The following is a 144,179-nucleotide window of genomic DNA, read 5'->3' as shown; positions in this document are numbered from 1 at the left end:
AAGATGAAATGAGACGGTAAATAAGTGCTTGCACCCAGTAATCAGTCAATGGCCATATAGTTAGAAATATATGTAGTTACAGAAATTTGCCCACATTTATATAGTTATCACAAAACACATGTAGCTCTCATTCCTACTCTTATGTTTTTGGGGTAGAAGAAGGGCAGCTCCCACAAGAATACCTTTATTTGAGAGCGGTATTACATCATCAAGTGAGGAAGAATTTAAAGTAACAGAGTATGGAGGTTCCTTAAAAAAACTAAAAATAGAACTACCATATGACCCAGCAATCCCACTACTGGGCATATACCCTAAGAAAACCATAATTCAAAAAGAGTCATGTGCCACAATATTCACTGCAGCTCTATTTACAATAGCCAGGACATGGAAGCAACCTAAGTGTCCATCAACAGAGGAACGGATAAAGAAGATGTGGTACATATATTCAATGGAATATTACTCGGCCATAAAAAGAAAGGAAATTGAGTTATTTGTAGTGAGGTGGATAGACCTAGAGTCTGTCACACAGAGTGAAGTAAGTCAGAAAGAGAAAAACAAATACTGTATGCTAACACATATATATGGAATCAAAAAAAAAAAAAAGGTTCTGAAGAACCTAGGGACAGGACAGAAATAAAGACAGACACAGAAAATGGAGTTGAGGAAACGGGGAGGGGGAAGGGTAAGCTGGGACGAAGTGAGAGTTGGAGTGGACTTATATATACTACCCGATGTAAAATAAATAGCTAGTGGGAAGCAGCTGCATAGCACAGGGAGGTCAGTTGGGTGCTTTGTGACCACCTAGAGGGGTGGGATAGGGAGGGTGTGAGGGAGGGAGACGCAAGAGGGAAGAGATATGGGGACATATGTATATGTATAGCTGATTCACTTTGTTATAAAGCAGAAACTAACACACCATTGTAAAGCAGTTATACTCCAATAAAGATGTTAAAAATAAATAAATAAATAAAGTGAAAGACATATTTGTTTATTTAGGCACAGAGGGTAGTTAGTGTGGGGCAGGCAGGTTTCCCTGAAGGCAGCATGAGAAAAGAAGAATGAACTCATGGAATTGGGCTGTCCTTTTTACATGTGGGAAGTTACCTTTTGACCTTTGACTAGGCATCTGTGGGCCTGGCCTGCAGGGATCCTGCTGAGTCTGGTTTCCCAGCAACCTAACACCTCCTCACTCCAACTAAGACTGTACGAGCATGTTTAATAAGATTTAAAGAGAATTGCCTGAATTCCTCAAACAAAACAAACTCTAGTCAGAGGTGGTATATGGATATTTCTTTCAAGAGATAAGCCAAGAAGAAGTAGATGATTAAAGGCAAAGTAAATCCATAGGTCACTAATATTGTAGAGACAGAGAGAATAGAGAAAGAAAGAACTAGTTAACAGACTTTTTATCTAAAAGAAATAAAGGGCTTCCCTGGTGGCGCAGTGGTTGAGAGCCCGCCTGCCGGGCGGGTTCGTGCCCCGGTCCGGGAGGATCCCACGTGCCGCGGAGCAGCTGGGCCCGTGAGCCGTGGCCGCTGAGCCTGCGCGTCCGGAGCCTGTGCTCCGCAACGGGAGAGGCCACAACAGTGAGAGGCCCGCGTACCGCAAAACAACAACAACAACAACAACAACAAAAAAATAAAAGAAATAAAACAGAGACACATAACCACACAGAGAATGAACTAAAGAATCCGCAGCAACCTTAGCTTGTTAACTAATCAGAAGCTCTGTGTTGGATGGGTGACTGAGTTACAGGAAAGCACAGGGAAAACCAGGTCAGCTATGAAGACTCTTAAAAATTCAACTTTACTACCTCACTTAGTATGATCGGCTCTATGTCCATCCATGTTGCTACAAAGGGCATTATTTCATTCAGAGAAAGGCAAATATCATATGATGTCATTTATATGTGGAATCTAAAAAGAAGATAAAAGTGAACAAATTTAGAAACCAGAAACAGACCCACGGACATAGAAGACAAACTTATGGGTACCAAAGGGGGAGAAATTAGGCTTTGGGGATTAACATATACATACTACTATATAGAAAATATTATAGATAATCGAGCACCTACTCTATAGCACAGGGAACACTACTCAATATTCTATAATAACCTATGGCACAAAAGGATCTGAAAAAGAATGGATATATGTATATGTTATAACTGAATCGCTTTGCTGTACACAGCAAACTAACACCACATTGTAAATCAACCACACTACAATATAAAATAAAAATTAAAAAAACAGTCAAACATTTTAAGAAGTTGAATTAAAATTCAATCAATTTTGCAGGTGAGATTTAGTGTTCTTTCCCACAATCATTTGTCAAGAGATTTAATGACATTTTGAGACCAAACCTAGTTTCTGTGGGCATCTTCTTACCTGTGCCTCTTTATCTACAGAATGAAGGCTGCAGAGATGCCTGGCCTGGGAAGTTGTACCAAGATGGGCAATGCCTGTTGGCGAAGGTCATGGAGAAGACTGACCCCCGGTGGACCCAAGAGCTGGCCCCGGGCAATCAGAGGCTCCCCACACCCTGCCCTGTCCTTGGGATTCACGTCTGCTTGCCTTTCCTGCCCCCAGAAGCTGCCCCAAGGATACAGCCTTGAGACAGTGATGCGACCAGGAGACCATCTGGCCTGTGTACATGACTGAACTCAGTTAAGTACTCCATATAAACTTTTAGGATTCTGATAAGTGGGGCAGAGATCTACCCACAAGCCTCCTGTGTGAGTTCTCTAGAGTGGTCTGCCTCTTTCTTTGGTCTCTCCTTGACCCCCTTGTTATGGGGGTTGGTTTCCAGTTACACCAGGTTTCTAAGCAACGGTTATTGAGTCAGCCAGGACACAGAGCACAAGAAAGTACATCAGAGACCTTAGCCTGCTGTTCTGCAAAGCGAGGTGGGTGCAAACTGTCACAGATTAAGGTCTGAGCATCTGCGACTGAGCCCGATTGAAACGCTCAGAGGTGAAACACCTGGGAAAGTGATGCGAGTGAAGAGGAAGATGCTGCGATCGATGAGGAAACGTACGAAACGCCCGGTGCCAGCCCACCCCTGATACAAAGCAAGGCAGGAGGACAGCCGCAGCAACCCAGCCAGCGGGGCAGCCCCCCGACTCGGGAAACATTCATGATGGAGTTGATATACACCCACTGAGTTTATTGATATAGCTGCCGAGTTCCCACAAAAGACCAGGGAAAGTAATCCAGACGTGCATAAATGGCTATCCAGTCGTGGTTAGTGCGGGCGATGGGATGAGGGAGGGGATGCCATTTCTCTGACCAGGGAGGAGGCAGGCAGAGAAAACGAGCACCTTCTCGGCACACCCTGCCCTCCAGCTGTGCCTGCGTGGTGGTGCTTGATAGGATCTAGGCACTCTGGCTCTTCCAGATTGGATTGTTCCGTCCTGCAGGGAGGCTTGGCTCAATGAAGGGGAGTTGCCTGGGTATGTGGGACCCTGGGCACCTATAGAGGAGATGCAACAAATCCACAGGGAGTTGGGAATGAGGCCATCTAGGCCCCTGTCTTTGAAGGTCCCGGTTGGAACACATTCACTGCAGGAATGAAAGTTAAGATACTCCAGTCCTCACCCAGCACCTGGTATGGGACGCTGATATCCATGCTAAGCCCAGGTGTCATGGGACAAGATTTCTCCTCTATTGGGGAGTCCATTGCTCGTCTGGGGGAAACTAACAAGTCCCGGGAATGGGTACGGGCTGCGGGAAAGACCTGAGTCAGAGAGAGAGCTTGGAAAGCCAGAGGCTATCCCAATCGGGCTCTACAGGGTCCAACAAACGTGGTCTGAGCTCTTTGCTGCAGGGACCCACCTGAATAGATAGACGGATAACTCAAAACTGTCGAGTGGGTTGGCCTGTGGAAAGCCTTAAACCTGAACAACAGTTCAGACCTGCCCCGTCCGCCCTACTATCCCTCCTGCCCGCTGGCCCCAGCAGAGGCCGCAGGGGTACACTCCTATTCAGGATGGGTGCCTCCCACCCTCCAGCTATAGTATGCAGGCCAAGATCGCCTCCAAGTGAGGGCCACTGGGGGTCAATAGGAGGCCCCATGTGGTGGTGACCATTCGTCAGTGCTCCAAAAGTAACCCAAAGGTGCCGGTTCGGACGCTGGGTGTGCTTTAACATGTAGTCAGCCTCAGAGGTCTCCTGGAGCCCTCGGCACCGTCGATGGGTCTGGGGGCAAATGCTTATAGTCAGGAGGTCCCTTTGAGTCTGCAAAGTGGACGTTCTCCCCTCCAAGAATACATGGTTTCCATCCCTCCAAAACCAGAGACCATTTTGGACACCGATGTCTTACGAGGTCAATCGCTGCAACTTCTGCCAGTAAACCCTGCCTCCGTGTTAGAGGAATGAAACCGGTGCTGAGAGGGGACATGCCAACAGGGGGCTGTTCGTCTACCTCCCCTGCTGAGAGTGGTAACCAGCAAACAATAAGGGAAACTGCCTGGGAGCAGGACACGGGAGAAACTAACCAAGAAATGCACCTTTGGGTATTGCACCATTAAAGCTGGTTGCACCTGTGAAAAGCCAGCTGGCTTTGGGGGTGCCGCGGGCCAGCCAGGATGGAACAAGGTGAGGCCTCCACCCGTGGAGCTGTGACCAACGCAGTCTCCATCTTAGGTGCCTTAGCCGTGGTCCTAGGGGTGTGCCATGAAGCACTGCGCTCAGCAGATGTCTCTTTCAGTCCACCCCTGGTGACTGAGTCACAGGATCAATTTGCCAGCATCCGGGAGGGACACAAGGGACCTTTCAGATACTTCCCCAAGGCCACCTGCCTGGCCTCACCACACGTCCTGGATGTTGGCCTGAGTTCTGTCCACGTTTTCTTTCCACAGACTAAAGCGGGCCCTTTATGCTGATGATACAATGTTAACACACGAAGGCTTGCCTCTGTTGTGGGACTCGCTGCAGACTTTGCTGGAACATCTGTGAGGGAGAAGATGGGAAGTGAACCCACCCAGAATTCGAGACCCGGGCACGGCTGTAAAGCTTTGAGAGTCGTTTGGTGTGTGAGACGCACTTTGTGCCAGAAGCTGTGATTGATAAGGGGCAGGCCTATCCATCCTCTAAGAACATGACAGATGTACAAGGCTATGTAGGGACTTGGGGTTCAGGGAGGACTTTTATTCCCCACCAGGCACAGCGCATCCACCTCTACCTCCTGGCAAAGAAAGGTACCTTGTGGAAGTCGGGATGCAGGCAGCAAGCCGCCTTTGAGAAACGCAATGCTACTGAAGCAGGTGAAAGCTTGGTACCTCCCAAGCTGGGCCACCCTTAGACACAGATGTGTCCGCGAGTCTGACATGTATGTGCGAGGCACTCTGGCCAAGATGACAGAAGGAGAGAGTGCCTGGAGGAGTTTTGTCTCAGCTCTGGAAGGAGACAGAAACCCAATGTACCGCACCTAGGGCAATAGCATCTCATGGCAAGAGCTTCCCTCCCTCTCAAGGGGTGGCTGAGAATACATTCTATCTACCACGTCCGCCAGGGCTCAGACTCTCATGTCGACTAAATGTGGCATGCCTAGTCTGCCTGTTTCCCTTTCCTCTGTCCCCCAGCCCACTGTCTCTAGGAATGTGGGAGCTCCTAGGCCCTGAAGCGTAGGCACTAGGCCTGTAGAGAGGAAACGCAGGAACCCCCCACTGATACCTGTTATACGGATACAGTAGATCTACGTGAGGCAATCCACCCAAGAGGATGGCAGTTGCAATTCTACCCATCATCAGTACCACCTAGATGCAAAACGGGAACAGACTGCAGCAGCTAGGGGGCTGATCTCAGAGCAGTTTGGCTGGTGGTCACTCATGAGCCCTGGCCGTTAACCCTTTGCACTGACAGTTGGGCTGTTCTAGAAGGACTGACCCTATGGCTTGGACAATGAGAAGCCAAGTTGATCGCGAATAAGCCCTTGTGGGGTCAGTATATGTGGAAAGACATTTGAGTTCACCTGCAAGAGTCCACGGCAAACCTCACTGTTTTCCACGTCCCAGCTCATAAGGCATTGACACCTCCTGGAACTCAGGAGCTGATGCCCTGGCCTGGGTATGGCCCCCAGAAACCTGACCCTCCAGTAGATCCAGCAGACTAGATGCTGAGGAAGAGCTGACCCTGCAGTACCAGGGTGGGATGGTGTATTGCCAGGAATGGTTTTCTGATTCTCACTTCTTCAAATCTTTTCTTGACTATATTTTCCTGTGGCTTTATATTTCTATGCTGGCTTTCCAAATCACCTGTTAGTAAAGAGACATGTACTGAGAGATTGGGGCAAATTGAGCAGGGAGAAGAATACAGTTTACCTGCAAACTTTGATTCAAAAGAAACAGTCATAAATGAGCCTTAGTTAACACCGTACAAAATCAAAAGTCTATAAAAGATCATTACTACCAGTACCAATGTTGGCAATATCTTATATATAGACTTTGGGAAAGAATCGAACACCTGGGATCAGTGTCAGAACTAGGGCGTAGAGCCTGACCCATAAATAGTTGAAGTATATGTAATCAAAGTCAATAGAGAAATTAAGACTTGGCAAAAAAATCTAAGGCTGTTATTAATGGATGTCCTAAGAGGACAAGCTGAGAACATCAGCCGTCAGTAGTGGAGTAGCTGGTTCTAGAAGGTCATCCTGAAAAGTACTAGCTTGTGACACTAAATTCGCTAATCTAGTGAGGAGTAAGCATTACTAGAATGTCATTAGTTATAATGCCTTTCATCGGATATATTTTTAATTTTAAAATAGGAAAAAATTAAAAATAAAAATCCCACATACTTTCACTGCCCAGCGAAAACCACTGCTATATCCTCTAAACTTTTTAATATACATTTAAATACATATAATTATAAGTATGTCAAAACATATAAGGAAATAAATTATACACCATTCCTCATTAAGGAATTGCAAATTAAAATCAAAATGAGATGAATGGACATAAATAAAAAGACAGACAGTAATAATTGTTGGTGAGAAAGTGGAGAAATTTGAACCCTCACACGTTGCAGCTGGAGATGTAATCTGGCAAACCGGATTACAACTGGTTTAAACCTTGGAAAACAGGATCACAGTTTTTGAACAGTTACATATAAATTTACTATATGACCTACCAGTTTGTACACTTAAAGTGAATGAATTTATGGTATGCAAATTATATCAATAAAGCTCTTAAGTAAAAAAAGAGATTACAGTTCAAAATGGATAAAAGAGCTGTTCTGTTTTGCTTTTCCTCACTTATTTCCCCTTGTTTGGCTAGAAGCATCCATTTCCTTCAGGAAAGTTCAGAATTATTGATGTATGAATTCAAGTAGAAAGAGTTAATATTTAGCTTCTAACATTCAACTTATAAATTTACATAAGGTAATAATGTTAAAAACTAGACTGTTGATATAGAGACCTTCCCTAAATTCTTTTGTTTTCCCATTTCACAGATTAACAGCCAAGAGTAGTAACTGGAGTGTATGAAGGAAAAACATCACCTGCCGTATCAGTAAACTAAAGATGTTGCATCCATCGCCCCTGCCGTCACCTCCAGTGTACACCCTGAGGGCATTCAGGATGGAGAAACATAGGATACTGGACCTAGAGAATTAAGATGCAGATCAAAGGAATGATTTCAATGAGCCCAGACTCCTGCATCTTCCTATACGTAGAAAGATGCTAAATTCATTAACTAGAGATATCTTTTTTTTTTTTAATTAATAGTAATCTTTTGAAGCTCCAACTACCTGGTCTTTGTTGCAAAAACTCTTTAAATATCCTGGTTCCCCCTTACCTCTTCGGAGGAGTCCCTCAGTGCAATCTGTGAGGCTGCGTCCTGGCCTCAAGTCCTCTGTTTTGTTCACCAAATAAAACATAATTCTCCACTTTTAGGTTGTGTACTTTTTTCAGTCAACAAGTGCAATCCTGTGGGTGAAATCTGGCCTGCTGACTTTTGTAAGGAAAAAATAAGTAAAACAGTCCCTGGGACACAGCTACAACCTTACCCCTTGCCCCTTGCAGCTTTAATGCTACAATGGCCCAGCTGGAGTCGTTGTGAAAGGAAACTCATAGCCCTTAAAGCCTAAAATCTTTGCTTTCTGGCCTTTTACAGAAAAAGCTTTCCAAACCCTGAACTAGATCAGCCAGCTTCCTAAAAGACAGCTGCTGGCCAATATGGAAATTCCAGTGTCTTTTATCCTGAAAGAGTGTTTAAAGAAACAAGACAGAAGGGGGTCAGGAATCAATTTTCTTTCTTTCTTCCTTTTGTTTTCTTGTGACCACAAGACCCTTCTATGGGGGAAACACTGGGGAGAAATTTTATTTTTAACTTTATAAATTTTAATTAATTTATTTTGACAGGGAAACACATTTCTATAGTTCAAAATTCAAAAGATAGAAAGGTCTTACACTAAAATTCCCCTTCCTGGGCTTCCCTGGTGGCGCAGTGGTTGAGAGTCCGCCTGCCGGTGCGGGAGACGCGGGTTCGTGCCCTGGTCCGGGAGGGTCCCACATGCCGCGGAGCGGCTGGGCCCGTGAGCCGTGGCCGCTGGGCCTGCGCGTCCGGAGCCTGTGCTCCGCAACGGGAGAGGCCGCGGCAGTGGGAGGCCCGCATACCGCAAAAAAAATAAATAAATAAATAAATAAATAATAAAAATAAAATAAAATAAAATTCCCCTTCCTGACTCTGTACCCCACCTTGCAATACCCGTCCCCAGATGCAACCAGCATTGTATGTTACTTATTATCTCTCCCAGAGTTACTTTAAGCATGTACTTTTCTTTTTTTATGATATGCTTTTAGATGGTTTCTAAAATATTTCTTTTATTTAAAGAATGATGAATGGGATATTTTTGTTCATATGCCATTTGCCAGTACTGTAAAACTGTAGGATAAAATTCTGGAAGTGGAATTGATGAGACAAAGGACATGTGCATGTATAATTTAAAGATATTACCGCATTACCTGCAAAAAGTTTTCAACAAACTGTCTCCTACACTGTAGGAAAGTGGCTTTTTCCCCATACACTCACTAACGGAGCATCTCACCAAAATGGCCAATCAATGCCAGTAACAAAGACAGCAGAGATCCCTTTGTTCCTGCTTTTCCATGAAGACAAAGTGTGTCTCTGTCCTGCACATATTTATCTATTATGAGGAGAAGAAAGGGAATAAAATATAAAGGATAGAGAATTGCCGTAAACGGACAAGATCATCCAAAACATCCAGTTTAGGAGGCTGTTGAAATTAGAAGGGACAGAATGTTTGAATTAGGAGAAATTCTGAATTAAATTCAGTCAATGCTGAAGAACTATGCCTAGAAAAGTCTAAATGTGCCCTGAAACTCCTCGGGGTTATTTGTAATAAATGACTGGGTGTCTTGAGAATGCAAGGAAAGCATTTTCTCTTGAATGTCCAAACTTTTAAAGTATCTTCACCTTTGCAATCCTGATATTACGAGTCAGAGTTGGAACAGTACGATAGAGGCCTCCTTATGTGTACCAGGAACCACGGTTTTAATAAAGGGATTCAAAAGACGCGTGTAACTGTGGGAAGGTCTGCAGAACCGCAGGTCAGGAGGCCAGCACCAGCCTCCTCCGCCCGCATCAACAAAGCAAGTGTCTCTCCAGAGTCGACCTGCAAGACACCTGGTTCTCAGGAAACTCTGGACAGCTCACCTCTTGTGGAGAGTCCAACTCTAGTCCACGTGGGCAGTGGGTTATAGGGAACTGTAGGCCTCCCCTTCTCCTCAGTAATGCATTTTTGGAATCATACTGTGAAGCTGATTTTTTTTTTTTTTTCTTTAACACAGTATCATGAACATGTCCCATAATTTTAATATTTTTTAATCACAATTTTTATTGGCTTTTTCATCTCACGAAATATTCTGGGGCATGTGATAGTTTCTGGTTTTTAACTGCTATAAATGATTTTGTAATGGATATTCTCATATATTAATATTTTATCACTGATTAAATATCCTTCTTCAATATTCCTGAAAGCGAAATGAAGAGATAAAAGGCAAGATGTATTTTTAAGAAGAAAATAATTCACACAAGCGGATCAGAATAACATAATTCCCTAACTATGTCTGAAAATTACCACTTTAGAAATACTATATAGTTTCATTAAAATAATCTAAAATACATACATATAAGCAAACAAGAATCTCTGCTAACTTGATAGACAAATGATGACATCATACTTTGATTTAAAGCTCTGGTTTACTAATGAGTTTGGACAATTTTTTATGCTTGTTGCTTGCATTGCTTTAACATCTTAAAAGTGTTGTGAGATGATAATTAATGATGATAATTGATTTTTTTATGTCTGTTTCTGGTTTTAATGGAATGCTTTCTTGCACCATGATTCTCAAACTTCACTCATTCTGTTAAAAATTATGGTAACAGGGTGACGATGCCTTTCCAACGCTAATGATGGGGGTTTGTGGCGGAGATTTGCAATGTGGAGGCAGGAAGAAGTGAGAAGAGAAGTGTGTTTTCTGACTGGCCCCCAGGGAGTCTGGAGAGGCTGTCTGGGGAGAGTCCCTTGAAGTTCCCACATCCCAGCTCCTCAGCTTGACGTGTAACTGCAGGTGAGCCTCCGAGGTGCCTGCTTTGTGCTATGAGCGTGTGTCCCCACTCCTTAAAACAAAAACAAGGAAAACAATGTATTTTATATGCCTTCACCTGCTTTCTGAGGCATAATAACTTTATACATTTACATATGTATTCACCTACTTGTATTTAAAATACCGTCATGCACTGTTTGCTCTGATCTCTTTAAGCGGGGTTGAGAGTGGATGATGTTTTCAAGCAGAGTGCTGAACAGCCTTTGTTCAAAATGAGCTGAAACTAGTTCCAGTATAATCAGTGCATTGTTAAGCAGGGACCTCATTCAGTGTAGTTCAACTAGACCTGTAAAAGTCTTAGCTCTCTCAAATGTGTTTATTAAATTATAATATTCTTATTTCTGCAAAGAAGTTTGGAATAAACTGAAAACATTCCTAGATGTCTCCAATGGAAAGTTATGCATCATTTAAAGCACACATTTTCAGGTTGCTCTTCACTGCCTTTGAGCTATTTAATAATTTTGTAAGTTTTAGGTAACTGACAGTAGTGCAAAATAATTCTTGCCTATGGATGCACAAATCAATTCTGTTCTTTAGAAGTTCTGTTAACTCCCCATCCAGGGTTTGGGTCTCCTCCAAACCCTCCGCTCCTCCCTGAAAGATTCAGTTTTTTTGTTTGTTCAGTACGCGAGTCTCTTACTGTTGTGGCCTCTCCCGTTGCGGAGCACAGGCTCCGGACGCGCAGGCTCAGCGGCCACGGCTCACGGGCCCAGCCGCTCCGCGGCACGTGGGATCTTCCCGGATCGGGGCACGAACCCGTGTCCCCTGCATCGGCAGGCGGACTCTCAACCACTGCGCCACCAGGGAAACCCCCAAATTCAGTTCTGAGTCTACATATAAATACGTTTCCTTTACTCTCTGTCACGTTCCTATTCATTCATCTCTCTCTCTGTTCCACTTTTACTTCTCCTTTGAATCTGTTGTAAAATTTTCCTGGTTCCCTCAATGTAGAGTTAAAATTCTTAACATGCGTTTTATATATTATGTATTATGCATATTATTTATAATACATAATATATATTAGGCATAATTTATCACTTTTTTATATTATCTGTTAGACCTCCAATTTATTATTCCTACTTGTTTGATCTTATTTTTAAGTTATGAATGGTCGTATTTGGGGAATGGATTTAAATTTGTTTTTTGGGGAAAGAGATCATTAACAACATTATCTACATGACCTCTTTACATTAAGGTAAAAGCAAAGGACTCGTTATGAAATCCTGCAAGCATCCCATAATGATGGTGTGTTTGGGAACCGCCCACCCCCATTGGTGGTATCCTGCAGCGTGCCTTTCAGCTATACTTGTTTCTGATGGAAACTAATTTCATTAGACTCTTCTTCATGGACCCCTAAATAATGGCCTAAAAGTTCACCATTTTCTACAGCTTTCTATGGTTAGGTTCCTACCAGAGCCATTGCCAGTTATTTGCAAAGTTAATCAATCTAATGGATGCCTAGAATTTTGAGATGTGTGAGGGGACCCAAAGAATGGATGAGGATAGTACAGATACTCTTAGAGAGAAGCATATATAGACGGTGACCTATCTACTTGAGAAGGAGTCATTTGGAAGCCCTCTATTCAAGAGGGGCAGGTATTCCTGGGGTCACCCCGACGGGAGAGAGCATGTTATGTGTGAACAGGAAAAGACGCATGCTCGAGGGTGTGTGATGTAGGAACTGGTTAAGGGCATGGTGGGGCTTTGAATCCCATACCTAAGAGCTGCCTCCTCATCATGTAAACAAACTAAAACAACTACAAGAATACAGCCTGTTGCATCAAATTGGCAAAATGATTGAAGGAGCAAGACCAGGGCATAAAAAGCAGAGAGGAGAATTTGTAGAAGTATGTAGAAGTACTGCACAATACAGAAGTATTGTAGAAGTATGGACGGGCAAATTGGAAAGATCCTTGAGTGAAAATATAATTAGATTGGGAAAGAGTAACATTTAAGATGACATTTTTATTTAGTCAATTTTATTTACAGAGGGAGGTGGCCCAGAATCTTTTGACAGAGTCTGGTTGCTTTCGACTGAAGGTCAAGACAGAATAAAGGAAAAAAGAAACAGATACAGTTGCCAACTTTAGTCCCTTCGGGCCAATCCACTACGGGTCGCCTCATCCAACACTAAGGAGACACAGAGATGCCCCCACCGTGCTCCCACCTGGAACGGAGCTGAAGCCTGCAATTTTATGTCTCTCGGACTACTGAGAAACATATATTTACTATAAAGGTAAATAATGCTGCCCTCTGAAAGCCATATTCTCTCTCTCTCTCTTTTCAAATAAAGTAAAAACTCAAGGTTTATTCAAACCTTTTATGTTCATACTATGTAAAGGTGTTTAAAAAAATCCTTGACTCAATGCCTGTTTATTTTTAATAATCTCACCTTTTTAAGTTGAAGTTTGAGAACATGATCTCCTTTGATCTTTACATTCATACTAACTGATGAGACAACATTTAGACACATTCTAAAACCAGATCACCATATTCCATGTCTCCGTATCGAAAAACAAGGCTATTTTGGAGATTACTACTGTTTCTCTGCTTGTGAACACATCGATGGAAAGAAATTGGAAATACGTATCCCTTTGAAGATTCAGTTGTTCTAACAGGCATCCAATCACCCAAAAATAGTTATTCAGCACATACATTGTGCTAGATAGCACATTACGAATAAATTAGTCAAAATAGATATGTATCTCATGAAACTTATGTTCTTAGTGGGGAAAATAAATTCCAAAGAAAATTATAAGGTGCCGTGAAAGTCAACAAGCATTTGAAGTGGGAGGGGTATAATGATACGAGTAATTTAATACATTTTCTACATTATGTAACAAATTTCTTGGGGTAGTGCCAAGTAGAATAAGAACTCTATTTCTAATGTAAGCTAATTTCTACACATTGATTGCTATTTTTGAAAAGCATGCATGCAAGAGCAACGATGAAAACTCAGCTCATGACCAAAACATTTTGTATACATTTCCAGAGGGTAAGAATGCTTGATAAAGATACAGATGCATTTAGTTGTGAGTGTCATCTGAGCATTATTTAAAATTGTGGGCAGCCACAGAGGGAAGAGGTCATATATTTGACTCTCCCAGGCAACGGCAGATTGTGGTTTTTTGCAATGTCAGCATAACCTGCCAATTCATAGCTTTGTGCGACACTGTTAATGACATGGTTATTATCCTCTTGATGGATTCCCTTCTCTCGGAAAATTTCAGCTGTAAGAGCAGAGGCAGTTGGGAGCTTCCCAAGTGCCGGATCGCACGTACTGGGAAACTTTTCCCTTCTGACTTTTCCTTAGGGAGCTAATGTAGTGAGTCATGGAGAGAAAGCAAACAGCTGTGAAGGTGACAAACACAGCATCTGCCCCTGGCTCCCAAAGATCCCTAGGCAGGCAGCAGAGCCAGACTGGTGAGCATCCTGGCTGCTGGGACACATTTTAGATGCAATGTACACAACCATCTGTGAAATATTACAGGTCATTTCTATCCACATATTGTATTTTACATCTGGCTTAGGTAAACATCTTATCCTTCATTTTACATTTACTGACTAAAGCCGCTGGACCATGGCTTACAATTACCTCAAAATGTATTGGTGGACAATAAATAGATCTGTGTTTTTTTGTGTTTGCTAAGAAAACACGTCTGAATTCTTCCTAAGCTGCAAGGAGAAGTGTTTTCTAAATGCAAAACATTAAAATTTAGATGATTCTTTTTTTAATATAAAGGAAGAATTTGGGGAAATCATTGTGGTGTCCTTTGTACAAATTTTGCTCTTTTCAATCAATATGCAAGTAATATTTACCACAGTACTGGGATTATGTAATGAGTAAGTCGGATGTAGTGAAACAAATAGAATAGGAATAATTAAAAATAACAAATATTTAGTTGTGGAAGGAGCAAGATACACATATACCCTTTCTTTTAACATTTATTTATTTAGTTAGTTAGTTGTGCCATCTCTTAGTTTCAACAGGCGGGCTCCTTAGTTGCAGCTCTCCGGCTTCTTAGTTGAGGCACGTGGGCAACTAAGGAGCCCGCCTGCTACAACAGAGGAGCCCGCAGGCTGCAACTAAGGAGCTGGCGAGCTGCAACTAAGGAACCCACATATAACTTTTGTTTTAAAATTTCAGTAACTCATTTCAACTCTAAGATTCTAGGTCCTCACTCACTCTAGGTAGCATAATCACAGTTCAGTTCTGAAAAATTAAGCCATTTTTATTCAGCAGATATTCATTAACCATTTTATGTTCAAGGTTTTATGCTAAGTATTGTAGATAGTGAAGTTGATAAAAGAGACTGTAATACTTTTTGTGGTCTTGAGGGAAAACAGAATTAAATAAGCAGTTTACATGATAAAGTAATGTCATATGTCTCTAAATGGAAGACGAAGTCTATTGTAGGAATCCATTCAAAGCAAGAGCTGCTACCTCCATGTGGGAGAGTGCTGGAGACTTCTCAACAAGAGTTTTCTAATTTGTGTCCATCCATGGATATATAAGTGGAGAAAGAAGATATGGTGTATATATACAATGTACTGTTACTCAGCCAGTAAACAAAAAAATTCTTGTCATCTGCAACAACATGGATGGATCTGGAATGTATCATGCTAAGTGAAATAAGTCAGACAAAGAAAGACAAATACTGCGTGATCTCACTTATGCATGGAATATAAAAAACAAAACAAGCAAAACAGTGTCATAGACAGAGAGAGCAAACAGCTAAGGTTGCCAGAGGGGAGTAGGATGAGAGTTTGATTTGAGTGAAAGAGTTGAAGGGTATTAAGAAGTACAAACCTCCAGTTATAAAATAAATAAGCCACAGGGATGTAATATACAGCATAAGGAATATAGTCAATAATGTAGAAACTTTGCATGGGGACAGATCGTTACTAGAATTATTGTGGTGATTATTTCATAAGGTATGCAAGTATTGAAACACTATGTGCTACACCTGAAACTAACATAATATTGTATGTCAACTATATTTCTGTTTTCTAAAAAAAGGAAAAAAGGAGCACATAATTCCTGGCACAATTGTTACGTTGATGTGATCAGGCTATGGTAGAGAATAGCTGATGTATTCGTTTCTCCCTCTTCTTGGCCTGACATGACAATGATTCCTTCATTTTTGTGAAAATAATGAGACAGAGTTTTTCAATTTTCTAAAAATTTGGTCTCTATTAAATGCAATGACTAAGCAATATTGAGCCATACCTGAGCTGGTGATATACATTAGCTGGTATGTTTCTCAAGTCTGGAGCTGCCATTGTTCTGTATGTGAATAGAGTTGAAGAGTGAGTTTTCTGGCAATCTACATCAATATCAGTGCAGAGACTTCTGGATAACTGTTATTCTTAGAAGGGCAGAGTTACTGAGATTCAATTACAACTTATTTTTGCCTTATCTGTGGTATAAATTGATAAGCCACACACACACACACACACACACACACACACACACTGAATCTAATTAAATGAGAATTTTCCCTTTTCAGGCAATATGAGGTAGATATCCAGCTTTGTGGTGACAAATGCTTAACAACTGACTCTCCAGAAAAAAAAAAAGTGTGTGTGTTATTATAAAGAAGTTTATTATAAATTTTATGGATATTAAGAATGTGTAGCGCTCAATTTACAAATAATCATAAATATATATAATAACTTTTATTGTAAATTCTTGTAGCCAATTGACTCTCATTGAAGGCTTTCACTGATTTTGTCTGAACTCCTGTGTTTGTAACCATCTATGGTGCAATATTATCATTATTTGATAAAATTAGAATACAAATAAATGATTGATTAGTAACTGGTTCGGCAAAGAAGTTACTTGCGTCATCAACAAATGAGTATAATTCTGACATGAATCCTTTGTTTATGTTAACAAGTGTGATGAAAATGAAGCAGTGGATGTATGTCAGAACTTCATTTGCTTGTCGATGACAAGAGAGACTTCTTCGTTGAATAAGATCGTAGTTTTCAAATATTAGTATAATATTTTCTCACTTCTTTGAACTATAGACACAATGTAATTGCTTGACAGGATACAATTCTAAGTTTACTCGGTATTACTAATATTTTCTCTTTCATTCTTTTAGGTCCAGACAATCAACAAAACAATGAATTGACACTTGATTTTTAGCACTTGAAGGGCTCTGTGATAAAACACACTTACGACGGCAGATTTCGTGTGACTGACATTGCCTTACTTACTGCGGAGGTGGGAATTTTCCAAACACCACACCATTCTATAGGGTTTTCATAATACAGAGACAGTAAACGTAAGTAGTCCTTACTCTCTACCCTCAGGAGCATATATGTAGTAAAATGCTGTGCAAAAGTTAGGAGGTCATAAGTCTTAATCATTCATTACCTTTGATTTTAGTATAATTTCTGTCTTTTTATATTGATTTACTTTTTGATAATGACTATGTTTAAAATCTGACTTTCAAAATTCTTGAAATTTTATCAGTTATCTTTTGTGAGCTGGTATGAACCAGCTCCATCACACCATTGGTTTATCCTATGTAAAAGCAATGGCTAAAATCTAATAAGTGTCCTAACATACAAAGAGGAAACTGATTATAAGATGGTGTAGAGGGCTCCGGACCTGTATGATCTCAGGAACTTCTCTGACATAAGCATGTGACTTACATGAAGGGTGGGTGGGAGAGAACACATGTATGTGAGGCCAGGAGGACCCCGATCTAAATGAAGGAGCAGCCTGCATGCTATTATGAATCGTAAAGGAGACATCGGTCCTTCAAAATGCAAACTGGGCTCCTGGTCTTGCCCGCTGAGACTTTGGGCAATTTGTTCAACTTCCAATTCTTGTTTTCTCATCTATTAAATGGAAGTAAGGCACCTTACAGGGTCTTTTTAAAGTTTTGATAAGTCGTGTGTAAAATCTTAGAATATTGCCTGGGATACTACGTGGTAGCTACTATCAGGAAATCTTCAGACTTTTCCCAAGTTGTGTTTATCTCTCTCTGAAGTCCCTGGTTCTGAATTTCACCTATTATTTTTGCAGAGAATAAAGTCTGAATATACAGTTCTTTTGCATAATCCATGCTAATCTTGAACTCAATTGCACAAAGAAAATGGGCTTTAGGAAAACGTCTCTTAGAAGATAGAAAAATATTGTAAATAACTCTTGTCTGAAGATGTGTAAATACTGTGGTATAGGAATTTAGATAAAACAATGGAAAATCATGTCGTTGACACTTATTCAATTTTGGAAGTGTTGTTCTATCTCTCTGAACTTCTGTCTCCTCACTTGTATAAAGTGAGTTATAAATGAGTTTTTAATTTTATTTGTAAATGTGTCAGTATTTACCTCTGAAGAATGGGACTCTTTTTTTAAAGAAAAATAACGAAGATATCATTAATTATGATTAATGATGATTTCTTAATCATAGTAGGTATTTCACAGGACTGTTGGAGAGATCAGAGGTAACACATGCAAAATCACCCTGCGTTATTGGCCTCTAAGGACTGTTATTAATATAATTACTATTGTTATTAGGTACAAATATTTTATCTCCTTCTAAAAGGAGGCATCTAAAATATAATGACAAATAAGTGAGCTTGCATCTCCCTCATTTAGGTGAAATTATAGTTAACAGGAGTAGCATGCCTGAAAATGTCTTTTATATTACAATGAATTATTTTTCCCTAGAGATATCATTGAATTACTACTGGAATATTAGTCAAATAGGTTGTAAGCAGTACCAAACGAGTTTCCAAAGTCATAAAACACTTGCACCTGTTACATTCTGTTCAATTTGATTTACTTTCCCCTGAAAATGTTGACATAAAAAAGTAGAGGGCTTATTCTTCCATATTTTCATAAGGAATTAGGCTACCAAAGAGGACATCCCTGAGTTCTTTTATCTGTAACATGAAGAGATTGTATAGTTTGTTTCATTACCTATTATAAGAGATTCACTGATTTTTTTTTTCTATCAACAAGATTAAGTTTACCACCCAAAATGCATGACATTTCTAATGCTTTGAGCCTGTTCCAAATTTGGTTTTCGACGTCCCTTTCGAACTGTCTCCCACTCTTGGCAATGGTGTTCAACGCTCTGATAATTCAGCTTGACTAAATTTCTCAAGTCCAGGAGAAAGCATTTGCATCTTTAATTACAGCCTATGATTATTGTGACAATTAGTTCAATTGTTTCATGATAAAATCAATGCTGCAAATAGAATATGCACTGTGGTCGTGACTCTTGATTGAGGCTGATGCTGACACTTATGAAAGGAACAGAAGTCATTGCATTACTTTGCATTCATTATTGTAGCTCACTTTGGCTTCTTTCATGCCTCATATTAGAGCGTATTTGTTGTGGCCTATAAAGGCTCGATGTTTGTTAGTCTCACAGCTTTGCTCTGAAGATTCAGACTGTTATGGCCACAGATACCACACGTAGTGTAACAGGTCCAGAGAGATGATACGAATCTGGTCTTTGTTTTTGTTTGAGCTGCTTTAGTTTGAGAAGTGGAGCAGAAATGACAGTGCCAGATCCCCTTAAATTATCCAGGGTGTTTTCAGGCTGCACAGGACAGCGAAGTAGTTCAAACAGTTTCAAACTGGGTTCTCAAAACTTGAATCGTTAAAATGTAGTTTGGAAAGTATTTTTGTAATGACTTTTATTTCTCACATGTGATTATTTCCCCAAAATCCCTACTCCCGTTCGTAACTAAAGATGTCTGCACTGACTCCTCACCAGCTATCATGGAATCATAGTTAATTTAGTGATAGATTCACCCATCGATTCCCAAAACTGGGTCAACGATTTACCCACTCTTTATCTTCCACTTACAGGGAAGCAAATTTGAGTTCCCTTGAAAATTAATTAATGATGTATTATCTTATTATTAAAGTTAGGCAACCACTGCCATAGGTATGTGCCGTTATCTTCAAAGAGCTGTGGCTCAAAAAGGAATTGTGGCTCTTATGTTCAACAACTATTATTTTTAGCTCAACTCAATCCTTTGGAAAAGAAAATAAGAAGAAGAAGGAGGAGGAGGAGGGGAAGGTGGAGGTGGAGGAGGAAGCAGAAGAAGAAAGAAAGAAAGAAGAAGAAGAAGAAAGAAAGAAAGAAGAAGAAGGAGAAAAAGAAGCAAAAAGCAGATTACAACCATTCAGGACATGAAAATCCAGCCCATTCACACCGATTTTTCCTCCAAGAGTGAAGCACTTCCTGACATCTTGGATGAATTCAGACTCCCAAGTCAATGAATACCATTTGTAAATAGCATCCCTGACTTCAGCTGCATGTGATTGGCTGCTTTCATTCACACAGCACAACCTGTGTGGCTGTCTTTGCTCAGCCCCTCTCCCCCACTGTGTGCTCTGCCTTGTTCTCAGTAACAACATAATCACCTGCTGGCAGCATCACCAGGAGGTTCTCCAGCCCCCAAACTTGCAGTCATTGTCCAGCATCCACAGGAAAGTCTTTTCTCTCATGAAGCTGCCATGTACAAAAACTAATAACAAGCAAAACCTTGGACACATAAGCAGGAACAGGAGTGAAAGTGAAAAACCTCACTCTTGAGGGTTTGCTTTCAATGCCTGCTTAGGCTGGGCATCTACATGAATTTATCCAGTGTTTACATGTCAGGCCACAGGGAAAGGATAGAAGGGCGAAAAAAATAAAAATGTATCTTATATTTCCGGTAGATAGCAGTCAAATATTAAAATGAGAAATGAAATTGTTATTTGCTGTCTAGTCAGAAAGATGGTTGAGGTTATTTCTATTAATATTACCATGTAAATCATCTGAGTCTTAGTAGATATTTTAAGACAGTATTGATTTATATTAATTGACAAGATTGTTTTTGCCTTTCCTGTTACTTTATATATGAAGACATTTCTCTTCTGTACATGGCTTTTATTTATGAGGTTAATTACTTTTGTTATTTAGAGTTACCTGGGAAGAAAAATGCAATAATTTTTCTATGAGAGTCTGGCCATTGGAAGAACTTCCATATATGGATATGGAATAGGGGGGCCCCTTAGCAACTACACATACATATTGTTCACTGTGCTTTTGCTCAATGGGTTATTGTACAATGGCTCAGTATTAATGTCCCATAGAGAGTTTCCAAAGAGATGTTTATAATTTAGTTTCAGCTTCAGCATCTATTATCTGCTGTTAAAAGTGATATTGTTAGCTCCATCTTGGTAATGCTTGGTAACAAGCATTGATCCATTATGTGTTCAACCCTGCGGACCTCAGAATATTACAGCACACATCATTTCTAATTACCTTAACATTAGTTCTTAGATTTTACTTCCCATGTACTGATTAAATGTTGGCCGCTAAAATTTTTTAAAAATAAAAATGTAAAGACAGGTCTCTGATCTAAGATAAGTAGGTCAAAAATTATGAGTACGTGTACTCTTTGTATTACCATTTATTCTTTTTCTGGAAACTATAAAATAAGTGATATTCTTTTCTGATCATAAACTCCTCCCTGAAAATATAATTAGTCAAACTAGTTATCAGTAACAATATGTATTAAGTACTTATGGCTGGAAATTATGTAACGGTGTGGAAATTCTTGAATTTTTCTGGGGTCAAGAAAAATTAAGGAAAAAAATTTCATGACGATTTCAATTTTCTTTTTTATGCTGTATAGATAAGATTTATATTAAATTGAAGAAGTACTTTAATTATGTAAAAATACTATAGCATGTTTGGTTAATAATCGATAGTGCTATGCAGAATTTTAGCTTTTATTGAAGAACTATTTTTTCCCCCAAATACTGAAAACAAGGATAATCATGTAGGTAATATTTAAGAAGAGCAAAATTATTGCTTTATAAGTTATAGTTAGACATGAGTTCTCTATAGTCCTCTCTGCCAAAGAGGAAATGTTTGTTGGGGAATTCACTCCAGTCATAATCACGTGTGTTATTAGATAGTTGTGGGATTGAGTTCTTGACAGAGTATTTGGCTCTTACTGTCAAGGTTGGCTTTCTTCTGGTTACTCAGTCAGCCACTGTAGTAGGCTGAATAATAAGCACCCAAAGACGTTCAGTTATAATCCCTCCAACTTGTAAACGTTAGCTTAGGAGGAGCTAGAGTCTTTGCAAATGCAATTACATTAAGGATTTTGAGATGGGGAGGCTATTTCAGATTACCTGGGTGGGCTTCAAACCCAATCACAGAGTTCTTATAGGAGAGGCAAAGGGAGATTTGACACACAAAGAGGAGGAAAAGGCAGTGTATCCACTGAAGCAGAGATTGGAGTGATTTAACCTCTAGCCAAGAAAGTCCTGTTGGCCTCCTTGGGCAGCTGAATTTTCCCCCGAAACCTACGGAGGGAGCAAGGCCCTGCCAGACCTTGACGCCACCCACTGAAACCGAGTTTGGACATCTTGGCCTCTGGAACTGTAAGAGAACACTTTTTTGTTGTTCTAAGTCACTGAGTCTGCGGTCATTTGTTACAGCAGCCTCAGGAACCTAATAACATCACGTGTGGAGCATAATTGTGAACGAACAGGTTAAAAACCGTTGAGTACTACCCCATGGATAACCAACGAAGGAACCATCACATGACTGTGCCATGCAATTATACTTTCTAAAACATGGGAACTAATATTGAAACAACTAAATAAAATAGTTGGTAATAACTGCTTATAAATCATCTGACATTAATTATTCATAAGAAATATTGTCTATTTAGAAATAAAAATATATGTGCTCTGAAGATGATACAGGATCTAACATTTTAAAATGTAAACCAGTTTTTAATAATATAAATAATACATACATGAAAAAATAAAACAATGTGCAGTAAAAATAAAATGTTCCCATCCGCATTCCTATCCTCCATTCTAAGCACCCAGGCTGCTTAGATCACAGATCCTGATCGTCAGCTGTTGAGCATGTGTGTTTGTATTCTGCGTGTGTAAGTGCACGTACTTTTTTTTTGTTTTGTTTTTTTTGTTTGTTTTTTTTGCGGTATGCGGGCCTCTCACTGTTGTGGCCTCTCCCGTTGCGGAGCACAGGCTCCGGACGCGCAGACTCAGCGGCCATGGCTCACGGGCTTAGTTGCTCCGCGGCATGTGGGATCTTCCCGGACCAGGGCACGAACCCGTGTCTCCTGCATCGGCAGGCGGATTCTCAACCACTGCGCCACCAGGGAAGCCCAAGTGCACGTACTTTTAGCTACATGCCAGAGAGATGGTTAGCTTCTTTAAGTAATCACATCAGAATTTACTATCCTTTTCCCATTTAGGTTACTACAGAATATTGAGCAGAGTTCCTTGTGCTATATAGTAGGTTCTGTTGGTTATTTTAAACATATAACCTAAATGGGAAAATAATTTGAAACAGAATAGATACATGTATATGTATAATGGAATCACTTTGCTGTACCCCTGAAACTAACACACCACTGTAAATCAACTCTACTCCGATATAAAATAAAAATTTTAAAAAAAGGATTTAGTATCCTAAATTAGAATATATTATATATTTGTTTCATTTATTGATAACCACGTCTTCTTCCTGAACCCTCAGTTTCAGGTTAGTATGCTTGTTTAGATTGCCCTCTTGTAATTGAGCTACTCTCTGCAGGCAATGTGAGGTCTCTTCAGAGAAAATCAAAACAGAAACCAAACAAACAACACGCTTGGTCTCTCTTACTGATTGCCTTTCTCTATGTCTCTCCTAAAAAGGCACCTGGTCACAGGGTGAAACAGGGTGTATGTTTCCCTTGACCTTATCATAAAGGAAATGACCATGTTCCTTGTGCCCATTTGGTCAGTGAATGTCCTGTTTGGCTTCTGAAAAACTGAATAAGTAAACAGTCCTGATGTCAACCTAAACAGTTCTCAGAACAAGTCACTGACAATAGTGCTCTGCAAACAGCAGAAATGACCAACTAGCCTCTTCGATCTTTTCTTCTTTCTTCTATCTCCCTGAGTGATTGTTATTGCTTTACCAATGAGAGCGCTAATCCCTCCTTTAATCCCTCCATCTCCTAGATAAAAATTCTTAAGGTCCTCAGTTCACAGCATTGTCCTGCATCTTGACAGTAAAAAATCCTGTACTAACTTTGATTTCCTGACCCCTCCTTTAACTCATGTGACTCAAGCCTAAACCACATAAAAAGCACTTCTTAACTCTCCCTTTCTGAGTCTCCCCTACCTTCTCACTTGCTGCAACAAGCTAAAAAACAAAACTAAACCAAACCAACATTTTTTGCCTATGTGTGTGTTGCTGGTGGGTTTTGGCACCTGCAAAGCTGAAATGTGCAGCTAGTAATTTTCGTCTGTTAATTTGGATCAGGTAACACACAGTCTCCTCCTCCTCTTACTCCTATGTCTTCGCCACATATCCCATTGCTGTTAAGGTAGGTTTGTTGCTGTTTTTCTCTTCCCTATTCTTGTTCCTTCTTTATGTGAAGTAGCCTAACTATCTCAGGCAGATGATGTATTTGCTCTACACAGTAGGAGAACTCTGGAATTGGGTGCTGCAAAATAGCACTCTGGTACATAATACATGTTGGAAAACACAATATGTAATACAATGTCAGGGGGTGCTGAAGACCTCTAGCAAGCCCTGATGCAGTGCCTGGCTTTCCAGTCTGTCTTCCTTCTGGATAATTCTATTTGCAATAAAGAAGCTAAGCACCCTTTCAGTCCATCTTCATTCTTCCTTGTTTCTTCACTGTACTGAGCCCCATCCCACCAACTCACATACTATGTGGCTGGACAGTTCAAGATGATTATTTTTCTTTACACATAACTACGCACTCACAAACAGAATCTGTTTGTCTGTTTTCCTACCTTGTCATTTCTCTGAAACATCTTTCCTTATCAGGTGTGGTGAAATGACTTGGAAACTCATTCTGTGACTCCTAGAATAAAAGCTTGCTGAGATTCGTGCTCTGTTCACTCCTTAGGAGCAGTGCACACAAACTCAACCTCTTCAGCAGCTGTGGCCTCCTCTGCTGCAGAGGGCAACACCACTCTCCATGAACCTCGTGATTTGCAGGTGCGGACATGGTGCTCTAATGAACAGCTGCCCGCCAAATTTGGGCTGCAAGTCATTAAAGATGGCTGGTCATCCTCCACTGAGAAGGACATTTTCTCACCACCACCCTACGTGCCTACCAAGGGGCAATGCTGAATGCTTCTCTAAGAGACCCTACATTTCTTCAGACCACCACCTTACTTCTCTGGTCTTATGGGAGGATGGGGAAACTGTGCTTCCTCTTCTTTGGATGATCCTGGCCTGGTAAGAGTCCCCTTTTCTCCAATAAAACCAGTTCCTAAATCTGTAGTGGAATTCATGCCCAACCCAACTCTTGACCAAGGGAGGACCTACCTGTATGGTGTCAGCACTTGTAGAACTCCAATATAATTTCAGAGACTGTAAAATATGTTATGTTATAAATAAATGATGCTTAATCATTTATTATTTTATTTCACATCAATCTCACGTGTGTGTGGAGATATATATATATATATATATAAAATCTTGATATACATATATATATTGATTATCTTGATAATCTATTTTTGCGCTCAAAAGAGCCTAAATTTGAGGCATGGATCTGTCTAGGTCTCCAGGTGGGATTTGTCAAGGGTGTTTATTTCTCTTCCTTGATAGGCATTTATTTTCCTTTTTCCTAATTATTTAAAATGTTCTTTTGAAACTAATTTTGAACACTAAAAATACAACAGAGGAAATAAAACAATATAATCACAACACCTAGATACAGTTACTGTTAATATCTCATCATGCTTTGTCCCTCAAATTTTAATTCCCATATTTTACATAGTGGGATAATATACATTTAATTTCATAAGCTGCTTTTTTAATTTAAATTTTAGTATAATTCTTTTTTCATTTGCTTGAAATACTCATATAGTTATTATTTTCATTGGTTTTATATTATGCTGTTTTATATGGGTATCAAAATTTACTTGGTCATACCTATATTTTTAGACATTTTCATGCTCCCAGCATTTTTATTATAAATAGTTACATAAGAATGCACTAGTGTGGGCTTCCCTGGTGGCGCAGTGGTTGAGAATCTGCCTGCCGATGCAGGGGACACGGGTTCGTGCCCCGGTCCGCGAAGATCCCACGTGCCGCGGAGCGGCTGGGCCCGTGAGCCATGGCCGCTGAGCCTGCGCGTCCGGAGCCTGTGCTCCACAACGGGAGAGGCCACAACAGTGAGAGGCCCACGTACCGCAAAAAAAAAAAAAAAAATGCATTAGTGCATAAATTATGTTTTATATTTTAGATACCTCTTAACAGGTATTTGTATTTATATTGTCAAAACAGTTGGCTAAACATTTGCACAATGTATAATCCCATTTTGATTTTATGCTCTTATTTCATTTGTCCCTCGCTATTGGTGTGTTTCCGTATATACATGGCCATGAACACATTCACACGTGACACAGAAAAAATACACTCAGATAATTTTTAAATATTTACTAAGTTGAAAAACCAATGTATAACTTGTTTTAATTTATATCACTTCAATTGGTACCAGATATAAACAAATATAAATGTGTACTAGAGTGAAGAGATAAATACCCAAACCTAGAGAAGCAATTAGCAGTAAAGCTTGGATTAGACATGAATTTGTTAGTAATAAGTAAGCACTGCACAGGTGTTCTGTGGGGCATAACTGGAATGAGATCTGTAAAGTACTCATCACAACTGATATATATTAAAACTTACTAAATTATCGATCCTGTACCCTGCCTCTAGGACCTGGTCCAAATGTGTCTTCTGGAACAAGACAGAGTATAGCCATAACTTTCTCTGTTTGCTTGTTATTCAGATATTTGAAAGTAGGTACCATGCCTTCCTTCTGTCAGTTCTTCAAATCTTTTTCATAAAATGAATGTCCTGGTAATTCCCTTAATCAACCTTCTATCAACATGTCTCTATCTAATCCGCTCATGTCTGCAGTACTTGATATTTGTTTCAATTCACTCTAAAGTTGTTTGCTTATAGGAATATTAGCACACCTCAGTCATTAAGATGAGCTGGTTAAAGTTTAAATACGTTGCCATTTGCTTACAAACATTAGTGTTTTGGCAAGCTTATCTTCTCAATTTTAAATTTTTTAAAATGTTTAAGTGTTTTAAACATGACGGCAATGGGATGAATCATGTCCCCCCAAAATTTGCATGCTGAAGCGCCAGTCTCTACTTCCTCCCAAAGTGACTGCACCATGTACCCAGAAATGTTGAAGTAGCTTTCGAACCGTGTAACGATGGAGGATGAAGGCATTTCAAGGTACATGCTGGAAAGAGCCTAGCTATCTAGAATGGACTGTTGGTAGAAATATGGACATTCAAGGCAATTCTGTTGAAGGCTCAGAAAGAAAAAAGGAGAGTTGGAGAGAAAGCTCTGTCTTCTTGAGATGAAATAAATAATCTTAAGTAGAACACTGATAAAATATGAATATTAAAGATGCTTTTTTTTGTGAGCCCCCAGAAATGAGGAACATGTTATTGAACGATGGAGAAAGGGTGATTCTTGTTATAAAGTGTCAACAAACTTGGCTGAACTGTGTTCTAGCCTTTTTTTTTTTTTTGAAAGGTAGAACCTGTGAGTGATGAAACTAGATACTTAGTTTAGGAGGTTTGTAAGCAAATTGTGAAGGAGTGGCTTGCTTTCTTCTTACTGCTTATAGTAAAATGTGAGAGGAAAGAGGTAAATAGAAGGGTAGCAGGCCTGAAATCCTTTTTTTTTTTTTTTTTTTTGGTGGTACACGGGCCTCTCACTGCTGTGGCCTCTCCCGTTGCGGAGCACAGGCTCCGGATGCGCAGGCACAGCGGCCACGGCTCACGGGCCCAGCCGCTCCGCGGCACGTGGGATCCTCCCGGACCGGGGCACGAACCCGCGTCCCCTGCATCGGCAGGCGGACTCTCAACCACTGCGCCACAAGGGAAGCCCTATAACATTTTTGTAAAGTGTCAAAACCATAGAGATGAAGAACTACTATCGCTTGCCAGGGTACAGAGCCTGCATAATATGAGGGAATTCCACTGTGGGGATGGGACAGATATGTGACTTGATGTTTGTGGTGTTTACATAAATCTATACATGGAAGCAAGTGCATAGAAGTACACACATGTGCAGAAATGTTTGCATGTAAAATCCGGGGAAAAGTGAATGAGGTCTGTAATGTCATTAAGAGTGTTGTACCCGTGTCATAACAGTACTGTCCATTTCCTGGCTTTAATATTCAACGTCAGTTATACAAGATGTCACCACTGGGGAGAAGCTGGGTGAAGGGTTCATGAGATGGTAGGTTTCTGTCACTCCCTAGGAATCTTACGTGGTTATGTAGGAGGATATACTTATTCTTAAAATAAAGCCTAAAGTATGCAGAAAATAAAGTCTCTCAATATCTAAGAGAAAGAGCAAAAAATAGTGTATGTTTGAAGGGTAAGTATGAGCTCATTGTAATATTTTTGTTGACTTTTCTGAGTATTTAAACTTAGAGAAATTATAAACTTGGGCAAGGAAACTTGAGGGACAAAAAAGACATTCAAAGCATGAATTGATAAAACAAATTATGTATTCATCGTCTCATTTCCCTGTTCAGATTCTATCATTTTGTATTAAAGCTAAAATCTTGTTTTTCAGGTCTGCAGTATACCAAACTAAAAAGTTGGGGAAAAAATGTCTGATGTCTGCAATGATGAGAATTGCAGTATATACAGTGTTTAAATAATCGAGCCTGTTGTTACTGAGAACGATTTAATAAGTTGGCTCCCTGAAAACTCGAGATAGTTTATTTAGTTAAATCTGTTTAACACAGTCACAGAATAATAGCAACAGATGCTTCTTCCTCCTCAAAACTTGTATTTTTTTATACAGTAAAGAGATTAGATGGCTCATATGTCTAGCTTTGTATGCGAGGAGTAGGGAGAAAAATGAACAGATGCTAGAAACATTTATTCTAGTTAGTTTTATGAGTTGATATCTCTGGCAATTTTTTATAGCCCTCAGTGGTCTAATACATCATTTAATCTGCCAGAAAGAAGGACAATTAATGTTTAAATAGGTGCTTTATTTAGGAAACATTACAAAACATCTATCCTTAAAGACTCCCAAGTAGTTCACCATTTTTGATAATGTGTTTCATTGGACCTATTTTTAAAATGTGATTGCAAGGTAAAATGTAGACAATTTAAAGCTAAGGTTAATTTCGTGTGATTCTATTTCACAATGTCCCCTTTGCATTTTTACTATATTCATAAGGAACAAAACAGTGACTTGATTTAATGTGTATTACTGAGAATAATGTATTGGTATTCTAGGTTAACCAAGAAATGACCGAGGGAGTTGCTAGAACTTAGCTTGGAAGAGATGTCCTCAGACACTCACAGCGTCTACTAATTTACTCTTCTTCCTGGGACGTGAGTTGTGGGAACAGGAAAGAGTTGGACAATCAAAATTATTCCTTTTGATCTCAATGTGCATGTTGAGCTGCACTTGTTACTACAATCCAATTCCTCAAAGCATCCGTCAGTCAATGAGCATTAACACGGGTGCAATTGTATGTTCCAACAGGTGGAGTTCACTCCGTGTTTACTTTCGGCATTTCTTTTTCCATTTGAAAATGCAATCATATCTTCCACTTGCTGTGTAAGTCTCCCTAGTGCTGCACAGGGTCTCGACCGATTAGCTAGAAATACTATTTTACACACTGTTTCCTGCTACCTCATACTTCTCGAACCTATCATTTAAAAAAATTAGCTCTGCTGCTCATTTCAGGTTGGGGAACTATGCATTTTGAAAACAGCATGGCATGGTTTAATTGGAATAAAAATGGGCTTTTATTCGACAGCACTGAATTCAAACCCATGGCTTGTTATTCACAAACTGTGAGGCTGTAAGCAATGTGCTTACAGCACTGAGCCTGGTCCTACCTTCTGCAATATTATAGAAAATGATATGTTCCTACCTCCCTTGCAGAGTTGTTTTAAAGCGGAATGAGAACACGGTAGAAAGAGCTTTATAAGCAAATGGCAATGCTATATAAGAACACACTAATTTTGATTAATTAATGTAGTAGGGATCCAGGTTTGCAGAGAGCTGATTTTCCCCTGGATCTAGGATGAACCTAACAGGAGAACTGGTGAATCCAAATGAAGCAGACGATCTTGAGTACATCTTCCCTGTGAAAACTTGTGGCCACGGCACTTCCAAAGGGAGGAAAATGCTAAAAGCACACGTAAATTCAAGAAAAAGAGGGCCAGAGCAAAGGGGTGGGTCAAACACAAAACTGGGTCGGCCAAACAGATTGGCCTCTGCTCCAGCCGCCGGTTCTGAGAACCTCAGGGTGAGGAAGGTGACCAATAAAACAGCCAGTAAAATAGAAAGAGATGTTCCCTGAACTGTCGTAGGATACGGAGAAGAAAAAGCTGTCAAAAGCACTCGCATCAAAAAAAAAAAAAAAAAAAGCACTCGCATCAAAAGCTTCGAAGACACAGGCGGCAAATCCTAGGCATAGATAGCAGGTGTGGGCAACGGTGGTATCACCCGTAGAGCCTCAGGTGTCAATTAGTACGAGCTAAACTGAGAGCATCCGTCAAGCCCCAGTCCCTTCCCGTAGACAGTGCCGTGCGGGGAGAGGCCAGAGGGGAAGTGCTGCTCTCCGGGCTCCCGATGCTCTCCGTGGACAGCACCTGATGGGTGACACATGATGTAGTCGAGGATGATCTCACTGCAGGGGGAGACCCCAACAAAAGGCCTTTTTATGGGTGGGGGGCCAAGAGGAAGGAGAGAAGAAGACCCAGGGCTGGAAAAGTGCTAAGTCAGGGTAAAGCAAAGTGTCCCAGCTGAGCCCCCAGTAAGGAGGCCTCCAAAGGGAGGTGTCTGGGTTTGGACGCAGGTATGTGTACCAGCAGAGCAGGTCCAGGGGCTCCTGAGTCCTTGACTACAAGAACACTGTAATAAACTGACTCTGTACCCCAAGGCTGGAGTATGGAGATTAGCTTCTTCCCAGGAAGGCTGCTGGGCAAAGCTTGGAGGCAAACTTCTCATCACCCCTCGAAGAGTACGGGGCATCGGCTGCCTCTAGACCATGAGTATTGGCTACCTGCGTAGGGTTTTAAGAGCCTGTGTTGGTGAGGACCCATCTGTAGGCACGGATGACACACTTAACACTTCTGACATTAGCACTCACTTTAGCAAGAGATGTTATCAGAGAATCTGGAGTTAGGGAGCAGGGTCAAGACCAAAGCCTCCAGGTAGGCATATTCCTGGAGCCACCCAGAATCATCTAGAAAGAATGTAACTGATGCTGGAATTCAGACAAATGTAGTTAAAACAAACAAAATGTAGCATCTTTGACAAGTGCTCCAAATCAGGGATTGGAGGTCAGATGAGGATTTATATACCTGCTTTGCCAGTAATGATCTGGTTAAGCGCTGGGGGTTTAGTCAATCTCTCTAAGCTTCAGTGTCTGCGTTTTAAAGGAAGGGATAATAACCGTATCCACCATGTTGTGAAGATAAAATAATACTTCATATGTTTCAGGAGTGAAAAGGAAATCAAGATATTCTCAAATGAAGGAAAACTAAGAGAATGTGTTGCCAGCAGATGTACTCTAAAATAGCAGCGCTTCCTTTAAAGGACCCACCCTGTGTCTGGCAAATAATAAAGTCTCAATACATTTCAGATATAGATTGTGATCTCATTTTGTCCCCCAATACATATCATCTCAGAAAAATGTGCTTTCATAATTATATGTATTCGTGTTCTCTTTTAAAAGTTCCGTCTTGAAATCTTTAATCCTTTGCAATATATTCTTTTTTTTTTTTTTTGTGATAGGCGGGCCTCTCACTGCTGTGGCCTCTCCCGTTGCGGAGCACAGGCTCCGGACGCGCAGGCTCAGCGGCCACGGCTCACGGGCCCAGCCGCTACTCGGCATGTGGGATCCTCCCGGACCGGGGCACGAACCCGTGTCCCCTGCATCGGCAGGCGGATTCTCAACTACTGCGCCACCAGGGAAGCCCCTTCCTTATTTTCATTGGTCACGGTAAGAGTGTTTACACCATGGAAATTGGCAAAGGCCTATAAAAAAGATATTTTTTGAGAGGGTTGTTACTAACTTTGCATTATACCAGTGAGTTAGACAGGCTTGTGGTTGAGTCGTGTCCACATAGAAGCTGAATGAACGTCATCACATTACTAACCCCTCTGTGAGCCTCAGCTCCTATATGTATAGAATGGGTAAAAATAATAATTATCTCATAGGATTCATAGGGTCATTTCATGAGATAATGTATTGTAATGTCAATACAATAACGTCAATTGTACGCTACATTGCAACTTCTTAAATCTTAGCTATTAGGATTATTTTTCTTATGAGAGTTTTTTAATTCCTTTGCTAAACTTAGCACTCAGGTGTATCCAGTTTCTTTCTTTTTCCTAATAATTACTCTCCACAGTTTAGCCAAAGAATATAAGTGTACTGACTGAATATGGTCTTCCTTTCCTTCTAAGGTGCATAGGGCAAGAGCTGCCATTTATAATGACCGCTAATCCCAATTTATGGGTCCTCTCTGCTGTGCACCTTGGAATCACCTGGGTTCATGAAAAACTAACCTATAGAAGAAAAGTAAGAAACAGCAGGGGAGTCTCAGTATTTTAGTTTAGATATTGAATCATTCACAATAAGGTTTTCATTATGGGTTTGCCCTTCATTTTACCTCTAACATTTTAAAGACAAGTGTGGTAAGATTAGACATGTTTTTGCACTATATAGATCTATTGTTTAAAGTTTTTTGCTTAAAGGCTGAGACATGTGTGTACGCATGGTACGACCTTCCTTTTACTCACTAGTTGAAATCTTCTCTGGCCAAAATCACCTTTAAAACTTGACACAAGAATCCCTGTTGTTTTGTTCAGGTGTGGTGCCAAGTTTCATGCCCTGCTGTCACAAGGGTGTACACGGAGCTCATGGGGACATTTAAAATGCAGGCCAAGCCTTGGCAGACGGTTTCTTTTTGTTCTATTACGAAAATAGATTCTGTGGTAACCTCTGGGTCGTATGGTGTTGATTCCTACACTGCTTTCACACATGTTCAGTGTCTCGGCAGGATTTGAAGCATTTATCGGACAACAGAAAAGGTCTCTTTTCTCCAGTGAGATGGGTTTAAGAATTCTACTGGCATGAGAGGTGAGAAAAAGCAATACAAGCAGACATTTTGCTTAGAATCCTATGTACATGAGAGCAAGTCTCACTCCAAGGAAATGTGAATGGCACACAAAAGTATTTCTTTTCTATTCTCAGAAGACCCATCTACTCTGTAGCAGATGGGAGTATCAAGCTCATTTTCTTAAACACGGAAATGTAACTTAATTATAATACATGGCATTTAAGTGGAATATAATGCCAGTACATCTGAGTACAAGATTTGATAAGCTACATCAGCCTATCAGCCCATAGCTGCATTATATCGGTTACAATGATTCACCCTACCCTTCAAAGGAAGGTGAAATGTCCCATTAACATTGCTCTATAATTACACCATTGGTGGCAGGATGCTTCTCCCTGTGACAATCAGCTAAAATTCTCAAGCATGAGGTTTGATTACCATTGTTTTTGTATGGAAAGCTAAAACATAATTGTCGTAAAATTACTAGCACCCCTTGTTTAATGTTCACTAGCAACCACATTTTCGTATCACATGCACCAGAAGGTGCTTTACTGGATATTGACATCAAAGTCACAGCAGTATAAGAAACTTAAAAATGAAAAAAAAAACAAACAAAAAACAAACACTTCATAGCCATCTTCTTACTTTTCAGAAAATGGGAAACTAACAGTAAGTTTTTATAACTATATACATATGTAATTTGTGTTTTTCTAATTAGGATAGAGAAACTACTTATAAGAGATAGACACAATAACCATGCCTAATAGTTCTCATTTCTTTAGTTTTTGCAAAGATGAGAAAAATATTTCATGTGATGATTCTGAGGTATACAAATCCTCAGCATTCATTACATGGTATCCTCTTCCACAGAGTTTATTATAAAGTTTATTTCTGCTCTGTGAGTACACTGATATCCAGATTCTCAATCAAGATATGCAAGGATAACAAAGGCTCCAGAGAGGGGAGGATCCTTCAGCTTGGGTCTTGAATAATGAAATGATGCTCAGTTACGCAAGATAAGAGATGCAACAGTGCAAAAGGCATGAGGTCAAAAGGCAGCATGCTCAGTTGTGTTTGTCAGCATGGCTCCAAATCCCCCAATGCTCCCTTATCTAGATTAATGGCACACACATCTTTTCTAAAAGTTAAGATAGAAACGTAAGAGTACAGCTTAATTCCTAAATTTGCATGTTTTTCACATTCAGTCAGTCACAGCATGCCTCAACTCTGCTTCAGAATTGAATACCGATGTTTATTTTCCCTTTTATATCCCCACACTTACTGCCGCCACCAGCCCTTTTCCACTTGTGATCTCTAGTCTGTCCGTTTTCTGATCCCCCTTACACACCCTTGAGAAATCTTCTTCTCACATGAGAAATCTCACAACATGGAATCTTTCACCTTCCTGCTAAGAAATTTCTGATGTTTCCGTACTTTCTAAGCTATAAATTTTATATTCTTGAATATTGCATTTCAAGTTCTTTTAGACACTCATCACAAATCACAGTTAAACCCACTCTCTAAATATAACTTTGACACAATTGACCACATCCAATTCCCACACCCGCCCTGAAATTTCAGTCTCTGCGTTCTTCTTCATCAACTTTATCTCTTCCACAAAATTTAATCCAACCTCCATGAATGAAGGTCTCATCTGGTGTTCTTTCTTCCAGGGAGCCATTATTTCCTAATCAAGTGGAATTAACCAATCTCTAAATCTCCATGGCATTGATTCTGTAACTAACTCATTGTACCCATAAAACCTTATAGTGTGCACTAACTTATAAATTACACCAAGTAATTTAGATAGTTAAGATTTTCTCCTTGTATTTCTTCCAGGTTCCCACACAATGCCTTGCTCATAATATGTACCTAAACAAAAAGAAGAGACAAACGATGAAGAAAGAATGTTACATGTCATTTTAATACAAGTTTCTTTGTGGATACATTCAAGAAAGGAATCATATATCCATCTATATAGCAACATTTCTCAAACTTTGGTTTCTGAGTTCCCATCGTAGAATTACCTAAAGGTGCTGCTACAATTGCAGATTGCAGGACCTTCGTGTAGATTTGCCAATTGAGCATCTCAGAGTGCAGCCTAGAAAACATGCTTCCTTGTTGGTTCTCACACACACTAAAGCTAAAGAAGCACTTATGCTATTTTGCGTATTTCAGAGCTTTATTTTGCATAAGTAATTAAGATATTAACAGAGACAATGCACCATATAGGATATTATCACTAGCCCATTTGACATTCTAATCTACAATAGTGTTATTGGATCCATGTATATGGGTAATAGACAACAAAACAAATACTCTCCTTAAGAGAAAATTTAAAAAAAAAATCAGACACCTTTACAGATTTGGACATATATCTCATTTTTCTGTTCAGATAATACTGTGAAAAAAGTAGCATAATATAATGTTCTTCTGATCTGATGTATTTCAGAGTTAAGTCAAAGTATCTTGAAGGGTAGGAAGGAGATGAAAATGCGATGTCTCAAACACCTGTGTCAAACGCCCTGTGAGAGGCAGGGCACAGCGGTGTTCCACGTGACGACGGACCCGGAACTCAAGTCCATGCTATCCCCGCAAAATTATCCTCTTACCTTAGAAAAGTTACTTAAATGATTAAAATACAAAATTGAGGAAACAGTCTACTGATCTCCTAAGGTGCAACACAGGCTTGACACAGTACTTCACACATAATAATCAATAAATACTTAGGCCTACTATTATTAGCTATTGTTCACATAATATTGAAATAGTACGTTGGGTCGGCGGGGGGGGGGGGGTGGCCCGCGCGGGTCCCGGGGTCAGACCGGCCCGAGCAGTTCCGGGGTCAGACCGGCCCGAGCAGTTCCGGGGTCAGGCGCGGCATCCCCGGCCCGGCCGTGGTGCAGGCCTGGTACTTGGCGGAGTCAGCGGACAAGCAACCCGCGGTGGCTCCACCACGCGCAGCCCACGCGCCCTGTCGACCTGCCGCCACTGCGCAGGCTCGGGGTCCTTTACTAGAAGCTGGATGCTGACAAATTATGAGAATGATCCAGAATTAGAAAAGATCCAAAAAGAGAGAAATTACTCCTGGATGGACATAATAACCATATGCAAAGACAAACTACCAAATTACGAAGAAAAGATGACGATGTTTTACGAGGAGCGTTCACGCCTGGATGATGAGATTCGCTACATCCTGGACGCCAGTGGGTACCTCGACGTGAGGGATCAAGAGGACAGGTGGATCCGGATCTTCAGGGAGAAAGGAGACGTGATCTCTCTCCTCGCCGGGATACACCACCGCTTCATGCTGGACGAGAACTACCCGAAGGCCATGCGGCTGTTTGTGGCAGACCCTGTGTGGCCCGCGTTCAACCGGCTGGCTGACCACTTCGAGGCCCCTGGGCAGTACCTGGAATTTCTGTCGCAGACGGCCTAGCGGTGCCCTGGGGCATCGCGCACCCTGGCCCTCCGCGTGAAGGCAGCAGAAGATCTGTCGTATTGTCCTTGCTTTTGTGTTGTAGACTTGAGGCTAGGTGAGCTTTCCTCTGCAAGATTATTTGATCAGAATACGTTTTACTGGAAGTAGCTATAGAACCGGTTTGTACATGGAAGCACCTGTGGACGTTTGGGCAAATCGGCTCATCTTCTCCGATTCAGGATCAGTGGTCAGTGGCCCTGTGTCAGCTCGTGCCTTCAGCTGTGACCCGGTGAGTTTCAGCGCCCCAAACGGAGCCACTTGGCTGCCCCCGTCTGGACCCGATTCTTGGACTTTAGGCGGATACTAGGCGAGGCCATGCCTGCTTTGTGCAGAGGAGTGACAGTGGATGACAGGACTGGACAGAGAGAAGATGCTTTTCTCCCCAAACGCGGAGGAAGCTGGGTGGAGGTGCCGTGGGGGACGAGCTGGCGTGTTAGGGGGACCCTTGCTTGATTATGCCACGTTCTTGTTCAAAATAAAGTAGCTGCCTTCATGTTAAAAAAAATAAGATAAAATAATACTTAAATGCTTACTTATACGTACGTTGTTGTTCGTTGTTCATTTCTAGTGAAACAATTGAGCCACGTGAGCATTTAGGTAGTTAGTGAGGTCAGAGATGGGATCTCAACGATCACGATGCAATCAAACTGCATGTGGTTCCCATTGCCTCTGGCTGCCTCTGGCTGCCTCTGGCTAGACCAGAATGCCTTTGAGGGGAAGAAGCCTGGAATTTGTAAACACTGAAATAGACTTTAAGGTGAAGGGCCGATGGAGTGAGGAATTTGAAAACTGTCTTCTTACTTCTCTTCCCATCTTGAGATTCAGGGAGCTCAGAACTCCTTGGCAACCCCCAATAATCAAAGCAATCCTGAGGAAGAAGAACAAAGCTGGCAGTACCACACTTTCTGATTCCAAGCTATATTATACAGCTATAGTAATCAAGACAATATGGTACTGACATAAGACTAGACACATAGATCAATGGAAAAGAATCAAGAGTGCAGAAATAAGCCCATGCATATAAGGTCAGCTATTATTTGGCAAGGGATCCAAGAATACTCAGTGGAGAAAAGGCAGCCTCTTTGATAAAAGGGTGCTGGTAAAATTGGATATTCACATGCAAAAGAATGGAATTAGACACTATCTTATACCACTTACATAAATGAACTTGAAATGGATCAAAGACTAAAATGTAAGACCTGAAAGCATAAAACTCCTAGGATGAAACAAGAAAAAACTCCTTGACATGGGTATTGAAAATAAATTTTTGGATTGACATCTAAAGCACAGGCATCATAATAAAAAATAAACAAGTAGGACTAGTCATTTCTTCACGTCTGGTTTTCCACAGCTGAGTGTCTGTTTCAGGAAAATCACACTGCAATGGTCAAACTCCCTTACAGCTGAAACCCACTGCAACATCAGCAACAATAACAAAACTTTGAGAATTATTGCTGTCTTATCTGAATAGATCTAAGGTTTGTAAGAAGGACAAACCTTAGAAGGGAGAAAGCACCGGAGATGGCCCGTGCATTGCCTTTCTTCCTTAACAAGCATTGTGACCTGGCCCATCGTTTCCCAGGTCAACAAACCCTGAACCAAGGTTCTAACAATTTGCTTGATGTCTACTGATAGTTTCCACTCCCCTACAACTTTTTTTTCTTTTTCTTTTCTTTTTTTTTTAAAGCTCAGTGTGGTATGCATTTCAGAAACTGTTGTCTAGAAGAAGTCTGAACCTACTGCCCACACAGGGCAATTCTCAGCACTAATTGTTACTAAGAGACAAGTCTGAGTCTGGCTGCCAGCTTGGCAATGAAGTCCTCCTGCCAGGAGTAGGTGAACAATAACCAGGACAAAGTTAGGACAGCTGTCTTTGCACCTATTCCCCTGTGTTTAGCCCCAAGCACTTCCTCATTCTTCCTTATTAAGAGGCCATAAGGGGAGAATCACTTATTACCCAGTTTGGCATAAAATTTGGTTACATTGTTTCTATTGATTCCCATGGACTTTCTTCAAATGCCATGAAAATGTCAGCTGGATGCTTATCCTTCCTTATCCAGGAAGCCTGTTTCTCTCAGCACCTCCCTCTATAGACAAAAGGGTCATGACCTATGAAAGCCTTGATGTTTTACATTGTTTTCAAGCTAACAAATTAACTGCCACAGTTTCATTGGTGCTATTAGAAGAAACAAGAGATCTGTATCAGAGACAAATGATTTTATTACTGCAATGGTGACAGCCAGAACACCAGCTTTTTTCTTTGCTTTGCACTGGTTTTTCCAGCCCCCACTCCCACAGTGACATAAAGAACAGCAAGTGACATCTCCACCCATAGTAAATTATATTACAGGAGAACAGCTGGAATTATTTGTTATGGGAACTAAGCATGCCTACTCTTCACTTTGGAGGAAGACGTCAACTTTATTATATTAGACATTATTCATGCTTATCCTTTGCTCTGGGGAAGATGCTATCTCCATCTTCTAAAGCTCTCCACTATACAAATACTCTTGAAAACATAGTGTTGAGCAAAAGGCAACCAATGCTCTGAGAAAACCAGAGATTTATCTCCCAACAGTGTACAACCGTTTTCTTCTTTCTGTTTTGTTGAGATAATTTGTGTTTGACATCAAAATGTAATCATACGGAAGGAGAAAATTATGACAATTTTTAGGTTGAAAAGATCTGTTTTATCACATTACAGTTTTCTATATTCTGAAGAACAATGTTTTCCCCGTTTGTTCCAATGCAACATTTTTGATATGATGTAGAAGAGATGATTAGTCATGGAAGAAACATGCACCCAGAAGTTAAGGCAACTGAATCGTAACTTGTTGCACATGGACACTGGGTAAGAACATTAAAATGAATTGTCATCTGTATTCTTGATTCACAGAAAGCCCCACAGAGCATCATACCTTAGATTAACATCTGTAACTACTACTTTTTTATAGTTATTCTAACAGTAATATGTTATTGCTGCCAACTCAAATAAGAGTGTAATAATTTCAGGATATTATATGTAATCCCCATGGTAACCAAAACAATTTTACAGAATATATACTAAAAGGAATAATAAGGGAATCAAGACATTTCACTACAAAAGAAATCAACCACAAAAGTAGCCAGGAATGGTGGAAATGAGGGACAAAAACACTATAAGACATACAGAAAACAAATGGCATAATGACAGAAGTAAACTCTTCTCTATCAGTAAATACTTCAAATGTAAATGGATTAAACTTTCCAATAAAAAAGCAGATATTAACAGAATAAATTGAAAAAAAAATGATCTAAATATATTCTGTCTGCAAGAGACTGAATTTAGATATATTTCATGTAAGTAGTAACCAGAAGAGAACGTGGCTAGCTATACTAATCATAGATAGAATAGACTAATTTAAACCCTGCAAGATACATTTTGACCTTTTAATTTCCATACCTGTAGAATAAGTTTTGTGTTGTTTTAAACTAGGAAGTTTGTGATAGGTGATAGTTGGTAACATCAGCAATAGGAAACTAATTTTTAAAATGCATGTAAGTCTGCAGTTATCTCAAAAAAAAAGAATGTATATAAATTCATCCTGTAAATCTGCCTATATTCTAAGATCTGTTTCATAAAAGGAGCAGCAGGACCAAATGTTTTAGAAGAGGATTTTAAACAAATTATTAAAAACCAGACCATTTTGACCGAGTTTAATTTTCCTTTTATCCTTAATCTCCATTATTTAAGATTGACTTTCTAATTATCATTATTATATAATAGAATATAATCATATAATAATTATTTTAAGATAATATAATGTCATTATATAATACTTATTAATATGTTATATATAATTAATACATAATATAATATAGAACATATAAAATATATTATATATAATACATAATATAATATAGAATATATATAAATATGTTATATATCATAATATACATATATTATGATATACACATAATATATGTATATTAATGCATATAATATATACATAGATTATATTTTATATATGTATATATGTATGTATATACTATATGTATATATGTATATTATATATATAATATACATATATGTATATGTATGTATATGTATATTATATGTATATACTATACATATATGTATGTATATGTATAAAACATATTATGCCTATATTATGTATTATATATACATTATATAATACATAGTATGTATAATTTAAAATATAATATATATAATATGTATTATATATTATGTATATACATATGTGTATATATAATATACATATATATAATATAATATATATTAATGTAATATGTATATGTTATATATTATATCATATATATTATATATTGTATGTAATGCATATTAATTTTAATATACTTTATCTATGTTATATATTCTATATTATGAAATAATATATATTTATATAAAATATATTTATATTTATATAAAATAAATATATATATATTATAAAAAATATATACTGATTATTTTAAAGTCCTTAAAGGAAATATATTTCATGGAATCGTCTACATGAGAAGTCAAGAATGTATATTAAATGAAGAAGCTTAAAACTTATGTACTTAAGGGAGAGCTTACATATTATATAAATCTTAGAATAAATCTATTATATTTTCTATTTTTTATTTATTACAAAAATTTAGTAGAAGAGAAACTATATTATAGGCACATAATTTTGTAGATTTTTCCTGATTAAAACACTAAGAATACCCTTCCTTACGGAAGCTCAGAAGATGACAATATAAAGCCTGTTTGCGTGAGTTCTCTTGATGCTTCAGAATGAAACCTCTAAATTTTTAGCCAGCATACAGATTCGCTCTTTTATGTATTTATTTGCTTACCTATTTTTTCCCCTTGTGGTTGGGAAGCCTTATCCTGTAGGGTAGAGTCTGTTTTGTCTAGTTAAGCATCTTAGGACAACTGACACAAATTATATTGCTACATGCAGAAAACTTCCTCCCTGGGTGTGCTTTAGGGTCTTTTTGGATCGTCTGTTTCCTAGTTTCACTGACACCAAAGCAGTTACGGCAGCCACACTCTCTTGGTTCCCCCAACAACTTCTAGCTCTGGAAACTATAATTAGGGAGGAAGGAAGGAAGGAAGGAAGGAAGGAAAGAAGGGAGGGAAAAACAAAGGAAGGGAGGAAGTGGGGAGGGAGCGAAGGGAAAGGGAGATGGAGCAAAGTTGAGGGAGGAGAGAAAGACAGACAGACAGAGAGGGAGAAATGTGTGGCTGCAGAGCCCTGATGTAGAGAGAATGCAGTGGTATTTCTTGTTGCAACCAGGACTGACAGCTGGCCTTAATCTCTTTAGGGATGTAAATGCAAGTTATTTCTGTGGCATATAATCCTTAGAACCCTCTGCTCTGTTCAACCCAAGGAATTCCTTTAGTCCCTGTCGTGGCAGAGTTCTTAATGACAAACCTATGTACTTGCTTAATTTGTCTCTGAAAGCTCTTTGCTCCAGCAGATACCAATTTGTATCTGTACCAATGCCAAAGACAAATTGGTGGATCCTTCACATAGGCAAAGTCTTTCATTTAGACCACAAATATTTTTTGAGCCCCTACTATGTGTTTGTTAGGGCTCTGAGTGCTGGGGATACAGCATGAGCCCAAATTACTGTTCTTACAGAGTTTGCGTTCCAGTTGACGCATGTATTTCTACATAGTTTTTGTCAATATTTTTGTGTGTGTGTAATGGGAAGTTCATCATTATCAGGGGCACTGCATAATCAGCTTTACTTCAGACACAATGAATAACCTTGAATTAAAAAGCAAAGCAGTATTTTATTGAGTAGCTTTTTTTTTTAACAGTGTGCTAAACTTTTACAAACAATCATTTAACACTCAAAACCAGTATTTATTAACTTCCTCACTTTACAGAGAAGGAAAGTGATTCTGAGACAGGTTAAGAAACTTGCTCAAGAGTAAAGGGTAAGTGACTAGTAGGAATTCAAACTCAGTGGACTAGATTTGAGATTTGGCTCTTTGCACCAGAGGTGACTATGCCCCCAGATCATTGCTCAATTTCACAATGTATTTGTCTTTCTTTCTCTACTCTCTTGTATACACTGTGATTGCTTTGTAGGGATCTATTTATTACCTTATGTTCTTTTTGATGATGTATCTAATTGCCCAAATGCAAACACAAACTGACTGGATTCGTAAGAAGGCACCTAAACTCAGTGAACGCTCAGGGACCATTGGGGTGAATTCAGTGGGGTGGCACTCTCGTATACCTATCTCTCTGCTTCCCTCTTGGTAAAAACAAGTCTCTTGAGGAGAGGAAATTTTGGATGTGTCCCTGGAAAAAGATGCGGGGAGCAGGGAGCATCTTTATGTAAATACAAACTATTGCTACTTCTGGGTGGATTAAATGAACTCTTAGTTTCTTTTTAAGTCAAAGGCTTTTCATCGTATCAGCTAGGAAGTATCTAGGAGATTTCTGCTAGGTCATCTGAGCAGAATATATGCTACTTGTGCTTTATGTTCTTTATATGAAGCATTATATTCTTCATATAAGCAGACAGGCAAGCCCAGAATATGTTCTCAGGGCATTATTTAAAACGTTTCAGTTGACTTCATTGCAGTGCTAATTATAATAGTCATGACATGGAAGCAACCTAAATGTCCATCTACAGATGAATGGATAAAGAAGATGTGGTATATATACACAATGGAATATTACTCAGCCATAAAAAAGAGTGAAATAATGCCCTTTGCAGCAACATGGATGGACCTAGAGATAATTATACTATACACACACACACACACACACACACACACATATATACATACATACATATATATATGAATAACTTTGCCATACACCTGAAACTAACACAACATTGGAAACTAACTATATTTCAATTAAAAATAAAACACTTTTCAGTTGAAAAAAATTGTTAGTATACTAGTGGAATAAAACAAGAAGCAATTCCAAATGGCTATTGGGCCTATGATAAAGCAAGTAAAAGGTAGTTAAGATGGCAAAGAAAGTAAGGCAAGATTCTGGGCACTCTGAAAATGTAGAAAAAACTAAAATAACCCATAAAAATTCTTATCTTGGTGGAGACAGCCCTTATGTTCACAACTTGATTGCTAAATGACACAAATAATATGTGACATAGTCAAAAACAATATGGAGAGTCAGACTGAGCATTATCTCAATAGACTAAAAGTTCCAGAAGCTCTTTTATAGTTTCAAAGGAACCACAGTGATATTTGAGAATGAAAAAAAAAAAAAAAAAAGAAAAAGACACTTTTGGAATGCATTCATTCGTATGGAAACGAAATTGAAATATACAAAATAGAAAAATGAAATTCAGATTGTATTTATTTAAATCTTAATCATTGATTGTTTTTAAGTTCTAAATTAAAATACTGTCTCAAATTCTTTGGTATTTTAAACCAGAATACTAAACATACAGGTCTCCCCTGCGATCAGAAAGTAGGGTGTTCCTGGCAGAACTTTCATGACCCCAAATGATGTAAAGCAAAGAAGCAGTTCCCTTAGGACACAGTTGGCTAATGGATGCACAAAATAAGTTAAGATAAAGCAGAGATGCTCACACAATTCAAAGCAACGGTGGCTGGATATTGAGATGCTGAGTGTAGCTCCCAGAGAAGGAGCTTGGCTGTTCCAGGTGTGGGCTTCAAATCAAACACTGAACAATGCTATTTTCACTTTTCACCTTTTTTCATTAAAGTGAAATCCTCTTTGGATTTATTCTCCTTAGCAAAAACAGGTACTTTAATAAAAGTAGGTCTTTCATAAAAGTGAGGTGGTGTAAAGCAAACTTTCAAAAAGTGAGCATTACCTGTATTACTCAGAGAGACCAAAATCACATATTCTAAATGTTGAACTCAAATTGACAGTACAGGGCTTGTAAAAATAGCTAATAGTCTCAGTCAGAGATTGTCTTCTAGGAAATTCTTACATTTAATTTCAATATCAAGTAAAATTAAATGCAATAAAATCAATTAATAAGGGTAGTGCTTAGATAAAATTATTTTCCACTCTGAGATTTAATTTTTCCCTAAGTTTTTTAGCTAAGTTGGTTAAACGTTAACCAAAATCCAGTTTCTCCACCATCATGTTTTGTGGGGCGCGGCAAAGCGTTGCCGCAAAGCAGGGTAGAAAAAGCTGAGTCATCCATCCTGTAGCCAGTGCGCATGCGTTGAGATATGCTAACAAGGTTTTAGAGCAGTAACCAGTCCGAAGGCGACGTGTAATTATGCCTTCGATATGAACCAATCAGAGACTTGCACAGTATCCCGAATCTTATATAGGCAGCTGCCGTTACGGCTGCGGGGTCTTCCTTCCATCTTTCTCTAACCAAGCTGTACTCCAATAAAGTGTGATACGAGAAGAATCTAGCGTGTGGCGACTGTTATTCTGCTGGTCAGACGCAGCTCGCCATAATGTTTTACGTTAATGATGTTTTACACTGATGGTGTTTCTGTGTGCCTTTCTGGAGTCCACGTGAACACGCATCCTTGAAGGAATACAATGTTTGCTAAGATGTTCTCACACCATTGTGAGAACTGTATTCAGTAAGACCCAGAGGATTCACGTTTGTGTTCTGTGAAATATACTATTTGAGATATGGTTCTGAACTAAGGGTCTACCTTGGCTAGAGAAGAGCTTGTTTGCTGAAAGATGAAGAAATATTAAACTGGGGAGATAGACACAGAAAGAGAGAAGGGAAAGGATTGCAGAAATGGAGAGGGAGAAAGAGGGCTTCTCAAATATTATACAACTCTGTCTACCGTTGAGAATCTGCCACAGGGAAAGAAGAATGGAACACAGCACACTGACAGTTTCTTTTATTAATAGGCCCAGTAAAGATAACTTGAAAGATGTTCTAATGGTGGGCTATTAATGGAAATAGAATTATATTGATGTGTGGGTTTCATTTCATTTATTTAAAAATAAGTAAACAGGGGCTGCCCTGGTGGCGCAGTGGTTGAGAATCTGCCTGCCAATGCAGGGGACGCGGGTTCGAGCCCTGGTCTGGGAAGATCCCACATGCCGCGGAGCAACTAAGCCCGTGCGCCACAACTACTGAGCCTGCACGTCTGGAGCCCGTGCTCCGCAACAAGAGAGGCCGCGATAGTGAGAGGCCCGCGCACCGCGATGAAGAGTGGGCCCTGCTAGGCGCAACGGGAGAAAGCCCTCACACAGAAACGAAGACCCAACACAGCCAATAAATAAATTTAATTGTTTTTAAAAAAGTAAACAATTAGGGCCAGTGGAAGAGTTTGTGAGGATAAATCCTGATAATTTGTTTAAAAATAAATGTCAACGACCTAACCATGCCTGATTTTTTCAGAACGTAATTCTCACATTAAAAATCTTTAGACTTATTTTCTCTCATTGAAAATCTTCTTTTTATTAAAATTCAAGTGTATTTTCCATAAATCAGTGCAGAAAGAAGCAAAATAATAGTGATAAGCTCTCTGCTTCATTTCCTCCTCTTGATGCGAACTGTACTTTTCATCACACCAAGAAAACAGAAGCAATTACAAGAGGAATCCACAGTCTCCACCACCACATCATCCGCTACAGGCATATGAGCTCATCCACTTGGCCTTTCCTCCTGCTTCTTCAGAAGAGCTACTAATGTTCCAATCTAAGACCAATGTCTCCACTCCACTCCTCTCAGTGGAATGATATCTAGTGATAACATTCTAGCTTCCCAACTGAAGGGCATTGCTCCAAACATAGGTAGCTTTCTCTCATGCATCACCACTTATTTTCTGTCTACTGATTCATTTCTTTCACCATGTAAACGTCTTCTATGAAATAAAAATCTCTGTCTTGTCCACACCTCCTTCTCCAGCCCCTGCCCCGTTCTCTCCTTTTTCTGGCCAGTTGCCTCTCCAGGACTGTCTAACCAGTTTTCTGTAATTCCTCTCCCTCGTTTCTCTTGAAAGCATTACACTTAAAGCTTTGGAATAACCAAGTGAAACCTCTTGTGATAATATTCCCAAATGACTTCTGTGTTGTTCAATCGAGTAATCAATTCTGAGTCCCAATCAGATTGCTCTCACCTCCTTGTAATGCGTTCTTCACAAAGCGCCCACAGTACCACATAGCCTGCGCTCTTTTTTCTTTGTTATCACTAGCTATGTCTTATTCATTTTTGCTGGTTTCCTACCCATCACCCCAACTCAAGGTTTGTAGAAATCCACGACTCACAACTCAGAACTCTGAATTTTTCTATGCACTTCACTCCCTCAGTGAACTCATGCAGTCTCAGAGGTTTAAAATACCCTCTCTGCACTAAGGACTCCGCAAAGCATATTTCCAAACCAGATTTCATCAAGTCTGGACTTCATATAACCTGTCTATTTCATATCTCCCCAAGAATGACTCTCGAACACCCAGCTTTAAAACGTTCAAATCTCATCTCAGTTTCTCCTCTCTCAATTTTTTTTAGGTCTGCAAATAATACCTCTTTTTTTTTTTTTTCCCCCGTTGCTCAGGAAAAAAGCACTTGGAATCATATTTGTTTCATTTTTTTTTTTTTTTTTTTTTGCGGTACGCGGGCCTCTCACTGTTGTGGCCTCTCCCTTTGCGGAGCACAGGCTCCGGACGCGCAGGCTCAGCGGCCATGGCTCACGGGCCCAGCTGCTCCGCGGCATGTGGGATCCTCCCGGACCGGGGCACGAACCCGTGTCCCCTGCATCGGCAGGCGGACTCGCAACCACTGCGCCACCAGGGAAGCCCTGTTTCATTTTTTATTTCACACTACAGAACAATAGTTCAAGCCATCACTGACTTGATTTATAGGAATAAGCTGGTCTGGTCTCCTTTCATATGCTCATGTTCACGCCCTTTTATTTATAACATGGTACACACACACACACACACACACACACACACACACGAACAAGAACACACATTACAAGGAGAGTTTTCCACAACCTTATCGTACCTTTCATATTCTATTCTACTGTAAGGCTGAACCAAAAATTTGTAACCTGGCAATTCTTGATAGATATTTTGTTTCCAATGTTTGCCATTAGAATAGGTTTTGAAGGAATGATCTTAAACAAAATGTCATTTTCCTTGTGTTAATGTATTTCCGCCAAGTCAATTCCTAAGTGTTAGATTATTAAGCTAAAAATTAAGTTAACCTATAATTCTGATCCCCTCATTCTCTACAAGTATTATACCAAACTTTACATCCACAACAAAGCATGCGAATATTTGTTGACCACATTGCAACATATTTTTCAATTTTACCCTTCACTTTATATCCTTGCATGAGCATAATGTGCATCTCTTATTATGTAGTAAGATCAGTATCATATATTTAAATATCATGGCTATTTACCTCTTTGTGAGCTGTTTTCATGTATTTTTCTTGATCTTCTTTTGGACCATTTGCTTTCCTGAGGATTCCCTAGAACTCTTAATATTTTAAACAGGAATCATCTCTTGGTGATATATTTGAACATATTTTCCCCTCAGTTTGCCATGTTATCTTAATATTGTCAATGGTGTTTTTCCTTTTTTACAACATCTTTATTGGAGTATAATTGCTTTGCAATGGTGTGTTAGTTGCTGCTGTATAACAAAGTGAATCAGCTGCACATATACATATATCCCCATATCTCTTCCCTCTTGCGTTTCCCTCCCTCCCACCCTCCCTATCCCACCCCTCTAGGTGGTCACAGAGCACCAAGCTGATCTCCCTGTGCTGTGCGGCTGCTTCCCACTAGCTATCTATTTTACATTTGGTAGTGTATCTATGTCAATGACATATGTACTTAAGCACTTTGTATTCTTTGGGTCAATTGTAAATGGTATTGCATCTTTTATTTTCCTTTCCTCTTGTCTGTTTTCAGTATATAGAAATGAAGTATGCCTTCCTGAAAAGCAAAGAGAGGCAGGAACGAGTGGGCAGACAGGGCGAGGCAAGGGTTTTGATATCCACGACCTCAGGGTGGGCTCTGCAGAATAAGGACTGGGGTTCTGGGGATTTGGCCGGTCTGGGGGCTGCAGCAATGTCAGAGTCCCATGTTGGGGTAGAACAAGGGGTCTGCAAGACGAGAACAGATATGTAGACTTGAGTCTCAGGAGGTGGATAGCAGGGTCCTGAGTCTTAGGAGCCAAAGGGGTCAGCGGGCTAGGCGTCCCTCGGGCTAAATTAGATGCTTTGGGCGCGTGCGCTCTCGTACTCCGGAGGACTGCCCGAGCCCCCCCACCCCCCCGGGGGGGGCCCTGCATCTTCTCCCAGCAGTCCAGCTGAGCATCTGCACCCTGGGGTGACGCTGTCCCTGTGGCTGGGTGGGCGGCAGACCCGCGCAAGGCTGGACCTCAGGCCCAGGGAGGGAGGGGTACGGTATTCGGTATTGGGGCGAGCCTGCGGTGGCAGAGGTCTACGTACGTGACGTTGCACCAGCCCGAAGCGCGCCGTGCGTTCTCCCGGGGAAGTTGTCCCTGGATCACGGGACCCTGGCGGTGGCGGGCTGCACAGGCTCCCGGCAGGGGCGGTGTGGACGGTGACCTGTGCTCGCACACAGGCTTCTTGGTGGCGGCAGCAGCGGCCTTAGCGTCTCATGTCCGTCTCTGGGGTCCGCGCTGATAGCCTCGGTTCACGCCCGTCTCAGGAGCTCCTTTATGTGGCGCTCTGAATCCCCTCTCCTCGCGCACCCCAAAACAATGGTCTCTTGCCTCTGGGGCAGCTGCAGACTTTTCCCGGACTCCCTCCCGGCCAGTGGTGGCGCACTAGCCCCTTCAGGCTGTGTTCACGCCGCCAACCTCAGTCCTCTTCCTGCTTCCGACCGAAGCCCGAGGCTCAGCTCCCAGCCCCGCCCACCCCGGCAGGTGAGCAGACGAGCCTCTCGGGCTGGTGAGCGCCGGTCGGCACCGACCCTCTGCGGGAATCTCTCCGCTTTGCCCTCCGCACCCTGTGGCTGCGCTCTCCTCCGCGGCTCCGAAGCTTCCCCCTCCGCCACCCGCAGTCTCCGCCCGCGAAGGGGCTCCTAGTGTGTGGAAACCTTTCCTCCTCCCCGGCTCCCTCCCACTGGTGCAGGGCCCGTCCCTTTTGTCACTGTTTTTTCTTTAGCCCTACCCAGGTACGTGGGGAGTTTCTTGCCTTTTGGGAGGTCTGAGGTCTTCTGCCAGCGTTCAGTGGGTGTTCCTTAGGAGCAGTTCCACGTGTAGATGTATTTGTGATGTATTTGTGGGGAGGAAGGTGATCTCCACGTCTTACTCTTCCTCTATGCTGAAGGTCTCTTGTCAATGGTGTTTTTAACATATAGAAAGTTTGTGGGGTTTGTTGTTTTGTTATTTTTTTTTCATGTTTTCTGTTTTAATGGGGCCATCATTTTCTTTGATGGCTTCTGGACTTGTGTGTCATAGTAGAAAAGTTTTCCCCATTTCAGTGTCATAAAGAAGTTTTCCCAAGTTTTCCTCCTCAATATGATGGCTTCATATTATATATTTAAATTGTTCATGCAGTCAAGAATTTATTTTGTTACATGGTATGATATATAAATCTAACTTTGTTTTAATTTCCAAATGATTGTCTGGTTATCTTTACATCTTGTATTGAATTATGATTTTGTATGCACAATTATCATACCATAAATTCCTATCAGTAATTGTGTAGAATTCTGGAGTTTTGCTATATCTGGTTGGTCTTTGCCTCTTTTTGTACATGGGTACAACACTTTTTTTTTTTTTTTTTTTTGCTGTACGTGGGCTTCTCAGTGTTGTGGCCTCTTCCGTTGCGGAGCACAGGCTCCGGACGCGCAGGCGCAGCGGCCACGGCTCACGGGCCCAGCCGCTCTGCGGCACGTGGGATCCTCCCGGACCGGGGCACGAACCCGCGTCCCCTGCATTGGCAGGCGGACTCTCAACCACTGTGCCACCAGGGAAGCCCTACAACACTCTTTTGATAGTTTGTTTACTAATATGTCTTCATAAATGATAGGGTTAGTCCTAGCTATTGATCTTTTTCACAATTATCTGACTGTTCTTTTCTACTTATATTTCCATATAAATTTCAGGATGAGATTTTCTAGTTCCAATTTTAAGATACCTTTGTTATCTACATTGGGATTTTATTGAACTTATAAATTAATCTTTATAAAGAGGAAATTTTTATGCAAAACGATGTATTTAAATTTATTTCATTTTCATCCTTCAGTAGCTTTTTAAAAAAATATTTTCTTGAATTATAATTTGTATTTGTTTGATACCTTACTATTGGTAAAGCTATAGATTTAAAATACATTAATTTTGTACCTTGTTTTTCACTGATTTTTAGCATTTTAATGAATTTAATTTTAAGCAAAAAAACCTCTCATATCTTCAGCAATTTTCATACTCCAATACCTTTCATTTTTCTAGTTTGATTGTCTAAAATTTCCAGTGAACATTCAATAGCCGTGGTCAGCATCAGTGTTTCATTCTTCTTTTTGACTTTCACAGGACTTCACCTAATGTGCCCCCATTAAGCAGATTACTACCTTTGGATTAACAGGTATATTCTTTTATGCTATGGGCATATCCATTCGTCCTTAACAATATGTACACAATATATTTATTGTATCTACATTTTTAAAAATTAAATCAGAGATCTTTGTTTAATTTTGTCACAGACCTTTGGGCATCTTTAGGTATATTTGATTTTAACTTATTAAAATAACAGATTTCTTAATATTGAAACTTCCATTCACTCGGAAGAATTTCACTCGTTCATAACTGGTTCTGTTCTCTATCCCTCTCTCTCGCTCCCTCTCTCTTTTGTTTTTTAGTATTTTGAAACAATATTTCGTATGAAAATTGATATGTTTTATTTTGTTCTGTCTTTCCTACTCTTGTATGACTTTAGTATAAATATTATTATAATTATTTCTTATAAAGATGCCCATATTTCAAAATGTATACATATTGTAACATACAATTATATATATTTATAATTATAAAATATAATTATTATATTATATATTATATTATGATATATTTATAATATAATGATAATGTATTATATTATACTATATTTTATATAATAATTATATAAAATAATAATACAATTATTATTATATGGTTATATTATATATGATTATATATTATTTATATGTATTATATGCTATATATTTAATATGTATAAATTATATATAGTACATATAATATATATAACATACGTTTATATGATATATAAATACACATGTATACACATATATGTGTGTATATGTATATATATACAATGGCATTTGATTTTCTAATTTTATTTTATTGAATTATAGCTGATTTACAATGTTGTGTTAACTTCTACTGTATGGCAAAGTGATTCATTATATATATATTCTTTTTCATATTCTTTTCCTTTATGGTTTATCACAGGATATTGAATATAGTTCCCTGTGCTATACAGTAGGACATTGTTGTTTATCCATTCTCTGTATAATAGTTTGCATCTGCTAATCCCAAACTCCCAATCCATCCCTCCACCACCACTCCCCTTGGTAACCACAATTGTTTTCTCTATGTCTGTGAGTCTGTTTCCATTTCATAGGTAAGTTCATTTGTGTCATTTTTTAGGTTCCACATGTAAGTGATATCATATGGTATTTGTCTTTCTCTTTCTGAGGTACTTCACTTAGTATAATAATCTCTAGGTCAATCCATGTTGCTGCAGATGGCAGTATTTCACTTTTTATGGCTGAGTAATATTCCACTGTATATGTATACCACTTCTTCTTTATCCATTCATCTGTGGCATGGCTATTGTAAATAGTGTTGCAATGAACAATGAGGTACATGTATCTTTTCTAATTATAGTTTTCTCTAGATATATGTCCAGGAATAGGATTGCAGGATTATATGGCAACTCTTAGTTTTTTGAGAAATGTCTTTTCTGTTTTCCATAGTGGCTGCACCAATTCACATTCCCATCAACAGTGTAAGAAAGCTTCCTTTTCTCCACACTCTCTCCAGCATTTGTTTTTTGTAGACTTTTTAATGATAGCCATTCTGGCTGGTGTGAGGTGGTACCTCATCATGGTTTTGATTTGCATTTCTCTAATAATTAGCAACGTTGAGCATCTTTTCATGTGCCTGTTGGCCATCTGCATGTCTTTGGAGAAATGTCTATATTTAGGTCTTCTGCCCATTTTTTGATTGGGTTGTTTGTTTTTTTTGTTATTGAGTTGTATGAACTGTTTGTATATTTTGGAAATTAAGCCCTTGCTGGTGGCATCATTTGCAAATATTTTCTCCCAGTCCATAGGTTTTCTTTTTATTTTGTTTATGGTTTCCTTTGTTGTACAAAAACTTATAAGTTCAATTAGGTTCCATTTTTGCTTTTATTTCTATTGCCTTGGGGGACCGACCTAAGAAAACATTGATATGATTTAAGTCAGCTAATATTTTGCCTATGTTCTCGTCTAAGCGTTTTATTGTGTCATGTCTTATATTTAAGTCTTTAAGTCATGGTATCTAATTTTAAGTACAAGTTTTGGGGTTAAATATCTTGACTCAAATATTTAGTATAGCAACTTGAACCCAGAATGTCTCCTGACTTCATGATTAACAATTCACCCCAAGTCAAAATAGATTAAACCGTTTTCTACTTTTTGCTTTACAACTCATTAAAATTCAGTGAACACATTTGCTTTAATGTGTCGTAGGCGATTTGATAGCTGGATTTCACAGACTTTTAATTGTTCATCACTTAACGCAAAACCTCCCATGTTTCATCATCACATGCAGGCTTGATATGTTTGATATAATCACATGAATATTAGAAGAATATTACAACTTCAAGATACTTTTCTTATGAAAAGGCTAATTAGTTTGAGCTACAGAATAAATAATTGATTATGTGGGTAATGAAGCAACTATCTAAAGATTAAAAAAAAGAGCATGCAATTGACATTTCCCCTTGGCACACTCTTCATAGATTAATAGGAACTCAAACTTTTCTTCTGAATATCAGTTGTAATTGTTTTTTTTTAATGTGATAGTCTTTTACAAAGAAAACCTTAAAAATATTTTTATTGTTCATAATTATGGATTTTTAGAGGCTTTTCAAAAAGATTGTGCTTAATCCAATTTGTCTACATGAATAGATTAAATGGTGCAGCCCATTAAAAATCATTTTCTTAGCTCTAGGGCCTAGATCGGAAACATCATTTAGACAGAAACTAATGAAATTATCCTTATCTGAATGCTCTAAAGGAGATAAGGAAGGAAATGTCAATTCTGCTATTTCTATAGGGCAACAAGTCACAGTACTCAACACATAATCAAAGGAAACATTTAAAATAATCTCTGCGGACTAATTAAAAGTTCAATTAAGGAGACTATAATGATCTTCACTGATGAACTTTTATAAAAGACACATTTGAATAGATAAAGTTTTGCTCTGAAAAAAATTATAATCAAGCATTACAATTCAAGTAGAAGTCCATTTGCAGTTGAAGTGGTTTTGACCGCAGTTTTCATTTCATTGCTACATCGAAAAAAGCATATGGGTAAGGATCTAGAGCCTAGAGCAGGCTGTGAAATTCCTTTGGACAGAGGCCCTGTGTTGATTTATTCTGTAGAGCTATAATCCACCTTCTGTTCATTGTCTGTACTGTGTCCCAGAAGAGGCTGTCTGGTTTGGAGACATAGTGGGTGCCCTCATGGAGCCTCTGATACAACCAAAAAGAAATTTTTTAAAGTTTCCTCCTGAAGAGGGCTTTACAAACAGGCAACACACTTTGTTATCCGGCGTCTTATCAGATTTTCATGTTATTTCTAAGAGTTAAAGAGGACAGTTGTTACTTTTCTTAATACGCAAATACTACCACCACCACCACCACATGTGAACAACAAATGCTGCAGCCCAGATGATGCTGAAAACTCAGCCTCTGCGCACCAGCGCTGAATCAAATCTCAGAGACCGAGTTTTGGGTGAAGTAGAGAAGAATAGATTTACTGCTTTGCCAGGCAAAAGGGAACACAGAGGGCTCCTTCCCTGGAAAACCGTGTGTCCCAACTTGTGGGGGAGGGGGGTGGATTTAGTGAGGAGTTTTATAGCAGTGGTTCAAGGGTGGGGTTGCTGATAAGAATCAGAGTGTATGCAGGGCCTGCACTCCTTTAACCTGGACGCTGGTGGTCAAGGTTAGCAAACTGTGACCTTCTCTCTCTGGAACATTTTCCATTTGGTCGGAGTTTCAGTTCTTCAGAATAGCTCAAAGATATGGTTATGTGTATCCTTTTGGGGGGAACGAGGCCCCTGCCGCAAGGCTGCACTATTGTTTCTTGACTGCTCTTCCTTTTTCTCTGCATCCCCTCCCTTCCTTGATTAGCAACTGTTTGAAAGACTTCCATGCCCAGGAGCCGCACAGAGTCCTGCTTGTTTTCACAAGGAGGTTAAGTGATTTGAACTCAATCACAAAGTCAATCATGAACAAAGAGCTTGCAGACCAGGATCTCCCAATGCTTTACACATGCAAGTTCTTTCCACCGCATGAGTGGCCTCAATGAGGGGAGAGGAGAGTCTGTTTTCTAAGTGTCTCCTAAAGCCTTGAGAGATATTTAAGAAGTGCTATTACCTGGTGACTAAAAGAACAGTTAAATCCACAAATGGTTTAATTTTCCCAGTCTCCCTTCCCTTTGAAGAACCTGAAATTATGCATTTGTACTGAAGGGGTATGTGGATTTTTTTGGAATCAAAAGTCCTTGCTGAAAGAGATGAGAAATGATTGGCAAGTTTGGGGGACCTGAGGTGTCACTTTGTCCCAAGGGCTTTGTATAGTCACAAAAAAGAGCGACTAAGGAGTAGGAGACTATAAAGGCATTAACAAAATTGTAGAGGCATCTGCAGTTTACAAAGCCAGGTCATTATTATCACATTTAATTGTCAGAGGTAGATATCATTGTCCTCGGTTTGCAGACAGGAACCCTAAGGCTCAGACAAGCACAATTAATTTCCCCAAGGTCAGAGAGCTAGAGGGGGCCAGACTGGGCTTCAAGCCCACATCCATGGACTCACGTGTAGAGTTGTTGCCTGCGTTGAAGCAGTTCCCGGAGTGTTAAGCATGGACAAGTGCACGTGCCCACTGACACCGACATTTGAAAATCCCTCACCATCTTCTGACTTTGCAAAAAGCTGGGTTTTATTCTGTTTAAAGTGGATGAGCCAGATTTGTTTATTTCCCTTCGTCTCTCCCACGCTCTCTGCCTCATTCACAACCTTTTTCTTAGATTGATGGAGCCTGGCCCCTGCACTCAGCTGGGGAGGGATAAAGGAGACACACGGAAAGGAAGTCAGCACAGCTCAGGGCCATCCAGACAGGAAGCTACCAGCACAGGTGGCTACTGGACATTTGAAATGCACTATTGTGACTGAAGAACTGAATTCCTCACTTTAGTTAATTTAAGTTTAAAAACAAATACTCAGTTCAGTTACTGGAAAACTTTGAAGCATGTTTGGAACAAATTGGGTATGCTAATCTGCTTTATCGACTACAAAATCAATGAAATCTCTATACAGACCAAATATTGAGATGTGCAAAATATGTTAAATATTTTATTATTATATTTTTATAACTACTGTTGAAATTGTAATATTTTTGCCTATACTGGGGTAAACTTTAAAAAGATATCATAAAAATCATTTTCCATTTCCTTTTACTTGTTAAAACATTCTTATGAGAAAATTTTAAATTGCATATGTGGCTCATATTTTATTTCCATTGGTCATATTTTATTTTATTTTATTATTTACTGGGCTAATAAAAGAAACACACATATTTAAGAAATACTATTAACATGGATATTTAATATTGTTGAACATTAATATATTCGATATATTATATATAGATTATACTATAGAGAGAGATCTTATTTTCCAACACATAGTTTCTTTTCACCTTTACTCTAAATTCTTCAGTTCTGTTTTTATTTTGAAAGGTTTTGAAATAGAAACAAACAAACAACAAGACAAAAAACCTATTTGTCCTATGGCATGCAAAACATAATCTGTCTTATCTGAGTCTATGTTAATTTTAATTGTTTATTGTCACATTGATTCAATACTTGTGAGAGTATTTTTTTCTCTAGCACCTGTGAACCTTTCTTAGTCCACTGCGCACATGTTCTTTGATAGTTAATCTCTTAATGATCATATAGTCATATTCTAATAATAATATTATTATTAATAATAATAACTTTCTGGATTTCTTTTTTAAGGTTAGCTTTGAGTTTTCCCTGATGGCATCTAAATGTAACAATGATTTGTCTTTCACCTCATAGAAAGAGATGCTACAAAAATTAGGCTTTTTTGTTTTATATGTAACTAGTATAAGAGATGCATAGGAAGTTTTAAATTTGAAGAGATATTCAGCCCTCCCTAATTTTCTACAGGCAAAATTTTACTAACATGAATATTTCAGAGATTGTCTGCTTCACGGGAAGTCCCTAGAGATTTCTCAGTATCCTCATCATCTGTAACATGTTTATGCCCCAAGGTGAAACATAGATCAAAGCTTGTATGAATAGTTATGTTCTGATTCCCAAAAGGATACTGTACTTTCCTTTGTTTTACTATTAGAAGTTACGGTAATAAATAAACTACCTCCATTAATAAGCTGGGAGAATGGGACTTAATTTTTTTTTTTCAATTTTCTCTGATGCTTCCTTCACACTCTGCTGTAAAGCATAGATTAGATTTTTTGTCTTCAACGAAATACTAGCTCAGAGCCCCATGGAACGTGACAGTACCAGCTACTTCAAGCTACTGCCCCTTCAAAGAGGAGATTGGAGTCAGTATGCTTACACAGCTTTCACGTTGTAACAGTGGGTTTTGAGTCAGATTTTCCAGGGCTTTTGTAGAAGAATACTAATCCAAGATCCAGTGGGACAAGAATTAATTATGGAAGTCTGAAAGAACTGAGGAGTAAAATAAATTTAATATGTTTATTTGTTTGGAATACAGTTGATGTTGTTTTAAGATTCTATTTTCTGGGTATAAGAGAAAGACCACTTTTTCTTCTTAAGCTAGTGGTAATAACCCACAGTAATTTAGTAGGGTCTACTTTTGTAAACTAAAATAACAGATTTTAAAATGAGACCTGATTCTCACTGCTGTCCCAGAATTCAAAGACTTTTACTAAGTCTCCTTGCTCATCATGGCAATGTAATTATTTTCAAGGGCCCAATAAGAGTATGCCCTCCCTTTTGCAGAAGAGATGGATAAATAAATTATGCTGTTGTATCCTCACACAGAAGAAAAGGGGCAAGAGAGCTTTCTGGGGTCTCTTTTGTAAGGGCATCAATCCCCTTCATGAAGGCTCTAACATCAGAACCTGAACACCTTCCAAAGTCCTTACCTCTTAATACCACCATGCTGGGAATTATGAATTCAGGGGAATGGGCACTGTCTATAACATTTCACCCCAACCCCTCAAATTCATGTTATTCTCACATGACAAATGCATTCATTCTATCCCAACAATGCCCAAATTCTTGCCTTGTACCAGCATCAACTCTAAAGTCTAAGTCAAAAGTCTCATCTAAATCAGGTATGGGTGAGACTGGAGGTGTGATTTATCCTGAGGCAAATTCCTCTTCAACTGTGACACTGTGAACCAAACAGGTTATGTGCTTCCAAATTACAATGGTGCAATAGATATGAGGTAGACCTATCTATTCCAAAAGTGGGAAATAAGAAGGAAGAAAGAGGTAACAGGTCCCACGTAAGTTCAAAACCTAACAGGGCAAACAATATTAAGGCCTGAGAATTTTCCTCTTTGCATGGATGTTCTGGACCTACCAAGGTGGTACCTCACCCTCATATTTCAGTGGGAAGGCTCTTTGCCTGGGCCCTGCCCACCTCTAGGTTCATTGCTGGGACCCATTGCTCTCCCATGCTGTCCTATCCCTTGAAACCTAGGTGGAGGCAGCCAAACCCTCTGGACCTCATGCACTCTGGGCCTGTGATGGTCATGTCCATGGCTAACAACAGTAATTAAAAGGCTCCAAAGGAGGAACACAGAGCTTAGAATTGGCGAAGGATGAATTTCTCTTCATCTGACACACCTTTGGCCATTCCAGTGGACATGTGTCCCCTTTCATGGGAATCTTTGATGTTAATCTATACCTTACTACTTATTAGAGTGCATTCTGGGGTGACAGGGTGAACAAAATTCACCCTGGCAAACTCATCACCACCGAGCGCACCCTGGCCTAGGAGTGCGTCCTGTAATGTGTCAGGATAGTGTGGGGTTGGAATCTAAATTATCTGCGGCAATGGTGTTAGAAGATGAAGTTTGCAGATCCCAAAATACCAGGCCAAGGGATCTGTTCTCTAACTCGCTGTCTTTAACAGATTTGAAGCATGTGCTTGAAATAGCTTTTTGTTTCTTTGCTTGTTTTAATCACAATGACTGTATCAGCTTTGCGTAACATAGCTAGGTGAATGAAAGAAGATAAAAAAGAAAAGTGAAATGTTCTGTAAAGGTAACTTTCTATAGAGGAGTTTCATCTCTGAGGAAGCAAAATATAATTTTCCCCTATTCCTACCAATTCACAAGTTAAATAGAATAGATTAATATGAGAACACTTCTTACCAATTCCAGGGAAAACAACTTCTTTATTTTGAAACTTTGATTCTTTAGTATTGTGCTGAGTGTTAATTTGTCTCAAATGAAATATTTGCCCACCTTACTTTTGTTCTTTATCACAGTTTATATCCAGTATGTGTGTGATGTACACAAAACCAATTCACTTCATTTTGCAATTAATAATGAAGTTTACATTCAGATATAATATCCCAATGGAACTTAACTGTGTAGCATACCAAACAAAATAATGAAGATTCAATACTGTATTTACAGAACAGGAATTGGACCAATGTTTTATTTCTGTGTTCTACATTTTAAGTAATCTAACCATATAATAAGTATATAATTGTAATTTGTGTATGCAAAACTTTGGGGCAATATGAGTGTGATAATATGACCCCATATTTGTATAAATTAAATGTTTATTTAGGGAAAAGAGTTATAGACGTATGGAAAGCAAGAATATCGTATTTGGAGCCAAGACATCTAGTATAAAAGATAAGAGTGAGACATCAGGCAACAGGTCAGACTAAGCTTCCAGACCTTCCTCAAATCACATATGTAAAGAAGCAATAGATAATGTTCAAAATAATGACAAGAATTTTATAAATAAATGTAGCAGAAATTTAAATCTGCTTTCCTAGTAATTTATAGATCAAGCAGACTTATAATTAGTAAACCTATTAAAGATTTAAAATCTACACACACACACACATATTGTTTAGTCTAAAAGTACCATCATTACAAATTGTTCTACAATATTATAAAACTTATTTTGTAGCTTTAATTATTAAAATAGCATGGAATTATCATAGAAATAAGAAAAATAATGGAAAGCTGTTTTTTACCAGATATTGAAATATGCACTGCTGGTAAAAATGGAGAGTAAAATACATTTTTTCTGTGAAAATTTTATCCTTTGGAAAAAAGAAGTATAATTACTACCCCACACAATTTTAAAAATGAGTTATAGAATAATTAATGACATATATATCTGGTGAACTTTTTAAATATTAGAAAAATATGAGAATATCATTATTATCTATATAATGAAGAAGTCAGAATATATAAAGAAAAATTTTACACTAATAAGAAAAAATACCATCTCTAGAAAAATGAGATTATTATTACACATATAATTTATAGGAAAGGAGAACCATATGGCCAATAAACCTATGAAATTATGCTTAAACTTAATAGTAGTCAGAAAATGAAAACATAGCAAAAAGCAGTTCCATTCCACATGCATAAGTTTGGAAGAGATGCAGACATTTAGAAATTCATATACTCCGTGGAGAGGACTATAATTTAGGAGGGCTATTTTGAAGACCCATGTGGCAAGAGTTAATAAATGTTTTTAAGATGAAAGTAACTATTACCCCAAACTTCTAATTCTAGCAATTGCAAATTTAGCAAAAATCTAAATGTTAATATTAAAATATTATATTACAATAGAGTAGTATAATATAAAAAACTATGTCTGTGTCAACTTTAAATCTTGAAAATATCATTATCATTCAACAATTATTTCCCAATGACATGTCAACTATGACTTTATTTACAAAAGTCTAATAATCTAATAGCACAGTGACTTAAGTATTTGGTTGTGTATCACGTTATGTAGAAAATATAACAATATTTATGTTAATCAGTTATCTAAACCTAAAGTTTGCACAGGGAACTGAGATTAGGAGTAAAATGAGGAAGGGGTACAAAAAAGCATTAATGTCTCTGTAATTTTTTATTTCCTTAAAATCAATTTATCTGAATAAAAAATTGACATAAATGTAACATTTGTTAAATCTGCTTATTGGCTGCCTGAATGTATATATATAGTATCACATATACACATGTACATAATAGAATTGTGTTTATATATACATAGTCCTACATTTGTATATATACATATATATGATATAAACATATAACATTTAAAAATTAAATCAGATTAATATAGGTTTTCTGAGATTGGATAGCTCAATGTAAAGTCAAAAATTCATGATTTTGTGAAAGTTTATTGAAATAATCCCTAAAGATTAGTAGGACACAGAAGGGCATGTAGGAAAAAGGAAGAGACCACTTGAGACAAAAAGTTAATAAACAATGAAACAAGAAGTCCATATATTGTGCTCAGGAAACATCTATAAGTTTGACTGGTAGGAACTTATATATCGTGGTTGATATCATTTCTCAAACCAGTAAACAAAAGCCAAAAAATGCATGTGTTCTTTGAAAGGCTGAGAGCTTCTAGATAACAGTGGGATAAAGACAGTGTGTTGTATGTATATAAATTACTTTTCCTGGTGTTATAATGTTTTTCAGGTTTTATCTAGCATCAGCAGGACACAGATTTATTTATTTATTTTTGGACTGTGATAATATAGGCATACCTTGAAGATAGTGTGGGCTCATTTCCAGATTATAACAATCAGGCAAATATTGTAATAAAGGGAGTCACAGGAATTTTCTTTGGTTTCCCAGTGCATATGAAATGTATGATTACACTCTAGTCTGTTAAGGGTGCAATAGCATTATGTCTAAGGAACTAATACATATACCTTAATTAAAAGATACTAACCATGTCTAAAAAATGCTAAGCCTCATCGGAGCGTTCAGTGAGTTGTAATCTTTTTACAGGTGGAGGGTTTTGCCTTGATGCTGCTGGCTGATAACTGATCAGCGTTCACCGCAGCGGAAGGCTGGGGTGACCGTGTAGCAATTTCTTAAAATAAGACAGCAAGGAAGTTCGACACATCAGTTGACTCTTCCTTTCGTGAATAATTTCTCTGTAGAATGCAATGCTCTTTGATAGCACTTTATCCACTAATCACCACCAATTACTCCTCATGCAAATAAATAAATGAATAATAAATGAAAGAATGGATAAGTCAGTAAATAAATAATAGGATAACATAGAACTCACAGGCAGCACCGTTACTCAGCATCTCATGCTCACTGCTAGCTCAGTGAGAAATACCATTCAGTCCTCAGGCAATTGCTTCTCCACATCTTGTGCCTTACGTCCCCTAAAGAAAAAAGAATGCCATAAAAGTTTGGGCATTATGCCTGTACCAACACAGATAGATGATAACATGAAGGTCTAGTCAACCTACAATTAATTTTATAAACCTATATATGTCGGGCTCATAAAGTGGGCAGTGCGAGAGCACTGAGAAGCTTTGAATGGCAGGCGTGTTTAAGAGGAGAGAGAAATTATTTAACTTGTTACATCCTGTTGCACTGCAACTGTTGTGATAACCGCACCACCTCCTGAGTTCCTAGAAGCTCACAAATAGGAAAGTGTAGAGAAGCATGAAAATGGGTGCTGTGCCTTCCTCTGAAATGATCCATTATTAAGAACCTAGTACCTTTAGGGTATTTGTGAAAAATACCCCTGAAGATTAGAGTTTAAGAACATAAATACATATATTTAATATAATAATAGGTATACTATTGAATTTGTATGAATGTAGTTCCACGTTTAACATGCTTGAAGGGTCATACCAATTGTTTACAAGACTTCACATTGACATGGAATGTGAATATTTTTATTTTTATAAAATACTGAATAAGATCTAAAGTATAAAAAAGTGTTCGCTTTATTTACGTTCAATTCTAATTTTAAATATTTGTCAGTTAAGACGTGTATTTGCCTTTCTATACAATAAGTAATTTAGAATGTTAGAAAAAAATGACTTTGGAAACCTATATAAAACATTGTAAGTCTATAACAGCTGTATTTTTGAAGATATATCCAGATTTTGCACACTTGGAATACATCTGCATTTTAAATTATTTTTGCCATTAGTTTTAATAGAATACACATTACATGAACATCTTGATAAAAATAACATAATTTGTAAATTGGCTACAGTGGAGGTAGTAGGAATAAATTATATGAAATAAGCATACATACATTTATGAATTATATAGGTATTTATTTTACTATTCATTCCAATATGTCCTGTTCAAAAATAGAATACCCAGACACATGAAATAAATAAGTAAACAAATAATAAATAAATAGGTGTAACAGCCCTAGATTTTTTCCAACTTTTGGTGACATAAGTATAGATATGCACATATTTTTCAATTTTTTTTATATGTGGGGATTTGTGGTTATTCTAGTAGGGTGGGATACTTTTTAAACTAAGACTTTATTAGTTTGGTTGATAGTTTTAAATATTTTAATAATTTGATATGTGGTTTTGTGTGTAGCCTTGCTTTGGACACTGGAAAGATTAGGGATAAGTCTGCAGAAAGGGCCTTGGGAAGATAAGATCTCAACCACATGTTACAGTTGGATCAGGAACCATGGTTAAGAGTCGACTGGGGCAGGGGCTTCCCTGGTGGCGCAGTGGTTGAGAATCTGCCTGCCGATGCAGGGGACACGGGTTCGTGCCCCAGTCCGGGAAGATCCCACATGCCGCGAAGCAACTAGGCCCGTGAGCCACAACTACGGAGCCTGTGCATCTGGAACCCGTGCTCTGCAACAAGAGAGGCCGCCATAGTGAGAGGCCTGTGCACCGCGATGAAGAGTGGCCCCCGCTTGCCAACTAGAGAGAGCCCTCGCACAGAAACGAAGATCCAACACAGCCATTTAAAAAAAAAAAAAAAAAAAAAAAAAAGAGTCAACTGGGAGAGTAGGAGCATAAGGGGTGTTTCAAGGTGGAGTCCTGAGCAGACAACATAGTGAAACTAGAACAGAAGCGCCCCACACAGCCTAGCATCCCTAGAGTATAATGTGATAAAAAGGGATTAGCAGAAGATGAAAATGCTGCAGGTAAGCTTAGCTTATATGCCAGCTAAGACGTGACAGTGTTTTTTTTTTTTTTTTTTTTTTTGCGGTACTCGGGCCTCTCGCTGCGGCCTCTCCCATTGCGGAGCACAGGCTCCGGACGCGCAGGCTCAGCGGCCATGGCTCATGGGCCCAGCCGCTCCGCGGCATGTGGGATCTTCCCGGACCGGGGCACGAACCCGTGACCCCTGCATCGGCAGGCGGATTCTCAACCACTGCGCCACCAGGGAAGCCCTGGCAGTGTTCTTGAACTCACACTTGGCAAGTGTTCGCAGAGAAATAAATCAGGACGCACAGGTACCAACTTAGAAAGTTAGTCTAGGAACGCAAAACCATGTCGGGAGGGAAAAGCATTTGGAAGTAAAATGAAAAATAACTGAAAATTGATGAGTTGAGGGGATGAGGGAAAGGCAGGACTTTAGTCACATACGTACGTGATTGTGATCCGGATGGATACCCCACCTTGTAGAATAGATCATTTCAGTTTTGAACATATTCAGTCGCATTGTCCTAAGATATCTTAGGACTTTGATTTTCACGCCTGGGAAGCTAATATTTCCAAAAGTTAAAAAGTATCGATTTTCAACGCGAACCAAGTTTTAAAATGATCCCTCGGGTGTCGATTTCAGGAAGGGGGTCATAAGTATTCTATGAGCAAGATGACATGTCAGGAGTTAACTCCCTCAATATGTGCGAGAGAGCCTGCTGAACAATCACTGGTGGAATTGAGCTGAGGAATCTCTGGTTATGCAGGCTATCATTGAAGGCATATGTTTTAATGAGCCAAGCAGTGACTGAGAAAATGAACATTGAACTTGATTTCGTTGTAATTAATTTAAATTTACATAACCATATTTGGCTAGAATCTACCATATTGAACAATGGGAGTTTAGAGAACAAAATCAATAACCTTAACAATAGCTGCATGCCACAAGCTAGGAACCTTGTTAATTTTGTTTCACAACATTAGTACATCTGAAGTAGTCATTGAAAGCAACAACTAAACCAACTTGGGCTAATTCACTGTCTTTCTCCCAGAACCACACCTTCTCTAGACAAAATAAGTAGGAGTTAAATGTGTATCTGCTAGGAAACATTATCCTTCATTTTTTTTTTTTTTTTTTTTTTTTTTTTTTTTTTTTTTTGCGGTACGCGGGCCTCTCACTGTTGTGGCCTCTCCCGTTGCGGAGCACAGGCTCCGGACGCGCAGGCCTAGCGGCCATGGCTCACGGGCTTAGTTGCTCCGCGGCATGTGGGATCTTCCCGGACCAGGGCACGAACCCGTGTCTCCTGCATAGGCAGGCGGATTCTCAACCACTGCGCCACCAGGGAAGCCCTATCCTTCATTTTTAAAGTTTTGATATTGACACTAATTTATGAACTCCCTGCTGGTATGTGATGTCATGTTTTATTTTCTATTTTTTTCTTTCTTTCTTTGTTAGGAAAAGGATGCTCCAGCCCTTGATTTAAAATAATGTTTCTCCCTGCCAGGCTGAGCATCCTTACAATACATTCTCTGACACATCCAGAGGTTTATATATATATATATATATATATATATATATATATATATAAAATATATATATATATTATATACACACACACAGACATATATATATATATATATATATATAACTGGTAAATAATGTCTGTACTTATCTTGGTAAGATTTCTTATTCCAAGCTGACCCTGTAATCAGCCTCTTTTGAATATGCAGTGGCATATGCTTCTGTCTGGCACTACGTAGAAATCTGGGAGCTACTTAAGGTTAGGAGAGATTGGTGCATGAAGATAATATATGTATCTTTGCATGAGAGATATATAGTCTCAAAGCAGAAAGACTAGCTTTTTCTCAAATGTCTGCTTTTGCAGACAAAGAACTCAATGGTACTTAGGGACTAAGGTATTTAAAGAGTCCCCTCAACTCTTTCTATTTCAAAATTTTAGAGTATCATTCATTCTCAGACAAAGACCTAATTTTTGACTCAGAGACATGGCAAGTTTGGGAATTACTGTTGTAATTTGCTGTCTTCAAGATCATATTCTCTCTCTGCTACATAGTTTGCTTTGCCCAGTTATTAAGACAGTTGGTGTACTTTTGAGAATGGAAGAGAAAAATCAAGTTATGATCTTGCTTTGAGCAGAGAATACAAAGACCTGAGATGGTCATTTATTCTTTTATTCTCTTTTCTTCATCTTCACTGCAGTTAGAAGCAGCCACCTTTCCCACAGTTCCTGCATTCAAGCCAAATGTATGGTGCCTTGGTAGAAAACTGGGTTGGTCAAAGCTGTGTTTTCTATAAGCACTTTATTCCAGGTGACCTATTTCTTATTCAATTATACCCAGATCCTCTCTGTCTTCAAAACTAACTAGGTCAGATAAGTCTAGATTTTCATTCTTTATGGTCTGTTAGCTGCAGTCCCTTTTGGAATAATTGTTGCAACTAAAATACACTGTTCAAGTTACAGAAACTGTTTTGACTCGTTTAAGCATAGATGTATTTCATCAGTGCAATTAGATGCACACACAATCGTTGGAAATGATGATGGAGTCTTTTGGCTAAGTTCAATGATTGTTTTTCTTCCAGTTCCCAAAAGGCACTCCCCGTCTGTCACATCTGCCAGTTCTAAACTGCAAAGAGGTTGGCCTATACTTTAATCTGTATCTTGAATCTCCTCCCAATTGTATTCACTACGTTCTTCTTGAGAACGAATGCCTTTGGATTCAAAGTTCGAACTCTGTCTCAGAAGTAGAGAGAGTTCTTTTGGAAGGAAATTGGAAGCTAGCTCTTTTGTAACCTTATTCTCCACGCAGGAGAAATCTTTGAGCCAGGGCTCTAGAGCCGATGGGTGGGGATGATGGCAAGCTTTTCTCTGATTAACATCCTCACTCTAGAAATTTGAATGCTTTGTGCAGTTTTGCCAGCCGAGGGTCCTCTCTAACTTCCTCTCCTAATGTGGAACCACTGGCTCAAGAGCTAAGGCAAAGTGATCAGGGCCCCAGGAGTTCAGTGGATGATGTCCAAGGTAGGGTCTCTTTCCCACTGGCCCATACTAGGTGGAGGAAGGGAGCGCCCAACTCTGTCACAAAGCGGGGGTGGCGGCGAGATGATGTGATGCCCTACTCCTCCTGGAAAGGAAGTGCTCTATCCAGGTGCTGAGCGGACAGAGAGAGCCCTGTGCTCCTGGAAGCAGCTGTCTGGAGTGGAGTCTCCGGCTCACTGAGCTAAAAAGGGATGAGGATGGAGTTACCTTGGCTCATATACCACAGATTCTTGCCTTTTTCTTGTATTTTCATAGCTTTTCTTAAATATATGTTCTCAATTTGCTGTTTGTACTTCAGGTCATTTCTAGAGGCTTTAAAAGTTGTGTGTGTGTGTGTGTGTTTAATATATTTCTTACCAAATTGTCCAGAGAGTGGATCAGCAGAATTCTTCATGCTATCATGTTGTAAATAAATCTCATGTAATCGTTTCTTTAATATGACAACAAAATCACAAAAAGATATATATCTATATATATATATAATTAGAAATCTTCCATGTTTTAGTGCATACTACTTAGAAAGTGAAAACTACAACCTATAGATGGGAGAAAATACTTGCACATCATATAATGATAAGTGTCTAGCTTCCACAATTTATAATGAGATCTTACAACTCAACAACACAAAGACAACCCAAATAAGAAATGGGCACAAGACTTCAAAAAATAATTCTTCAAAGAGTGTATACAAGTGTCCATGCATGAAAGATGATCAACATTACCAGTTATTAGGAAAATGGAAATCAAAACTACCATGAGTTACCACTTCACATACACCAGGTTGTTTCTAAAAACAAACAAACAAACAGAAAATAAACAAGTGTTGCCTAGGATATGGAGAATTTGGAAACTTACCCATTGCTCTTGGCAATATAAAATGGGGACAGCAGCTGTGAAAACCAGTTTCTGTTTCCTCAAAAGGTTAAACAAAGAATACCATGTGATCCAGCAATTCCATATCTTGGAATGTAACCCCAAAAATTGAGTACAGGTGTTCAAACAAAAACTTGCACCTGAATATTTTTAGTAGCATTATTCATATAGCCAAAGGGTGGAAACGACCTAAATGCCCATCAACTTGAATGGATAAACAAAATATGGGTAATAACTACACAGTGGAATATTGTTCAGCCATAAAAATAAATGAAGTACGTATTCATGATATAATATGAGTGAATCTTAAAAATATTAAGCTAAGTGAAAAAAGTCAGGTACAGAAAGGCACTTGTTGCTTGATTATATTTATATGAAACACCAAGAGTAGGCAAATTAATAGAAACAGAAAGCAGATCGGTGTTTGCCAGGGAAAGGGGGATAGGGATTGACTGCTTAATGAGTGTGGGATTTCTATTAGGGGTGATGAAATTGTACTGGAATTAGATAGTAGTGATGGTTGAAAAACATTGTGACTACGCTAAAAGCCACTGAACTTTTTACTGAACTTTTAAACAGTTAAAATTGTGTATTCCGTGTTTGTGAAATTTATCTCAAGAAAAAAGAAATGAAAAGAACAATGATCCCAAGCTCACTAGGTAAATTCAAGGTGTGTTACAGATCTATATGTGAAAAACAAAATGATTAATATCTAAAAAACAACCAAGAAGAATATGATTAAAACTTTAGAATAATGAAATATTTCTTACACAGAAAAAAAAAATCAGTAATGAAAACGGATAACATAGGTAAATCAAAGATATTTTCCTCTCCGTTAAGCACAACATTAAGTTTTAAAAGAAGCCATAATATATACAATACAATTTACAAAGCCCAAAAGAAAATACGATGTGAACAGCAACTTGGGAAAGAAGAAATTCAAATGTCCGATCAAATCATGAAGTTGGCTCAATATTACTAATTATGAAAATGTGGGTTGTAACTGAAATAAAATAACACTACAGTTCAAACAGAAAGGTTAAAATTCAAAAAGCTGACAACGTTATTTTTTTATGGGTTGTAGAGAATGAGGAAGGAGTTTCACCCCTAATCATGCAACAAAAAAGCCAGACTAACTTCAGATTCATGACTGTATCTTCATACCTTCCAGAGAGCTGAAAACTGGGTCAAAATATAAGAGGAGTTAAGTATTGTACCTGCAAGGAGAATTAAGACAGAAGGTTCATACTTACAGAGGATAGGCGCAAATGGACATTTGTATGAGGAATTTAGCCTGAATAATTGATAAATTCCCAAAGGCTGAGTGTGCACTGCCTGGACAGTATGAAACCACTGAAAGCTGCAGAAATTGGGAAATATCCAACATCTTGAAATGTTTTTCTCCACAGACCCCACTGGGCGCTCACAAATGATTGGTAAGAACTCTAAGAATATGTTCACTGTGATAGGAAAGTGGAATAGAAATCAGAAGAGAGCCTCCACCATGGGGCAGAAAGCCTTAATCTGGGAGGGAGGCAGCAAAGACTCCCTCTTTAGGGAACTCCTGAAAACTCCTGAAGCTAGGAGGGATGGAAACAGGGAAAAACTACTTTTGAGGGTAAAGCAGGAATAGCACTGAGCCCGCCAATACAGCCAGAGGAGGACCAGAAGAACAGCAGTCCACAGCCCGAGAGCAAAGAATAAGTTGCCTGTACAAAAACAAGGTGAAATCGGAACTGAAAAGGCCCACCTGAATGCATGCCCCCTCCACGATACTAACAAGTTTGAATAACAAGTGACAGTAGAATACTTTTGGGAAAAAGGGAGTAGAGGGACAGTAATAAACAAAGAGATTCTCGTTTAGGCACAGTGCAAACAGAAAGACCTACAGGTCAGGGTTGAAGTAACACTTTGGGAAACCAACGCTTACCCTAAAGACAAAGCAGTATTGATGGCGCTTGGAAATTTTGATGCACCAGGGGTAACCATAGCAACAATAATCCTCAAAGCCAGCCCAAGTCCTAACTAGATGAATTCAAACCCCCAAAATAAAAGCCTAGCAGAAGAAAATATGTGCCCAGTTTCAGGCATAAAAATTATTTATTTCAGCCTTCATTGTCCTACACAAGATGCCCAAATGTCAACAATAACAATAACACGAGTGAGGCGTATACGTAAGCAAGGAAAAACACACACCCTTTGTGATGGTTGATTTATGTGTCAATCTAGCTGAGCCACTGTGCCCGGATATGTGGTTAAACTCATTCTGCATGTTTCTGTGAGGGTGTTTTTTTTTTTTTTTTTTAACATCTTTATTTGAGTATAAATGTTTTACAATAGGGTGTTAGTTTCTCTTTTACAACAAAGTGAATCAGTTATACATATACATATGTTCCCATATCTCTTCCCTCTTATGTCACCCTCCCTCCCACCCTCCCTATCCCACCCCTCTAGGTGGTCACTAAGTACAGAGGTGATCTCCCTGTGCTATGCGGCAGCTTCCCACTAGCTATCTAATTTACATTTGGTAGTATGTATATGTCCCTGCCACTCTCTCACATCGTCACAGCTTACCCTTCCCCCTCCCCATATCCTCAAGTCCATGCTCGAGTAAGTCTGTGTTTTATTCCCATCCTACCACTAATCTCTTCATGACATTTTTTTTTTTTTTAGATTCCATATATATGTGTTAGCATACGGTATTTGTTTTTATCCTTCTGACTTACTTCACTCTGTATGACAGATTCCAGGTCTATCCACCTCATTACAAATAACTCAGTTTCATTTCTTTTTATGGCTGAGTAATATTCCATTGTATATATGTGCCACATCTTCCTTATCCATTCATCTGTTGATGGACACTTAGGTTGCTTCCATGTCCTGGCTATCATAAATAGAGCTGCAATAAAGATTTTGGTACATGACTCTTTTTGAATTATGGTTTTCTCAGGGTATATGCCCAGTAGTGGGATTGCTGGGTCATATGGTAGTTCTATTTGTAGTTTTTTAAGGAACCTGTGAGGGTGTTTTTGATGATATTGACATTTCAATCGAAGGAATGTGAGTAAAGCAGATTGCTCGCCATAATATGGGTAGGCCTCAGTGACTCAGCTGAAGGCCTAATTAGAAGAAAAAGACTGGGATCCCCTGATCAAGAGGGAATTCATCTGCCTGCAGAGGCCTTCAAACTTGAACTTCGACCTTTGTCTCTTCCTAGTTCTCCAGCCCAACAGCCTTTAAACTGTGAATTTTATACTTGCTAATCGCCATAAGCAAGACAATTCTTAAAATAAATCTCTCTCTCTATATATAGGCATCTTATTGGTTCTATATCCCTGAGAACTCTAATATACCCATAAGACAAACAAACAAACAAAAAACCTCAGAAATAGATTAAGATACAACGCTAATATTGAAACTACCTGGCAAAGAATTTACCATAACTATGACCAAAATGTTCACAGTGCCAAAGAAAAAGGTGAACAACATACAAGATCAGGGATTGATTTCAGCAGAGAAGTGGGAACTATAACAAGTATAAAATAAATGTTAATAAATAAAATCATAGTTACAAAGAAGAGTAATTTAGATAAGTTGTTCACCAGTAGACAAAACACAGGTAAAGAAAGATCCAGTAATCTGAATATAAGGTAGGAGAAATTATGCAAACTAAAAGATAAAAAGTTATAATTATCATCATCATCATCAAGCCTATCATTATCAGAACCAAATATTCGAGAGCTATGTGACAATAACAAGCATTCTAACATACTTATGATTGAAATCCTAGAAAAGGAAGAGAGAAAGAGAATGGGATAGAATGAATATTTTAAAAAATAATGGCCTATAATTAGACCTCAAACTCCATATATAAGAAACTCAGGTAATATCAAATAGGACAAATATGAAGAATTTCATCTTTAAAATGTGTTTTTAATTATTAACCTAGTATTTTATACCCATGAAATTATCTTAATGCCAGCCTATTAAGATATAGAGTGAAATCAAGAAATGGAGAAAGAGGTATTATACAAACACTAACAATAAGAAACTATGAATGTTTCTTTATTACTATTAATGTTAAGTAGAGTAGAATTTGGAACAAGGAATACTATCAGAGATAAAAAGAGATATTACAAATGATAAAAGGGTCAGTTTTCAAGAACACATAAAAATCCAAATTGTGCCTTCAGCTAAGAACAGACCTTCAAAATACATGAAGCAAAACATGACAGAAATGAAAAGTGAAATAGAAAATTCCACGATATTTGGAGACTTCAACATTTTTCTCTCGATAATTGACATAAACAGACACAAATTCAGTAAGGATTCATAACACATGAACAATAGTATCAACCAACAAGGTATTCAGACATTAATAACAAATGCAATTTATTTTCAAGTATAAACAGAACATTCACTAAGATCATATTCTGGGCTATAAATACATCTTAACAAATTTAAAAGAATAGTAATCGTACAAAGTATGCTCTCAGACCATAAGAGAATTAAAGATCAACAACAGAAAGATATCAAAAATATCTCCAAATATTTGGAAATCGTATAAAACACTACTAACACATGAGTTAAAGATATAGCCTTATGGGAAATTTAAAAATATATATCTTGAACTAGACGAAAATAAAAACAAAGCATGTCCAAATTTAGGACACAGCTAAGGTGATGCTTTGAGGCATATTTACAGCATTAAATGCCATATTAGCAAAGGAATTTCTCAAATCAGTAACTCAAACATCTTTCCTAAAAGGGTAGAAAAACAAGAACAAAATAAATTCAAATAAGCACTAAGAAGTAAATTTCAAAAAGTAAAACTAATTCTTACAGATCAAAAAGGAGTAATAAATTATCCGTTCACATAAAAACCTGACTGGCAACATAAAATATCTCGAAGATTCTACAAAAAAAAAAAAGCAAAAACCTCCCAGAGTGTTGTTTACATTTTATGTGGTGATTAGCAAATAATTTATTCTGAAGACATGGGCGAGGCATAGAGAAGATCTGAGAAAACCTTTAGGACTTCCTTTTACCTCTTTAATCATGTGTGTGCCTGTGTATGTTTCTGTGTGAGGATAAGATAAATGATCTTTGTGCATTTTGCTTATTAGAGGCAAGAAGTCAACAAACCATAGAAATATCTTTAAAAACGAATTCTGGAGTTTCTAACATTTGCTTTCCTCATACCTAACTTCCTTATTAGTAGTTTTTTCTTTTCTTTTTTTTTTTTTTTTTTACCACCATCTATGTTATTTTTGAAGATTCTTCGTGGAGTGATGAGAGACAGAATAATAAAGATCGTTTTAGACTTTAGGTAAATAGACTTGTGTCTATTTTTGATAGATAATGCCAACCCAAAATGATTGCCCATGGAGTTAAATTTGCTAATCAACAGACTTTGAGTTGGAGAGATTATCCTGTATGAGTGAGCACAGTCTAATCACGAGGTTCCCTAGGAGTGAGAGAGGGAGACAGATGAGAAATACTTGGCCCAACACTGATGAGTTTTTCTTGGAAGAATGAGGCAGGCTGCATTCCTGTAAAGAAGGAATGCAGTCCTGCTGCTAAACTTGGTTTTAGACCCCAAGTCCTATTTCAGACTCTGACCTCCAGAACTGCAAGATAATAAAACTGCTTTGTTTTAAGCCATTAAGTTTGTGGTAATTTGTTAAAGTGGCAACAGAAAGTTAATACCCTTATCTTATCACAAGAGACGTGCCTATAATTTATCACTGGTCCTAAAACTTCAACTCTCTTGTCTTCTTGGTGGGATTTTTGACATCATGGGCATAGATATGATCTCTATTCATGTGTGTAGGGGAGAGTGTAGCAAATTCACACTAAAATAATGCAAGTGGAAGGCACACGTTCATTTATACTTAGGTTTAATTTAATCTTTTAAAAGCAAATACAATTAAAAGATGATTAACTTTGGAGATATTAGAATGAAATGAAGAATTAGGGCATAGGAGCTTACAGTTTTTATTTACGTTATAGGGTCAATAAGGATGCTGTCGTGAAAAAGAACAAGAATAAATGAAGGTGGTAATTTAGGGAGTTGGAAAGACAGCTTAAGCTACAAAACTATATAACTTGTGAGCACTTAGGACATTGATTGATGAACTGCGGAGCTTCTGGCTTAGCAGGAACATAAAATGAGAGCAGCTGAGGTTTGCAAATTTGTAATCTCCTTGTAGAAAAACAGGGAAAAAGACATCTCAGCATAATAAGACATATCTATTAAAGACTTAAGACTTGATCCATTTGTCCATGTAATTCGAAAGCTAATTCAAATACTGATCTGATATAGTGTGTTAACAATCATTGCTGATTATCATAGCATACCTGGCATTCTTCTCTCTGACATCTAAAATATTCAGTAATTTTGGGGCGTTCCCTTTACAAACCAGGTACGGTTTAATTTCAATCTTAGAATAGTTTCCTCAGTGAAAATTTTCCCTCTTATACCTCTGGAATAGGTGTATCATGGGAACCTATATAGTGTCAGCCCAGAGAACATTTGTTAAATGCAATTGGCATTGGAATATCAACAAGTATGAATCAACAGCTTTAACTCATGGATTTTTGCTAAATTTTCTCTCCTCCCCAATTTTATCTTCTCATGCATTTCCCATGTCCTTTACCATGAAGGTTGGTGCCTTGTAATATTTCTGTACTGTCATCTATACGATTCAGTATTTGGAAAAATCAATTCCCACTGACTTCTGCATAGATTTGCGTAGGTGATGTTCATATAGATAGAAATGATCATTCTTATGACAGTGGGTTCATAATACACAGTGACTAGCTGTGTAATTGACCGGTGGGTTTTATTACTGAATTTGATCATATTTTTTGTTCCAGATCAAGATATATACTCTGGTTTTTCATTTCATTTACTCACTTACTGATAACAACAGGTAGATGACAAGATACATATTTTGGAAAAATCACTTTGGTAGGAGTAAGGATGGACCAATGATAAAATCATGTGCAAAACTAGAGATGAAATGAAGAGTGAGGTTGCAGTACTCTACCACATCATATCTTAAAGCTTCTTTTAAGCTCAAATATTTTAACTAAAACTATTCTTTTCATTGGGGGGAAGATAAAACTATGAGATAATACAAAGTATGCATTCTCTCTTTCCCCCATTAATTAAATATAAGTGATGATTCCTACAAGTCACATGCTAAAAATGGATGGAAAAGCATCATTAGTGAAATTAGAAAAGGTATATTTCAAGTTCTATAATCATGTAATTTTACACTGATGTAGTATAAATGGAACCAGTTTGAAGAAAATCACCCATGATCCCATGCTAAGAAAAACTAAAATTTTATGGGAAATTAAATAGTGAAAATTCTAACAGAAACCTCAGTAAGCATTACGGTTAATGGTGCAAAAACAAATCCAGTGGTGAATATACATTCTCAGCGCTGTTTGTTGTGTTGGGAGGGAAGGATTTTGAGGTGACTGTGGTGAGTGAGGAAGATATATGTGAATCACCAAATTGAAAAACGGTGAGCAGTAATTCTTCTTCCTGACCATACCTCTTACTTAGATGAGCATAACATTTATTGTACAAGATGGAGCATATTTGAAAATTAAATAAAACACTTCTACAGTGAGGCTGTTCTTGGAAATCCAGACTTGGAGGTTTTACTCCAAAATGGGCACTGTTCTTCCCCAAGGGGCTTCCCTACAGACGGGTCAGGACATGACCACAAGCTGCCAGGCAGTAAGTAATCCCAGAACAAAACCCAGAGAGAGCCATACTACATCCTTGGGGTAGAGACCAGGCCACAGAGAAAACCAGACATGGAGTTTTATCAAAGGCATATCAGCAACTGGAGAAGATATACAGTGTAGAAAAGTAAAATATCTGTACTGGATCAATCAAGTGGTAAGATAAATCCAAATTATTATGCTCTCCACGTAAATATGAGAGATGTAGTACTTATGTAAAAAGTGAAAAGATCTGAAGGATATTCAATCACACATTTTAAAAACAGCAGCTTATTGTATATTTTAACTTAGGCATTTATATTCATAAAAATTTCTGGACCGTAAAAAAGATGCATAAGAGAACAGGATAGAAGACATTGCTATTATTATCATTTTATTTTTTTTACCATACAAATGCAAGTGAATCTAAAACAAAAGGGCTTTTTGTTCCCAAATACATTTAAGAAATCATAGGTGCTATTAATGTTTTTAGAAATTGCTTTTAATTTTCTATTGTAGCAATACCTTTCTATTTGTTTATTTATTTAGTGGCTGTTCTACAGATTACAATATATATCCTCAACTTTTCAGTTTAGCTAAAATGACTTTTACAAAATTGTATGTGAAATGTATGTTTCTTTATACCCTCTCCTATCCCTTTATTCTATTGCTGTCATATTGTTGTCCTGATCCTTTTCTGTGGTTCTTCAAGCCGGTAAAACTGTAAAAATAACACAACTTTGTCCATTGTTTTGACAATGTCATCTAAAACACATCCTAAACTCATAAGCATCCATGAGTCTATTTTTAGCTTTTATTCTGTTGTGGGTTCTGATATACCTATCCCTAAATGGTTACTGGAGCTTAATAATTTATTTCAACAGATATTGAGTTTAGTGCACACTTTTATTTCTCTTTATTGCTAGTACACATATTTATTATTTTAAATGAACCTTAGAGTTTTTAAAATTTGCTAAATTATACCGATGGAATTTTCTTTGAACTTCCAATAAATTAATAGAATAATTTGGGAAGAATTTGTCTTTGATCCTTCTTTCTTTCCTGAGGATCATTTGTGCCTTTCTATTTATTCAGGTCTACATTTATATTCCTGATTAATAGATATAGAGGTAGTTAAATAGATAGATACATGTATAAATATAACAAGTTAAAACTCTCTCTCTCTCTCTCTCTCTATATATATATATATATATATATATACAACATATACATACATACATATGTATATATATGTGTGTGTGTATATATATATATATATATATATAGAATAGCATATATTTGTTATTAAAAAACTCCTTTAAATTATTTCTCTTGTTTTCTGTAAATGTTTAGGTTAAGCTTGAATTTTCCTCTTATACAAATATAACAGTATAAACTCAAAAATTTATACCAACTTTTTATACCAGTGCATATACCTTTTATTTTATTTACCATTGAATATTTTAATTGATTTTAATTTCCATTAAATATGATAATAAATTCTATTTGATGTTCTTTCTCTGTATTTGCAAATTAACGTCTTATATTCACTTCTCTGCCTCTAGCTAGATGTTTCTTTCACTCTCTCATATACACACTTGTGTGTATAAAATATCAAGTGCTTTATAGATTTTAGAATCTTTAAAGATATGAATATAACTTTTTAATAAGTACGTTTTCAGCATGCATTGATAATCTCATATTTATTTTTAATTTGGACTAATAATATGATTATTTATATCATTTGATTATCTGAGTTGGAATCACACTTTTATTCCTAAGGTGGAAATTTGTTTAATCATAGTATTCTTTTCCACTAATGTTTCAAATATTATTGGAGGTTACTAATATTTAATTTGACATTTTGGTATCAACGATTATAAGTGATTTGTACTGTACATATTTATTTTTTTCTGCAGTATCTATTGCATTTCATAATTACTGCTGTGTCAGATTGGTAGAGGAATTGATTAAAAATTCATTATTTCTCCATTTTCTGTTACCATACAAAAAATTTACTTGATTCTTGATAGTTTAAAATAATTTTTTCATGAAATTATTTGAATCCATATTTTTTAAATGTATATTTTTATGACATAAATTTTCTTCTATGAATTCTATTCAACTTGGATTTTTTTTTTTTAACTCCACTTACTTAATCCTAGAAAATACTACTTTATGTCTATTCCGTCTCATGTAGTGGCATAGATTTGTGTAACTTTGTATGGAAATTATAATGTTTACACTTTTTCCCCCTCTGGGCACTGATTTTTTTTTTAACCAAGTTTTTCAAACAACTAAAACTGCTTTTATTTTCTAGATTATAGTTTCTCAACCTTAGCACTACTGACATTTAGGGCCAGATAGTTCTTGTTCTGGAGGACTGCCATTGCAATGTTGGGTGCTTAGCCTGACCTCTACCCTCTGGATTTCAGTCCCCCCAACCCCAGTCTTGACAACCCCAAATATCTCTATACATTGTACAATGTCCCTGGGGTAAAATCCCCACCAGATGAGAAACACAGTTCTTGATATTTGGCAATTGTAGATTTTCTTATGTTACCCAAAACAAATGTTTTCTTTATTTTTTAAATATCTAAGTTTTTATTTTGTAATTCCATTTCTAAGTTTATTGCATCAAGCACAGAGAGGGTATTTTCTGCTTCAGTAGATTTTTCAAGAATTGATTACTATCTTCTTAGGACCTAATACATGGATAATTTTATAGATTTTACATGTGCTTATAACGATGTATTCTCAAATTTCAGGGAATTTAAATGTGCATTTATCTAATTAGACAACATGATTAGCTACAAAATTCTGATACTTTTTATCCTAACATTTATTGCCTTTGTGACTTCTCCCTTGCGTTTCTTAAAATAATGTCTTGACACTTTTCCACCTTCCATTATTCATATTTATATTTGTTACTGTAAGATTTTTATTAGTAATTCAAAATTGTAGTCTAATAAAGTGACTCTGCCTGTTTCACTTGCAATATTTTTATTTTACTTATTCATTTTTCTGATAATTGTATCATCCTTATGTATTGAATATATATATATATATATTTTTTTACTATAGGGACTTTTCAACCCAAAGGATTTTTTTCAATTCTAGATTATTAAATAATTTATTAAATGTTATGGTTATACATGCACTTCTACTATTTTCATCTTTGTAAATTAATCAGTCCTAAGTTCTTATAATGCATATCATATGAAAAGCACTATATGGTGCTGGGATACTATGATAACTTATAAGAGAATAAAAATTTAGATTCTTAACTCAGATAATAACATAAACCCAAATCAAAACTGGCTTTAATAACAATGAAAAATGAATTCAGAAAACTACCTAAATATATGAAGGTGTATATAAGTTTTGCAGTTATAGACCTTTATAGCATGGGTTCAAATACAGACACCAAAATACAGAGACTGAGAGATATAAATAAATAAAATTTAAAATATATGCATTATAGTTTCATAATTAAAGTAATTAACAAGCATATAATAACATGGATGAATAGAGCAAAATGTTTATTTTGCAATATCAGTAGTTAATATTCTTATTTTGGTAATTAAGTGAGAAAATGTGGTATTAAGTATAGAACATCTGCAGCAAGTTTACACACATAGAAACAAAAGCAGTGCAACACAGTCAGATAAACACGGGAAGATACTCAGCTACACTAGAAATCGTGCAAATAAAAATTGAGCCCATGTCTTTTCTTCTATAAAATAATGAAGATTAAATGTCACAGTAGCAGGTATTGCAGGTATGATGAAAAGGAGGTGATATGGATGATTATTGTTTAGAATGTAAGTTGTTGAAACTTTTAAAAAGCTATATTTGCAATTTGTGCCAAAAGCTTTGAAAATATGTTGACTACTTTAACTACAAAATTTATCTTCAGACTATTTATGCTATGTGTAGTTAGTTTAGCAACATTTATATACAGTACCTTACTGTGCACTACTGAAACCAATGGAGAATTAAGGTGGCACTTAACTTTTTCAATACCTCATCATTTTTTTTCACAAATCTATTAAACAAGGCAAATAATATTTAATTTCATTTTTAATTTTGCAGAATAGTATTTTTCAGCAGATGGTTTATTCTAGCAAATTTCATGTTCACACTGTGCTATGCTTTTAGGAGTTCCAGCTGCTAGCTGATAATATTTCACTGCTGAATCTATCATGTGTGATATAATTGCTCATTATGTGCCTTCAAACACCAGAAATATAGTTATTTTCAACTTGAAGCAAATTAAAATCTTATCAGCATTTAAAAATATCTACAGTTGTCTTGCATTTAATTATTTTAAACTTGTATTTTTCTCTGTATATTTTTTGGTGTGTTACTTTGTCAAGAGCAAGAACTCAAGCTTAGTATTCTTTTATTTTTATTTTTCATCTATATACCTCGTAGGTGTGTTAATAGTTTCCTTTCTGAGGAAATGCTCTTTCATATCCATCTAACCAGACTGAGAAGACTTCATGTTTAAATATGAGAGCAGTAGTGATAGAATCCTCCAACTTCATGGATGTTGTGAAATAAACAAATATCCGTCTAGCTCTCTGTTAGTGGTAAACGTTTGGCATACTTAGTGGATTAGTCGGTTGACTGGTCTTTTTTTCTGGAATTCCAAATAAGAGAGGCAGGTGGTGGGCTATTCTCTGTACCTCACGTGATTCAGAGTGTAAACCAGTGTGTCTTTGAGACACAGAAAAGATGAAGAGAGTGACTGTATCTACACTGCTTTCTGCCCAGAGAATGCTGTGTTTCTGAGTCTGTCCTTGCAGATCACAGATAATCTGGATCATTTTTATGTTTTAAGAAAAAAAAAAAAAAAACTCAAAAAGTCTTCAACCTGATGGAAATAAGTTAGTTGAAGTAATTTGTAATTCTCCTACAAAGTTTAGATTTGAAAATATAGTGTGTTGGTGTTTCTGCTACCCAGCTGTTCTATCCATTATTCCTCTTTATTTTGGCTATAATCATATACCCCTAACTAAATCTACCTCCCAGAGACAAGGGTCTTTGGTTTAACTATGAGTATGCTCATTAAAGATGGGTTGTAATATTTAGTTTTATGTATGGGGAAACGGATTCATTTTAGTGATTTTTAAAATGGAATTTTAACTACTGTCCTTGATGCTATCAGAGATATTTCATTAGGAAGCCATATACTCCTTCTGCATAAGGATTAGTTCTGTGTGATTAAGAACACTGGCTTTTGAGAAAATATATGACTTTCTTTATAGATTTCATTGCATTTTTATGCTCATCCTTTGTCTCCTCACTAAAATGTAAGCCACTTGAGAGCAGAGACTTTGAGTCTTCCCTACCTCTAGGTGCATTTCCAGCACCTAGAACAGAGATGATACATAGTATATACACAATAAATAGTTGCTGACTGGAACTTTTAAACACTCAAAATATAAATAATGTAACGTTCACATTCAATAGGTCCCAGAACAACTTCCCATCAGCACGACACTCTCTGTCCACTCTTTAAATCCATCCCATCATCTTATTCTCTATGTTAATTCCCTTTTACTCCCCTCGTTACATTTTAGATTTTTCTTTAAATATTTGTTTGTTTTTTTAAGCATAGGTATTTCTTATTAACTTATCTTTCTTTCCCACAATATTCTAAACTCTAAGAGAGTGAGGAGCTCATCACATCACATCCAGTGACTAACATACAGAAACTCACTAATTATTTTGAATCTGTGAATTAATCAATAATAAATGAATCCTATCGTCCTGTTTACTCAGCTGCCATGATGCGCTGTATGTTTAAAAATATTATTTCTCACAAAGGAGTAAACAGAGGGAACCCACTTTTTGGCTGCTTCCAAGGAATATTGCTAATCACTGTATCTTTGGCAAAAATCCAACCAACACTCAGAAACCAAAGCTAGAGAAACTACAGAATATTTTTATGTTCACTGTGTCCTGTCTAGATGCTTCCATGATGAATTAGGAACTTCAATGAGTATTCACTAAGGTATTCCTAAGAGGGAGGCACTACACTTCTTCCACTACTTACCATACTGGATGGCTAGATTTGGAAGCCTGAGCTTGTCCGAACTGAACCGAAAACTTTAACCCATATAAAAGTTATATTAAAAACAAATATCTGGCATATCAGTAGGTATGCATCTGACCAAAGAAATTATGTGATAAAATACTATATATACAGTATTATATACTATAGGTGTATACATATTTAGTTATATATCGTTATTAAATTTGCCAAGCCCCATATAAAGAGATTTCAAAAATATTAAAGCCTCATAAGGTCAACAAAAGACACGACCCACATTGGTGGAAGACATTACATATTAAAACAGACCATCGGTCTGTTGGTACTAGGAACTTTCTAAATTTAGTATAATGTTGCAATTTGTGCAAGGTAGAGGGTGATAAAATAGCATCAAAATCCCAGAATTTAAAACAAATTAGTAGATGATGTGTCTGAATTCACTGAGATCAAAAAAAATACACAGAAACAGAAGTACTGATATTAAAATAAATATAAATTATATATATATTCTTAATAAATATTTGAGTAGGTAATATATATATGATATTTAATCTATATTATATAGATATATAAAATCTATTCATATATATAATATGTACTTATTTTACTTAACATATTTTTACACAGTAATATTTATATACTAATTTATATTATTATTTATATTAATAATGCTGTTTATGTATGATTATAGTTAATATATATGTATATAATATATTTTAAATTAATATAATATAAATATTATCAACATAATATATAGGTAGGTATCATATAGTATAGATTATGCATTTCACATATAATTATAGATCCCATTATTGTATATATATAATATATATATACAGACACATATCTATATAAAATCTCCAAATAATTTTCCATACAGCTCACAGCTAAGTGAAATGTTATCAATAAGCTATTTTTTTTTTTTTTTTTTTTTTTTGCGGTATGTGGGCCTCTCACTGTTGTGGCCTCTCCCGTTGCGGAGCACAGGCTCCGGACGCGCAGGCCTAGCGGCCATGGCTCACGGGCTTAGTTGCTCCGCGGCATGTGGGATCTTCCCGGACCAGGGCACGAACCCGTGTCTCCTGCATCGGCAGGCAGATTCTCAACCACTGCGCCACCAGGGAAGCCCATCAATAAGCTATTTTAAGATCAGATATGAAGTTACAAATTAAGTCAAGATTCAAATATATACAATGGAGAAAGGACAGTGTCTTCAATAAGTGGTGCTGGGAAAACTGGACAGCTACATGTAAAAGAATGAAATTAGAACACTCCTTGACACCATACACAAAAATAAACTCAAAATGGATTCGAGACCTAAATGTAAGACCAGACACTATAAAACTCTTAGAGGAAAACATAGGAAGAACACTCTTTGACATAAATCACAGCAAGATCTTTTTTGAGCACCTCCTAGAATAATGGAAATAAAAACAAAAATAAACAAATGTGACCTAATGAAACTTCAGAGCTTTTGCACAGCAAAGGAAACCATAAACAAGATGAAGAGACAACCTTCAGAATGGAAAAAATATTTACAAATGAATCAATGGACAAAGGATTAATCTCCAATATATATAAACAGCTCATGCAGCTCAATATTAAAAAAACAAACAACCCAATCCAAAAATGGGCAGAGGACCTAAATAGACATTTCTCCAAAGAAGACATACAGATGTCCAAGAAGCACATGAAAAGCTGCTCAACATCACTAATTATTAGAGAAATGCAAATCAAAACTACAATGAGGTATCACCTCACACCAGTTAGAATGGGCATCATCAGAAAATCTACAAACAACAAATGCTGGAGAGGGTGTGGAGAAAAGGGAACCCTCTTGCACTGTTGGTGAGAATGTAAATTGATACAGCCAGTATGGAGAACAGTATGGAGGTTCCTTAAAAAACTAAAAATAGAATTACCATATGACCCAGCAATCCCACTACTGGGCGTATACCCAGAGAAAACCATAATTCAAAACGACACACGCACCCCAATGTTCACTGCAGCACTATTTACAATAGCCAGGTCATGGAAGCAACCTAAATGCCCATTGACAGATGAATATAGATAAAGAAGATGTGGTACATATATACAATGGAATATTACTCAGCCATAAAAAGGAACGAAATCAGGTCATTTGTTGAGACGTGGATGGATCTAGAGACGGTCATACCGAGTGAAGTAAGTCAGAAGGAGAAAAACAAATATTGTATATTAACGCATATATGTGGAACCTAGAAAAATGATACAGATGAACCGGTTTGCAGGGCAGAAATAGAGACACAGATGTAGAGAACAAACTTATGGACACCAAGTGGGGAAAGCCACAGGGATGTGGGGGTGGTGGTGTGCTGAATTGGGCAATTGGGATTGACGTGTATACACTGATGTGTATTAAATTGATGACTAATAAGAACCTGCTGTCTAAAAAAATAAATAAAATAAAATTTAATTTTTTTAGAAAAGAAATTAATGTAAAAAAGTAGTGTATTATATATTAGTCTATAGTATATTAACATTTAGAATTTAGTGGTAGAAAATATTTTTTAAAGTCAAACTGATGCTAAATATTTATTCATTATACTTATGCATACACATATATCTTTTTTCTAGGGAATCTTAAGCAGTTTTTTAATTCAGTAAAAAATAATTATGTCAGATTTAATACAAATAATAAATCATTTATTTTCTAAAATTCCTTACCATTCTCCTGATTTTAACTTTCCATATTTATGATCATCAAATATATTTATAGATTGTGTAAACTGTTTTGGAAATAGACATGATATAGTTGTGCTACAAAGAGTGTTCAGACTTTAGTGTGATATCTAGTTTTGTGATCCACATAATAAAACATAATTTTTAAAACATCATAGCATCTTTAGATAAGGCTACATGAAGAGTAAGAAACAGAGAGAAGGTACAGATGAAGCAAAATTGAAGGAACCATGGATTTTTTGCTTAGAATGCAACGTGAAGTTTACTGAATTAAAATGAGTGGTGGGCATTTTGTTTATTCATTTTTTGTTATTCCAATAGAAATAATTAGAAATTATGAAGAGTTAAATTTTATTTTATAAGGAAAATACTCTTAAAATAAATATGTCACCATGAAAATTCAATAAATTTCCTCAAAATATTCATTTCTGGAAATATTCCACTTTTAAATTTGGCTAAATAAGTTTGTGACTACAATTCTATTTTTCATGTGTGAACAAAATAAATGCATTTTGTAGCTATTTATGTTTCAGCTTTAATAATTAGCTAAAGCTATTAAAAAGGTTAAGGAAAAAATCGATTAATGAAGAAAATTTTAAAAGTTTGTATTGTATTTAAAAGTTGTATTTTATGATATGAAACTAACAGAAAATTGATGTTTCCTTACTAAGAATTTTCTTCACTGACAAAGTTAAAAGAACCAATATGGATGAAATTGGGAGCCAAATTTTATAAAATTTTGAGTCAAATAAACCAGTGAATAGAGGCAATTATTCAGGTTATTTTAAGGAAAATGCCTACATTATCTCAATAGGTTGTTTTTCGCTTTTTCTTTTTTTCTCTGGAAAATTGCCTCAATTTAAGATTATATTTGGCTTTGAGAAAAACGTGTTAGAGCACAGCAATTCTAGTGCATGTGAAATTGCAGCACTGTTTCTCACGGTCTGATTCTGAGATGTGTCCTCCAAATGATACAGCAACATGCATGTAAGCACAGCAAGTAAGGCGGGAAGCCCTTTCTAACGGCAAATCCCATTAGGAAGATAAAACAGTGATGACCCTGCTTTACATTTTCACGACGTTGTAGGATGTTGATGGATATCCAATTATAAGCATCATGCTATTTACAAAAGGAAAACTTAGGTAGAGTTAGAAAAAAAAAAACCCTAAAAGATAAAAGGGAGGAAATAATCCCCAGTACTGAAGGTAATTATTTACCCCTTTGTTTAAAATATAGGAAAATATTGTTTATATGTAATCAAATGAAAGTTTATAATAGCAAAATACTAAATACCAATGTAATGTGCAGTACTTAGTTGTATGTTAGGTAACTTATCTGAAATGATACTTCTCTTAAAAGATGTTCTATATTTTTCAAAAAAGAATAAAAGTAAAAAAATCTGACTGGAGTATCAAGGTAGAGGAGTATTTAGTGTTTAGGAAAAGCAGAACTTATTATTTCATATGGCATTTGTTACTGATAGTCTTTGATTCTGTATTCTCACATTTCCTGTTGAAATATGTATGATAGAAATATACATATTCACACCTTAGGTAAGAACGGCATATAATTTTTGCATTGAATTAAAAGTGTAATTTTATTGATATCAAATAAGAAAAATACTATCAGCAGCACAGAATATTTCCACGCCCGGAAGAAATATATAAAAGCTTAATGCCACTACGACATGCTTAAGGAACCACAAATCTGTCCAACTAAAACTAAGCAACTGTTACAATTTCCAACAATTACTTAAATGTAACTCTCTGTATCTAACTGGCATCAGTGGTTATCAGAGTCCTCTTACAGTGAGTTTCAACAAAGGTTGATTTTTATTAATTTTTCAGAATAGATGTACATGTTCAAATGGTTTAGCTCAGGGTTTAACATCTGCAATGGACTGAATGTTTACATCCACCCCCTAAATCCAGATGTTGAAACCTACTGCCCAATAGGATGGTATTAAAGGATGAAGCCTTTGGGAGATGCTTAGGTCAGTGAGAGTGGAGCCCTCACCACTCGAATTAACACTCATAAATAAAAGAGATCCCACAGAGTTCCCCAGGTCCTTCCACCAAGTGAGTTTACAGGAAAAGTGTTTCCAGAAAAATACTTTATGAACCAGAAAACTCTCACCAGACACTGACTCTGCTGGCACCTTGGTCTTGGACTTCTCAGCCTTTGGAACTGTGAGAAATACATTTTTGTTTTTCATAAACCACTCAGTCTATGGTATTATGTTATAGCAGCCTGAACAGACTGAGACAGCAATCCATGTTCCTGACTTGAAAAAAAGTGTGTGATGGATCGGGCTTTATGTTCCATATTAAGTTTACGTCACTGCTAACTTCAGTTCTTTGTTTCAGTTTTTGCCTTAAAATCAAGTATTTGTAGCTTTACTTGGACCTAGGCAATAAGTTTTGAGTACATATGAAATGATTCTTTAAGGAAAGGTATAATAATAGTATATTTTTGTGTCCTTGAGTATTGGAGAAATATATTCTGCCATCTTCATACATAAATAGCTTTTGACTAATTATAGAGTTTTTCAGGTAGTCTGCTTTCTTGCCAAAATTCTATAGACATTGCTCCATGGACCCCGAGCAAGGAGCACTGCAAAGGAGAAAAGACAGTGGTGTCTGCATTTGTGAAATTCATTACTTTAGCCTGGAAATAATAACTGATAACTCAATCCTGCCCATCAAAACCACCATTTTTTCCCCCCTATTTCAGTAAGCTCCTTGTTTTTGTTTTGTTTCTCAGTCAAAACTGAGATAGTTTCCTTTCTAGTATATCCTTGTAACCTTAAATTCTTACTGTTAATATTTATGGAACATGTAATACAGACATTTTCTAAAATATATTCTGTTTTCTATAAGCATGTTTGTCAAAGAAAAACAAAAATGCTTTTGACACAAAGAAACTAAAAATATGTAAAGGCTATAAATAAAGTACAAGGAAACACCTATAGGTTCAGGCTACACAAATGAGGAAGCAGAGCTACAGGATCACAGACTGGCTTTCCTGTTTTCCTTCTTCTCTGCAGGATGGATAGAGGCTAATGGCCAGAAGCTCATACAGTGAGGATTCTGTCCCATTCTCAAGATTTTTTTCTTCCTGCCTTCACTTCTGTTTTTGTTTTGTTTTATGTTTTGTTTTTTTCAATGTGCAAGATAAACCAATTGATTTTATTTAATTTTAATTTTATTTTATTTTGTATTGAAGGATACTTGATTTACAATATTACATTAGTTTCAAGTGTACAACATAGTGATTCAATATTTTTATAGATTATACTCCATTTAAGTGATAACATACTATATTCATCTTTCTCTGTCTGACTTGTTTCAATAAGTATAAACCCCCTGGGTCCATTCACATTATTGCAAATGGCAGGCTTTAAGTTCGGTAATATTCCATTGTATGTATGTATGTATATATATATGTGTGTGTGTGTGTGTGTGTGTGTGTGTGTATGTGTGTGTGTATAACCAAATCACTTTATCCATACATCTTTTGATGGGCACTTAGGTTGCTTCCATATCTTGGCTACTGTAAATAATGCTGCATTACTTGAACACTGGGGTGAGTGTATCTTTTAAAATTAGTGTTTTTATTTTCTTCGGACGTAGTCCCAGTGGTGGAATTGCTGGATCATATGGAAGTTTTACTTTTAGTTTTTTGAGGAAACTACATACTGTTTTCTAGAGTGGCTGCACCAATTTACATCCCCACCAACAGTGTAGGAGGGTTCCCTTTTCTCCACATCCTCGCCAATATTTGTTATTTGTAGGCATTTGGTAGTCATTCTGACAGATGTGAGATGATAACTCATTGTAGTTTTGATTTGCATTTCCCTAGTAATTAGCCATGTTGAACACTTTTTCTTGTGCCCATTTGCCATTTGTATGTCTTCTTTGAAATGATGTCTATTCAGTTCTTCTGCCCAGTTTTTAATTGGGTTCATTGTTTTCTTGATATTGAGTTGTATGAGCTGTTTAGAAACTTTAGATATTAATCCCTTATTGGTAATATCTTGCAAAGCTTCTCTCACATTCAGTAGATTTTGTTTTCATTTTGTTGATGGTTTCCTTTGCTGTGCAAAATCTTTTCGTTTAATTAGGTCTTATTTGTTAATTTTTGTGCTTTTTTTTTTGCCTTAGGAGACCTATCCAAAAGAATATTTCTATGATTTATGTCAAGGAGTGTTCTGCCTATGTTCTCTTCTAGGAGTTTTATGATTTCAGGTCTTAAATTTAGGTCTTTAATCCATTTGAGTTTATTTTGGCATATGGTGTGAGAAAATGTTCTAATCTCACTCTTTCATATGTAGTTGTACAGTTTTCCTAGCACCTGATTGAAGAGACTGCCTTTTCCTCATTGTATAGTCTTGCCTCCTTTGTTATAGATTAATTGATGATAAATGTGTGGGTTTCTTTCTGGGCTCTCTATGCTGTTCCCTTGATTTTTGTGTCTTTTTTTGTGTGGGTACCATACTATGTTGATTATTTTAGCTTTGTAGTATAGTCTGAAGTCAGGGAGTGTGATAACTCCAGCTTTGTTTTTTCTTCTCAAGATTCCTTTGGCAATTCAGAGTCTTCTGTAGTTCCACATAAATTTTTGGGTATGTCTTTTAATTCTGTGAAAAATGTCATGGATATTTGGATAGGTATTGCATTAAATCTGTAGATAGCTTTGGGTGAGTGTGGACATTTAAAAAATATTAATCCTTCCAATCCAAGAACACAAAATATTTTTCCATTTCTTCATTTCATTTTCAAATTCCTTCATCAATGTTTTATAGTTTTTAGACTATAGGTCTCTCACCCCTTTGGTTAAGTTTATACATCCTAGGTAGGGCTTCCCTGGTGGCGCAGTGGTTGAGAATCCACCTGCTGATGCAGGAGACACGGGTTCGTGCCCCGGTCCGGGAAGATCCCACATGCCGCGGAGCGGCTGGGCCCGTGAGCCATGGCCGCTGAGCCTGCGCGTCCGGAGCCTGTGCTCCGCAACGGGAGAGGCCACAACAGTGAGAGGCCCGCATACCGCCAAAAAAAAAAAAGGAAAAATTTACATCCTAGGTATTTTATTCTTTTTGATGTCATATTAATTGGGATTGTTCACTTACTTTCTCTTTCTGACAGTTTATTAGTAATGTATAGAAAAGCAACTGATTTATGCGTATAATTCTTGTGCCTGCAACTTTACTGAATTCATTTATTACTTCAAATTTTGTTGTTGTTGTTGTTAGATCCACCAGCCCTCCAACCAGCCAAGGGAGATCATCTTCCCTGTGTAGGACCCGAAGTTAGGGCACCCAGTTTGTGCCTCTAAACACTCACATCCCAGGGAAGATCTCTGCCCATGTAATCTCCTTTTTCCTCTGAGTCCCCTCCCAGGGCCATAGGTTCTGACCTGATCTCTTCTGTTCCCTTCCTAACCAATTCCCCATAATCCTTCTTACAGCCTAGGTTGTACAGGAGTCTTTCTGCTACTCTCCAGTTAGTTTTCAGTGAGAATTGTTCCACATGTGCATGTAATTTTGATATGTTCATGGGGGGGAGGTGAGCTCTGTACCCTCCCACTCCACCTTCTTTATTAGAGTCTGGTGCCTCCACTATTGTACCATAACCCTTTGATCTGCCAGTTTTTGCCACATGCCTGTGTACCAATCAGGGGCATCTAAATGGTACCAAATATCATTTTCAGAACATTTATATCATGACTGGGTGAATCAACTGCCTTAGCATAGTGTGGTCCATTCCATCAACGCTACACAGTCATCTGAGAAACGAACATACAATGCTTTGTTCACAAGTGCTGGGATTTTTGCATCCCTGTTTATAGCCCTTCCTCATTTGCTTTGTTTACACCTTGTTAATGAGGAAAACAATAAATACAGACATAGTACTTGCTAGTAAGAAAATCGCATCTTCTTCTTTTTTGTCATGCTCTTAACATACTTGGTACTAAAATCTCCCTTTCTTATTTAAGGCTGGTTAACATCTCCCAATCTGGTTAGCTGTCTCTAGAAGGCATTCAGCTATAGTTTCACCTGTGCATGTACCATCCCAGCGGGCTCCAGAAAGCCATTCAACACTGTAAATGTGGGAGAAAATCAGTGGCTTTAGGGGAGACTCCTAAACCACCTTCTACTTTATTTAAATTTATATACCTCAGGCTATGCTTGAAAAAAGAGGAAGAAGAACTTCTCCATCAGCACTAGAAATTGTAAAAGGTCGTGCCGAAGCTCTTAGTCAAACATTGATGAAAGCAGTGCAAATGGTGCTAGTTGTGAAAATGTCATACAGGAAGCACGGAAACTCACCTCTCCAAGAAAACAAAGAATTAGTAGCCGGAATATACACATACCTCTTATAAATCAGATAAATGCAAATGAAGATCACAATTAGATATACAGTTCTACAGTGATAATATTGCCCAAATTAAAGAGGTTTTACAGTCTAGTGTTGACATATATGTGGAATAAGTATGCCCTTATATACTTCTGATAGGAGTAAAAAGTGATAAGTTACTTCAGAAATATTTTGACATTATTGTGTAAAGCCAACCTTTTGAAATTCCAAGATCTCACACTTTACTCTTAGGTTTAAAAATCTGTACATGTGTGATCATGACTTTTGATAAGCAAAATCGGGAAAGGATTAAAATCTTTTATTCACACACCATAATGGTATACTAATAGCAGCGTATTGAAAGAGCAATATAATTGATAAACCTTTTCTCAACTGATCAAAAAATCAGTAAGCACTAATTGGAAATAACAATAGAGAAAAATATGTGATCCCTACAGATCCTTGGGACATTAAAAAATCATGCACTGGGGGGAGTCCCAGTTTTACCTGCAACATTTAAAGAGCTTGGAAGTCATCAGTCAGATCCATAGAACAGGAGAAAATAAAACTGAACAAACTGAAAAGTTAACATCTTCTAGACCCATCAGAGAATTGAGGTCACAGGGAAAAATGCCCCCCTTCACTCTGCTGTGATCATCTTGACTCAGTGAGAAACTGCTAGTGCTGTAAACATGTGGGAGTACTAAAATTATAAATTTTATGAATTTCTGGATGGTGGGTGCAGACTAGGTTGAGAATGAGAAGCTCCTAGGTATTTAGACGTCATGGGAAGTTCCCACACTTTCATGGGTTTTACTTCCAGTTTCTCATTGATGAAAACATATTCTCATGTTTTGCACAGGGGAGGGGAAGAGTATCTATTGTGAAATATTCCTAGAAAACTGGCACACTAAAGTCAAGAATAAAACACAGTCAGAAGACACAAAACAGGCATCAGGACCAGACTCAGATAAGACTTTGATTTTGGAATTATCCAATAGGGAATTTGATATTACTATGATTAGTGTGTTAAGGACCCTAATGGGAAAAGTAGACAATGTGGATAGCCAGATGGGTAATGTCAGCGGAGAAGGAAATAAAGAACATTGTAATAGGAAACAAGAATGACTTCGATGATCTCACCAGTGTACTGGACATGGCCCTCTTTCACCACGGCTGTCCATCATCATAACCAAAAGTCAGTCAGTGAATAAGACAATAAAATAAACAAAAGGTATACAGATATGAAAGTAATAATTAAAACTATCCTTATTCGCAGATGACTTGACTGTAATCCGAAACGATCAGCAATAACAGCAGCAGTGTCCAGGAGCAAATAAGCGAGGATAGCAAGGTTGCAAGATATAAGGGTCATATTCAAAGGACACTTGCTAATCTTGTAGCAAGGAAAAAACAGAATTTAAATTTTTTGTTTGTTTGTTTTTTTGTTTTGTTTTTGTTTTTTTGTGGTATGCGGGCCTCACTGTTGTGGCCTCTCCCGTTGCGGAGCACAGGCTCCGGACGCGCAGGCTCAGCGGCCATGGCTCACGGGCCCAGCCGCTCCACGGCATGTGGGATCCTCCCGGACCGGGGCACGAACCCGTGTCCCCTGCATCGGCAGGCGGACTCTCAACCACTGCGCCACCAGGGAAGCCCAGAATTTAATTTTTAAAAAAAGCAATTTCAATGGCACCAAATTATAGGCAAAATGAGCTATCCAGCTATGAAAAGACATGGAGGAAACAAATGCATACTTCCGAGTGAAGGATGACAATCTGAAAAGGCTGCATGCGAAATGAGTCAAGTTATGTGACATTCTGGAAAATGTAAAATTAAAGCAACAGTGAGAAGTCCTTGATCACCAGGGGTTTGAGGAGGAAATCTGAAAGTGAGAAGTACAGGGTATTTTTTAAGGTAGTGAAGCTATTCAGTGTTACATGGTAATCCTGATACATGCCATTATTCATTTGTCAAAAAACCCACTGAATTTCACAGCACAAAGATAGAAACTTGATGTATATGTAAATTAAAAAAAAAAAAAAGTCGTTGAGGAGTTTGGGGCATCCCAGGAAGGAAGGCAGATTGACAACAACAAAATTTCTCTGTTTTACAAGTATGTGAAACAACCTCAGTGAAGCATGTAGGAGGAAAAGTAGCTGACCTAAATAACTTTGGAAATGAGTGAAACACAAAACTAAAGGCAAAATGGAACTGGGTATAAGCACTGCACTCTAGTTGGGAAAGGTTTTCCTAGAGCGGTATGGGCTTATCCCACTAAATATGTTTACTGGAATTGCATAGTTAAGTAGTTGGTTGATGGATGATGGGAGACAGGTTTCTCACTGTTGGAGTGGCAGTTTACAGAAAAGCAAAGGGAGAAGCTAGAATGGCCCATGTGGAAGCTAGAATAGTCTCCATAATTGGAGACTTCAGCATAAACCTATATTTAATATAAAATGGATACATATGGTAAAATATAGAAATATTTATAGAAGTGTGTTACATATGTGTGTTTGTATACAGACATATATTTATTTTCCTTGCAAGCAGAGAGGACCTAAAGTAAATGACATCTCAGTAGTAATGAGCAATATTAGTGCCCAGTTCTTGGTTTTTAATATCTGTCTCCAATAAGATGAACCAGGGTTCCTTGAAGAGACTGTTGCTTTTAGGACTGTGGTAAGAATTATACAAGATGAGCCTGGAGCATCTCATAGCACCAGAAAGTAAGGGAGTGCTAAAACAAACCATCGGATAAACTTACGTTGATGTGAATGTATGCAAGGGACACAAAAGCAAACTGAAGGTCCAAATAAGTTGAGCAACAAAATCAATGAGGTATTATTGGATTTAAATCTAAAATTTACAATAAGTATCCCTGGGCTCATACAAGTTATGATAAATGGCTTTATACATTAATAAATTAGAAGGTGAATCTCCTGTGCAGAAAAATTCTAAATGAATTATGTAGGTATTCCACTCTAAAAGACACAGTGCACAATATTTTATTCCCTAAATGTCAGCTTTGAATAGGACTTCCTTTCAAAAACTGTAGAATGAGAAAAGGTGGAAAAAGTATAAATTTACACAGAAGAAACCTTACAAACGCTCCCTCAGCTGGGTGAGTGAGGTCAACATCAATGGTCATCACAAATCATGTTGATAGTATGGCCCTTGATAGGATGTGATGAAAAGGGCACTTTACCTCTGTGATCTTTCTAACCAAAACCTATAACCCGAGTGTAATCATAAGAAAAGCACCAGAAAAATTACAATTGAGAGGTTTCCTAAAATACACCTGACTGGTACTCAAATTTTTCGAGGTCTTCAAAAACATGGAAAGTCTGAGAAACTGTCACACCTAAGAGGATCCTAAATAGGCGTGACAACTAAATGTCATAAGGTATCCTGGATTCGTTCCTAGGACAGGAAAATGACATTAGGTACAAACTTAGGAAAGCTAAATAAACTGTGGACTTTGTGTATCAATATTGGTTCGTTAACCGTAACAAAGCAACCATATTTATACAACTTGTTAATAATAGTGAAAATTGTGTGCAAGGGCTATATGGGACCTCTGCATTATCTTTCTTTTTTGTGCAAATGTAAAAGTGTTCTACAAAATAAAGTCTCTTAGCAAATCAATCAATCAATCAATAAAATAATTTCACCAAGTGTTAAGTTTAAAAAAAAAAAAAAGTAATGTGAAGGAGTTAAAAAGACTATGATACCTGAGTTAGGAGGAGAGTTTTGGGGTAAAGATGGAGAGGAACTCTTGCAGAGGAGAAATATCATGTCCTGAGAGGCACGTGAGACCCTGGGCCAGACTGCCAAGTGAATGGCCTTGGCTTCACACGGGAAGGAACTCAAGAGCGAGCCATAGTAAAGTGAAAGCGAGTTTATTTAAAGAGATACACATTCCATAGGCAGTGAGGACCATCTTAGAAAGTGAGAGCAGCCCCGGGGGTATGTGGTTGTTAGTTTTTAACATATTAGTTTTTAATATGTGAACGAGTGGAAGGAATATTCTTCCTATTTTGTGAAAGGGGTGGGGATTTCCAGGAATTGGGCAACCACCCGCTTTTGGCCTTTTATGGTCAGTCCTGGAATTGGCAAGGTGCCTGTCATGGCACAATGGGAGTGATTTCCAGTATTAAATGAAAGTATAATGAGCTAGTGACCAGGCCATCCTAGGTGCCATCTTGGTTTTAGCTGGTTCCAGCTGGATTTTGTCATATCTTGTTTTTCTCAATGGCTGTGTCCCCCTCATTTTTTTTAACCAGTTGTGCCCTGACCCCTTCCTTCCCGGCTCCAAACCAGTGTGGAGAGAATCCCAGTTCATCCCGTGAGCTCGCAGTGGAGTGGTGCAAAATCTAACAGAAAAATGAATGAAGAGTTTTGGTATATGTCTGTAACTTGTATATGTTTAAGTGATCAGGCAATGATAAGAACTTTCTTTTTTATTTTAATAAACTCCTACCTAGCCTGAGTTTAGGAGATAGGAAAAAAAAATATGTGCATGAGAAGAGAAGGAGGGGAGAAGGGTGTGGGCAGTTAGCTCAGGGCCTGCAAATGCAAGGAGTTATCAGCTGGCTAATTTGTTGCAGGGGAGGTTTGCATTCTTTCAGACTCAAGTCTCTTTTCTCACTGAAGTAAGCAGGAAGCAGCACTTTTGACGGCACCCTCAGGCCACTGGACTGGGAAATACAATTGCTTTCACATCCAAGCAGGCATCTTTCTGCCACAGGCCTTTGGTGCTCTGTACTGCGGGTGCTGCTCTCAGCATCAGTACAGAGATTACAGTCATCCGTGCCGTCTTGCCGGGCTGGAAGATGAGGAAATGCTTCATCACAACGTCAACAGGAACGTTCTGGTGAATCATACCTGGGATACTTCCCTTGCAAACAATGACTAATATATTTGTTAATTCACTTAAGTCAGCCTTAAAAATGGAACTTTAATGTGAAATATGCAGTTGCTTGATTTCTTTTTTTTTTTTTTTTACTCATGTGGATGTTTATTAGGTTATAAATTGAGAAAACAGAGGCTTTATTTTAACGTGAACTTTGTAATCTATTCCTGATGTGTATAACAGAATGGTTTTGAGTCCTGTGTCTCCTCCCATGGGGAAAGTGAGACTGGCCTAACCTTCAAGTGAACTCAGCTCTAAATCAATTTCTAATGATATTCTATCATCCTTGATGAAAAGTTGTGTGTGTGTGTTTCTCTGGGGTTTTTTTTTTTTTTTTTGTATTTAGGCCATAAATTTGAAGACCAAACTACGAAGAAACAAAGTAGAAGGAAAAATCCATTTAATGGATAACACTATGTCATTAATGAGCTAGGCATTTTGACACTCAGTTTCTTAGTCAATAGTCCCCCAACCTGATAGCTAATTATAAATTACCCCTAGTTTTACACAGATGAGCGTCTTTCCAAGTTCACAGGTTAGAAAATGGCAGAGTAATATCTGTTTGAAGGCTGTAAAGCCCACATGAGTTCCAACACGTTTTTCTGTAAAATGGTTGACTCTTTATTTCCCAGAAAGGAAGTATATTATCACCTTCACCAAACCAAAATAGAGAATTGTTTAATTACTGTCTTCTAATACAGCAGTCCCCGACCTTTTTGGCACCAGGGACTGGTTTCGTGGAGGACAATTTTTCCATGGACTGGGGGGGCGGGGGTTGGTTTGGGGATGATTCAAGTGCATTACAGTTACTGTGCACTTTATTTCTATGATTATTACATTGCAATATATAATGAAATAATTGTACAATTCACTATAAGGCTGACAGGAGGCAGAGCTCAGGAGGTAATGCGAGTGGTGGGGAGCGGAGGTAAATACAGATGAAGCTGTGCTCGCTCACCCACCACTCACTTTCTGCTATGCGACCCAGTTCCTAACAGGCCAGTACCAGTCCGTGGCACAGGGGTTGGGGACCCCCTGTTCTAATAGACTGTGACTAGTGAATTGAGCTGCGAAGAGAGGTGTTAGCAAGATTGGGGCATATGGAATGCTCGAATGTCTCTGGATCCTGGCTTATTGCGTGTGGTGCCGTAGAAACTGAGACAGATTTCCCAAATGTTTGGTTGAATCAGACCTCAGAGATGCTTTGTGAAACAGACATTTCATTGTCAATTATGTTTGAAAAATCTTTCAAACTGTTTACTTACTGATGACTTATTGTATTAGGGTGTTAAAAGCTCTCTTAGGTGGAGTGAAATTACCTGTTTAATTAGGATGACCTACATTTTGCTTATTTATCACAGAAGTCATTTTCTGAGGAGTATTAGCAGCAGCGCTGAAGAGTCAGCATTCTCTCCTAAACTCCTTTAAGAAACACAGAACTAGTCTACCCTCTACCAGGAGGCTGGAATCATGTTTCTTGAGTTTGGAGAACATTACGAGTGACAGTATCAGGGCTCTGCCTAGAGTCCTGTGTATTTGTTTTTATCTCTTGTGACTCTTAACTCATCTTCCAGAAGAGAGGAAACCCCTCTAGCATGTGTTTTTAAAGACCTCAAAATTAACAGATTACATTTTTTGAAGATTTGCACAGTGAATGAACAAGTTGCATAGTGAAACCCACTTCCCCCTGCTTCACTGCTAGCTTGTGAGCTCAGGGAGCCTCGTTTAATATTACATCTTAGTCTCAGGTTAACTTCCGGCTACTTCCCACCTGCACAGTGAATATTGACTGGAAAAACGAATATGAGAACTACGTCCATGAATTTTCGGAATTCTTTTCTAACTTGTTTCAAAACTCATCTTCATTGAAGATAATATTTCAGGGAGGAAAAATAGATACCAATAGCTTCTCATTCGGTATATATCATAATTGATTAGATATCTTCATCACTGCATACCTTATTTAATTGTGATACTGTCTAAATCTTCAGATTTAGAAGAAAAACATTAAAAATAATAATATTTAGAAATATTTGCTTAGAACAGCTGGAACCATAGGACCATTAAAAGTCACTTATTATGTATATATTTTTAATTGCTAAAGAATACATTGCCAAGTAATTTAAAAGCAATATTTAAAAAATCTGATATCCTTTAAGAATGAATCATATTTTAAAGGATATTTAAAAATTATGCATTGCTGTTAATTTATTTGAAGAGTTATTTACAAGCAAGCAAAACCAAATACATTCAGTAACCATTTCAAGCACTCCAGAAGACTAATATTTGTCTGAGTAGTTTAACTTCCCCAATTTGATCAACTGATCAGCTAAAAATGAGCAAAGGTTAATGCAATTTATAAGTGTAAACTTATTTGAGAAATTATTGAACACAGGCTTAAAGCATTAATTTTCATTTTTATCTATTTTATGATTATTTGATATGGCTTATTTTTAAACTATAAAACCAAATATGTGATAGTGAAATTATTTTTGAAAGATAAGTCATATTACATTAATTGGTATCTCATATATATATTTTTAAAACTTTAATAATGGTAAAAATCACTTAACATAAAATTTATCGTCTCAACTATTTTCAATTGTACAGTTTAGTGTTGTGAATTATATTCACATTGTTTTGCAACAGACCATGAAAGCATTTTCATGTTGCAAAAATGAAATTCTCTACTGATTGAACAACAATTCCCCATTTTCTAACTCCCCTAACTTTTGGCAACCACCATTCTACTTTCTGTTTCTATGAGTCTGACTACTTCCAATACTTCGTATAAGGGGAATCATACAGCATTTGTCTATTTGTGACTGGCTTCTTTTACTTAGCACAAGGTTAATCCATGTTGCTGAATGAGACAGGATTTCCATGTTTTAAGGCTGAATAATGTTCTATTGTAAGTATATATGCCACATTTTCTTTAATCATTCATCTGTCAATCAACATGAGAATAGCTTCTACATCTTTGCTATTATGAATAGTGTTGCAATAAATATGGGTTTGCAAATATATCAAAATCCTGCTTTCATTTCTATTGGATATATACCCAGAAGTGGGACTCTTGGATCATGTGATAGTTCTATTTTTGGTTTTTTGAGGAACCTCCATATAGTTTTCCATAGTGATTGTACCATTTTAAATTTCCACCAAGAGTGGTCACGGGTTTTAATTTCTCCAGAAGCCCCTACAAGGCTTATTTTCAGTTTTTTTGATAGTGGTCATGCTAATGTGTGTGAGGTGATATGTGATTGTGGTTTAATTTGTATTTTTCTATTCATTTGTGATATATCAAGTTTCTTTTCCTATGCTTCTTGGCCATTGTTATATCTTTTTTGGGGACAAATATCTATTCAAGTACTTTGCCCAATTTTTAATCAGGTTATATTTGTTTTTGTCATTGAGTTCTAGAAGTCCTTTATATATTAGAGATATTTATCCCTATAAGGTTTGCAAATATTTTCTCCTTTTTGATAGATTTCCTTTATACTCACTTTGTTTCCTTTGATAGGTAGAAGATTTGATGTTTGAAGTAGTTCCATTTTTGCTTTTGTTGCCTGTGCTTTTTGTGTCATATCCAAAAAATCATTGCCAAATCCAATGTCATGAAGCCTTTCTCCTATGCTTTCCTCTAGTGGTTTTAAAGTTTTAGGTCTTATGTTTATATCTTTAAAACATTTTGAGTTCATTTTTCTGGATGGTAGTTTAATTTTATTCTCCTGCATTTCAATATCCTGTGTTCCCATCATTTGTTGAAGAAACTGTTCTTTTCACGTTGAACGTCTCCCATCATAACAAATGCCTAAAACTGTGGAAGTGGCTATGTAATTGGGTAATGAGTAGAGCTGGAAGATTTTGAGGGGCATACTAGAAAAAGCCTACATTTCAGTGAGCAGGATGTAAAGGGGGATCCTGGTGAGAGCTCAGGAAGAAAAGAGGAGAGCTGTAGAGAAACCCCAATCTTCTTAGAGAACACCTAAATAATCCTGAACAAAATGTCGTTAGAAATATGAATGGTAAAGACCATCCTGATAAGGTGTTGGACAGAAATAAGAAATGTACTACTGCAAACTAGAAGAAGGGCAATTCTTGCTATAAAACACCAGAGAACTTAGCTGAATTGTGTTCATATATTAGTATTTTGTGGAAATTAGAACTTTCATGTGTTGAAATTGGATCCTTAGCTGATGTTCTTTTTAAGCAAAGCATTAAAGATGAGGTTTGGTTCATGTTGACTGCTTATGGTAAGATGCTGGAAGAGATAAATGATTTGAAAACAGAATTGTTAAGCAAAAAGGAAGCAGAACTTAAAGATCAGGAAAAAACTCAGCCTATTTATATTGTAAAAAAAGAGAAAGTTTATGTCGAGGGCATATGGCCAAGGTACCTTTGATAGGATTATATGAGTCAGCCATCTCAACAGAAGCCAGGAGCTGTTCTCCAAGACAATGGAAGGATGACCCTAAAAGCAATTCAGAGATCATCATAGCTGACACTCTACGTATTGCAGAACAACTCCATCTGTTAACTTTTATTCTCTCAGGTCTTGTGTCAAGGCATTCTGAAAATATGCAGGCTATCCCTAAAACCTTGGGGGAGTGGAGTCCAAGTAATTGTCAGGTTTCTTTTATATCTGTGGCTGGCCACTCGAAGGCAAAAAGAAACCGATTCTTTGGCCAATGGAACGCAGAAGAAAGCATCTTTTAAATCTAATAGAGTAAACCAAGTGGACTCCCCTGGTATCTGAGTAAGGATAGTATAAGGATTAGGCACAATAGGATAGATGGGTTCCACTGCTTCATTAACAGCCCTTAGATCTTGTACAAATCGATATCCTCCAGTGGGTTTAAGAATGGCTAATATCGGTGTATTACATGGTGACTTACGAGGTACCAATAAACCATGCAAAAGGTATCTCTTTACTGGGGAGAGATTCCTCTCCGAGCCTCTGATTTTAGGGGGTACTTCTTTTTGCAGGGATATTCTCGCCCAGGTCTTAACTTAATAACCACCGGCTGGATATCTTTGGCCAAGCCTGGAACCTTGATAATTCTACACTCCATGGCCTACTAACGCTTCTCTCTCAGGTTCAGATTCAATCTGTTCCTTTCTGCTTTCTGTTAGAACCATTTGGTGATGAGGGTGGTTCCCTTGCCCTCCGAGAAACAGAGTGGCCCCTAACTTAGTTAATAAATCTCTTCCCATTAAAACTATGGGAAAATCAGGCACAAACAGAAAGCAATGTAAAAATAGCTGGCCATTGATGTTGCATAAAAGGGGCTCCAGGGAAGTGTGCCCTTGTCTCTTTCCTGACAACCCCATTATGTATTCCTTATGATTGCTAAGGTTTCCAGTCCTTTGGGTTCAGACCGAGAAGTTTGCACCAATGTCTATAAGAAATTCTATCAAGTGGCCTGCCACGTCATTGACCACCCAAGGCTCGACATTAGTTATGTAGATGGTATCTCTAGGCAGATCCGCTTTCTACCTCAGGCAATGTCAGTCTTCTGATTGTGAAACCATCCATGGCCAAGGGACCCCTGTTGCTCTCTGGCATCTGGGGCATTCCCTCTTCCAATGCCCTGGCTGTTTGCAAAGGGCACCTCGACCGCAATTCTCCCTCCAGTGTCCCTTTTGTCCACACAGGGTACACTGGCCTTGTATGGGTACCCATGATCCTGTGGTCTGCTAGGGCCAGATTAGCCCAGAAAAGCCAGCCTTCCCGTTGGTGGTCTCTGAGCGGACAATGCCACTGCAATCATTTGGGCATTTCTGTATATTTCTCTGGGTACGTTCAGCCTTTTCACCCACATCCCTATTACTGAAAACCGAATAAGCCAATTGGAGCAAATTGTTCACTAGCGCCTGAGTGCCAGCAGTTGCTTTCTGAATTTTGTGCCTGATGTCTGCAGCAGACTGGGCTGTGAAATGCATAGTCGGAAGGGCCTGTCCTCCGGGGAAAGAGGGATCCACTTTTATATACTTCCTAAAAGCCTCCACTAGCCTTCTTTGGAAGACTGCAGGATTTTCATCCTGTCCCTGTTGGACCACTTTCACCTTTTCATAATTAACAGGTTTTACTGTAAGCTTCTTCATACCCTCTATTAAGCAATTAAAAATATGGTCCCATCTATCTCTGTCAATAGAATTAAGCTGGTAGTTCCATTGTGGGTCTGCCTCAGGGACAGCGTCTTTCTCCACCCTATGCACTTCATGGCCCTGTTGGGCTCCGGCTGCCAGTATTATACACTGCTTTTCCTCAGGGGTGCAGCAGTGAGATAGTAAGACCTGTAAATCTCCCCAGGTGAGATCTCACTAGCTGGGTCAATCCCTTTGTCAAAGTTTCATGATCCTCAGAAAAACTTTCCAACTTGTCCTCTGCCATACTTAGATCAGACACTGAGAAATGTACATAGGCTCTTATTGTTCCTTAATTTCCATCAGGAACTTCTCTCAGAGGCAAAGACCATAAGGGCAGTTGGTTTGTAACTTATATTGCTGAGAGTGCTAGCTGGGCTAAGGATGGGCCCCTTGGATAACTCAGGGTACAAAGAAGAGGTTCCCGAATATGGGTGAGGCCTCTTTTCATCCCTAGCTGTGTCTCCCCTTAGGGCAATAGCCTTGGCTGGAGGCTGGGCTCCCGCCTGCAGGGTGGCCCTTCTTAGAACCACAGCTGCGGCTGGTACGGCAGCTTCCTCCCGGAAAATAGCTCCTCCCTGTGGTTGGGGAGTAGCTCTGGCTGGAGCAGTGGCTCCTCCTTGCAGAGGGTTTTACTTTTGGATAGCCCCGGAGGGTAGATCGGTTAAAATATCTTCTGTGTCCTTACTAGAATTATCTCTCCAAGCTACACATGTCTTAAATTCTTTGGGGGTTTCATTGCCTAAATACAAGGTAGTGAATATTTGAATGTATGGAAGCTCACTCCATGTAAATTTCCTTCTACGATGTAAATTCACCTGCAATATAGTGTCCTAACTCAAGGACCCATTTAGTGGCCACTTTTCTTGGCTTCCTAACTCATATTGTGGTCAAACCTAATTACATAACCTAATCAGTTTTTTCCCTTAATTCCTGTGTCGGAATTTTTTCCAATCGTGGAGGATATGGTCCAGAGGGATATTGGTTGGGATTGATACAACCTGACCCATTTCAGACCCAAGCCCGAGAGGATGTCTCTAAATCCTGTGCTAGCCAAGATTCCACTCTTAAGTGAAAATCCACCACATAATTTGGTCAAGAATTTCACTTACGATTTTAGATGCTATCCTTTCCAAGGTAGTCTCCCAACCAGGTCTTAGTCCAAAAAGTTGTTGCAAAGAAACCGCACAGAAGATGTCCCCAGCAGTGTTGACAATGAGCGGGCGTTGTTCTAGGGATAAGTTGGGAATAAAGGGTCAGTACTTGTAAGGGTCAGAGGGAGGGGAGTAAAAGCAAAAAGAAGACCTTGGTGGTCACACAGGTCTTCTGGGGTTAACAGAAGAAAGAAAGAAAGAAATAGGGCAGGAATGAGAATGCAAGAATGTAGGAGGAAAACCTCAGAGTCAAGACGAGTATAGAGATGAACAATTCTGTCCTGGACCTGCTGTTGGGTGTGCATAAGTATACTGGGTTGAACTGCTGGTCAAAAACGAGTAGTCATTGGCAGAGTGTCCTCCCCTGTATACCTGTCTCGTGGTGTCCCATGGACCTCTTTTGGACGAAGACCTAACTCTCAACATTTTCTTACCTTATCACTGTCCTTTCATGGTTGCCAGCTGAAACCGTGAACCTCAGATTGGGACTCAAACTCATGTGTCGGGACTCGAACCTGGCCAAAACCCTGACTGGGCCTTGAACCCATGCAGCTGGGACTTGAACCCAGTGAAAACCTAGATTGGGACTTGAACACATGGTCTTTTAATTAGAATCACTCACCTGGTGTCTGGACTTACTGAGGCTCCGGTTCTTTGTGTCTCAGCTCAGAAGGAATTCAGCAAAAGGCAAAGTGATAGGCAAGAAATAGATTTATTAATATAGGACACTTCTGAGAGATGCAAATGGGCAGGTGAGGAGGCTCTGAACCAAGGATTAAGTGAAATACAATTTTATAATCAAAGGAAAGTGGCGGAGAAGAAAAGACTGCTTTCTTCCAGTAGAAGTCAGGCTAACATCACTAGCTCCTCCTTCATATCAGGCAGGGGAGTGTCTGACCCTATGAGGTCAAAGTAGGGCTGTCATAGCATTTATTCAAATCAGTAGAAGGGTGGTAATATTTTTCTTTCACCTAATGACCTGAGGTATATATCTTACTTTTATTTATGGCTTTATATTTAAGCAAGCCTGCTTCATTCCACAATGTTCCAATAGTTTTCTTGAACAATCATTAACTTACAGTGGTCTACCAAAGTTTCCTAGGTTTCCCTCTCTATCTATAATTCCCTCCTGGGACTTCTACAACTATCTGTATAACTATCCTATTCTATTCCTATCAATACCACCTTAAATGTTTAAATTTTAGTACAGTAAATTTGTTTCATGTGATGTTTCCATAATTTTTTTTGTTTTTTTATTTACTTATCCATTTTATTTTTCTAATTTACAATTTCCAGTACTTTTTTCCACTTTAATGTTGTTTTCTTCCATCTTTCCCAGTTTTGTCTTGTTTTTAATATATATAAATGTTAACAAATTTTGAATAGCAAAAGTATACTGCATTTGTTGTTCTATTGTTTAAAAAATTGACTTTTTGTTGAGTTCCAAGTTAGCAATCATGTTGACATTTTAAATATTCATTTCAATTTTTATAATTCTTAGATCTTTCTCTTCCCTAATTCCATTGACTAGTATCTCCAGAATACTGTTAAAATTTTCAAGATTTCTTGGATTTAATGGGATAATAATTTCTTGTACTGAATATAATGCTGGTTAAGAATGAACAGAAAAAGAGATTGGTAGATACCCTATTCTTTCCATTATATCTTTGCATGTTTTTCCTTTAAACAAAACTGGGGTTTGACGTTCATCAACTATCTTCTCAACATTTATGGAGAAAAAAAGTGCATGTATTAGTAACACAAAGAACATTGATATATTTTATAATATTGGCTTGTCCATATATTCCTGGAACGATCTTGCTTGATCATGGTGTATCTTTTAAATATTCTAATAGTACAATTTGCTAATATTTTACTTAGGACTTTTACATCCATATACTTAAGCTACATACATCTGCAGTATTGTTTGTCTTAAGTATATTTTGGGTTTATTACCAATGTTATAACTGATTCATAAAAATAATTTGGAAATTTTATATTTGTTGATATGTTGTGGAACGCTGTAGTAACAGTGTCATAAGCAGTTTTATGAAGATTTGGAAAATTTTTTCTGGAAAAATTTCAGGATATAAACTGTGGCTTGGGAGAGATATATTAGACATTTGCCCTCTGGGTAATTTTTCTATTTCACTTAGATCCACTAGAAGATTTATATCTTACCATAACATTATCATTTGATCCACACTTTCAAATGTACTGGTGATGCTGAAAGCTCACCCTCTCTGCACAGGTGCCAAATCGAATCATGGAGACAGAGTTTTTGGTGAAGTAGAAAATGATAGCTTTATTTTTTTGCCAGGCAAAGGGGGACACAGCAGGTTCCTGCCCTCAAAAACTATGGGTCCCAACCTGGAAGGATTTGATGAGGAGTTTTATAGCAATAGTTCAAGGGTGGGGTTGCTGACAGGATTAGGGTGTGTGCAGGGTTTTAGGTGGTAGGTCTCCTAATCTTGATGAGCTTCTCTGGTTCCTTTAATCTTGCCTCAGGTGGTTTCTTGGCTGCTCCTCCCTTGATTAGCAACCCTCCGAATCTGCCCTTTGGAACTTAGAAAATGTCATGGAGGCTGGAGTCTTGCATATAAGAAATGGGGGACAAAAAGGTTTCCATGCCCAGGAGCCCCACAGGACCCTTCTTGGTTTCACTTGTACACATAAGAAATCCATTTACTATTTGCATTAATTTCTCCTTCAATTCTTTTACTTTTCTTCTATAGCTCTTTTCCCATTCCCCAGTAATATTTTGAATTAAATTAGTTCATTTTTATCAATATATGGAATAAGGCAATACATTTTCCTCTGGGAAAAGATTTACCTGCTTCCCATAGGGTCTTTCATGTGGGATTATTATTATTATTACTATTATTAACATTTTATACAAATTTCACAATTTGTTTTGATTTCTCCTTTGACCCTACAGACTACTGAGAAGTTTTTTATGGTATATGTAATTTCTGTGGTAGAGATATTTTTGTTCCTAGTTTTGTTATTAAATTTAGTTAATTTTATAGTAAACATGGGAAATTTCCTGAAGCATTTTACTTATTGTCCATATATTTATGTTATCCTCAATGTCAATTTTTGTGACTGTTTTGTTGTATAATCTAGGATTGAAACCGAGCAGGACCCTGTGGGGATCCTGGGCATGGAAGCCTTTCTGTCCCGCGTTTCTTGACTCCAGCCTCCATGAATTTCCCTGAGTTCCAAAGGGCACATTTGAACAGTTGTTAATCCAGGAAGGGAGGGGAAGCAGAGGTAAAGGAGAGACAGCCAAAAAGCAATAGTGCATCCTTGGGGCAGGTCCTGGTTCCCCCGCAAGGGATACACATGACAATGTCTTTAAGCTCTTTACAGAACTAAAACCCAGCAAATGGAAGGTATCAGCATTCTTGTTTCAGAGAAAGACCACCTGAGGCCAGACTAAAGGAACCTCAGAAGGTCATCAAGAAGATTACCTGAGACCAGATTAAAGGAGTGGAGGCCCTACACATACCATAATCTTATCAGCCACTCCACCCCTGAATCCTTACTATAAAACTCCTCACCAAACTCATTTGGGTTGGGACACATAGTTTCTGAAGACAAGAACCCACTGAGTCCCCCTTTGTCTGGCAAAGCAGTAAATCTCTTCTTTTCTACTTCACCCAAAACTCTGTCTCCAAGATTTGATTCAGTACCAGTGTACAGAAGCTGAGCTTTTGGCATCAAGATTTCAGAATACAGAGTTTGTTCACGTGTTCTTATATATCATACTATTTCTAAGATATAATTTATTTTTATTAGTTTTCTCCTTATCATTAAATAGAAAAATAATAATCTATTATCAAATAGACTTGGAGAGATAAATAACATTTTCCAACTGCTAAAATATTGTCATAATTATTTTTAACTTAACTATATAGTCTGCAGTTTGATGAATATTTACAGTATTTATTTCTCACTGTTAACTTTATGTTACTTTGGTCATTACAGATTACTCTTCTTTATTGCATTTAATATATTTCCTGACATCAGAATGAAGGTAACTATTACTTGTTCCAGGGTACTACAAAGTTTCCCTTTGAAATACTTGAGATTAACCCTTTAAGTTGTGTTGATATAATAGCTATGCTTTGTTTAATTCCCTTATCATATTTTATGCTATGGTTTTTGTGTTTATAGCTAGATTATTTTAAAACTTTTACTATGATACTTTATTTATTTATTTGGGGCTGCTTTAATATTCATTTTTTAATCTGGTAATTGGAAAGTTTGTTCAAACCAAATATGTGAAAATGTTCAAGTGCTTTAAACTATGTAACATTGAGATCATTGACAATAATTTCCTATTGTAAACGGAAGCAACTTCATGATTTTGGAAATCAAGTTTAAATATTTTCTCAAGGATTGGTGTTAATTTTTGAATAGTTACAAAGGGACTAAGTATTATAAATAGACTTAAAAAGTGGAGAGTGATAGAATAAGACAAAAATAGAAAGTGCAAAAGAAAATTAAAACAGGTAATGTATTATACAGAAATTGTAAAGAAATAGATTCATATGCCCACCTCTCAAATAACGAAAAAAAGTCAAACTTTTAAAATAGCAATAGTAAATTTCTGCCTGTACTGGCAGGATTTGAAGCATATAATAATAACAATTATATTGGAATCACTGGGTAATATAATTTTATATTGGAGTGTGAGGGAGCCAAAAGAAAAAATAAATCACTCAATAGAGTAGAATTTCTAAAATAGTTTTCTATTTCTGTGCAGCAAATTGCCACAAACTTGGCAGCTAAAAAAGATTTTAGTTTCTGTAGGTCAGCAATCTAGGCACAGTGTTGCTGGATTCTTTGCTTAGAGTCTCACTGGGTTGAAATCAAAGTATCAGTTGGGGCTGCAGTTCCTACTGGGACTCAAGATCCTTTCCCTAAGCTCACTGAGTTTTGAGAGAATGTATTTTCTTGCAGGTGTTAGGACTGAGATTTCTGGTTTCCTTCTAGCTATTGGTCAGGGACTATCTCAGCTCCTAGGGGCCGCCTACATGCCACTTGACCCCATAGACAATTCACTACATGGGTGTTTGCTGTCTTCTAAGTTAGCCAGGGTACGTCTCTTTGAATTCTTTTTTGTAATCATGGAGAAAACACTGCTTTTAAAGTGATCACCTGATTAGGTTACGTCTACTCAGCATAATCTCCTTTCTGCCATATTACATGATATAATAAGATTATATGTCTCATTGATGTCTCATTGATGTCTCATTGTGTTGAAACCGATGATGTCTCATTGTGTTCCCAGATTTCTACTCACACTCAAAGGGAAGAGGACAGTACAAGGGGGACAGTACAAGGTTGTCTCAATTTTTCCCATGGGATTTTAATTTCCTGTGGTGACTGAGGTCAATACCATTGAAAGAAGAATCTATTACTTAGTTTCCAAGAGGAGAGAAGCATACCATGCCACGCAGGGCCACATGGGAAGCACCACAGTTGGCCAGGAGGCAGATGGGGTGAGTGTTTTCTGTGGGAAAGAAGAGGTGAGGCTGGCTAAGCAGGTGAGTAGGTTTAGGATTAGATAGTTTGAATAATTCTGATGGGCTCTGGAATATAGAGATGGTCTCTGTGTCTTTAGTACCTGGCCTTGAGGTGATTAAGCGTAGGGAAATAATGGCTTGGAGTGTGAGTTAGACAGTGGAGGTGGTTGAAGATAGGGCTTTGGATTGTTTGATTAATGTTAAAGCATGTCCTCAGGCAAGCTGTTTATTATCTCTAAGAATTAACTAACGCTAGGAGGGGCATCCTCTCCTCAGTCAGCAAGGTTCCCAAGACAGCAATCTATCATAATATACAGAAAATTTTTTTAAAAAAAAGATTAATACAAGGGTCATAGATATCATCTTAGAATCCCATCTACCAGAATTTCAGATCAAGTTTACAGTAGCTTGTTATGATAACTGAAGCAAAGCAATATTGTTCACTGGAAAGATTATGAACAAGAACATTTAGCAGTGTGTACTCCTGAGCAACAGTCTTTATTAATCTGAGGTTTAATTTCTTTATCTGTAAAATAAGTCTAATTGAACATGCATCATAAATTTGCTGGCATAAAATGAAAAACAATGTTTCAAGTGTTTACCCTAGTATTTGGCACATAGTTTGGCTACAAAATTATAAATATCATTATCATTATACTTATTTTATTATGTAAATTTGGTTATTTTAAACAGATCATTTCTTTTTCTTACTATCCATAAATTCCTAAATTAAGAAAACGGTTGGTTTTATTACAGAGATGCCTGGACTTGTACCCTTTCTGATTTATGAAGTCAATATTGTGGTTTCCTAATAATCACACTAAGTGATATTATTTTCAAAAACACCTAAAATATGTGATGTTACTTTATCAGGAGGGCAGCAGGCACCAGAAGACAGAGAGACCAGACAGAATGAGTAGAGATTCATATGCTGGGCAAAACTTCTGGATTTGCATATGGCAAGATAATAGAGGAAAGATTTGGGCAGAGGAAAGAAATGTCTGTTTTCCAGGCTAGAATGAAAGGGAACAGAGTTCAGAATTCATGGCTTTGAAGAGTTGAAAAGGCTACCTGATTTTGGTAACCTCCATTAAACTGAGAAGGAGGGAGAAACAGAAACAGACAATGTCACACACTGAGGTAAAGAAAAAAAGGGTAAAATCATGGACTGTAATTATGTCTTCAAAGAACATGGTTATGTTTACCAATACCAGTAGTAAATATGGAGTTAAATATGACAAGAGCCTTGACTAAAAAGTCTTTGCTTTTTCAGGTTTGAAACAGCCTTCTAGCTAGTAGCTGTAGCAGGAAAACAGTTGTGAAGCTGTAGAACTCTGCAGAAATGAAAGCAAAAAAATATTCATTTTGTGATTGCTTCCAAGTTTTAACAATTATAAATGGAGCTACTATAGACATCATCATGCAGATTTTGGTATGGACATAACTTTTCAGTTCCTTTGAGTAAATACCAAGGAGTGTGATTTTTGGATCATATGGTAAGTAAGAGTATGTTTAATTTTGTAGGAAACCAAACTCTCATTCTCTTCCTATTGTGTTTTGCAGAGCAGAAGTTTTTATTTTAATGAAGTCTAGCTTATTCATTATTTCTTTCATAGATTGCGTTTTTGGTCTTGTATCTAAAAAAGCATACTATAACCATGGTCATATAGGTTTTTTCCTGTGTTATCTTCGAGGAGTTTTATCATTTTGTATTTTACATTTAGGTCTATGATCAATTTTGAATTAATATTTATGAAGGCTGTAAGGCCTGTGCTTAGATTCATATTTTTGCTTGTGGACATCCAGTTATTCCAGCATCATTTGTTGAAAATGTAAAAGTATCTTTGTTTTCTTTTATTGCCTTTGCTCCTTTGTCAAGGATCTTGTGGCTATCTTTATGTGAGTCCATTTCTAGGCTCTCTATTCTCTTTCCATTGATCGATTTGTCTATTATTTTGCCAGTACCACACTGTTTTGATTACTATAGCTTGATACTAAGCCTTGAAGTTGGGTGGCACCAGTCCTCCAACTTTGTTCTTCTTCAATATCATGTTGGCTATTCTGGGTCTTTTACCTCTCCATATAAATTTTTAAATCAGTTTGTTAATATCCATAATATAACTTGCTGAGATTTTATTAGGATTCCATTGAATCTATAGATCATGGGAAGAACATACAACTTGATAATGTTGAGTCTTCCTATTCATGAACATGGAATATTTCTGTATGTTTAGTTCTACTTTGTTTTTGTTCATCAGAGTTATATAAATTGCTTCATATATAGCTTGAACATATTTTGTTAAATTTATACTTATTTCATTAATCTGGCTGCTAATGTAAATGGTATTGTATTTTAAATTTCAAATTCCACTTGTTTATTGTTAGTACATAGGAGAACAACCAACTATTTTGTATTAATCTTGTACCCTTGCTTATTTGTTCAAGGAATTTGGGTGTGATTTTTTTTTTTTTAATTTTCTATATAGACATTTATGTCATCTGAAAACAAAGACATTTTTATGTCTTCCTTCCCAATCTATGTATCTTTTATTTCCTTTTCTTGCCCATTGCATTAGCAAGGGCTTCCAGTACAATGTTGAAAAGCAATGATGAGAGGGGACGTACTTGCCTTGTACTGGAGCAGAGTCAGAAAACTTTAAGTTTCTCACTATGAAGTAGAATGTTAGCTATAGTTTTTGTTGTTGTTGCTGATATTCATTATCAACTTGGTATTCTTTATCATTTCCTAGTTTACTGAGAGTTTTTATCATGAATGGGTGTTGGATTTTGTCAAAATATTTTTTTGCATCTATTGATTTGATCAGTGGATTTTTCTTTTTTAGTCTATTAATGTGATAGATTACATTGATTGGTTTTCAGTAGTTGAAACAGCCTTTCATACCTGGGATTTTCTAATATTTTATTGAGTATTTTTCCATCTGTGTTCATGAGAAATATTGGTCTGTAGTTGTTGTTTTTTTTTTTGTCCTTGCCATGTGTCATGCAGCATCTTAGTTCCCTGACCAGAGATCAAACTTGTGCCCCCTGCAATGGAAGTGCAGAGTCTTAACCACTGGGCTGCCAGGGCAGTCCCTTGTCTGTAGTTTTAATTTTATGTTTTATTCTTTCTTTGCTTTAAGAATTTAAGGTTGCATACTGCTTAAATCTGTCTTTGTATTTTATATTTCTCCATATATTCTCTTGAAAGTCTTTATTTTAAATAAGTATTTCTCAATCTGCCTTTGCAGAGTGAGAGAAAAGCAAGCAAAGGAACCGTGTATCTGTATAGATTAAGGCCTGCTTTATTCACAAGAGCAGTTTTTTTGTTTTGTTTTGTTTTGTTTCTTGCGGTATGCGGGCCTCTCACTGCTGTGGCCTCTCCCATTGCGGAGCACACAGGCTCCGGATGCACAGGCTCAGCGGCCATGGCTCACGGGCCCAGCCGCTCCGCGGCACGTGGGATCTTCCCAGACTGGGTCACAAACCCGTGTCCCCTGCATCAGCAGGCGGGCTCCCAACCACTGCGCCACCAGGGAAGCCCAAGAGCAGTTTCTTTAAGCATTTATTTTTCCCCCTCTGAGACCATCACTTTTCAATAGTGAAAGCATACATTTATGATGGAAGAGGAAGCATTCTGAGTAAGATTCTATGCTCCGGTTTCTATAAGGCACTCTGTAAATGCTGGGAGTGGAGATGCCATTTCTTTGTCTGAAATAAGCCCTCTACCAGCATTATTTTGAGCAGTGAAAATCTACTCATTTTTCAAATTTTATTTCAATGGTTTATTTTAAAGAATCTTTCCCATACCCCTCAGCCCACGTAAAGGAAAGAGACTTACAGTCTTGGTCAGCAACACTTGTTGTAACACTAGCCACAAGTGTTATTTTAGATGCATTTGGAAATTCTTACTTTATGCTCGTTAATCATGCTGGAATATAATAGCCATAGAAATAGAATTTTCCTTCTTGTTTGCCATTTCTGGCACTGCCAAATGCAAAATCTTTAATAACGTCTGCTCTAAAAATAATGTGGATGAATTTTATATACTGCAGGAATATTTTAAAAACTGGGACAAAGACCTCTCTCATGAAGAATTTTTTTCAGCTTTATTGATATATAATTAACATATAACATTGTGTAAATTTCAAGTGAACATGGTGATTTGATACATGTATATATTGCTAAATTATTGCCACAATAGGTTAGCTGACACATTCATCACACTCCTAATTATATCTGTGTGTGCGCGCGTGTGTGTGGTGAAAACATTTAATATTTACTCTCAGCCGCTTTCAAGCATATAACACAGTATTGTTAACTATAGTCACCACCATGCTGAGTATTAGATTCTCAGAACTTACTCATTTCACCACTGAAAGTTAGTACTTTGAGCAAGATCTCCCCATTTCGCCCACACCCTGTGACCCTGGAAACCGCAATTCTATTCTAGGTTTCCATGATTTTGACTTTTTTTTTTTAGATTCTATATATAAGTGAGATTAGAGAATATTTGTCTTTCTCTGTCTGACATTTTACTTAGCATAAAGCCCTCAAGGACTATTCACATTGTCACAAACTACAGGATTTCTTTCTCTCTCAAAGCTGAATTATATATAAAAAATATATCTAAAATAATTAATGATATGTAAAGACTTACTTTGGTCATTTCATTAATTCATTTCATTTCATTTATGACTTTAAAAAAGTATTTTGTTCCCTTATTCCTTATTATCTTCTTTGTAATTTATATTCTGTAATGTTTATGCTTTAATTCTTTCTCTGTATTTTTGTGTAACTACTATAGGTTTTTGTCTTTGTGGTCACCATGAAGCTTACAGAAAACAGCTTATAGATATAACAATCTATTTTATGCTGAAAACAGCTTACCTTTAATCACATACAAAAACTCTACACTTTTACTTTTCGCCCTATAGATTTTATGTATTAATGTCACACCTTACATTTTTTATACTGTGTATCCATTAACAAATTATTGCTGCTATAGTTATTTTTAATATTATCATTTTTTAACTATTATAATAGGGGTGAAATTAATTTACATACCACCAAAACGTTATTAGGATATTCTGAATTTGACTATATATTTACCATTACCAGTGAATTTTATTTGTTTTCATGGTGTTAGTTAACATCCTTTTATTTCAACTTTAGCATTTCATGTAAGAAAGATCTAGTGATGAACTGGGTGATTGGGACTGATATATATACACTAATATGTATAAAATAGATAACGAATAAGAACCTGCTGTATAAAAAATAAAATAAAATTCAAAACAAAAAAGAAGAAAGATCTAGTGATGAAATCCCTTAGCTTTTGTTTATCTGGTGTCTTTATTTCCCCTTCATTTCTGAAGGAGAGTTTGCCAGTATTCTTGGTTAGCAGTTGTGTTTTTTCTTTTTTTTTTTGCTCAGCACTTTAGATATATTATCCCACTCTCTCCTGGCCTGCAAGATTTCTGCTGAGAAATCCACTTGTGGGGATTCTTGGATGTGATGAGTCACTTTTCTCTCGCTGCTTTCAAAATTATTTTCTTGTCTTTCACTTTTGACATTTTGATTATAAGATGTCTCATAGTAATCTTTGGGTTGATCTTGCTTAAGGTCTTTGAGCTTTTTGTAGCTGGATGCCCATCTCTCTTCCAAGATTGGGGAAATTTTCAGCTATTATTTCTCTAAATAAACATTCTGTCTTCTTCTCTCTCTTCTTCTCCTTCTAGGACTTCCATGATGTGAATGTTTGTTCTCTTGTTGGTCTCCCATAATTCATGTAGGTATTCTTCACTCTTTTTCATTCTTTTGTTTTTCATATTTGTTTCTCTAACTGGTTAATTTCAAATTATATATCTTCAGGTTCACTAATTTTTTCCTCTGCATGATCAAGTCTGTGGTTGAAGCTCTCTGTTGAACTTTTTGATTGTATGAGCATATTCTTCAGTTTCAGAATTTCTGTGTTTGTCTTTTTCATGGTTTTCTTTATTAAACATCTCATTTCATATTTGCCTTATTTATTTAATTTCATTTAGTTGTCTTTTTTTTTCATGTCATTGAATGTCTTTCATAAAATTATTTTGAAATATTCATCATGAAAATTGTTGATCTCCATTCCTTTGGAACCTATTACTGGAGATTTATAAGTTTCTTTTGGTCATGTCATATTTACCTGATCTTTCATGATCTATGTAGTTTGCATTGTAATCTATGCATTTGAAGGAACAAAAACCTCTTTCAGTCTTTACAGATTGGGTTCAGCAGGTAAAATCTTTCCTGTCTGTTCCCCAAACTGATATATTTATATTAATATATTTGATAGTACATGCCTTAATATATTTATTGAAATATTTCAAGAAAAATTTTTAATAAATGAGTAACCACTTGCTTTTCAGAACTTCCAAATGACAGTTATTTTCACCCATGAATAACCTGGCTATATAAGTGGATTTGAGTTTGGTTTTTATTATCATATTATTTCCTTGAACAGTAGCTTTCTAATTTAAACTATATTTTCTCCTCTATTAATTATATATTATCAGACCATAAATACAGAGTTTACTTCTTTAGAAAAATTAATCTAATATGAAGTGCCCCTGTCACTAAATCTGGTGAGAAATATTGCACATGATGAGCTTAAAGGAACTGAGAGGAAGTGAGAAAACATGGTAGACACAGGCTTGTGGCACTGCACACTTTTTAATCTGCTGATATATCATTGGATTGCAGAAGTAGAAAACTGTAAAAGCGGAAAGTGTTTAACCTGTTATGGTGATGCCAATTCTGTACTTCAATCTGGATAGATCCGTGAATGTGGAGGATTGATTTGCACAACTGGAAAACGTGGACCCTCAGAAAGCAGAAACTCCTTTTGAAATCATAAACCTTCATTTTCCTTACAGTGGTGGGGGTCTGCCCTGCCATACGCCACTGTCAGGTAGTTTCCAAGTCAGAGAAGTAAGAGAACTTCTCATCGCGGCTCCAATCATTCCCTGGAATGTGCCTCAGTGACCCCAGAGCTGAGTGATGGTAAGTAGCTAGAGCCGGGAAAGGACAAAAGAGCTGAGCACAATTTTGTCACGAAAGGCAAACTCGTCCAAGGAAAACTCTTGCTGGTGGTGACATTCCTTTCTCTGCAGAGCAGGTGTGCCTGATTTCTGAAAAGGGCTTAGTGGTTGACATTTTCTCTGAGCAGAATGTTTGAAATCATGCAAGTTGGAGTGGCAAGTAAGGCAAAACCACTCCCCACATGGAGAAAAATCAGCAGAAGCTTTCAGACATATAAGCACACAGCTGGGATTCTTTTTAATCAGTGTGTCAAGCTATTACTCAGAGCACTGAAGATGTGGTTTTGCTTCCTGCTATGTTTCTCTGAAAAGCAGTTGAGGAGAATTGACTGGCTGCATTGAAAATATGGAGAGAAACATGAAAACTGGTACACACTATTCAATCCGGAATTTCTCTACTTTTGTTAAAACTTCAGACTTTATCATTAGCTAAATTACAGTTAAAACACTGCCACTTAAGTAAATCACTGAGGCTGTTAAGGCCCTTATGTGACACATAGACATTGGAGACACTGCAAAATAGCACGGTGGACAGAATACAGTGTTTTGGGTCACAGAAGTTGGATAGTAGAACTTGTTGCACGACTTTCTAGGTAAAATAAATGAACTTCACCAACTTTAAATGGACATAATGAGAATACAGACCAAAGAGCATAGATATATTATAATGAGTGAGTGAGAAAAAAATTGTGAATATTGCTTTTCTGAATATTGAGAAAATGTGATTTCTCACACCCATTAGGATGACTTCTAAAATAAATGTCAGTAAGGATGTGGAAAAGTTGGAAGGTTGTGCTCTGTTGATGGGAATGTAAATTGGTGCAGTTTCTATGGAAAACAGTATGGATATTCCTTAAAAGATTAAAAATAGAACTACCATATGATTTAGCAATCCCACTTACTTCTGAGTATATTGCCCAAAATATTTGATAGAAGGGTCTTATAGAGGCATTTTTACACACCCACTTTCATAGTAGCATTGTCAGTAGCTAAAATGCAGAAGCAACCAGGTGCCCAATGATGGATAAATGAATGAGCAAAATGTGACATGTACATACAATGGAATATGATTCAGCCTTAAAAAGGAAGTGAATTTTGCCACATGCTACAACATGGATGAACTTTGAGGACATTATGCTAAGTGAAATAAGCCAGTGACAAAAAGACAACTATTGTACGATTCCACTTACATGAGTGGCAAATACATAGAGACAAAAGTAGACTGAAGAGCCAAAACAGAATGATGGTTGCCGGGCCCTGGAAGGATGGGTTCAAGGGGAGTTATTGTTTAATGAGTATAGAGTTTCAGTTTGGGAAGGTGAACAGTACTGAAGACGGGTGGTGATGGTGGTTACAAAACAATATGCGTGTACTTAGTACCACTGAGGGCTACACTTGAAATCGTTAAGATGGTAAATTTTAAGTTACGTGTATTTTACCACCATAAAAATTGGAAAATTTTGTAATATTTTATTAACATCACGGTTATTACTGTGGGTCATTCTGAAGAAAGTCATGGAGTTTATGGCTGAAAATCGGAACCAACACATTACTGTTAGAAAGTATTAAGAAAGGTCACAGGCTTTGAGGCATATGCCAGCAGGATTCAAAAAGCCAAGGATAAATGGATGGAGAATTAATTGATGACTGTGGTCCCAACTGTATTTGCTGGGACAAGATCAAGGTCAGGGAAAAAGAAACATGGTGGACATTTTTTTTATCCGTACAAAAGATAAACTAAAAGATTGAACCTATGGATAAGGAATTCCTAGTATGTTTATCTTAGAAATAGTTGTACACTCTCTACTAAGTCAACTTAATTTTCTTTTAATCTATTGTGCAGAATAGTATAACATATACATGGTAAAAAATTTAGTAGATACACAGTGAAATAGAGGGAAAAGTATGCTTTCCTCTTCATTTCTTCCCCCCAAAACTGTTATAGCTAAATGGATTTTAAAATATAGTTATTAATTTACTTTTTTAAGTTTGTCATAGCCTGTTAAAAATATTTGAAAAGAATCTCATTCATAAATAACATAATGTATAAAGCATATAAAAGAACCATGATAGCCCTATATGAAAAACAAAACAATAACAACAAATATTCAAACCAAAATACTACGAAACTCTACTAAAATATAGTAAATAACTAATAAATAGAGATGAATAGGAAGTTATTCCATATACTTTAATTGAAATGATAATTAAAATTATAAGATGTAAATATGTAAATGCTATATTTTATTGAATAGAATAGAAACAAGACCCATGGGCTGCCCACATGCTAGTCAGGGAGATTACACAATTGTTTGGAACACTGGAAATCACCTTAGGGCGCATCTGCCACACCTGGAAGTGCATATACTATGAAAGTAAGCGAAACAAACAATACAACTAGTGCATATAGAATAATGTCAACCATAAACACATATTTATCAGACAATGTCTTGGGCTGAAATAAATCCACCACCAAATTTTAAGAAATGGTAATACATCATTTTTGACTTAAAAATTCCTTAAAACAGAAAGGAGCACATTGTAGAAGTTAAAGAGGTGAGTTTTAGCTAAAACAAGCAAAGGAATAGCTCTAATTGCTATTAAATGTAACCAGAAAACTTCAATGCACCATATTTTTATTTTATCCTCATATACTTAGCACAGCCTCCAGACTTTGATTTCAGGATTCCGTATTACATAATGAGATTTTCACTTACCACGTATTAAATCCAGTTTCAGAGACAACTTAATATCAGAGGAATTTACATATGTCCAAGGTTTTCCAGTGACCTGATACCCCTTTTAAATTTAAATTCCCATAACTAAAGAAATGGACGTTGCAAATCCAAGTTGAGTTATCAGAATACTTGACATTTTCCTGACTACCCTTCTTCTTTGCTAAATATCTCTTTTGGTATCAGCTATCATACCAGATGTGAATGTAAAACAATTTTTTTTTAATAGATCTTTATTGGAATATAATTGCTCCACAATACTGTCTTAGTTTCTGTTGTACAACGAAGTGAATCAGGCAAAATGTTAAATGATCTTCAGACTCTAGCAATAAGATCATCCGAATAAGCAGCAGAAGTAAAGCAAGAAACAAACAAGCAAAATGTTGCCATTTTATTTGGGGGGGCGGGAGGGGGGGAAGTATTCCATGGGAAGTTTCTATGAGTTCTGCCCAGGAAACACACCATGTGAGGCAGTGCAGCTGTTCTCATCAATCTTTTTTTTTTTTCTTTTCTTTTTTTTGCGGTACGCGGGCCTCTCACCGCTGCGGCCTCTCCCGTTGCGGAGCACAGGCTCCGGACGCGCAGGCTCAGCGGCCACGGGTCATGGGCCCAGCCGCTCCGCGGCACGTGGGATCTTCCCGGACCGGGGCACGAACCCGTGACCCCTGCATCGGCAGGTGGATTCTCAACCACTGCGCCACCAGGGAAGCCCCTCTCATCAATCTTGAATCAACCTTTTTGTTAATTCCAATCATTGCAGATAATATTTTTGAAAAATGCAATGAAAATTAACGTTGAAATATCAAAGACATATAAAAGTCCTGTTTTTAATATTACAACAAACATAAAATTACTTTGTCATAATTTCTAAGTTTCTATAAAATTTTCTAAATGCTTACTCTGAATTTTGTTCCTTCTCTAATCATGAACTGGTTACAAAATTTGGTGAATCTATATCCCTGTGCAGACAAAATTATGAAGAGCAATGATACTGGAAAAATCTTCTTGATATAATTGCTAAAATTTATATAATAGAGATCTTATAGAGCTATTTATTGTAATGTTCCTTAAGGTAGGTATAGAATAATGCCAAATTAAATTTTAATAGCATACATTCTGTGAAGGACTAAAATGTCCAAAGAAACAACTTTTTAATGATATAGATTTAATCTAAGGATAAACTGTAGAATAGTTGAGAAAATGTCTCACTATACATTATGTCAGAATATTGTCGACAAATATTATTTCTCCAAACATATTATAATAATGATTGAGGAGCAGGCAGATAGTTTAAGGTTATGCTTTCTCTAAAGATCTTGCTTCAGGTCGATCAATATGTATTTTCAAACAATCACAGTAGGAAGTTCTAACATTCTTTTTTTTTTTTTTTTTTTTTTTCCTTTTCGGTACGCAGGCCTCTCACTGTTGTGGCCTCTCCCGTTGCGGAGCACAGGCTCCGGACGCGCAGGCTCAGCGGCCACGGCTCTCGGGCCCAGCCGCTCCGTGGCACGTGGGATCCTCCTGGACCGGGGCACGAACCCGCGTCCCCTGCATCGGCAGGCGGACTCTCAACCACTGTACCACCAGGGAAGCCCACATTCATTCTTTTGAGAATCAAGCTACATCAATAAGCATATTCCTAAACAGAGAGCCACTTTACTTTAAAGAATGGAGTAAGGAGTTAAGGGAAAGAATATGATTTCATTCTAAGGATACAGTACAAGTTTGTCTCTAATAATTCGAAAATAATGATTGAAGAACTGAAATTCTGCATTATTGAAGTTTCAATATTGCAATTGATAGCTTTTGATTAAGATTGCCCACTGCAGTCAAACGCACATACAAGAAAACAGAATTAAACCTATAGACATTGTCGCTAAGGAATTTCACTTTCTGGTGAACCCCAAGATGAATTATTTGATACATTTACTCTCAGATAACTTATAGATTTTATATAGTTTATGCACTTTTTGGAAAAATGCCAATTAAATATTGGATGACATCTGGCAAAATAAGTATTATGGTTTAAATATACTTGACGTTGTGCCATTTTGCCATTCTGTTTGCAATTGATGAGGCTATAGAGCTAATTGTCAGTTGAGTCCATTTTGACAGTATGAAAATAAAACCTTATACTTAGCACTGAAGAAAATCCATATAATTTTCTACATGACAGCAGGAAGGGGCGCTTTAAGTTCATTCAGAACTGAGTTTAAATAATTAAGGTAGGTTTAAGCCATTAAAATATGTAGAAATAATAAAGTAGGGTACAATGCACTATGTTAAAAACATTAACTGATGTATTTTGAAACTATTAATTTTGACCCTTTTTCTTAAATACAAGTTCTTTATCTGTATAAAAATAATTTAGGGATCATGTTGACTTATTACGTCTTTCCCTGTATCAATCTGTGTCCACAGAATTAAAGTTGGAATCATTAATGCATATTTTGATCTTACATAAAGCTAGGGTTAGATCCTGAAAAAAGATGGGAAATATAACTACGTTCCACTAAAGAATAGCCACGCCCTGGTCCACCTGCTGCACGTGAGCAATGGTGACCTCAACAGCCGCACGTGCAAAACGTGAGGATTAGACTGGCATACATGTTAGTGTGAGTAAAATAATGGGTGCTCAACTGGGAGTGAAATTTGTAAGTTCCCATTTCAAAAATGGGATAGATGCCATTTTATGTCCAACTAGTTGTAACAATGCCCTTGGTTTACTAAGGCCACACCAATATGAAATTAAAGGACTCTGCCAATTGGGCTTCCCTGGTGGCACAGTGGCTAAGGATCCACCTGCCAACGCAGGGGACACAGGTTTGAGCCCTGGTCCGGGAAGATCCCACGTGCCACTGAGCAACGAAGCCCGTGAGCCACAACGACTGAGCCTGCCTGCCGCAACTACTGAAGCCCACCCACCTAGAGCCCGGGCTCCACAACAAGAGAAGCCACTGCAGTGAGAAGCCCGCGCACCGCAAAGAAGACGGAACACAGCCAAAAATAAATAAATAAATAAATTTATATTAAAAAAAAAGAGAGAAGGACTCTGCCAGTCATAAGAGACTTTTGGATGGGAGAAAGTGCTTCCTGAACTCTATTTTAGAGGAGGTGGCTTTCATTTATTTGTGTGCATATTTATTTACTTGATTAAGTGATTAGTGATATGCAACAGGAGAATTAAAGGCATCTGAATTTCCCTTAAATTTTAAAGTTGAGAAACAATGTGTCTCATGTGTTAATCAGCATCTATTTTACATGCTAACTTTGCATTTGGTTAGGGTTCAACAATCTGGCCTTAGGAAGGAGCAGGTGACGTTAGGTATCCCTAATGTTTCCTTAGGGATAATTACTACTATTTTTGCAAAGCTATCAACTGGGACTTGACTTAGTTAAGCCTAGGTTGTCAACAAAGCAGAGACCGAGGCTGTCATTGAGAACTACACTCCCAGGGAGAGGAGAGAGGGGCGGCTTGAGGCAGGAAAGGAGAGACCCCATCCTGGAATGTATTATCCAGCTACTAACTGCTAAGTGAAACTGCACATTTCCAGAGACACCTCGTTAAAGGCATCCTGAGATCTTGTATGGTGGTAGGAAAAAAGGAGAATTTATTTACCTCTCCCATCTCCCATCGATCAAATATTTTCCCCATGGGCTAACTCCAATCACAAATGCATGAAAACCTAGCAGAGAGTTCCTAGCATTCACACCACAAAAGAAGCCACTGCTGGAGCTGGTCACTATAGCAATGGCTGGAACTAGAAACTTGAAAGGAAGCTAATTTCAGGTTTTCATGAGAAACCGTTCATGCAACCATACAAGAATTATCAAATGTCAAACTAGCAATAAAAGATAAAATACAGAGTTCCCGTTAATAAATTATTTCATTTTAAATATGCTCTTAGTTTTAGTTATGCTATAGTTTTCTGTCAGTATAGTGCCTTCTTATTAGATTATAAGGAAAAACCTAAAAACTATCATTTTCACATGTGACATTTTATAGGTTAAAGAAAGTTCCAAAGAATCTTCAAATAACCCCTGGCACTAATAAGTCAGCATAGCTTGGTCAAGGGTAAAGTATTAATATACCCATATATCGGTAATAACAACTGGAATTTGAATTTGAAAGAAAATAAAAACACTTATAATAGTATAAAAAAGGAGGAAGACTTAGGTCTTCACTAATTTTAACAAATCCACCATACTAATGTTAGATGTTAATACTAGGGAAAGCTGTGGGGGGGAGGGGAATAAGTGATCTCATTATCTTTCCAATTATTCCATAAAAATGTTCTAAAACTAATATATATGTATATATGTGTGTGTATATATATATATATGTATGTATATATATATATATATATATATATATATATATATATATATATGATAATGGTAGAAAATATATCCATTATGTGAAGTGGGCCAGGATTTCCAGGTGGTAGAGCAGGAATTATTGCCAGTTTGGGGGCATTTAGGCAACGTTATGAAACTTTATAAGATGCTTGATTCCTCATCTCTAAAAGGATGTGATTATCTATAAAACCTGAATTACTGCTTCTGTCTTTAATGTGTGAAAATGTTTTACAGTCTCAACAAGTCCTATTACTATTTAGTTTACTAGATAAACAATAATCTTAGTGTAGAGCTTTGAAATACTAGAATATACGTTTGAACATATGGTAAATTCTTTGTTAGTGGATGGATTGTCTGGGAGTTGAAGATTAGCAGGGGAAGGTCACGGATTAAGCAAAAAAGATAATTGAAACAGCACTAAGCCTACACAAAATAATTTCCCCCTTGGCCATGTCTTCGTCCTGTTTTCTATATAATACAGCCCATACATATTCAATGCTGCACACATTTGTTTTTATTTTTCCCAGTGAGCCACTATCTTTTCTTCTTTTTTATACATGCCCTTCCTTGCCTTGGTTTCATTCGATTTTGTGCAAGAAATGTTAAATATGAACATGTTTTAAAGTTCAAGCTGAGTTTCTTAAATCCCACTCCATTGTTTGAACTTGAGTCACCGTCCAGAAGTCCCACTCAAGCACTGTTCTATTCGGACAGCTTGAAAGGAAGCATTGCTCCTTCAGTTCAGGTGTGAGGACAAATGAGCTTTTCCTCTTCAGGTGCCAGCTGGACACAACTGGACGGCTTGAGGTTGTCTTTCAAGTTTATTTTATGCGGAGATTTTATTTCTCATTGTCCCCACTTTCAGTGGGCTGTACTCTCTTGTATATAAACATGAATACAGAACACCGCTCTTATAGCCATAATGATTTATTTTCCTGCCTGAGTTTGAAAGGCAAGCTGTTTGAAATCCTTACTTACTCCCCTAACACGCCACGTTCTACCAACACTCCAGCTCACACATATTTCTTCTAGACGGTCAACTGTTGATATTATTTTTAAATTAATTTTGATTAGCACAGATTTTGCTTTTATTTGGGCATTGTAATGTTAGGTGTATTGTAACTAAATACCTCTTCACTTCTGCCTTACAGTCTGTGCACAGACAGATAAATACTCACCATTGCCAGAGAATGATACAGATCAGTTTTCTCACTGATCTGCCTTCCGGTTCATAAAAATGCAGCCTCAGGTGGGCATATGGGGGGGGGGTAACACATTCTCTTCCTTGGATCTCCCTCCTGGCTCTCCTGTTTGCTCCTCTGGCCTCCACTCCAATCTCCTGGATGTCATGTGGGCTATGGCCTAAAATATTAGCCTTTGAAAGCTCCACCGTGGGAAGAATCATACCTTCTTGCATAAGGATTAATCACGGGTATTTGGACACTTTAAAGTTCAGATCTGTTGGTCAAACTTATTTCTTTTTGGTACTTATTAAACAAAAACCCACCAAACACAAATTTTGATTCAAGTTGATGTTTACTGGTCAACTCTCTCGTTAGGCATAAAGAAAAGAAAAAAAAAAACAAGGTCAATGTGTATCCCTGCTCATGGAATATATTCTAGTGTACATGTACTTAAATGCTTAAACATGATGTAACCATTTAGAAATTCATAAAATATATCGGTTATTTTACAGCAAAACATTGATCAGGAGTAAAGCAGCTCAAGAAAACTCCTGAATATGTCATGGGGCTGTCGCTTCAAACACATCAGTATTACTGTCTGATGTTTCATCTCAGTTGCTCAAGGATGACTGAATGAATGGCTCTGCCACAGAGTTTACAAAATGTACAAGCTTACCCACCTGCTAGCTAATTCACACCCACCCCTATGATTCTTGAGGATACATCTGATTGTTATAATCTAGATGAAGTGTAAAACCCTGACCATTACGGAATCAGGAAAACTTGGCTTTTACTTTCAGATTCTTAAAGGAGAATATCCTTCCAATGCTTCACAAGGGTCTCATCAAATCTTTTTAACTCCTAATACGGTGGGTGTGGGAGTCTGATTTTTGCTGGAATTTTGGTAGATGAGTGTATGTAAGTTAACATAATTATTATGATTTCTCACAATTTTGAATTGTTTTTATTCATTTAACAATTCATTTTTAATGTCAAGTATATTTAAAAGCTGCAGTAGGCCTTGTTATTGGTTATTACAAATAAAGAAGAAAAAAGACATGACAAACAAAGAAGAGACATGCATTCACAAAAATGTGTGAAATCGTAGATATAGTTGTTAGGAGAATAATATCTACCATACGTATAGACTGTTACATATTTTGAAAATTGATCTAGAAAAAAAGGGCTTTTTGAAATAGCCTGAAGCTCTTTTCTGTCAGCTGCTCTAAGTGATTACAAGTGGTACCATTCATTGTGATGCCCAGAGGAGATTGTTTTGGGAAATGGGAATTGATATGATGAAATGGGATAAAATGTACTCAGTTTTCATTTCATAGCCATTATCCAAACTGGGTAACAGAGGTTCTAAAAAGGTGGAGAGGAGAAGTCCGGGCTATGATAAATGGGTCCAATTTTTTAAAACACACTGTGCTCCTGAAGCCAGCAGCCAGGAAGACCAGTGCCTCCCTCACAGATCACGTACCATGAATTTCATTACGTTGAATGCAGTTTCAATCAGTATTTGAAGCCTTTCTGGAAGGTTTCTACCCGACCAAAGAAATAGCTAACTGTGTAAATCTGATGCAATAATTAAGTTTCTGATCAAAAATGATACATTAGTTCTCCACATAGATGACTCTGGGTGAGTCTTAAGGAATGGTAGAATTTGAATGAAGCCAATATATATAACCCTTGAAGAAAGCATCTCAGATCCTGGACTCGGAGAAAGGAGTCTCTATTTCTCAATATTGCCAGAGGTATTGTCACAATTTTAAAAATAAATCTACATATTTAAGAGTTCTGTCAATGCTATGGCTTTGAGGAAAAAATTGTGTTGCAGATTGCAAAGGGCCTACTCAAATGAATAGTGTAAGAGTTGAACCCAGAAGCATTTTATTAACCCCCTCACAAGTACCACCACCACCACCACCACCACTACCACCACACACACACACAGAACTATTTTCTTTTTTACCAAAAAGGTAGGATTTAAAAGCATTTCTCTTTTTAAAGCTAACACTCTTTCTTTTATTTTTTCATCAATAGTAAAAAGATGTCTTGACCCATCTAAAAATAAGAACAATAACCCAGGAACAAAGCTTCAATGCTTAAGCCAATAGATCACGTGCTGACCTGACCACCATGTGTTTTCCATAAAAATCCTGTGTCTTAGTTTAGGGGTGCAATTGAGCTATGTAATTCACCTGCAAGGTCAGAAATGTAAATGAGATAACAGAGATTGAAATGTTACCTAAGGACAACAAAAGATAAAATATTGCTATGTTAAAGCAAACACAAAATAATTGATGAAACAATCTTCAAAAAAATCTTGTACATTAATCAATCCTATCCCACCACCAATATGTACAAAAGAGTAAGTATTCCTTAGCATACTGTATTCTAAATTATACATGCTTGATTTGAGTAGGAAAGTATAGCAGAAAGTGCTGGAAAAAACAGATTACTCCATTTACATATTAGACATTTCTGAACATTTTCCATGTGTCAAACATTTGGGAGAAAAATCATGGAAAATAAGACATGATCATCTCTATGAGACTGTTATCTCCTGTAGGTGGTGGCAGAAATTTTAAAATTTCAATTAAAATGTGATAAAGTTTTGCCCACTTGCAGAAAAAAATTGTGTAAAATTATTCAAGTTTTTACACTGAAGGTCTCACCAGTATGATGGAAATTCAGCATTCAGGCCTTCTTGTGATGGAGGGATGAGTGTGCACTCAGGTTACACACCTGCCACACACACACACACACACACACACACACACACAGAGCCTCATGGGGTTCCATATTATTGCAACACAGTTTAACTTTGAAAATAACAAACTTCCTGAGAATTCTGTTGGTTGTTGTTGTCTAAGAAGATGATAACCTAGCAGTGTTTTTCAACTCATTGTCAGAACTTTTTCAAAAAGTAAGATCACCAAATTGTTATATTGAATAAAGAATTATATTTATGAATTATAATTATATTTATAAAATGTTGATATGGTAGGAAGTTAATAAAGAAAAACTACTAATTAGTTATAATCAAATTTTAACTTTTATCCAATTCTCATAAAGATACAAACGAGGAAAAATTTAATCAATGTATAACAAAGTTGTGTCAAGATATTTCATATATCAGATATGTGTTAAGCGTATCCTTTCACCATTGTATATTCTTGGTTCTTTTGTCAAAAAATAATTGACCATATATGCATGAGTTTAATCCTGGGCTCTCTATTTTGTTAACCTATATATCAGTTTTTATATCAATACCATACTGTTTTGCCAAGTATATCTTTGTAATATAGTTTGAAATCAGGAAGCAAAATGTCTACTGTGTTGTTGTTCTTTCTCAAGTTTGCTTTGGCTATTTGGAGTCGTTTATAGTTCCATACCAACCTGTGGATTTGTTTTGATCTATTTCTATGAAAAATGCCGTTGGAATTTTATAGATATTGCATTAAACCTGTAGATCACAATGGATAACAAGGATATTTTAGCAATATTAATTATTCCAATCCATGAACATGGGTTATCTTTGTATTTGTTTGTGTCTTCCTCAATAAATTAAAAACAGAAATACTATATGATCCAGCATTTCCACTTCTGAATGTATATTCAAAGAAATAAAATCACTATCTGAAAGACATATCTATACTCCAATGTTTATTACAGAGTTGAATGTAAGCAACCTAACTGTATGTGGATGGATGACCTAATAAAGAAAATGTGGTATATGTGTATACACAAAGAATATTATTCACCTATACAAAAAAGGAAACACTGTCATTTGCAACAACATGGATGGACCTGGAAGGCATTATGATAAGTGAAATTAGCCAGGTAGAGAAAGACAAATACTGCAAGGTATCATTTATATGTGGAATCTAAAAAATAAGATAAAATTTAAAGTTGAATTCATAGAAACTGAGAGTAGAATGGTGGTTTCAAGAGGCTGGGCATGAGAAAAATGAGATGAGGTTGGTAAAAAGTATAAAAACTTTCATTTATAACATGACTAGTTTGAGAATCTGATGTATAGCATGGTGACTATAGTTGAAGTATTATACTGTACAACTGAAATTTTCTAAGAGAGTAGAACTTAAATGTTCTTACATGCAAAAATAGTAAATACATGAGGTGATAGATGTGTTAATTAACCTGATTGTGGCAATCCCTTCACAATGTATACATGTATCAAATCATCAAGTTGTTGCACTTTAAATATATTGCGGGGTTTTGCTGTTGTTGTTATTGTTGTTGTTAATTAGACCTTAATAAAGGTGAAAGGAAAAAAAAATTGAAATTCTAGTGAAACTTGACTATAATGAATTAAGCCTACTAATATAACTTTATACATGTGAAATGACACATTTATTAAATTGCAATGTGTGATACTAATTGTAAGGTCAGCAAAGTATGAAAATCTTAATTAATGGAATGCACATAACTACCTGATGGTGCATCTATACAACAGGTTTCTAAACATTTCTAAAGAAATACAATAAGTAAGCTCCAAGAAGCAAAAAGCATATAGGACTCATCATTGCAAATATACTAAGAAACTAATAAAGTCAGTTACCTGCAGGTGGTAGGCATGGATGCTGGGAAATTGAGGCAAAAGAGAAATTTAATAAATTTATTTACATATAATATATAGAGAATATATGACACACATATATCTTCATGTCTATATTATGTATGTATGCATTGCCAAAATACTGGTAATTGAAAATTCAAAACTTGCTGGAAGTGAATGCAGATCTATAGTGTTCCTCATGCATTTTGTCAATCCTTATCTGCTCTGTTAAGTTATGAGTAACATAACCTAAACCAAAAGAGAGGGCAGAAACAGAAAAAGAGGAGGAGGAGTTATATTAAACTTATTTTACAAAATTAACATTGATATTAATATATTATTTCAAATTTGGTTAAAGGGCCTTATGTTTTTCTAATTTATTAGTTTTAATCTCTTTATCTCCCCTTAAAAAAAGATTTTTAATGGATTTTAAGGTGTCTTCAATTTAAAGAAAGAAAAAAAAAATTAACAAGTCAAAACAAGAGTTGAAAAGATCCAAAATCCTGATATTAAAAAATATATATTGAAAAAAAGTCATAATTACTTACATCAAGATGTAATTCTAAGTGTTTTTCACTTATTTAAGCTTAGAAGTACACATGTATATAGATTAGTTTTGATTAAATATATATCTTTAATAATGAAATCATTCTTTTGATTGAATGTGAACACTATAAAAAGTTACATATCTAACCAATAATAGATGCATAGATGATATTTCCTCTTTAAAAATATTTTGTTTCACAGCTCTATGTGCTTCTTAAAATATGTTTTGAAAGAAACTTAGATATACCAATAGGAAAACTTGTAGCATAATTAGAGTAAGAGAGCATATTACTTTCATTGTGTAAATTAAGTGTATTCAATTGGTAAAATAGGGATAAAATTGGAAATGGATTGATAATTGGCAACATGTCTACATAAGTAAATGTGTTAGTGCTGAGTTGTGTGTGTGTGTACGTGTGTGCATGTGCACACACATAAATATGTGACTCTACGAGATTTTTATTGAACTGGACAATGAGAAAACACTCATTTGCTTATATCTCCATTTCCTTAGTTACAGAAAAGAATGAAAAACAAGACTATTTTATTCTAAAGTTTATTAATGATGAAGAAAGCTGCTGCTCCTAAAACATGAGAGATTAACATCAAATTACTTTAGTTACAGTAAGATCCCTTTGTTGTTCATTGTATGACTTTACCAACAATACTGAAATACTATAAAGATATTATCACAAATCTTTTATTTTTATTTTAGTATATGTTTCCCTCAATAAATAAATAAAATATGTAGAACTCCATCTAATATTAGTTAGATACGTAATTTCTTTTAGCCCTAACATCCAGTTAAATAACTAATTTTCATCACTAAAGATATATTTTTTAATCAAAGTTAAATAATTTTGTTGACCTGTGTATATTTTTGAAGCCTAAATATGTAAAGGAATATGAATAGAACTATGATTTGATCCAGGAAGATCAGAGAGCCATCCCACAGGATGAATATTAACTCCACCTAGGCATTCAATATTCAGACTTCAGAAAACCAAAGACAAAGAGAAAATTTTGAAAGAAACCAGATGTAGATGAAAACAAAAATAGAAACAAAAACAACTTACCTATAGAGGAACATGGGTAAGAATGAAGAATTATAGCACCTTCTCTTCAGAAATCATGCAAACTAAATGAGAACAGAGTAACATATTTAAGGTGATGAGAGGAAAATAAACACACCAATACAGAATTCTGTATCTATTCAAATATGAAGAATAAATACAGATTTTCTCATATTTAGAAATGCATATTGCAAACTCTAGAAAAAGGACCAAAATATATGTTAAAGATATGTGCAATCAATGTGCAAAAAGAGAAGGTAAAATAAGTAGAATTATACAAATAATAATTAGTTAAAAACAGAAGGTAGAATAAGAAGGAGGAAAATAAAAAAGAACACATGAAATAAATATAACACATTTACAAATATGGTAAATATTAATCCAAACTCTATACTCACTTTGTATGTGAACAGCCTACAGATCAATTAAAAGACCAGTGATTGTCAGTGTGAACAAAACACAAGATGAAGTTATATGTAGCCTGTAAGAAATGCCCTTTTTTTTTTTTTTTTTTTTTTTTTTTTTTTTGTGGTACGCGGGCCTCTCGCTGTTGTGGCCTCTCCGGTTGCGGAGCACAGGCTCCGGACGCGCAGGCTCAGCGGCCACGGCTCACGGGCCCAGCCGCTCCGCGGCACGTGGGATCTTCCCGGACCGGGGCACGAACCCGTGTCCCCTGCATCGGCAGGCGGACTCTCAACCACTGCGCCACCAAGGAAGCCCAGAAATGCCCTTTAAATATAAATTTAGGATACATTAAATAAAGTGGTAGAAAAAGATATGGCGTATTAATACTAATGAAAATAAAACTGGAGCATATACATTAATTTCCATAAAAACAGATTTTAGAACATGGACATTTACCAGGGAGAAGGAGAGGAATTGCATAATGATAAAGAGGTTAATTTTCCAAGAAAACATAACAATCCTAAATATTTATGTAGCTAACAATAGATCATCCAAATATGTGAGGCAAAAACTGAAGAAACTGCAAGAAGAAACAGACAAATATACCACTGGACACTTCAATACCTCTCTTTCAGTACTGATAGATCAAGTAGGTAGAAAATCAGTAAGGATATAGTTGGTATCAATTTGCTAAAGTATCTTTCAGAAAAGAGAAGCAGAAGGAATACTTCCTAACTCAATCAAAAAAGCTGATATTGTGGGAGGGAGGGAGACGCAAGAGGGAAGAGATATGGGAACATATGTATTTGTATAACTGATTCACTTTGTTGTAAAGCAGAAACTAACACACCATTGTAAAACAGTTATATTCCAATAAAGATGTTAAAAAAAAAAAAGCTGGTATTACTCTAATTCCAAAACCAGATAAAGACATCATAAGAAAAGAAAAATACAGACCACTGTCTCTCATGAATATAATTGCAAAAATCTTCAAAAATATTAGCAAATCAAATTCAACAATGTACAAAAAGAATTATGCACCACAACCAAGTGGGATATGCAAGGCTATTTCAACTTTGGAAGTTCAGTCAGTGCAACACACCACGTCAACAGGTTAAAGGAGAAAATCATATGATAATATCAGTTGATGTTGAGCAAGCATGAGTGAATGCTTGGCAAAATCGAAAGTGCAAAATCTAAAGTAGACACTGTCAGCAAATTATGAAGGGTCTCAAATTCACAAAGAATATCGACCAAAACAAGAGAAAGAAGAGGCAGTTAATATGATAATATCATATTAATGATAAGATCACGGAAACATTCCCTTTCAACTGAAACACAGAAATAATGACCTTTTGACCATTACACATCTATTCAAAGATCAGCAGCTGCCACGGTGAAGACGTGAGGGTTGATTAGAGGAAGCACAGGAGATTATTAGAAGGGGATGAATGATACTGTAATAGTGGATACATGGCACTATGTATTTGTGAAAATCTGTAGAACTTTACAGAACAAAGAGTAGACCTTGACAAGTGTAGATTAGAAAAAACAATTTAGAAACTCCAGGCATATTGGGTTGAAATGCAGACCTAACATAAGAGTGTAACTGTATTAAAAATATAGGCAGTAAACCTCACTGAAAGGGATGGGGGAAAATGATGGTGACCTCAGTAACTTTGGAAATTGCTGGGGACTGTAAGACTAAATGCAAGAGAACCTGTACATAAACACTGTGCTCTACTACATGGAACGGTTTCCCAGAGGGAAATTTGTTAATTGTGAAACAACTGCACAAGCGCACTGGTTTAAAACAATTCAGTAAATTGTAGATTGAAGGTGCAAACTAGGCTTCTTGCTGTAACTGGATTAAGATACAGATAAGAAAGGAGAAGAGGCTCGACTAATCCATGAGCTACTGGATTAGAGTTGGAGAGGTAAGAATGAGATCATATTTAGATTAATATAGATATAGATGGTTAAAGATAGAACTATTTATAAATACAATATGTGCAAATATATGTGTTAATGTAAACCTGTTCTGGCATTTCAGTTGACAATAAAAACAACAGGATTCCATGAAGAAATGACTAAATCTAGGGTCATGGCAAGAAGTACGCATGATAAGCCTCGGGCATCGTCCAGGGCAAGTAAAAAATCGTTAAAAATGAAACAAACAGAAGAAACAAACAAAACAACAACAAAAACCCAGAATGGTTGGGAGAAATCAAAGGAACACAGGAACCAAGTGAACAAATTGCTAATGGTTGAAGCTGGACCATTTGAGCAACAAAATAAATAAATAGTATTTGATTATAATCCAATATATGAAATATATATCTGTGAAACTATACTGATAAAATTAAATGACTGAGTAAATAAATAAATGTGGGAGAATAGACAAATTTCTTGTGAAAAAGAATCCCAATTAATTTTTGCAGATACTCCAACTTGAGGGAGATGAATATAACCTATACCTCCCCACTTCTCAGGGGTGGGTTGCACCTAGTGATGAAAATAAATGTGTATTTAAAACAAACAAAAAAAACTTCATTGGGTACCAATAATAAAACCACAACTGTGATAGAAAATCAGAAATTTTACTTTCTGACAATCAAAACAGAGAAAAATTATCCTTGAATATGAATTTGGATGAGGATATAAATGAATAGTATAATGGATAACATTAACTGATAAAATTTGAAAAAGGGTAAACGGAAGCATAAAATACATATCTTCAGTTTAGTTGCAAACCTCTTTTTCATTGAGAAGATGCATTATACGTGTTTAAAATGATCTTCCCCCAATTCTCTATAACAATTTAAAGAATATTATAGATACTAATCTAGAGAATATTACAGATGCCAGGAATGCAGAGGATCAGAAATTATGGACCCAAACACTAGGAACTGGACCACAGAGAAGGGTGGATTTCAACTGTGGGTAAAAGGAAGCAAATCACTTAGATGCATGGAGAATAAGAAAGAATTTCCTTTCAAATAAAGGTATGGTTGTTGTGCAGAGGCAAATTTATGGACATGCACCTTCCCTAGTGTTTGTCTCAATTCTGGAAGTTCCTGGGACTTCTACAGCAGCGCTGGGCCGAAGGAAGAAAAGCACAGGCATTTGTTGAATGACTAGTACGTGGGAGGAATTCTCACATTTGTAACTCTGACTAGTAACCCCCAAAGACTTTGTGATATAAGTATTATTCTTTTTTGCTACTGGTAACTTTATAACTAATACTACCAATAATGAAATGGTAACTGCTCAGTTGAATTTAAGTTATACCACAGCAGTCAGTTATTCTGAGATGTTAAACACTGGTTCAGGGAAGATTTGACAGTTTTAGTTATAGCAGGTTTTAATTTATTTTAAGGAAGATATTCTATTCCATTTACAAATTTCTACTTTTAGTGAAAGAGTACTTTTTGTTAAATTTCCTGTCTATTATACCATCAATGCAAGTCTGTTTTTTGAAAAATAGGTAAACAGGGGTTTAGTGAAGAAATCTCTGAAAGATTCATAATAGGTTGGGGAAGGTACTTTTCTCCAACTGACCTCAGAAATTGTATTTTAGAATAGTAAACTGTCTTCCATTAAGAGCAAGTCTCATTATGTCTGTAGCTGTTTCTTTCCTCTTAGGCCTGGAGGGGGTTATTAGCATCCAAAGTATGGAACAGTCATGAGAGATGGTCATGTTAATATAGACTGGTTCAAGCCTCTTTTTTGTCATGAAATAATTACTGTTGCAAACTACCAGCAGGTGTTGAAAGAGCAGGATTAATTTGTAAGGGTTGAATGACATCATTTCAAATGGCTTATTAAACACTAATTAGATTTCAAATTGTGTGACTCTCCATATACTTAGGTTGGGAAAGTTTAAACATCTGCTTTCTCTATGATGGAGGTGAATAAGGTTACAGTTTAATTTTCCTAGGTGACAGTTTATCAAATTCAATCAAAATGGAGATGTCCTGCATCACATTTTATAGAATGAAGTGTATATCCAAATCTTCCTTGCTATTCTCCACGTCTTAGCCAATTAAACGATTGTACAACTCCTTGATCTGCTCTTTGGGATTCCAGGTGTTTTATGTAATGATATTACTTCAGATGCATTGTTGAATAAGAACAATATCCTCCCGGATTGAAAAAAACTTTCCAAGAGCAGTCAAACCCAATGCTCAATAATTCCACATTTTATCTTTATAAGTTGAGGCAACAAAATGTTTTGTTTATGCATTAATTTTTAAAAGCTGAAGTATAAATACATAAAATATTTTAACAAGTAACACTACCAGAGGGCATGGTGTTAAACTGATGTAATGCTTTTAAAAAATAACAGGAATGGTTATAACCATATACACCATCTTTTAAAAAGATTTATTAGACTTCTACCTCCTGGACACAAGATTATGCACTTGAATTCAAGTCAAAAATAATAGCAGATATATAGCAAAATATGTTACATTCTGAACTTACAGATAAGCTGTTGCTATGATCTTAAAATATGAAACAAAATAAAATAGCAGAAGAACACCGAATGTCAACTGACTTAGCATCACTCCTAGAGAAAACTCATTTCATCGTTACCCTCTAAATGTACTGGGGAAAAATCACAAAGAGTCAGATTCCCCTGAACTCATAACAGTGTCTGTCAGGACCCCTGTGTGTCTCCACCTTCTTCTATAAAACTCATATAAAACTCTGTTGGCCATTTTGATAAAAGAGTGGAGGGAAGAAATTCCATGCTGAAATTAGCTTAAGCACATAAGGCCCCCACTGGATGCTATAAACGGTAGGGGACCCAGTGTGCCTTAGGTAGAGGCTTTGTTTTGGAGTCATGGTGAAGGTGGAGTCCTACCTCTTCTGGCCTCAGACGTGAAATGTGTTGTCCGCCACAGTTGGGAGTTTGTCATGTAAGCAGAGAGATTAGTGAAGATTTTAAAGGTCCAGTATCTTTGTATGAAAGGTAATTGACCAGCTGTGCAGAAGACTTATGGAAAAGGTCTTCTCTGGTAGTGAGGACAGCAAGGCCACGAGTCAGCAAGGGCTTCTGGTTGCTTCTCAGAGGGAATATGAACAACAGAGACTGGTCTAGCACAGAAGCAGCTTGAAAAGATTAGATGGGAGAAATCTCATCCTTTCCATCATGATAGACCTAAAATTGGTTCACTGTTAGACCGTATACTTATTTGAAAGATTGTGTCATTTTGTAACAAGTCCTCTTGCATTGATTGATTGATGATTCACTCATTCACTCATTTTGAAAATATGCATTTAACAACTTCTATGGGCATGACATTGTCCTAGACAGTGGGGACGTAAAATGAATGCGATATTTTTTAAATGACCAAAGATATGAATAAACAAACTTTGAATAATGAGCAATAACCTAGTTCAAAAGATAGTTGAAATGTGACTAGAACTCAGCTAAGGGCTAAGCCACCGTTAATATGGAGTGGAAGTTTTTAGAGGATGAAAACAAAGGATCACTCATTGTGACATATCTCTAAGAGAATAAGTGGGTGACAAAAGGACAGAACAGCTGCATTTCTGTTTCTAATAAAAATATAATATTGGATGACAGAAGGTTGCTGTGACTCTTTTGTCTATTGCCCAGACTAAATTTTATTAACTGCATGATCTATCCAATTGGCTGTGCAAAAATCAATTGTTAAGGACTGATGAACGCATTGATTGAATGAAAAATGGTCCCGTAGCAACAAATAGCAGCGACCAATGCCTCAGTCCACATAAGCGAAATAAAGATGTAAAATTGAAAGGTTTTACAGATCTAATGGAAAAATAAAAATAATTTAATAATGAAATATGTGCAGCCAAAATGTCTCATATTTTGGCTTCATATTTCAATTCAATTTTTATGGTAAAATAGACAATGTTCTTATAAGAATACTAACCAAGCGTTTTCAAATTTCTATTTAAAACCCTGTTTGGTGAACCAGTACTATCTGTTGACACTGACACAGAAACAGCGTTAAACTCATGGCAGGGCAGCATGCACCACCGCTAAGATTAGTGTAGTGGTTCTGACTCCTGACCTTTTACTTATGTCACAATCCTTAAACATTCCAGGTCATGAATAGTAGTGACCTTCTCAACGTAAATTTATGCTCTTGGTTAAGTTGTAGTTGTCTTTATCTTATGTAACTTTGATGGCATGATATTTAATAATAGAGGTTAAGTATGCAACTCAAATTCTTTACAGGGTTAAATTTCTATATTCAGGTTAGTGAGAGCATTAGTTACTGAAAATACTAGTATAATTGGAGGACAGTAAAGTGATTCTGCATTAATCTATTGAATAGCCTCTTGTACAGTGTTTTGCTGGCCTCAGTTGTTTTATTATACTGTTTATTTTCATTTTGCAGTAGTTGAGAAAAATTTTATCTTAGAATTTTCACTATTTCAATTGCTCCCCAAATCCTTTTGGGGAAAATCAGCCTTATGAGAATTGTGCTCTATCTAAAAAAATTCTATTAAGTTGTCTCTTCCATTTATCTATCTACATAGAAAAACTTGTAAGTTACAAAAAAGGTACAAAGCATTAAACTTACTATCACTATCATCTTAGAGGTAAGCGTTGTTCGTATGTTGATGTGTCTAACGCAGGTCTGAAATATCAATAAAGTAATTCTATGTTAATAAATTGTATAAACTTCCAAATCCCTTTAAAATTCACCTACAACCCTAACATAATTTCATTAAACAATATTTCTACTACTGGGCAAAATGATTATAACTTTCCTCTTTAAAATAAAGTGTTGAACTGCACTTTCTAATATGGTAATTACTAGCTCCCTGTGGCTATTGAGCAGTTGAAATGTGGCCATTGTGAATATTCACACACACACACAACTGTAGATATAGTAAGTGTAAAATACACTCCAGATTTCAAAGTCTTGTACAAAACAAAGAACGTAAAATAGCTCATTAAAATTTTTATATTGATTATACATTGCAATAAAAATTTAATATTAGAGAAAATAGCATTAACATTACATTTCATATACCTTTTTACTTTTATAAATGTGACTAGTACAAAATTTAAAATTGCATTTGTGGCTTAGATGATATATTTATTAGACAGCACTGCTCTAGATTGACTGCAGATAATAGAAATGGACTCGGACCTTCATCTATTAAAACAGATGATAAAGTAACAACATGAAATGATGTGGAAATGGTAGAACGGTTTGGTCATCTGACTAAAACAATAACCCAGGACAAACTCTAGTGTGTATATGAGAAAAATCTTATTTTAATATAATGGGATAGTATATCAAGAATAACAATTATATCACAATGGGGTAGCAGTTTATTAACTGCTTAATAATACACCCATTTCATCTTTATTAGTCTTTTGATATACCTCCAACAGCCATGACATAAATAGCAGAAAATTGTATATTGATAAGTTAAAACACATGAAAATTACCAGCTGTCTTAATCTGTTACCCTGCCAGAGTTTGCATGGCTTATACAACATAAATTTATTTTCTTACCATGCTGGAGATTGGGTTCAAGATTAAGGTCCAACAGGATTTAATTTCTCGTGAGAGCTCTCTTCCTGGCTTGCAGGGAGTTGCCTTCTTGCTGTGTCATCACAGATGGGAAGAGAGAGAGAGAGAGAGAATAGAGAGACAGGAAGCTCTCTGGTATCTCTACTTATAAGGACACTAATCCCATCCGATCAGGATATCACCCTCATAACCTCACCTCACCTTACTTACCTTCCTATAGGCCCAGCCTCCAAATAGTCACATGGGGCATTGGGGCTTTATATGGACCTGGGTACAGTGGGGCACAGTTCAGTCCACAGCACCAACTTTATGAAAAATTGGTATAATAATAAAAAGGCAAATGGGAAATCCTAGACAAAGTAATTTCTAGCAGTAGTATAGAAAAAATATCAAAGAAAAACTACCCCTAATATATGAGCTAATTAATAAGTAAAAGGCAATGAGGGAAATAAAAATGTTCAGAAATTGCTGTCCGTGCTCACATTAGTGTAATCAATCTGTAGAGTAATTTGGGATACATGTGAAATCTAAAAATGTGTGTTTAAAAGTTTCTTCGTGTGAAATAATTTCTAGTCGTGACAACGATTCTCCCCTTGACCAAACTCTAGCTGGGCTCTTCTCCATAAGGCCTGCCCCTTGGCTTTTGAGAACAAACACTGACATAGTTTCTAACAGCTCAAGGCCGCATCCCTAGGGTGGCCCGAGCCCCCCTGAAAGTGCCTGCCTGAGAAAACTCAAGACTGACAGAGAATATACTGGTTCAGTGTTTGTTCCAGTCAACGCGTGCAGAGTGGACCCCTTATCCGAGCTTCAGGGGAGGGAGTAGCCTGACTTCCATGCTCCCCTTGGCAACCCGGCTGGGTTTCACATGCACCAACCTTCTCTTACCACACCTGGTAATCTTTTTAACTCCCTGACTTCGCATCCCCACCAACCCCCCTCCCACTTCTCCCTTAAAAACACCCAGCCACCTCTGCACAGACCAGAATGAAACTCAGGGTTTTCTCCTACTGTCAGTAATTTCTGAATAAAATCTTTTTGTACTGCTTTAAATCTTTTCTGCTCTTACCTATGACAGGCATATGGTAAAATATGTTACAGCCATGGAAAGCAATGGTTGTAGATAAACATTTACAAAACGTCCATAATACGTATGTGTATACACATATGTGTACGTGTGTGTCTACCCATTATATGTGTGCATGTTATAGAGAGAGATTTTTAAAATATATATATATAAAACACCTAAATACACCTATGTGAGAGGCAGGCCCTACACACATCACCTTGGTGTGGTGATATAAAGGGGCCACGGGGGTGGCAATGGGGACGTAGTGATACTGTACAGATTCACTACCAAACACACATGGGGTGATGAACAGTGAATGATGGAAATACATGTGATTTTTTTCCCCTCCCATCTCCATTATGTACTTTATTAAATATATTTCTCTTGTAAATTCAAGAAAATGGAGAAGAATAAAAACTAAATCCATCAAGCCCTCCAGAGCTATGGGTAACTCTTCAGTGATTGAAGTGTTCTTTTGCGTTCTTCATTTTATCATCACTTTCACTGAGTTGCATAAACAGACTTCCGGTTAAACTGTTATTTGCTCACAAGTATTTGGTGATGTGATAGCATGTTGTGCGTATAGCACAACATGACTGTTGCTAATAAAGAGAAAAACAGAACCTAAGAGCAAATTCAGATTTAGGATGAAGAGAAATCGGAAAATGTATTTTGAAAGAAGAATGACACGACTTTGTCATTCAGCAACGTCAGTTTAAATTAAACATCAACAAGGACACAAGTCCAAAACTGCTCGTATAAGAATAACTGTCCTTCAGAATAAGTGTGGATATGAAAACATCGTGGTGATCGAAAAAGAGTAGACAATGGGAGACTGATCCATTGTCTTAAGAAGCAGAGGTACGAGACAAGCCCATGGCTTTGAGATCAAAGACACTGACTGAAACAGCACCACGCGGAGAAGAGTGTGTTATAGGACACAGTTGATTCTCTACATTAACAGCAATTATGTGAAAACAGTTAAGAATAACTACACGGTAATATTATAAATCCCAATAGTCTATTCATTGGAGTTTTCTGAATGCAGCACAAACTAGAGAAATGGCGAGTTGGTGCCTCTGGGCGGCCAGAGCTGCGTGTCCCTTTTGATGGCAGGAAGGTAATACCTGACTGTAAAGGAGTGGATTGCAACTGAGAGAATGGGAGAGAAAATGGAGAAATATTACAGTTGAAAGTAGTAGTAGCTGCAAGAATAAATAATTATACCCAGTAAAGACAGAGACTGACGAAAGAGCTCTGATAAGAAGGAAATAGGCAACCAAATTTATGGTAGGAGAAAACTCGAGAAACACAGTGTCAAAGGAAAGACTCTGTGTGTCTTGGACTATAACTTCTTTGAGGGCAAGGACTAAATTGTTGGTGTATCTCCATCATCGTAGGGGATGCTCAATCAATAAATAATGAATGAATGAGAAAATGCCATTGAGATAAACTATTCATCATTTTTAAAAAGAAAAAAAAATATTTCTTAGACTGTTTTGTATTGGCATTATTTTAAAATATAGATTTCTTTTAGTGTCATTAATGATAAATTGAGTAAGTCATTATATGACAAAATGTATATTAACATGCAATTATAACTGATTTTTCTAGAATAAAGTCAATCTTCCTTTTTTTTTTTTTTTTTTGTAACTAACTTCTCTATTTCCTCCCATTCTTTACTTTTTTTTTTTTTTCTTTTTCCGGTATGTGGGCCTCTCACTGCTGTGGCCTCTCCCGTTGCGGAGCACAGGCTCCGGACGCGCAGGCCTAGCGGCCACGGCTCACGGGCTTAGTTGCTCCGCGGCACGTGGGATCTTCCCGGACCGGGGCACGAACCCGTGTCTCCTGCATCGGCAGGCGGATTCTCAACCACTGCGCCACCAGGGAAGCCCCATTCTTTACATTTAAATGACCCACAATGTACATTCCTAGCAAATATATTTTAAGTCTCACCTAATTTATTTTAAATGAATCTCCTGCCCGGGAGAATGTAGGCATACACTTACATAATTAAATTCAGATCCTGTTTCAAATGGAAAAGATGGAGTTTTACTTACAAGAAGGTGAAATTACCTAATATCTTTCAATTCTTAAATGTGGTGAATTTTCTAGAGTGTTTTAATTGCGTTCACAAGATGAGATTTTAAGTTTTATTTCCATGGAAAAGTTCAAAATAATCACGTTATAATTGCTGAAAGTGGGATTCATGGTGAAAATGTCGCTCTCCCCTTACGTTCCAGATAATACATTAATGCCCCAATTTCTGGCAAGGCAGGCAATGCTCCTAATACTAAATCCCAAAATAAATAATAAAGAAGTTGAAGTGATTAGTTTCAAATGTCTTCAGTAAATAATAATTATTTCTAAAATGTTAAGAGTTGACCTTTTAGAAGTAGAAGGTGCTCAATGAAAGGAAGTTAATTAAAATACATTATTATTGAAGTAGTTGTTTCTCTTTTGAAGCATGATCAATACAGAACAAGACATTACGAGTCCAGTCACTGTGTTGCATATAAGTCTGATTAACTTTAATCAAAAACCAAATATAAAGTGTAAAACATTTAAAAACTTATATCTACCTGTAATACAGAAGAGATTGTATTTAATTACATATTTCCTGAGGGAAAATAGCATTGTATGCGAACAACACTGTCCAGTAAAGTATGTGAAATAAATTTATACAAGCGCCCCAGCAAAATATATTGTGGTTTTGTTCTCATGTTTTTCTAACTATTTAACTTGTCAAACCAGGATAGTCTATAACATTTGATTAGCGAAACTTGCTATAAATTTTTGATTTTATCTCTCCATATGCTGGTAAGTTAGAGATTTTAGTAACTTGCATAATGTATTGCACTCAGTAAGTGTTCAATGAATGTTTTTCAATTTTATCTGAACGTAAATTTCAGAGGACAGTACCAAAGTTCAGTGTGGAAACTGAACATCTAAAATTCACCGAAGGGCTTCCCGGGCTTCCCGGGCTTCCCTGGTGGCGCAGTGGTTGAGAGTCCGCCTGCCGATGCAGGGGACGCGGGTTCGTGCCCCGGTCCGGGAGGATCCCACGTGCAGCGGAGCGGCTGGGCCCGTGAGCCGTGGCCGCTGAGCCTGCGCGTCCGGAGCCTGAGCTCCGCAACGGGAGAGGCCGCAACAGTGAGAGGCCCGCGTACCGCAATAAAATAAAATTCACCGAAAATAGTCTGCAGTGTGAAATAAACCTCACTCTACCGCCATATCCTTTCCTGGGTTCCTCACTAAACTGGTGTGTCTTTTGATTCATTAATTGATGGATGTATAATCCTGCTTGCTTTTTTATTTGAAATAACTACTTTGACTCAAAAAATGGCCAGGGGTCCAGGGCCAATATGTCTGAACCATATTAGAGTTAGACCATGTATGTATACCGTACATATCTTTCTCAACATAGCCAATCAGGATAAGAACTTTTTAAGTAAAAATGACTTTAAGTAAAAAATTTCAAATAGATAGCTACATGATACATTTAGTTAATGTTCTGAACAAATTCTAGTATTATAACCAACACGTAAGAACTTCTTCAAGAAAGAGCCTTTCAGATTCAGTGAATCCATGTTGAAATTCTGCTCTGGCATTTTCAGGGTTAAAGGATTCTGGGCAGACTGTCTTGAATATCACAGACACTTTCATGAGAGAATATCAGATTCCTTCATCCATATGCCTCTCTCAATGGATGTATATATATTTATCTCTGTGTAACTTTGAATAATTCTTTGCTATTAATGTCACATTATGAGCTATTTCTCACATGTGTTATAGTGTGGTGGAAATAATATACAACTGGGAATTCAAAACAATTGCACTTTACTCCCAGCTCTATTGGGATCTCTGGGACATCAGTGAAGCTACTTTGCTCCTTTAAAATGTGGTTGTGATTAAATGGTCCTTTATAGTTTCTGTTTCCCAACATTCAGAAGAAGACTACATTTATTTATTAGGTTCTTTCTCATGGTTTCTACTTTTGATTTCTCCAAAAAAGTTAAATTCCTTCATAACTCTATTTTTCCCAATACTTAATATGAACATTTATATTAACATCAACTCATCTATAACAGATCTATGTGAACAGATTATCAGGAGACAGTAGAGTGAACTGGTAAACAGCAATAAGTTGTGAACTGACATCACCTGGTTTCACATGAAGTTCTGCGTTCACTAGTGACAACAGGTATAGGCTTCTCAATTCCTCAGTGACTTAGTTTCTTTGTATATAAAATCACAAGCATGCTTTTACCTAATCAGAAACATATGATAAGGAATAACTTACCACTATATTCATTACAATTACTGTTAAAATTATCATCAGTATTATAAAGGTATTCATCAAAATGAAAGTTTATCATCTAAATAGGACATTTAACTGTTTCATTTATACACTGAAAAACTAAGTGTTCTTAAGGCTCTTAAAATTTAAGAACTGTGAATATATTACCCATACAAGCACACAGCAACATGCAGCATATCCAAAGGAGGAGAAGAAAATCTTCATATTTCCACTATTAAAATTATATTTATATGGGAAGATATATTCATTAATATATGGAATTAGAAGTTAAGAATGTCTCCTCTGGCACAGTATGATGTAACATATTCATGGTGGCTGTAGCTAATTGAGAGGGAGGAGAAAAGGAGAAATAGTATAAGTACTAGAAGAAGAAGTTAAATTTTATCTTAACGAAAAATATTGTATCTGAAACAGACACGATAACCAAAATATGATGAAGGAAATATAATTCAAATAATTCGGAAAGTTGGGCAATGTAAATCTAAACTAGTAGTTTCCTTATCAGGCATACCCGGCTAGGAAAATAGAACTCAAGTATCAATTACTTTGTGAAAATAAAACTTTGTAAAATAAAACAATTGTCAAATTAAAATAATTACAAATGAGTGGAACATTCAAAGTATGTATACAACGGTAAAATTATCATAATATTCAGCATAATGAGCACATCTATCACCTCTAAAAGTTAGGGCCACATAAGTAACTTATAATTACATTGGAATCACTGGCTTTTACCCTATTTCCCTCCTGCTCCCAGGCAACCCGTAATCTGTCATTAAGAGTGAATTGCAGTTTTCTACAATTTCCACTCAGCATAATTATTGTGAGATTCATCCATCATGTAGCATGTGTTAATAAGTCATTCATTTTTATTGCTGAGCAATATTTATTCTGTGGATATACTGCATTGGGTTCATCTGTACCCCTGTAATGGGGTTGGTTTCAGTTTTTGTCTACTAATGAAACTGCCGTGAACCATCTTGTACAGGTATTTCTATAAACATTTGCTTTTATTTCTCTTGGGTAAATACCTAAGACTGGAACATCTGGAACATAGAGTAGGTGCACATT

At 37.1% G+C, this 144,179-nt stretch overlaps 1 protein-coding gene and 1 long non-coding RNA gene across 2 annotated transcripts; both read left to right on the top strand.

Moving 5' to 3' along the window:
• The first annotated feature begins 34,714 nt into the window (after window positions 1–34,714).
• LOC136794879 (acireductone dioxygenase-like) lies at window positions 34,715–37,185 on the top strand. Its single transcript, XM_067042934.1, has one exon. The coding sequence runs from the start codon at window positions 35,829–35,831 to the stop codon at window positions 36,240–36,242; it is 414 nt and encodes a 137-aa protein (XP_066899035.1). The 5' UTR covers window positions 34,715–35,828; the 3' UTR covers window positions 36,243–37,185.
• An 11,906-nt stretch (window positions 37,186–49,091) lies between these two features.
• On the top strand, window positions 49,092–109,704 carry LOC131762613 (uncharacterized). The gene is made up of 5 exons (XR_010842349.1): window positions 49,092–49,374; window positions 50,735–50,786; window positions 106,665–106,713; window positions 107,974–108,184; window positions 109,482–109,704. It is a non-coding gene; the product is annotated as an uncharacterized lncRNA (long non-coding RNA).
• Window positions 109,705–144,179: the final 34,475 nt, after the last annotated feature.

This window comes from Kogia breviceps, chromosome 9, assembly GCF_026419965.1.
Source record: "Kogia breviceps isolate mKogBre1 chromosome 9, mKogBre1 haplotype 1, whole genome shotgun sequence".
Lineage (NCBI taxonomy): Eukaryota > Metazoa > Chordata > Mammalia > Artiodactyla > Physeteridae > Kogia > Kogia breviceps.
This window is presented reverse-complemented; position numbering and strand designations above follow the sequence as displayed.

What these genes read in the sequence shown, in the direction of transcription:
- LOC136794879 (XM_067042934.1), top strand. Translation starts at nt 35,829, where the DNA reads ATGCTGACAAATTATGAGAATGATCCAGAATTAGAAAAGATCCAAAAA.